Source organism: Diceros bicornis, chromosome 6 (assembly GCF_020826845.1).
Source record: "Diceros bicornis minor isolate mBicDic1 chromosome 6, mDicBic1.mat.cur, whole genome shotgun sequence".
NCBI classification, from domain to species: domain Eukaryota; kingdom Metazoa; phylum Chordata; class Mammalia; order Perissodactyla; family Rhinocerotidae; genus Diceros; species Diceros bicornis.
In genome coordinates this window covers 54,982,551-55,126,729 of record NC_080745.1, presented here as the reverse complement: position 1 = coordinate 55,126,729, position 144,179 = coordinate 54,982,551, and the positions used below count along the sequence as shown (strand labels likewise).

Sequence of the window (144,179 nt, the reverse complement as noted above, 5' to 3'; positions counted from 1 at the left end):
GCTCAGGGCCAGTCTTTCCCAGTAAAAAGGGGAGGATTGGCATGGATGTTAGCTCAGGGCTGATCTTCCTCACACACACACAAAAAAAAGTCTCTTAAGGTAGCAATTTAAGTAGTAATAGCGACAGGCATCTCCCTGGCCCTTCCACCTCAAATCGTGCCTGTCACCACGTGTTCCTGCATCCTCGGAGACTTCCTAATCCTCCCCTGGTGTGTCTCAACACCTCCAAATGGCCACAACCAACACCCTTTCGACAAGTCATGGAGTGTAAGGAAAGGCAGTACCTACTGGAAAAGAAATGATCTCTGCGCAGGGAGCAACTCAGCAAATGCATGACCTTTCTTCCCCCTGCTTGGCCTGGACTGGCCTCAGAAAGTCTCAGGCTCCAATTGCCTCCAAATTATTTTCTTATTTATTCTTTTTGGCTGAAAATTATCAGTGTTTCCTATGCCTCATTTCTTCTCCCTGTCACCCCTTTACACTTTTACCTGAGTCTTTTTTTTTTACTCCTCTCTCGAGGGTCTCTGCTTTTAGTCCTCTAAATCAAGTTAATGAATCGTCTGCTGCCCCAAGCCCTCTGACACCTGATCCCAGAGTAGAAGCTCACTGTTCTGGTATCCTGCACTCTGAGACATCTCTGAGCCTGGGATTTGATGACACTGAAAACACAGGATGGGCTCTCCCATCTGCAGCCATATTTCTTCTCACACGTGGAAACTGTTCACCTTCTTCTACCACCCACAGGGAAAGTTGCAGAAACAGGTGGCCTGTCTTGGAGACCACCTGATACTCAGAATTTCTTATTTGGAATTATGTTTTACAGGAATGAAAAAAAATACAGTGAAACATCTAAAGCTCTGAAAATGTACGCAGAGGACTCGATAAATACCAGACGTGTTGTTTGCAGCACAATTTATTATCTCATCATAGTATTTGGGCACAACAATAAGCATTGATTTAACACCATTGTGACCTCTCTTGAGACAGAGCAACTCAAAAAGAAAACTTCAAAATGTGCAAGAGCAATAAATATCAAACTTTCTGATCTAAAATGTATAAATATAAAATATCAGTCATTTCTGGAAACATCTTAAGAAAATCTGGCAACCACATATCCACGGGTAGGTGTCTGGTGTTGACGGTTCTAATCTTCGGAACATATCACCTCAGATCCAGCACTGTTATTTTTATGTCTTTTACCAACACATGTTTGCATATCTAGAAAAGAAAATATTGGCTGTACATCATAATGTTTAACGTGATTCTCTTTAGGAAGAAGGTATGAATTTCCTAATTTAAAAAGGTTCCTTATTTAACAAATATTTCCAATCGGAACAAATACAATCATGTTTATTCATTTTCAACAAGAAAATATTTACAGAGGTTGCCAAGTAATTTTCATTTTAAATAAATTCTAACTTCAAAATACTGTTTCTCTGATGTTACAGCCAGAGAACTACCAAGCAAGCAGTAAGTGAGAAAAGATGTAGCCAAATGTTTCTTTCGGGCTATACAAAGCCAATCAAGAAGTACGATTACAGTTTTCATTGAACTGTTCTTAAAAAATTAGTTTAACCACATCAAGCAGACATAATTCATGAGACATTTAATATCATTTTCTTTAATAACTGTCTGCTTACTTGGAGTCTGAAGAAAACTATTTAAGTATCACACAGATACTTAAATGGAAAGGTAACTTTATGCATAATCAACTCTGCTACAGAAACACCGGCATTCCCTTGTCAATGAAATAATAGCGAGAAGAAATCAGAAGACAATAGAAAGACCGATTAATGTTCTGGATAAGAAAACTCCAAACTAAGCAGCACAGTGTTTTAGTGTTTATCTCATATTATACTGTTATTATCTCTCCCCTTAAAAAATAAAAGAGGAAGTGAAAAATAAATATCTGCAAAAAATAACCAACACTGTCTACTCACACTGAACAGCCTGGGGTCCTTGGTGTGTGGATGAAAGCCCTTCTTTTTACAAGTGGAAACCTCTAGCATGCCAGCACTGGTGAGCCTGAAGATGCCAGTGCTAAATTTCAGGGTGAAAAAAAGGTACAAAAATTTAAGGATCATTTGGACTTTCCAGACACTTTATTAGAATAGTGCAAGCATACATGTTCCTCAAATGGGATCGAGAAAGAAACCATAAACTAGGAACTCCACAGTGATTTTTTAGCCAATCTTTCAATGACTAGCCTAGAAGAGAGAAACCCAGAGGAGCCAATGCTACCTCCAAGTATCTGCAGGATGGTAATGGGGAAAAGGCAGCTGAGGAAAAGCCACAGAGGAGTTGTGTGTGAGACCGCAGGAAAAGCCGAGACCCCGTGGGAGGAAATGACAGGTTTTTTCTAATCATGCTAACACTGTTTATAGCAATAGCAAATATCTGTCGAGTGCTGGCCAGTGGTGCCAGGCACTATGCTAAGCCCTTTACACAGATTCTCTTCCAGTTTCACCCTCACATCAATCCGTGATGGGCAGGTATCAGGGATGAAGAGGCTGATGCTCATAGTGGTCAGGTATCCTGCTAAACACACCACTGGAGGGTGGAGCTGGGATTCCAACGTCAGTTCGTCTGACTCTTTTGCTTGTAATCATGCTACAATAATCACTGTCTTCCAAACCTGGAAAGGTTTTGGAGGTAATTAAGCTAAGGTGGAAATTTTCTCACAACAGGAAATAACACGGTAGAACTAAGATCTCAAACGGCAAACTGGAATAATATCCAGTTTACTCACTTCAAGGTCATGCTAACTAAAGAAAAAGAACCCGTAATTCTACCAAAAAGCAAAAGACAGCAGAGCTACAGGTATATGGGAGTCGGCTGTCACCAATCTCTTTTTCCCAAGGGCATGGTGTGTCTATCTACGTGCCACAACCTGGTGTGTGGACACACTTGAACCCAGCAGCCCCAGACAAAGCCTTACATGGGCCCCTCCATAGTCTCACTTACTCTTTATGCTTTGGTGAACAAACAATGGCAAGAGCCTCTGGCAACATGAGCTGATAGGAACAGTGAGTGTGAAGATCAACACTGGATAAGAATGCAGTTTGGGTCGGATGAGTCTAAAGAAAAGAGGACAGTCTTACTGGGGTAGCTGAGTTTTACCCAAGGCCACAGCCCATTGTAAGAGAAAACTCTAGTTATTTGCTTTTTCTTTCTCACCACCATTAATTAAATACAGATTTTTAAAAATGTCTTGCTGACATAATCCTTCTCTTTGCACATCTTTGGAATAACTATGACTTTGAGAAGAGGCTTTTGGGAGTGTTCATGTACTTTCTGCTTTTAGGGAAAGACTGAACTGGAAATTTGCCAGGGGCTTTAAACAGATTCGCATTTAATCATCACAACTCATCAAGGAGATACTTACGTTATTATTTCAATTTTATATACAAGGATTCTGAGGCTCCTTTAAGTAACTTGCCCATGGTCACACAGCTAGTAAGGAGCAGAGCTGTGATTGGAAACCCAGAGAAACTTTACACAAAACCATGGACACAAAAGCAAAGTTTTCACTAAATTTACCACATGTTGCTATATATCCTTTCATGGATTGCCATTCCCTAGAAATGGGAGACTAGAACTCTCTAAGTTGTTGAAGGTGTTTGGGACTCATCTTGCACAGCAAGTAAATGCCCACATGATGAGAAGTAAGGGGAGATTATAAATTAAAAGAAGTATCTTCCAGGTTTTTGGCTGTATACAAACTTGTGTTAATGAGCGACAAATCAGTGGTTCATACTTGAATACTAAAAATATATGCACCCATAATGATTTTAAAATTCACATTAAACCCCAGTTACCCTTGGAAAACGAATGTGACCATTTTAATCACGAAACCAAGGTCCTTGGTATGCAGTATTTGGGTCCTGGCTCCATCTCTCACTAGCTGTATGATACTTCAAAGATTCCTTAACCTCCTCATGCCCATTTCATCAACTGTAATATAGGGATAATCATTTTCTTCATGGGATTGTTATGAAAATTAAATGAGACAATCCATGTGCAATTCTTACAGCAGTGCCTAGTACATAGAAGGGAATCAGAATCATTAGCTGTTATTATTACTGCTGCTTGGTTATTTTAATGTTGTCATTGTTAACTAAAGAGCATAGGCCCACAGAAATAGCTTCATGCCTTTCACTTAACTATGGGGCTGTTGAAGAAATGCAAGATTTTAAAACTCCTTTCTACTTTATTTAACAGAATGAAGGTAAAATCCAATGATTTCTATTTACAGAAAGATACATGTTCTGCAATAAAAAATAACTCTTGGTCTGCAAAGACTTAGATCAACTGAGGAATCATTTTTTAGGATCAAAATCAGGATCAACGGTACCCCAATTTTTAAAACCCAAATCTTTAGCAAGGGTATGAGGGGGAGGTCTGACTGCCTGTTTTCTGATTCAGTGAAAACCTTCCATTAGTACATACAGCCTTCTTTGCCTTGGTGAGAAGGCAGGAAGTGTTTAATGGAACTCGAGCACCGTGGAGACAGCAGGCAGTTGTCAAACAGGCAAACCTCTCTGCCTGTTAATTTATTTCCAGACTGAATACACACCACAAGACATTCTGAGTCCCTCATTTCTGCCAAGGGGAATCACTTCTAGTCTGATAAAGACAGCTTTCCCCTGGGAGAATGGTGCTCCCATGCCACCCCTCACTCTGTGAAACTAAAAATAATGATGATGACGATGATGATGATGGAACAACAGCAGTAGATGCCATTTATTGCAACTGAATAATGTGTCAGGCACTGAACTAATCACTTTCCATGAGTTATCTCATTTAAATCTTAAAACAACAAGGTAAGTGCTATTTTTTATCCCCATTTTACAGATCAGGTAACTGAGCTAAGCAGAAGAGTAAATAACGTGCTGAAGGTCATAGAGCTAGTTAAGCTGGGAAGTCTAAATTCAAATCCAGATTTGTCTGATTCTGATTCAGCCCTTCTTTCTTATGACTAATTTACATCTGAAAAAAGTTAGCTTTGGAATTTGTTGCTATTATTTGCCAATAAAAATCATCACAAAAAGTCATTACAACCATTGAGGTTTAGAAATATAACATTTTAGTGTTTTCATTGAATCACAACAATTTGATATGATGAAATAAATTAAACAAAAAGGAAAGTCCTAGAATTCTAGAATTATGCCAAATTCATTATTTGAACAACTTAACTTCATTATTGCATACATTATATAAACGGGTCATAAGGGAAAAACTTATTTCTAATTTGGGAAATGTTTTTAAGATAAACTAACATTGCCTTTTCAACGTAAGTAATTTAATGGACCGTGATTCTTTCTCGGTTCCTGTTAGAATTTCTTTGCTACAATTTGTTTTACTTTAATGCATTCTCATTATAGAAAATCACAGTGAACTAAACAATGTCTTTAAAATTCAGCAATTTCTAAGTAAACAGTAAGGCATATTACTTACTGTTAAGTAAAACAAGTAGACATAAGGAAAGATTTGAAAACTTTTCATTACAAGTAATTTCTGGCATTTGAGAGGTGGTTTATACTTTTCAAAGGGCTTTTACACCTGGTATCGTGTTTAAGGCTCACACAAATCCAATGAGGGAGAGAAGGCATTCATTAGCCCCACTTGGTCAATGAGGAAACCTGAAAACAAGGAGGTTAGGAGTCCTGACTAAGGGCACACAGCAACTTACAGGTGGAGCTGGGACTAAAGTTTCTGCTACCTTTCTAAATTACATAATACTGTGGAAGATCAAAATTGACCACCCTGAAATATATCTCTTTACTTTGATTAAATTCTCTGACGGACATTTGACCTCCCCCACTAACTGCCTAAAGGAATTTAACTCTGGGTATGGACAGACTGGCAGAGTCTTCGCTAAACCCATTCTTTTCAAAGTTCTGTTTACCAAATATTTACATTTGTAAAGGTATCTCCCTCTGTGGAGTGGGAAGGAGAGGGGATGACCTTATCTGTGAAAACTCCTATCAGGACAGAAGAAGAAGACTTAAATCTACATACTCTTGATTACTATAATTCCTGCCTCTCCAGGCCACATTCTCTATAGGTGGCCCTGCAAAGCATTGTCTGACAAACATTTACATTTCCCTCTTCATGTAAATTGTCTTCTTCCCCTCTGAAATCCCAAAACACCACCCACTCCCAACATCCTCCTTTGTCTTTAGCTGAAGATATTATTTAAGATGAGAATCTCTGCCATTGTGTTGAGAAACTCAGTGTCCCTGGTTTCTCCCATGTATACATGTTATTAAACTTGGTATTATTTTCTTCTGCTAACCTGTCTTGTTAATTGTTTGGCCAGCCATAAGAACCTTAAGGGAAAGGGCAGAGGGGGATTCTCCCCCTTCCCCCACAACACCAAGTGCTTGGTGATTTTGTGTGGGCAGTATAGATGTGTTCTATCCCTACTCAATACTTCTCTATAAAGCAAGTAAAATAAAAATGGTCACTTATCACTCTTCAGGGGCTCTTGGAGGTCCCCAGGATGTGCCCTGGAAATCTGGACCAGCATCCCATGTCAGTGGGATGACTTGTCCCTACTCCAGGCCCAGATGTGTGAGACTGAATGGAAAAATGTCCCCGAGATAGATTAAACCATGGATAGGAAAAGCAGAGTAACATCACCAATAAAAATAGCTACAATTTTCTGAGTCCCTAGAAAAATGTGCTAAGAAATTCACCGACATTATCTCACTTAAAACTCACCATCACATGAAGTCCATTATTACGATCCCTATTTTATGGATGATAAAGCTGATGCCCAGACTGCTTAAATAACTTGCCAACATTCCTAGAGTGAATTCTTAGTACAGGTGAGATTTAAACTCATGTCTTTTGATTGGAAGCCCTTTCCTGCCCTATGATAGCCTGCCTGATGATGGAACCCAAGGTTTTTGGCCCCATCCTTTTGGCCCTACTCCATGGCTGTCTATACAATGATACATACATCGTTGGCCTGTAGGGGAGTTGTAGTGGAGTGTATGGTCCCTATTTGATATGTACAAACACCTGTTTAAAGGAAACTTTTTCAGATATTTTCTTAAAATAATATACTTTAGATCCACAGCAAAGGGAAAGAAAACGTTAACTGTCTAGTCAAATAAGCTAAAAATCTAACGATTTTTAAATCGTTTTAAATCGTTAGTTTAATCCATTAAACTATGTACCTAACAAGTCACCTAATTTCCAAATGTTTCTCTCTCTTTTAACTTCAGATGGTAGAGAAAAGCATAATACAGCTCTCTCCAAATCCAGATTTGACAGATTTAGACATGGCCTAACAGTGAAGAAAATGTTTTAATAGGATGACATTTATTGCACTTAAAAAAATTTAAAAATAAGAAATGATTTAAATTAAGTCAACTTTCCTCAAGGAGGAAAACAGCGCACAACAAAAAAATAAACCAAGACCCAAAAGGTCAAACGTACGTGGATCCATCCCAGAGTGAGGAGATCGTGTTGATCCTGAACACTGAATAATTCTTCTACATTCTCTACGTCGCAATAGTCTGGTCCCGCAGACTGCTTTGGCACGATTACGTGAGTAACAGCAAATTCATTATGTGTCTAAAAAACAATTAGCAAAAAAGAATAACCAGCATCTGACAGAAAAAAAACGAAAAACATAAACACCCTGAACAGGCAGTGCAACGTTTTGCTACAAGACTAGAGAATGCCGCACCACTTGCATCATCGTCCTCCCACCTGGTCACAATTCAAAAACAAAGTCCCAAACTTGAAAATGGATTATTTGCCAAAAATTTGAGCCAGTTGTCTGGAGCTTGAGACCCATTTTCACAACAGCAAATGTACCATAATTAGGAATTAGCATCCCAGGCTGCTCCATGGAATTTTAGTTAATAAATAATGTCTTGATACATTATATCTGTAATGGAAAAATCAGAACAAAACAATAGCAACTTTATTTGGAGGGGAAGACACTAGTTAAATAATTTTTTAGTTTTACTGAAGGACATTTCTAAGGTTTGTTGATGGTCTTGGTTTTATTTTATTAATTATATTTAATTTCACTTCAAGATTTAGGACTTTCTTCTATTGGGGGGACTCACTGGGATTTTCCAGAATTAAGGTAATGTTTTGGATTTGCAAGTAGATAAAGAGAAAGGAAAAACAAATTAGGCCCCTCAGCTAAAACATAAGCGTGGAAAGGAAGAGGGTTGTGAAGTATTGGTGGAATCCTCAGGTATGAGATGTTTGTGCTGTGAGTGGCTGTCCATCCTTCCACAGCATCATCTTCTCCAGACTTAGGGCTTTCCCTAAGTGGGCACTCTTCCTCCAGCCTTGATTACAACTCTTTCCTCCATCCCACTTCCTCCTTTCATGGCTGACTTTATGTATCCTTCAGGCCTAGTGTAAACATCACTTTTCAGGGAAGCCCTTCTTGACCCTCCCAGAAAAGGTTTCCCAGTTACACCTTCCCATGATACCCTGCATTCCATTGAGAGCACCCGGCCTTATTTAAAATTAATCATCTGTCTGGTTCTTCACAAGCATCGTGCAAGCATCACGTGGCAGGGACTGTGGCTGTTACAGGCTACTGAATGCCAACACCTAGCACAGTGCCTGGCACATACAGGTACTCAGTAAATGTTTGTCTGATGAATGAATGAATCACTCAATCAATCAATCAAACTAAGTATTACACATGGTCTTGGGGACGAAGCATCCATAGCACACTGCCCCCTGAAGGGCAACTAATGTGACTGTGGGGAGGAGATGGCAGGTCATTCTCCTGTGCTTGTCATCTGTGCTTCCTCTCTCCTGGAGGAAAAGTGCTGATGCCACACTGGAATATAATAGGAGAATGGGTGTTGAATGAAATACATTATTCAATTAAACTACAGTCTCCAAGGTAAATGTTCAGGACTGAAAATGTGCCTAGACCCAGATATATAAACTGATACCCAGAAGAGACTATGAAAGGGCCCTTCCAAAGAAACATTATTCCTCTTTCTTGCAAGGAGGATTAAATGTATTTTCTCTCTTTTATCTCTTCCTATTTTGACATTGTCTTTCATCACATATTTCTGATAAAATCTTCCATACTTAAATATGACCTGTTATAAGATTTCAGTTTCTTGAAACTACTACCTTAAACTAAAGAAAACAACAAAACCTTAGTTTTATTTCACATGTATCTGAAAAAGGGTGGCAAGATGATACCTGTCACTGATAAAAACAGGCAGAATTAATTATATGAATATATATGAAACTAACAATTGCAATGGAAATTTGATTTAGAAAATTAGATGGTTTTGGAAATCTGAAGACCTGTAATCCACCATTTTCTAAACAAAGATTTAATATATGGTTTGATTAATTCTTTACAATAAGCTTCTATAGTATCCTTGAAATTTTATAATCCATTTTCTAGAAAGATAATTCCATTAATAATGGCAGTAGTTTTGTAAGTTAATCTATGTCAAGATAATTTCATAATATTTACAACTTTTAGGATGCTTTTATTCTGCTCTGCTTATTTCAAGAAAGCCATTACTATTGAAGGTATCCTGTGCAGAGAGATATGAAACAAAGATCATACCAGTTTTCCACAAAGTATTCCACAAGTTTCTATTCCTCTTACTGTATTAGATTCTGCCAGCTGCAGAAATCTGTGGCAAAGATCTCTTGATAAAACCACACATCGAAGTCCTTCAACCACTAAATCTAAGAAACAGAAAAGAGAGCAAAAGCTATAAAACAAACCTTACATCCCATCCTTCAAAGCTGTTTTTTGGCAAGCAACTGCAGGTCAATATAAATATGAAAAATAAAATTATCAGGTGCTCCACTTTCCATGTTTTCTTTTAAAACTCTTGAAAGTAAACATTAACTAGAATGAAGGTGAAATTACACTCTGCATATAAATTATTTTATAAACAAGCGGGAAGGTGCAAGCACTTTTACGTTTTTGTGCCCTAGATCAACTATTTCATGTATTTCTTCTGGCACAAAGCAAATACCCTCCTAAGTGCATAGGCTGCAAAGACTACGTCTCACGGCTTCTAAGACATAGGATAAATATTCTTTATTGTGTTTCCCATTTGGTACTTATATCTTTATGAAAGTTGGTGATCATTAAGTAAAAGCACTATGTTCTCAGAAATAATTAGCAGTAGACTAATTTATGAAATGGCTGACTATCATAATCATCAAAAAATAAATGCAAACACAAACTCCATCTGACAGTGTCTGCCGGGAAGAATGTCCCATTGGTTTTGGAAGCTCGCCAGCACTGATGTAGCAGCACGAAGCAGCGCTGATTGTTGGCAGAAACACATAATCCACTTGGAGGTTAACTACTAGCGTGTACGAGATCCTCCTGGGCAGGGATATGCTAAACATTTACATTTAAATTTTTGAGCCAAGGTCTGGACAAACAATTTTCTCAACATCTTCTTTCCTCTCCAGTATAAGTGTTTACGTTTAAGATTCATGTGTTTCTCGGTTAAAAGACATGAAAGAAAAAAATGCTTGGGATTCTTCTCTTTTAAAATCTCTGTACCATGACTAAATACAGCCTCTTTTATTACATTCTCTGCTCTTCCAGGGGCAAATCATGTTTCCTGAATTTTAAGGTTACAAAAGCCAGACAGTACTGAAAGACTAGCTCTGTCATTCACACCACATCATGTAGGGGTCTTACCACAATTGATAATGAAGTGAGGAGGACCCTCCCAGATGTTACAGAAATGTGGTTCCGTTAGAAGAGATTTAATGTCTTGCAGGGAGCATTTCATCACTTACTCTGAACAGCACTTAGAGTAGCAGCTGGCTTTAAAGCCCTGTTTACGGGAGGAGAGTGGCTAGCGTAATTGGTTGCATCACTTTTATTAGGTTGATCTGCAAACACATTCAGCAGGGAATTGTTCTGATGCGTGGAAAAGCAGGACAAAGCACTCCCATCAATCTGCTCCGACAGCGCTGGGGTTTCCTGGCTGTGCATCTGACCTCGGGCTAATTCTTGTTTCTTGAGCTGATCTTCAAAAAACAGAAACTGCTCTGATTCTAGCTGCTGCTGGCGCATCTGAGCGATTCGCTTCCTTTCCGCCTCTATCCATCTCTGGTGCTCCAGTTTTTTGAGAATTTCAGCTCTGTATTTGTTCTAAAAAAATGCGGTTGCCAGAATAAAAGGTTAGCTTCCAAGGCAAAAACATCAAACTGGGATTAGATGCTTTCAATCTTCTAGCAGACAAAGAGACACGGCTAGATACTGCAATATGCCCACAGGGACACTCATGCGACAGTAAGGAAAATACACAACACCATGGCAAAAGCCCGTTAATCTGATTAAGGCAGCAGTGCTACATCCCCTCATATTTTGCCAGAGACAGGCCATGACAATCAAGTTCCCTCCATTCCTCTGTGCTTTTAATATTGGAAAATCAAGGTCCATATGGAACAAAATATCTCAGAAATGGTTATGTCACCCTAGACTGCACTGTCCAGTAGCCCCACATGGCTATTTAAATTTAAATCAATTAAAATTAAATAAAATTAGGAATTCAGTTCCTCAGTCATTCTAGACACATTTTAAGGACCCACTGGCCACATGTGGCTGTGGCTCCTATACCAAAGAGCATCAAATAGAACATTTCCATCATCATAGGAAGTTCTCTTAGACAGTGCTGCCCTAGAACCTTTTGCATTAGACTCTAAAACTCATACTACTGGAACTTCATGGAGAAGGGGGAATCACTAAGAAATGGTTCTCAAAATACGGTCCTATCATTTCTAACAGAACAAACCAGGAGTTTTGTTAAAAATGAAGATTCTCAAGCTCCGCAGTCTTAATGAAAATATCCGGGCATTATTGGATCAGAAAATAAAAATCTCTAATAAGCTCCCCAAATGATTTTGATAAAAACTAGACTTTGGGAGCTACTCTAGGGTAGAGGTGGGGCTGAGGACACAGCTTACAGTGGCACTTCGATATGTACACGAATCGCCTTGAGTCTTGTTATAGGGCAGACTTGGATTCAGCAGGTCTGGGGTGGGGCCTGAGATGCTGCATTTCTAATAAGCTCCCAGATGATCCTGGTGCTGCCTGTAGCCAAGGGCTTACCGGTGTGTCTGTTCATCTCTTCTAGGCATCAAGCTGCCACTCTATTCCCCCAGGGATTTCAACATGTCACATACATGGGATACTATTGCGGACTGCAAAGTAACTGGTGTCACCCAAGGCAAACCATGCAACAGCTGCTGAGGCTGTTCCTCCCAGGGAGATCCAGAGGGGACGACCATACACACTGCTAAGTGTGGAAAGGAGACTTAACTGGGCTTTTTTCTCCCTTACTGTTGCTTTGTCTGAGCCTCCAAGATCATTTTTATCTTCCATAGTTCAAATCATATCTTCAATATCCACACTTGAGGGAAACTTCTGATTTCAACATTCCCTCTGTCACTTACGTCAAAATTTCTCACTCACATCTGACTTCTAGCTATGCCCATGGAAAGCAGAGAGGTTCTCTGACCATGTTCAGAGTTAATGGGATTAAACTGAAGCGAGAGTCAGTAAAGATGACAACTTCCAAAGCACGTAAACACACAATCAAACAAAAAAAGCAAAACAACCTTTATAATAATGCTATAAATGTTGAGAATTCAAATTTTGAACTTGAGGTCCTATAGACTGAATTGGTCGATTTCTTCTTTCAATGTCTTTCGGTCTCTTAGACATCATTATCATTTTCACTCTTTATTTAAAAACAGTCCAGAAACCACCACCCATTGGTGATACGATTACATTTCACTCATATGGGTAGCTATTATTCCATCTTGAAGTAATAACGATCATAATATTTAAGAATTTAATTCACATTTCCAAAGGCTACATAATTAGATACATCAGAAACCATATACTGCTCTCCCTACCTCCTACTGTCTTCATTCATCAGCAAAGAGCAGTCATCTGGCTCAAGTTACACTGGCAAGAGTTGGTCAAAAAGCTCTATTTAAATCACTGTAGGAAATCTATTTTGTAATTCGTCACTTTATTAGACATTGTAGGGAAATAAAAATACCACATCTTTGGTGGAAGTGCTTAACCTGGACAGTAACATGAATTTTTAATTGGTTTTATCTTACTGCATCTTTAATTTTTAATTTAAATGCATATGACATTTGAAAAATTCATATGAAAATGAAATTTAAAAAATATGTGCACAAAAAACAGACATGAAATAAATGTACCAGTTGAACTTACTTTGCTTTGCAAATATTCTTGGTATTCTACGTTATATTTCTTTAAAAGCTCCTTTTTCAATTCATCTGTTCTTGGGAATGCAATCTCCTTCAGTTTCTTTTAAAAATATATATACATATTGATTAGTGGGATTTTCAGTATAGTCTTTCAAATCATCAGCTGAGAAAGAAAAACAGCTGGTATGTGTATTAGAAATCAAGACACAAGTAACCAAAGATGACGGTGGAAAAATAAATCTCTCTTTTCTAGGGCTCCGAAATATAACTTCTTATTTAGAGAAGGGAAAAAATTATCCCCTTTGTAAGACCTTTATTGACTCCACTGGTGAGATAAGCATTTTGTTTCGGCAGGTACCCCATTTTTAGGTAGTGGGTTTGTAACTGCACATTCCACAGTATGTAAGTGATAAGGCATCATAGCTAGAAGGAACATCGGAGAACATGCCAGGCAGGGACTCCTAGACCTGACAGACTGTAAAAACCACTGAGGCACTTTTTATAAAAATACAGATTCCAAGGGCTAATCCCAGATCTACTGAATCAACATATTTAGGGAAGGGGTTGGGGAATCTGGATCTCAAACAACTTCCCAGTGATATTTCATGGCTGGAAAATCTGAGATAGTCCAAACACCATACCCCTTTTTAGAGATGAGGAAACAAAGCCCTAAAAAGATTAAAAGGCTTGTCCTGTATTGTATAACTAGCTAGCGACCCAGTTAGGACTAGAACCCAAGTCTCCCGACTCTAGCCAGGCTCTTCCACTAAAATTTCTGTTTTCTTAATCTTTTGTCATTCATTCATTCACCCTTGCATGCATGCATGCATGCATCCATCCATCTATCCATCCATTTATTCAACAGGCATAAACAAAGAAAATGTAGATGCCTTTGGAGAATCTTTTCCTACAAGTAAAAATAAGAATAACCCTAAATTAGAGTAAAAGAGTCACCTTGGCAGCCTGGGACCTTTGGTTTCTGTACAGAACTCACTGAGGTTGAATGAACAAGAGAATTGAGGGGAAATGATACACAAAGACATGATAATGAAGGACACTTCTGATTAAGTGTGTAGAGAAATAAAAAAATGTAGATGATCATTTCACAAAATGAGTTCTGCTTATAGGCAGCCTCAGGCCTGATGTAACTGGTAAGACAGCCTTTACTTCATTATATGGTTAAATATCTTTTGAAAGTTGTTTAAAATTTCATGCTGTGATTGGCTTTGTATATATTGTTTTATTTTCCTTCATATAAGATTAACCCAAACTATTTAAGACAAATAAATGGGAAATATTTTTAAAATTTTATTTAAAAGGATATATTCTCAGCTAAAGATATTTTATAACTATGTATGTTGCAAATGTTGATAATGTATCAATACATTTGAACAATCTTCCTTTTCCTTGAGAATATTTCAGGCCACCCCCTAAACACTTTATTATCTATTAGGTTAGTATCATAAGAAGAAAAATAACTAGAGCTTTGTGGCTGTCTTAATAATCAATATTGATTTTCAAATAGTTTTTGGGTTTAGGACTATATGGAATAATCCAAACAGCCAAAATGACTGTCTCACATATAAGTATGGGGAGATAGACAACCATTCCCTCAATATCTGGGAGGATTCGTGAAATAATTCCTTCTTCATGCCATAAGGTGATTAAGCACATTCTTGACCTTTTTCTTTTCTTCCCCCCCCCCAATTTCAATTAGACATCGCATATTGGCTTAGTAAGGATGATTAAAGGTTTGGAGAAGAGATTGAAACATCATGGCTAATGGAATGAATTTTTTGTGCTTAAACTCTCAAGAGGATGAAACAGAGGAGTATAGAAAGGAGGGTGAATCAATAATGGATACTTGTGGAGCATCTGATCCCACAGAATCGATCCTACAGTACCTTCATAATATCCTGCTTTTCGGGTACTGCACATTGCTGGTATTCTCGGTGGCTGGGAAGCTTTTCTACAAACAAACTAGAGAAAGGGAAAACACGTTCTTAGCATTATATCACAGAAAAAATTCAATGATGGGTTCTAATATGAGAATGAGCCTCCTTTTCAAAAGGGCGTGTTTAATAATTTATTTAACCTATATTCTTTCATCTGCCTTTCCATCAGAGGCTGGTACGAGCATGATTTTGGCATTACAGGGTAGTGAAGCTCAGCAAACTAAGCATGGAGGTTAAAAGGTTAAGGTCAGGATGCTCCCTAAATAGATCACGTCGCTTTGGTCTTTCCAGGTCCTGGGAGCTTAACCCCACCAGAGCACCATCTTACTTGCTTCCTGCCTGCAACACAGAGGATCATGTAAAAATGTAAGAGTTTGGAAAGATTGATGTAACCCCTTCTTATCATTGAAAAAGATGGAAAAGACCACTGATGAATCAGTAGTGCCCTGGTATACATATCAAAAACTCTTTACTGAAAATTCATAAGTAAGAGAGCAGAAATGACAGCCAGAATCCCTAGTGGATTAGGAGGTATTAATTAGGAGATAATTATTTTTCATCACCTCTTTGAGGAACAAGGGACAGCGGAAGTGAAGGGAAATGCCTACAGCAAACCAGATGCATCGCTTCCAAGTAAAGTGAAGATATTGCTTCCACAAGAGCTGGGAATTCTAGGGTTTTTTTCCTTACTGATGTACCCTGAACCTGTGCAATACTGTCCACCTCATAATAAGTGCTCAATAGATATTTGTTAAATGAGTGAATAGCCCTTCCTTGATAGATCATGATGGGCTGCACATACTATTTTCTTTTTTTTTTGCTGGGAAAGATTCGCCCTGAGCTAACATCTGTTGCCAATCTTCCCTTCTTTTTTTTTTCCCCTCCCCAAAGCCCCAGTACATAGTTGTATATTCTAGTTGTAAATCCTTCTAGTTCTTCTATATGAGCTGCCACCACAGCATGGCTACTGACAGACAAGTGGTTTGGTTCCGTGCCCGGGAACCGAACCAGGCCACCGAAGCGGAGTGCACCAAATTTTAACCACTAGGCTATCAGGGCTGGTTCCGTAAATACTATTTTTTGATCAACTAATATGCGATACCTTATAATTATTGATGTTCTAATGTTTACAAATCACATATACATTCATCATCTCGCCTACAGGGTACATTGGAATGGTATCATAACTCTCATTTCTCAAACGAGAAAATTAAGGCTTAAAGAGGCTACGTAAGTTGTTAGTTACCTAAGGTTTTATAAATGGAATAAAGTTACAGACATTTAGAGTTGAGGAGACCTCAGAGATTTTCACCCATAAGGGTGATGTAGATGAGGAACTGAGGTCCATGGAGAAAAAGTCAATTACAAACAATCATACTGATAATGACAGAAGAGAATTCATTCTGATTACTCAGTAACTCAGAGAGTATGGTGGCCTTTCCCTTCTACACTTACGATTCCATGGGAGTGACAGTAAAACACAAGCAGAAGGTGAAAAAGAAATATTATCAATTGGTAACTTATAGTTCAGAAACTAAAATAGAAAATGTGTCCTATCAATGACAATTGATATTCTCCGATTTCATACTTATTGCTTAATTTTCTAGAAACAAGTGATTTTCCCAGGTAGGATGAATGTTGCCAAACAATCTCTTAATTTCCAAGAAGTTAATTTACGTGAAAAAAATGCAGAGCAATTTGTATACCATGCCAAACTGCTTTTAATTTTGCCCTTGGTAGAATCATGGGATGCGAGTTTTAAGTTTACTTTTTCAACTTCTCAAAGGTCTTTGGCTTAAGTCCCCAACTGAACTAGTGAAGTTAATCAACACACGACTTCCAATTAAAACAAAAATAAGGGGTTTACCTCAGATTAAATAATTATCGGTAACAGGAGATCCTCCCAAACAGTAAGATGGTAAATTGGCAAGGAAAATTCAAATCCCATTTCTGTTAACTCTTAAACTAGGATATGTTATTAATAAATATCTCTCTAATGTGGAGTATATTTTCACACGGCTGTTTTGACGTAGCCCCTTTCACTCACTATTTTGAAAGCTCTTTCATATATAGCATTTCTACACAGCTAAACAAGTTCTTTTTTTAAAAAAATGCTAACTACAATGTGAAACTGACTGCTATACGCTATCCCTGGATCAGATCCTTCAACGATTCCCAACTTGCACCCCAGTCTCAGCCCATCAAATCAAATTTAAAAAATGCTCATGGCATGTTCCACGTGCTGTAGATGAGAGCAGGAGCCTCATAAAGCTTACATTCCTGTCATGGGAGAATGGCATGAAGCAAGAAATTTTATTTGTGAAGACTGTTAAAAGGACATTTCGGTTACTGTACTGGCCTGTTGAGAGGTTATCTGATATCGCTGATTCTCACCCCACCCCTGACCTTCTTCCCACCACTCCTAAGCCTCAGAGATGGTGTGGGGATGCCTCTGAGTACATACTTGGTAATTTAAAAACCTAGACATTTGATCCTTTTGGACATTGTAAAATTGGTCTGAACATGAAAACATTCCTGGCATCCAAACCGTTTTACTAAAATATCATGTAAATATTTTCCCAATTTTCTCATTTCGAAGACCTCCAAAACAAAAGACTTACGTTATGAATTTATTATAAAGAACAAAGGCGTTTTCCAAGTTCCCTTCTTGCAGATACACAGAGGCCATCCTCTCCATCTCCACTCCGGATCTAAAGTAGCGGCGCGGAGTGATATCTTCACTGACGGCGATGTTACAGCCCAGCTTGCTCAGCGCCCGGACTCGCTCTTCCGGGCTGAGGGAAACATCGGTATGGTCAGGCATAGCCGCTAACTTTTTCTGCGAAGTAAAATGTGAATCTCTGTTTATAATAAGAAATGAATATGACTGAAATTATGAATGTATTTTCTGTACTAAATACCTGATACCAATACCTAAGGACAGCTTTTCACAAAAATTAATGATATGGAAAAAGTGAAGTCTTTTTGCTTAAACATGTGATCTGTACGCCGAAGAGACACAGATCTCTCAGGGTAAACATACATTTTGATTGGAGTAAGATCTCTTTTGGGTTTCACGATACAATTACGTGGCAGTTCCCGCGTATGCAAATACTGTAGGTCATTTTAGGTAAAACATCATTGACCCTTACATCCTCGCGGATGTTTCCATCCTGAGCGACGTGAAGCTGACCAAGAGAAGGATTCCTGCCAGGGAAGGGCTCATGTCATTCTACTCTGCACGGTCTCCAAGATAGCTTGGATTCAATGTTACTATAAGGATTCAGTTCTATTCCAGATCATATCTAGTTTAGTAAGAAGCTTTCAAGGCCTCCCTGCATTTTCAGCAAGTGAATAAAACTCTACCAATTAGTCCTGGAGAAGCCTTTTCAAGTATACGGACACCTTCCCCCCACCTCCCCTTTTTTTTTGTAACATAAAACACTCTTAGACCTCCACATAATAAAAACTACACTGTTAATTAGTCCTTGACTGAAAAAATGATAATAATTACTAAGAAAAAGTCAGTGATATTAATTAATACGTTTCTATTTTATTAATAAAAACAGCGTCTGTACACATTTGGAAAAACACAGAACATATACATTCAGGATAATTATTCAATTATTCAATAAAAAGTCAGTGCTTCAAAAAGGCAAAAAAGGCAACAGATTTTTTTTTCTGTTGAAGGCCATATAGCAAATATTTTAGGCTTTGTGGGCCATACAGTCTTGGTTGCAGCTATTCACCTCTGCTGGCATGAAAGCATCCATAAACAATATGTAAACAAATGATCCTCCCTGTGTTCCAAAAATTTTTATTTACAAAAACAAGCAGTTGAATTTGGCCCTCAGATCATAGTTTGCTGACTCTTGGTTTAGACCAGTGCTTCTCAAAGCGTGGTCCCTGGACCAGTGGCATCAGCATCAACTGAGAATCTCTTAAAAATACAAATTCCTAACAGTTCCCACCTTAGATCTACAGACCAGAATCTCTGTGGGTGGGCTTGGAGTTTTAACTAGTTTCTCAGAGGCACTTATGCATGTTATAGTTTGAGGAGCACTGCTTGTTTTTTTGTTTTTTCTTTTTTGGCGAGGAAGATCAGCCCTGAGCTAACATCTGATGCCAGTCCTCCTCTTTTTTGCTGAGGAAGATTGGCCCTGGGCTAACATCCATGCCCATCATCCTCTACTTTATATGGGACGCGGCCACAGCATGGCTTGACAAGTGGTGCGTCGGTGCGTGGCCCGGATCTGAACCTGCCAACCACGGGCTGCCAAAGCAGAGCATGAGCACTTAACTGCTGTGCCACCGGGCCAGCCCTGAGGAGCACTGCTTTAGACTACTCTACCATCCTCTCATGCTCCAAGAATGGTGTTAGCCCAGAGCAAATTTAGCCTCCCAAGTCACCCTCAGTCAGTGAGGGTAGACTGCAAGGCTGACTACAATGTGGGTGGAGCATTTGATTAAGGTCTGTAGAAAGTTAAAAAAGAAATCAAGGTAGACATAGTTTTAGTCTGGCCATGTATTACTGAACCAACCTTCAGGGGCAGAATGCAGTGAATTAGATATCTGCAGTTTTTCCAATGCCATCTGGTCTACTTTGGTAGCAATTTTATAGTAGATAGAACCGTAGAGACCTGGAATAATTCTTGCTTCTTAAGATTTAATATGTAACCAGAGAGCCATAAACATGTTTCTCAAGGCCCCACTGAGTCAGAAGCAGGCCACACCTCTTGCACCTTCTACTACCCTTTTGACCCGGCCTACAGCAATCGGGTGAGTCCTCCTCCCTCTTTCTTTCTCCCCAGGGAAGCTCTAAGCTCCGGGATTCTTCACCTTGAAGGTCTCCAGCTATCCCTCCTGTGACTGGGTGGGTAAGCCAATTCAATTTGGAGCAGAAGGGATAAGAAGACTTATCAATCTCGCACGTTCTCCAGGTCCAAGTTATGAGGTATAAAGGGTATACTTCATTTTGTTTTATTGAGGTAACACTGGTTTATAACATTATATAAATTTCAGGTGTACATCATTATATGTCAATTTCTGTGTAGATTACATCATGTTTACCACCCAAAGACTAATTACAATCCATCACCATACACATGTGCCCAGTCACCCCTTTCGTCCTCCTCGCTCCCGCCTTCCCCTCTGCTAACCACCAATCTAATCTCCGTATCTAAGTGTTTGTTTGTGGTTATTGCTGTTATTGTTATCTTCTATTTATGAGTGAGATCATATGGTATTTGACTTTCTCCCTCTGACTTATTTCTCTTAGCATAATACCCTCAAGTCCATCCATGTTGTCACAAATGGCAAGATTGCATCTTTTTTTATGGCTGAGTAGTATTCCATTGTGTGTATGTACCACATCTTCTTTACCCATCTGTCCTTTGATGGGCACTTAGGTTGTTTCCAAGTCTTTGCTATTGTGAATAATGCCACAATGAACATAAGGGTGCATATATTTTTACATAGTTGTGTTTTCATGTTTTTTGGATAAATACCCAGCAGTGGAATAGCTGGATCGTATGGTACTTTTATTCTTTATTTTTTAAGAAATCTCCATACTGTTTTCCATAGTGGCTGCACAAGTTTGCATTCCCACCAGTGGTGTATGAGAGTTCCCTTCTCTCCACATCCTCTCCAACACTTGTTTCTTGTCTTGTTAATTATAGCCATTCTGATGGGCATGAGTTGATATCTCATTGTAGTTTTGATTTGCATTTCCCTGATAGTTAATGACGTTGAACATCTTTTCATGTGCCTGTTGGCCATCTGTATATCTTCTTTGGAAAAATGTCTGTTCACATCTTTTGCCCATTTTTTAATTGGGTTGTTTGCTTTTTGTTGTTCAGATGTATGAGTTCTTCATATATTTTGGATATTAACCCCTTATCAGATATATGGTTTGCAAATATCTTTTCCCAATTGTTAGGTTGCTTTTTCATTTTGTTGATGGTTTCCTTTGCTGTGCAGAAGATTTTAGTTTGATGTAGCCCCATTTGTTTATTTTTTCTATTGTTTCTTTTGCCTGGGCAGACATGGTATTTGAAAATACGCTGCTAAGACAGATGTCGAAGAGTGTACTGCCTGTGTTTTCTTCTAGAAGTTTTATGATTTCATGTCTTACATTCAAATCTTTAATCAATTTTGAGATAGTTTTTGTGTATGGTGTAAGATAATGGTCTACTTTCATTCTTTTGCATGTGGCTGTCCAGTTTTCCCAACACCATTTATTGAAGAGACTTTCCTCTCTCCATTGTGTGTTCTTAGCTGTTCATAGATATGTGGGTTTATTTCTGGGCTCTCGATTCTGTCCCATTGACCTATGTGTCTGTTTTTGAGGACACACTTGATTTTGATCCTCACCTGGCATCTTAAATCTATTTTCACTTGGTCCAGAATTCTGACATCAGAGAGATGTAACTGGCAGCAACTCTAACATTCAGATCCTTCCTAAGCGACGTCATGTTAAATGAAAGCACTCTTCCTTCTATTCAAACCCTGTTGTGCTGCTCTTCTAATTTTCTGAAAGACTTTCTAATTTCAGAGAAGCTGTTGGAGACTTTCCCACATCAGAGGCAGGAATTGGAGCTTGTGAACTCTGAGCCTCCTGCCTGAGGACACACCGTCTTTTCCAACTGAGAAGTCTCAGACACCACACAATACATCCACTTTTCCCCAATCACACTCACCTGTAGATCTCAACAGCTCTAAGTGAAAATATTGTTATTCGACCACAGATACATACTTCAATGACATCAGAAAATGATTGGGAAAAAAAATCTATGGAAATTAGGACATTTTCTGAAGGGGGCTTCCAGCCTCCTGTATGCACAAAAGTAATCTGTCCATTTTTTTGGATTAAAGACTTCAATATAAGACCTGAAACCATGAAACTTCTAGAAGAAAACATAGGAAGTATGCTCTTCGACATCAGTCTTAGCAATATATTTTCAAGCACCATGTCTGACCGGGCAAGAGAAACAATAGAAAAAATAAAGAAATGGGACTACATCAAACTAAAATCTTCTGCACAGCAAAGGAAACCATCAACAAAATGAAAAGACAACCTAACAATTGGGAGAAGATATTTGCAAACCATGTATCTAATAAGGGGTTATTCTCCAAAATATACAAAGAACACATACAGCCCAACAACAAAAAAACTAACAACCCAATTGAAAAATAGGCAAAAGACCTGAACAGACATTTCTCCAAAGAAGATATACAGATGGCCAACAGGCACGTGAAAAGATGTTCAACGTCATTAACTATCAGGGAAATGCAAATCAAAACTACAATGAGATATCAACTCATGCCCATCAGAATGGCTATAATTAACAAGACAAGAAACAACAAGTGTTGGAGAGGATGTGGAGAGAAGGGAACTCTCATACACTGCTGGTGGGAGTGCAAACTGGTGCAGCCACTATGGAGAACAGTATGGAGATTCCTCAAAAAATTAAGGATAGAACTACAATACGATCCAGCTACTCCACTGCTGGGTATTTATCCAAAGAACATGAAAATATGAATATGGAAAGATACATGCACCCCTATGTTCGTTGCAGCATTATTCACAATAGTCAAGACTTGGAAGCAACCTAAGTGCCCATCAAGGGACGAATGGATGAAGAAGATGTTGCATATATACACAACGGAATACTACTCAGCCATAAGAAACGATGAAATCCAGCCATTTGTGACAACGTGGATAGACATTGAGGGTATTATGCTAAGCGAAATAAGTTAGAGGGAGAAGTTCAAATACCATATGATCTCACTCATAAGTAGAAGATAAAAACAACAACAAACAAACACATAGAGACAGAGATTGGATTGGTGGTTACCAGAGGGGAAGGGGGGCAGGGAGGAGGGCGAAAGGGATGATTAGGCACGTGTGTGGTGATGGATTGTAATTAGTATTTGGGTGGTAATATGATGATGTAATATATGCAGAAATAGAAGTATAATGACGTACACATGAAATTTATGCAATGTTATAAACCAATGTTACCTCAATAAAAAAAATTAATTTGTCCATTTTTTATTGTGATACAGTCCACCTTGAATTATAGTTATTTGTATACAAGTGTTTTCAATTCCTTATTAACTCCTGAGAGAAAAGAATCATCTTCCATTCATCCCTGTTCCCTAGGATGTAGTATATTCCCTGCAACACAGATGATAGTCAATAAATGTACCAAATAAAGGAGAAAAGGGAGCAATAAGATTACAATTCTTCATCAGTCTATAATGTTTCATTTGCACGTGAGGTTCTTAGATGAAAATACAAAATTGCCAGATGAAAAAGCCTTAGTGTTCCTTTTCACATTGACATGTCCATTAAAATTTTAATTATTCTTAAATAATGTTCTAGGAAAACACAGAGGACACTCCATAAGGATGATTCTTTCCTCTACAGAGGTGGAAATGGGGCAGCCTTTATTATCCCACAGTTATTATCCCAACAACATGGGCTCAGAAAGTGAAAAAGTTCCTACAATTCTCTGCTCTTCAAACACACTCTCATAGCAATTGAGCTTCTGTGAAGAACTTTCTTGGTAGAGAGAGAACATTGAGTCATAACCTATTTCAGAGCGAGAACCAGGCCCTCTATTTCTTTATGTTCTGGTGCTGAGCTCTCTGTGTAGAGGGTATTCAGTACACTGTTGCTCTCAGGGTTACCCACAGGGTTGCAGTGAGTGGGTTGGAGAGGGCTGTCAGGAGGAGGGCAATGGCAATGACAGCTTCCATTTCTCAAGCCCCCATGACAGGCTGTGAATGTTAAAAATATTGTTTCCAATTGTCATAAGGAACATAGTACACAAACAGGGCCAAGAGGATTATAAATGTGGCTATATTCACACTCAGAGACTGATCTGGGACACAGAATAAGCCCATGTGATCCCAAGGCATCTGTTATTTCCTCTCCAGCACATTTCTTCTTCTGAGATGACACTAGAGAAAGTGTGCCCCATATTGGGCTGAAAGGGAGAAAGTGAGAAGAACAAGAGTTTCAAGTATGCAGACATTTCCACAGGATCCCAAAGCGACATTTGGTGTTAAATATAAAATGTTTTCCTTGGTCATCATCACACAAGGTAAGCCTCCAATTTTTATCTAGATAGAAGCTGAGGCATAAAGAAGTTGAAGCACCTGCAACAATGTCAACTCTGAAATTCTTCTCTCTGGTGTTCTGCTAAAGGATTACACTCCTGGAATCTAGCCAGATAAATTAAAGTTTGACTCTTTGTGTAAAAAAAGTTACAAAAAAAAATTATTTTTAATTCTAGCAAACAGGGCTTTATTAGTCACTTCCTCAAAGGAGAGGACCACACAGATGGATGAAAAAACGACAAGTGCTAAACTTCTTGAAGTAAATGTGACTCATTTCACATTTGGTATGTTTCTGTTCTTCTTTTTGGGTTTTCTGGCCATATGTAAAATATCAGTTGGTGCTACCTACCAGAGAATTCAGAGTAAACGGCTGATCCATGTTGTCCTGTCTACAAAATGAAGATGTTCACTGCTTCTTCTCAATCACTTCATCTGTTTCAAAGATAAAAAGCAGAACTAACGTTATTTTTTGAGAACTCGAGTCTCAAAACCCAAACCCCAGTGTTATTTCTACCTCAGAAGAATATGAACAAATTGAAATAACTTATGTAATCTGAGTTTTTAGAGACACTGTTGGAAGTCTCTTCATGAAAATACAAAACTGCAGGTGGTTATGGCTTCTTGAAGCAGACCTTTCAAGTGGAAGTGTGAAAAGAATTAATTATAGCCTAGCACTCAGGATGAGTCTGCTGGGTGTTATCTTACTTAGAACTCTATGCCAGGTTATAAAGTGGGTTTACTTTTATCAAAGGGAGAAAGATCACAGAGGTTAGGAGCATGGACTTAGAGACCTGGAATCAGTCTGAGCTTACACTAAGCCCTACTAGCTATGGTAGGCAGAATTCTAAAATGGCTCTGTGATTCCTGTCCCTTGGTTTCCACGGGTTTGTGAAATCCCCTCCCCTTGAGTGTGGAGGAGACATGTAACTGGCTTCTAATCAACAGAACATAGCAAAGGTGATGGCATATTACTCTCATGTTTATGTTATGTCATATGGCAAGAATGAAGAGATTTTGGAGACATATTAAGGCTTGTAATCAGTTGACATTAAATTTAAAAAATGGAGATTATCCCACGTGGGCCTGACCTAAGCAGGTGAGACCTTTCAAAGAGGGAGACACTCTCCTGCTGGCCTTGAAGACTCAGTCACTGTGAGGTCCACAGCTACAGGGAATTGAATTCTGCCAATAATCATGTGTGCTCGGAAGAGGACCCTGTGCCTCAGATGAGACTCTTACCCTGGTCAACACCTCCGTTGCTGCCTCGTGAGACCCTGAGCAGAGGACCTAGTTATGCTGCACCCAGAGCCCTGCCCTGCAAAACTGCGAGAAAATAAATGTACATTGTCTTAAGCCATGAAGCTTGTGGTGATTTGTAATGCAGCAACAGAAAACTAACGTGCTAGCTGTGTGACTGCTGGTAAGTTATATAGTCTTTCTGTGCATCTGAAAAATGGGAGAAATAATAGTACCTATGTCATGTAGTTGTGGTAAGGATTAAATGAGTTAGCATATAAAGTGCTTAGAATAGTTCCTAGCACATAGTCGATATCATATAAATGTTAGCTATTATTAGAATCTTTACTTTGCAGTTGAGGAAACTGAGGCTTAGAGATGTTAAGTGAATGTACTCAAGTCCAAATAGTCACTCAATAAATGTTAGCCTCTTTCCTTTTTATGCTAGTTGAGGTCAAGCTCTGCATCACTACTTCCCACTTCTTCTAAATTTATTTCGGCCTTTATACTCTACTAATCACTTATGTGATGTTGGACACCTATCTTCTTAGTTGCTTATTTATGAAATGAGAGAGTTAAGCTACATTCTTTCAAGTTATAACATTCTGTGATTCCCGAAATCTCAGCAGTAGATCTTTCAACCCTTCTGTGCTGTTTTCTGGCCTGAATCCATGGCTGAGAGCCCCTTCAAGGAAAGTCACTTGGCGTGTTCTAGTATTTCCCCTTCATCCTCTCCAGTGATCCCTGGAGTAAACACTGACATTTAAGCTTGCAGGTTGCAGAAATGCCCAAGAAAGCAATGACTTTGAGAGAGCCACAGTCACAGTGTAGTTCAAAACCTAAATTAATTCTGGAGCTGCTGAAGGTAGGCAATCCCATTTGGGGAATTACCACTTCTCAGTGAGAAGAAATAAACCAGAAAATAAAAAGACATTAAAAGAGTTAAAGAGACAGAACAAAGAGGGTTATGGGGAATTTGGGGCAGGAGGGAGAGAAGGGGAACAAGGAAATACTAGTTAGTCATTGATTAGGGTATCTTAGAGGCCTAGAATTATTTTTTTAGGGGTTACTCAGATCCTTAAAAAGAGAACAAATAACTTAAAAAGTTGGAAATATTAGAACATTGGTTCTTAAATTTTAGTGTACCTGATAATCACAGAAACCTGACACTTGTTTAAAATGCAGATTCCTAGAACTCATTCACAAGGATTCTGAATCCATCAGTTTTAAGCCCACCAATAGGTATTAATTGTTAGGATGTGGCCCAGGCGATTTTGATACATGAGAGACACTGCATTTGAGAAAGTCTGAGGCAGGATTCGTAGTTGCAAGCAAAGGCACCAACTCGAATTCATAGGATAATGGAAAGACCACATATTTCTGGGTAGGCCAGAGAAATTGGGTTTGGAGGCTACATAGCCGGGATCATCACTCCAATCACACAGCAGCACTATTCTGACAGGCAGAGGAGCCTGCATCTTCCACCACTAACCAGCTGCTGCCCTGGAAACCATGTGGAGCTACCACATATTTCTTCATGTCACTAGTTTCTGTTTCAAAGTATAAGCTGGTGGTGTCTGACTGGCAGAGCCTAGGTTACATGCCTGCAGCATGGCCCCAAAGGTGGCTGAAAAATGCAAGTAAATATCTAGCACTTTACAACTCCATAGGAGGCAGTGGGATGTGTCAAGTGAGAAAAGGTAGATTCAGGGCTGGGTGGCCAAAAACAATGATAAGTGTGCACAAAAATCAAACAAACTTCTCTGTAATGAGCTTATAAATGTATAAAATGTTTAATTCAACACATCTTAAACTCCAGAATTTATTAAATTGCTATAGATGAAAAACAATCACTATTAACTCCCGCAAGTAAATTTATTTATAATCCGGAAAGAAAAACCAACTCCCCTCAAATATAAGATGAAAGAAGCATATAGATTGGTTGATCAACTTATTTTTTTGGACCATTAACTACTCAGCAGCTGTGGTCCTGAGATAAAGATAATTCCTTTATTTGTTAATTCCCAGTCCTAGCACTTATCAGCTATGATACAAACAATTACCGAAGTCAAAATAAACAGGTTATGTTTTCTAGATCAGTGGCTGTCAAAGTGTGGTCCAGGGTCCCCAAGATCCTTTTAAGGGGTCTGCGAGGTCAATATTATTTTCATAATATTACTAAAATATTATTTGCTTTTTTACCATCCATCTTTCAAAACTGTAGAGTGGGGATTTCCAGAGGGTGCAAGTTAATGGAATGCTTACTTGCATATTTTTGTAAATGTCTGTTTTAATTTTTAATATGGTAAATTTAAATAAATATAACCCACATAAACAAAGTTTTTTATGTCCTTAGTAGTTTTTAAGAGTGCTAAGGGGTCCTCAGACCAAAAAATTTGAAAAGCACAGCTCTAGATCAACTCTGCAAACAAACAAAACAACACATAAACTCACTCAAACTAACCAGAAATATCATGGGCCATGTCAAGCATTACCTTCCATTTGTACTACTAGAGTCTTGCTAAAATAATTAGTAAACTGAAGAAACAGTGAGAGGTACCCTATCTCACAGAACCTGAGCCCCACAAGAGCAAATGCAGCAGAACGCAATATTTATGCAATACTCATTCTCTTTTTCTGATATAAAAATAGAATTTTCATTTGCAGACGACATGACTTTATATACAGAAAACCCTAAAGAATCCATTGGAAAACTGTTAGAAATAATCAACAACTACAGCAAAGTCGCAGGGTACGAAATCAACCTACAAAAATCAGTTGCATTTCTGTATACTAATAATGAACTAACAGAAAGAGAGCTCAAAATGATAACACTATTTACAATTGCATCAAAAAGAATAAAATATCTAGGAATAAATCTTACCAAGGAAGTGAAAGACCTATACAATGAAAACTACAAGACATTATTCAAAGAAATCGATGACAACATAAAGAAATGGAAAGACATCCCATGCACATGGATTGGAAGAATAAACATAGTTCAAATGTCTATACTACCTAAAGCAATCTACAGATTCAACACAATCCCAATCAGAATCCCAATGACATTCTTCACAGAAAGAGAAAAAGAATACTAAAATTCATATGGGGCAAGACCCGGAATAGCTGAAGCAACCCTAAGAAAAAAGAACAAAGCGGGAGGCATCACAATCCGTGACTTCAAAACACACTACAAAGCAATAGTAATCAAAACAGCATGGTACTGGTACAAAAACAGATACACAGATCAATGGAACAGAATTGAAAGCCCAGAAATAAAACCACACATATACGGACAGCTAATTTTCGACAAAGGAGCTAAGGATATACAATGGAGAAAGGAAAGTCTCTTCAATAAATGGTGTTGGGAAAACTGGACAGCCACATGCAAAAGAATGAAAGTGGACCATCTGCTATCGCCATTCACAAAAATTAACTCAAAATGGATCAAAGACCTGAAGGTGAGTCCTGAAACTATAAAACTCATGGAAGAAAATATAGACAACACACTATTTGACATTGGTCATAAAGGAATATTTTCGGATGCCATGCCTAGTCAGACTAAGGAAACTAAAGAAAAAATAAACAAATGGGACTTCATCAGATTAAAGAGCTTCTACAAGACAAACGAAACCAGGATCAAAATGAATAGACAACCCACCAGCTGGGAGAAAACATTTGCAAAACATATATCTGACAAGGGGTTAATCTCCATAATATATAAAGAACTCACACAACTGAACAACAAAAAAACTAACAACCCGATCAAAAAATGGGCAGAGGAAATGAACAGACAGTTGTCCAAAGAAGATATACAGATGGCCAATAGGCATATGAAAAGATGTTCAACATCAGTAATCATCAGGGAAATGCAAATCAAAACAATACTAAGATATCACTTCATGCCCGTTAGAATGGCTATAATCACCAAGACAAAAAACAACAAATGTTGGAGAGGATGTGGAGAAACGGGAACCCTCATACACAGCTGGTGGGAATGCAAACTGGTGCAGCCTCTATGGAGAACGGTATGGAGATTCCTCAAAAAGTTAAAAATAGAAATACCCTATGATCCAGCTATCCCACTACTGGGAATCTATCCAACAAACCTGAAATCAACAATCCAAAGAGGCTTGTGCACTCCTATGTTCACTGCAGCATTATTCACTATAGTCAAGAAGTGGAAGCAACCCAAGTGTCCCTCGACTGATGACTGGATCAAGAAAATGTGGTGTGTATATATATATATATATATATATATATATATATATACACAATGGAATACTACTCAGCCATAAAAAAGATAAAATTGTCCCATTTGCAACAACACGGATGGACCTGGAGGGTATTATGTTAAGCGAAATAAGCCAGAAAGAGAGAGACAAACACCGAATGATTTCACTCACATGTGGAATATAAACCAACACACGCTCAGAGAGAACTGTATTGTGGTTACCAGGGGCAAAGGGGGTGGGTGGTGGGCACAAGGGGTGAAGAGAGACATGTATATGGTGATTGACAAACAAAAATGTGCAACCAAAATTTCACAAGGTTATAAACTATTAAGATATCAATAAAAAAAAAATAGAATTTTCAGCTGATACATGGTCACCCAGGAAAAATCTACATTTTCCAGCCTTTCTTGGAGTTAGATGTGGCCATGCCACCAAGCTCTGGCCCATGGGACGAGAATAGAAGTACTGTGATCAAAGTCTGGATCCTGCCCTTTGAAGGAAGGGACATGGCCTTCTCTGCCCACACCTTCCCTTCCTGCCGGCTGGAATGCTGACGTGCAGGTGAGCCATCCTCCGTCACAAGGATGAGTCATGCATGGAAAAGCAGGAAGAGAAAAGGAGCGCTCTAGTTTGCTTACACTCAGACCACTATGACAGAGACAAATTTCTGTCTTGTCTAATACTTTGTCTTTGTTTAGGCAGCTGGACCTGTATCCTAAGAAGTGCAATACGTTTAACCTAGAAAGGATGATTCATTGTAGACCAGGAGAGACTATTGTCAGTACTGATAAGAAAATTCATATCCTCCATCACCTCCACTCACCCTCAGCATTCTGCCTACCCTGCCTCCACACCTTTGCCCCGGTACAAGGAGCAACAGAAATATCCTCTTTCCTCCTTTCCTCCCCACAGCTCACCTAGATCCTGCCCAGCCTGTGAGATCCCACTTATCCATCTAGAAGTTTCAGACTTCTTCAGAATCAATAACACATAATCCCTCAAATTAGCAGATATTATAAGTGACAGCTCCAAAGGCAACATTTGGTTGTTATAAATGTTTAATTTGGTTGTTACAGTAAATTTAAAATTTGAAGTTAGTTATAAACATTTAAAAATTGGGAGATTTCATATAAAAATTCAGATTTCAGTTTCTCAAATAAAAAAAAATAACTCAGAGGATCTGGCACCACTGGGCCCAGTACCTGGAACATTTATTTCTTATTATATATCTTCTATCCTGAGTTTATAACAGTGCCTGTGACATAATAAGGACTCAATATATATTTGTTGAATGAATGAATGAAGAAGTAATTCCCTTAAAGTCTACAGTATACTCCCCACCACAATCCCAGGCACATAACAGAAGTTTAGTAAATATTTGGCTCTAGATTGGTGCTAAAATATGTCCCCCAAATGTACTGGCCTTCAAGAACTTACAGGTAGGTCATTTAATTCTCTTAATACAGGTCTATTCATTAATTCAGTCATATATTCATTCAAAAAACATTAATTGAACACCCAGGATGTGCCAGGCATTGTTCTAGGTATGTGGGACATGAACAAAATTGGCAAAGATTCTTGCCCTTGTGGAATTTACATTGTAGTCGAGAGAGACAGATAAACAATAAGCCTTTTAAATAAATAAATTGTATACTAAGTTAGAAGGTAATAGGCGCTCTTGAAAAAAGAAAAAGAGGGAAGTAAAGGAACCAGGACCCCTGTGGAGGTTTTTTGTTTTTTGAGTTTTTTCCCTCTAAATCTCAAACTCACATTCTTTTGCCTTTTTCTTCAAAACTAAAAATTGGTCAATTAATGTGGTAGGTCTTACTTTGAAACCTAAAATGAAGCAAGGGCTTGAAGGAGGTGAGGGATTAGGAAAGAGCTGGCACAGAAGCCCTAAGGTGGAAGTATCTCTGCTGTTTCAGAAAAAGCAAGAAGGGCAGCATGGCTGGAGCAGGGTGAGTGGAGAGGAGAGAGGACGGAGGCCTTAGGAGGCCTTACAGACCACCATATGGACTTTCTCTTTTATTTGGAGTGAAATGGGGAGCTATTTAGGGTGCTGAGCAAAGAAGTGACATAAATGGCATTATAATTTAAAATGAGATCTTTGGGTGTGCTGTTGAGGATGCACCATGGCAGGCAAGGGAAGAGGCAGGAGATCAGTGAGGAGGTTACTGCGGGAATCCAGGGGAGATGTGATGGTGTCTTGGGTGGTACAGGGAGGTGGTGACCATGGATCAAGCAAATAGAAATGCTTTGTCCCTGTTGAGGAAATTGAAGCCATTTTCACTAAGTTCTCCATTTCCAGCAGGGGGAAAGGAAAATGACTTAAGTGCCATGAAGATGAGCTAACGGTGCTTCAGGGAAGGAAGTAATCCATGTAACATTAACAGCACAGGAGAGCTGATGACCTGGCAGGCTGTCTTCTCTAGCTCCTCACACTTCAGCAATTATCCTGGGAAGACAGGTTGAAGATGACTTCAAGTGCTAAAGATAAGATAAACATTGCAATTTGGAGGATCAGAAATATACTGAAACAAGACACCAGAGAATGCCAAAGGCAGATGGAAAGTGCTCAACATCATGCATGGATAAAATATAAATTCCCTTTTCAAAGTGGAGGCTGTATGTGCTCTGGGGAAGACGGTGCAAAGGCAGCCTTTGGAGTCGGCCTGGGTGTGAGTCCTGCTCCATTATCTACTTGCTAGTCATCCTTACTGGACCGTCCCAGGCTCTCTTTCTTCATTCACAGTCGGGCTCATCAAGGCCTCACTTCATTGCTCCAGAGTGGCATATAACTAATTGAAAACATTTATCAAGAAAGCCTGACAATCTCAACCTGTTCCCTGCCCTCCACCCCCAGTAGAGCCCGAATTCCTGTGGCTTGATAACATCTCAGCTATAGCCTGGTGACTCATTTAACCTGTAACATACCTCTTGAGAGTTCTTTTTGCTTTAGAGCTCCTGTCTTCTTGCCTTTATTTCTAGTCCCTTTTCCTCACTGCAGCCTCCAAAAACACAATCATTTTCCTCTTTAAATGACCTTTTAAAGAGGTGTCAGGAAGTGTGTGCTTTCTCTTAATCTAGGCACACAAGTGTTTGGGGAACCGGGCACAGAAGAAGTATCAAAGCCATATATTCACAACGAGCACAGGGAGGCCAACCTTTGTCCTAGAGGCTCAGCAAACAAGTAACTCCTGGAACCAACTGAGCAGTTCCTGACTGTGCCCAGAGGGGATGTGACAAAAATGGATTCTCATCCACGAGTGGCCTGGGAGGGGACAGGAACCCTCTCCAAACGGACATTTCACGGCTCTGTTTATAAAAGTTTACTATTCCTATGCCTTCCCAGTTTTACAGCCCAATGGCAGAATCCTTTTTGTTTTGGGGTCCCAATTCGATGTCTCCAAGTCTCAACTCCCCCCAAGGAAATGTAGAAGCAGCTCTACGATTCTGTCTTTTAAAACCAGCAGTAAATAATGCCTCGAATGAATAGAGGGAAATATCTGACCTAACACAGCATTTATTTGTGAACTTTTTAGCCTTAATTCCCTTAACTTTCCTTTTCTTTCTTTCTTTTTTTTTAATACTTTTTATGTGGCTAAGCTCAGAATCCTGGCCCACTTTCATCTACAAAGCCATTTTTTCCGTAATACAGAGAGGAGGTTACCAGGCAGGGAAGAGTCTCCTTAGAGACTACGCACACAGAGAAGAGCCAGCGAGACCTCATCCAAACGTGTCATTTTCTCCCTGGCACGCCTTTCAGCCCGCATGCCGTAGTGAACTGGACAAGCAGGTACAGATTGCAGGCAGGTCAGAGAGACTGGAACACCCTATGCCACCTCCTGGAGTCTCATTTCTAATTGGCCAAACCAGCAGCCTTTCTTTTCCCCACTGGGTTAGTTCTTGTTTTCTGGGAAGAACATGGTGCAATTTACTTAGTTGGAGGTAAATAAAGGAAATTGTTGAAACCTAGGCTGTGGGCTGCAGTGACCTAATCTGATTTAGGTCAAGGGCGGTGAAGGGTAATTCCCACGCCTTAAATGACAAAGGCCGAAAGAAGGATCTCCTGAGTCACACACTCTTACAGTTTGGGACCTGCTTTAGGAAAAGAATGACCTAGGGCCACCCTTGCTGTTCATTTGGAAAGATTTAAAAATTCAGACACTAAAACCAAAGATCATTTTTTTATACTTATCTGTGATATCTGCAAATCAGAAATATGCTGTGATCCAGATGATACCTTATTTATACTAAAATATTGATAAGATAAATATGACATTTGTCAGAACATTACAAATAGCTTTTATTGCATTTTTTTCCTATACTTGTAAGTATTACAGGTGAGTACCCATTAGATGTCAGGTGCTTCTCTCTTACCCCTAGAGGGATATTCCAGGTTAAACATACCATGGCAGTGTGGTTTAGATTAGATCAATCAACAAGAATGCAGTTGCTACAGGGAAGATTATTAAATAAATCACTATGCCCAATGTATGTTTTCTTTTCTTTTCTTTTTTGAGAAAGATTGGCCCTGAGCGAACATCTATTGCCAATCTTCTTCTTTTTTTCCTTTTTCTCCCCAAATCCCCAGTGCATTGTTGTGTATCGTAGTTGTAGAGTTGTAGCTCTTCTATATGGGACGCCGCCTTAGCCTGGCTTGCTAAGCAGTGAGTAGGTCCATGTCGAGGATCCGAACCTGGGAATCCTGGGCCGCCGAAGCAGAACGAGCGAACTTAACCGCTGAGCCACCAGGCTGGCTCCCCAATGTATGTTTTAAATTACTCTGAGGTAAGCCTACCCCACACTGAGGGCAATCAAGTCATACTTTTGGCCGTAAATAATTATTTCTCATAGTGCAATACAATTTTTCTCCTGACACCAGGAGGAAGTGGATGGGCAACCTTAGCACCAACAGCTCCGGCTTAGGGGCCATATACACCTGTAGGAGCTCCCACCCCCTTAGGGGTTGGGAGTGCTACAGCATCCTATTTAACCTTTTTGTATACTTTATCTTCACCTATTAAATGGAGGGGGAATAACACCTTTCCAGAAGAACTCAATTGAAACTTAAATGAGGTAAGAGATAAACCTATTCTATTATAGTTCTTGGAATGCAGGAGGAAACTCAAAGAAAACTGGTCCCTCCTCACCTCAAATGGTGAGAGAAGTGAGGTTGTGTAGACTTCTACTGTAGGCATCAGAGATGACTGATGTTTAACTACTTGCTTCATTGCCATTAGTTTTTGACAGAGACTGTCAGTGGTCTCTCCAACAGCCGCCTACTCCTCCCACCACCACTTCTTCCTTGTCAGCAGGGCCCAATCTCACTAGAGATATTCCCTTTCCCAGGCTCCCTTACACTCAGAACTTGGCTATTTGGCGAATGAGTAAATCTTGGACAATGGGACCAGAAGGGGGAAATCCTTTAGGAGGATTCTGTGACATATTTTCCTCTCTAATACAAAGAGATGTTCTAGAGAATATGTGCCTTTTCACCAGCTGGACATGTGTTTTCACGTAAGACTTGAAATGCAGCAGCCGTCTTGCAACCCGGAAGGGTCAAGCCTCAGAAGCAGCTGGTGCTTGGAGGATGGCGGAGGCGAAGGGTGGAATGAGCCTGGCTCCTTGCTGACGCTGCTGAGCTGAGCTTATCCCGCGACCATTCTCCTCTGTGCTGTTATCATGTAAGATAAAAATGCCATTGTTTAAAGCACTCTTAGAATTCTGTAACACGCTGCCTAATCGATATAGCGTTCCCCTAGCAATATAAGGAAATTTTAGCTATGTGAATCTGATGACAAAAGTGGTGATTTTGAATAGCTAAAATAATAATAATTAAGAAGAATAATATAATTTTGTGAGATTTAACAATTTTTGAAGTGTTTCTAAGATAATATTACATACTTCTTTGATTAAAATATAAATATTATTTAACTCTTTCTTGATGATTCAGTCTTATTTCAATGTACCTGCCAATAGCAACGCTTCCCTCCATTTCTAATTTGCTTTCGTTTAGAAAATTATTAAAAAGCAACTTCTTTACTAAAGTTCTCTGACATCAATCTTTCCTTCCTTTTAGTTTATCTTCAATATCTGATAAAATAATTTAAATTTATTTGTAGAATTAAAATGCAGACTGGACACGAATCTGAAGGGATCTCCTATGAGTAGACCACGCCAATTACAGTGAATGTGCTACACGATTTCTAATTTGGCTGCTCAAAAAGCATTTTTCTTACCTTTTTTTTTTCCTCTACTGTCTTCTAGATAAGAGCAAGCTGAGTTCTGGACAAGTGGGGTATTATTATAGGAATATGTATCACCTTTAATCCAGCAGAAGAGCTATCATCATAATAATAGGTACTATGAACAGAAAGCTTTCCTTCCCTGGTTAACTGAAATAATGCATTAGCACACATGATCTCAACCCTCACAACAGCCTTATCAAATAGGAGGCAGTTGAGCCTAGAGATAATACATGCAACCTCCAGGGTCAGACCACCTGGGTTCAAATTCTGACTCCAACCACTAACTGCAGAATCACATCTTCTCAAACAGCAAAGTGGGGTTGATAACAGTGACTAAAGAAAGAGCTGTTGAGAAGGCGAAGTGAGATAATGCCTGTAAAAGATAGAGCACAGTGCTGGTGTCAGTAAGCACTCCACAAATGATGGCTACCATTATCTCCACTTTACAGATGAGGAAGCTAGAGCCTATTAATACACAGGCAAGAAATTTGAGCAAATGATGGAGCAGGAACTCAAAACTAGGTGCAGAGGATTCTAGGGTCCATACTCTCTGTCACAGTGACACTGGCATTTAACATTTAATAGCTAATGGTAAAATCAGAGGAAGGTCAAATCCTTGGGCCTTGGACAAGAACGATAGGATTCACTGCAGAAATAAAATTTCAGTTCAGCATTACAAATATCTGATTCATAATGTTCTCCCTGCCAAAGAAATAGAAGGGCATTCATTCCCTTCACTTGTTTCTTAGCAAGAAGGATTCGATGTCTGTGGACTGAGCACCTAGAATATGCAGTTAAAAAATTCAAATACACAATTATTCTACCAAGACACAGTTCAATTCAAAATATTTGCTGGGTTTTAATAAATTCTTAATTGTGTATTCAAAAGGCATGTCATATGCTCATAAATGTGCTAATTTAGGATTCTGTTGTACTTACAATGAGATGATTCAACTAATATGCATCATAAAACATTTGGAAAATAAATTTGAGGTGTCAGAGAAATTCATATTTGTATATAATTATTTAGTCATCATAAATCCATATGAGCATGTTAATTTTGTTATCTTGCTGTTGAAATACTAAAATTTCCTGGAAATTACGCATCCTAAAAATAAGCCACCTCTAAGTCACAAAATTCTAATGCACTCTTTAACATACTTCCCTTTTTATTGCAATTTGCTTTTAAAAAAATATTATCCAGAAGTTATCTAATTCAATGAAGCATAATGAGTCAGAAATAAATTTTAAAAATAACATCATTTTCTTGCCTGCCAGTTGCCAGAAGCTCAGAGATGAGGTCAGTCCTTGGGCATTATTAATCAATTTTATTTAATTTTCATAAATTTCCTAAGGACAGTACTTCAACGAAAATGAATTTAGTCCAGCACAACTATTCAAAAGCAAAGGCAATCCTAGAATACTTCTCATCAACTGCATCTCCAGTGTTCCGCAACCAGAGGAATCTTAACTGTTCAACATGTTCCAGTAGACAGCTACAGTCGCATTTTTGGTTATGCACTAGGCAATCTCTTCAAAGCAGTGGGCAAAAGCAAAATAGGCTGCGTCCTTCCATAACTTTCCCTGGCAGTCCATTTTAAAATGCTAAAAGAACCCCTTCTACTGCCAATGTTGTTAGCCTGTGGTCAGTTGCTATTCCTCTTTGCCCACCACTCACTCCCTTCCTATTTTCCTTCCCTGTAGCTGACATCCCTCTACTTTTTTTTTTTTTTTGGATTGGTTTCAATTACTTTGCATTTTTTTTTAATTTTTTGTTTATTGCAGTCACATTGGTTTATAACATTGTATAAATTTCAGATGTACATCATTATACCTCTATTTCTGCACAGATTACATCATGTTCACCACCCAAATACTAGTTACAACCCATCACCACACACATGTGCCGAATTATCCCTTTCGCCCTCCTCCCTCCCCCCTTCCCCTCTGGTAACCACCAATCCAATCTCTGTCTCTATGTGTGTGTTTGTTGTTGTTATTATCTACTACTTAATGAGGGAAATCATACAGTATTTGACCTTCTCCCTCTGACTTATTTCACTTTGATGTAAAGTTTCCTCTGAGTGTGGGTCCTGGGCCACCTGCCCTATAATTAGGTAGTGGAGGAGGAAGGTGTTTGTTACAAGAAACAGATTTCTAGGCCCCATCGAGTCAGAATTTCTGGGAAGGGTGCCCCACGGATCTCTATTTTTATCAAGCAGCCCAGGAGATCTTTATACACGTTAAACCTTGAGACTTGCTGCATCCGAAAAAAACTGCTCTAAGACAGTTACAAATAACCCCCTAAATGCCTGGCCTTGATCAGCTGAATATTCCCTACTTGAGAACAAACTCCTGCCGTGGCCTCTATAAAGTGAAGTTTCTTTCTTTCTCCTGCTTCCCTCACTTTGCATCTCAACTATTAATTTTCCTTCTTTTCTCTTAACATACTTTTATTCTATAGGACACATTTCTTTCACGGCTTCAACTAAAGCTTAATCTGAGCTTTAGCACCGTGTCTTCAAATGTCCTCCATCCATTTCCACCAAGACATCCAACTGTGATTTCTCACTCAATATGTTCCAAGGCTAAATACATCTTTCTCACAAATATTGCTAGCTCCAAGTAAATTCACTCATCCATTTATTTATTCAACATTATTTATTAAGCTCCTACTTTGTGCTAGGAGCTAGTGATGCAATGATGAGCAAAGAGACAGACAATATTGATCTTATGAAACTTACATTCTGCTAGAGGCAGGAGGTTGAGCAGAGAAGAGAGGTGTAAAGATACTAAACAATTATCTGCAAGATTACATCATCAAAACTGTGGTAACTGCTACAAAGATGAAATACAAGAAATAGAGAGAGTTATGCATTTTTGGCAAAAATACCTCAGAAGTGATGGTGTGTCCTTCTCAGTGCATCGGTGATGTTTTCTTTGAACACTTGTTTAAGTGATGTCTGCCAGTTTTCTCCCCTGTAAAGATACTACGTTTTCCTTTGTAATTACAAAGTATCTTGTAGGGAGTTACTTTGAGAATATGCAAACATACTTTCACCCACTAATTTTAGCATCCAAAGATGCTTCTTGCCTGAAACGATTATTACTGTGGCGTTTGAAAACGGTGAATTTTCTATTTCCATCCTTCCTTCTACATTTATTAGTTTAGTTGAAGTTTTTGGTTGAAGGTTGTTTAATTTTTATACAATGTTAAAATTTTAGGCTGCCAAATGGATATATCTTTTATGGTGTCTGGGTTTTTCATAATTCTTTAAAAGGTCTTCAAACTAAATGATGATAAAATTTTTAAGTATGTCCACCAGTCCTTTCTTACAGTAACTTTATGGTTAGATATTTTGGGATAAATATCTTTGATCTGTGTGGAATTTATTTGTATGTAAGGAGTGAGACAAGGATACAGTTTCTTTTTACCTCTAGGCAAATGGCCCTGAGTCTCCTCAATTATGCTTAGCTTCTTATTTAATTCTCAACTCTATTTAATAAGGTGATCTGCCCAATGAGGCACTCAGTACATATTTATTAAATTGAAATAATCTCTGTCAATTATACCTCAATGAAGCTGAAAAAAAGAAGTTTCACAGTGATGGATAAAGTTAAAGAGAGAAAGAGAAGAGGAATTGGCAACCCAGAGACAAGGCAAGTATGCAAGTCCAGGTCTGGACTGAGAGCAGTAAAAAGAATGGAGAAGGAAAAATAGTTGTTGGGGAGATTCTGAGGAACAAACATAGAATTTGGAAGTTAAGTGGACATGTTGGGATATAGGAGCATAAGTAGGCAAATATATGGTAAATGTTGGTATCTAAGCGAATTGGAGATGGTAAATGCTTCTGATGTCAAAAGAGAAAACTTGTCCTCCATTTCAATGAATGGTCCCAACATCCAATCAACTACACAAAACCTGGCAAATCTTGGAAACAGCCACCCTGCATCTACTCCCCCTCAACTCCACGTCCAATCTATCACTTACATTTGTGGATTCACCCTCCAAAATATCTCTCAAATCTGCATTTTCTCACCATCTTTCCTCACAGCACTCTACTCTATGCCACTCTTTTCTCTGTCTGCAGTGCTAGAATAGCCTTCTAATCGGTCTATTTGTTTCCATCATGCTCCCCTTTGATTAATTCTATATACAACAGGTATGTCATTCAGATATTGTCATTCCTTCACTTAAAACCCTTTAATAGCTTTCCATCACTATTAATATCACATACCCTTAATGGGTCTCACAGAGCTGGGTGTGACCCAGCTGCCAACTCACGAGCCTTCTTTTGCACCCTCTCCTCCACACACTGGCATCTTTCAGTTGCTGAGATGCACTATGCAAGGTCTATGCAAATGTACCCCACCCTCATTTCACAATTCTACTCTCTCTGCATCATTCCAGTGTTCGTTTAAGCTTTTCTTCCTCAGGCAAGATATTTTTGACCACTTCCAGACTAAGTCACACTCTTGACTATACACTCATGAAGAAACATCAGACAAACCCAAACTGAGGGATTTTCTTCAAAAAACTGGCCAGTGCTCTTAAAAAAAGTCACAATAATGAAAGACAGAGGAAGACTGAGAAATTGTTTCAGATTAAGAGACTAAGGAGACATGACAACTAGATGCAATGTGAGATCCAGGATGGGATCCTGGACCAGAAGAAGGATGCCAGTAAAATGTGATTAAAATCTGTAGATTAAACAATAGTACTATAACAATGTTAATTTCTTGATTTTGATTACTACTATGATTATGTGAGGTGTTAATATTTGGGGAAAATGGGTAAAGGATATATTAGAAATTTTGCATACTTTTTTTGCAATTTTTTGGAAGTCTGAAATTATTTTAAAATAAGATATTTTTTAAAATTTTCAATAAGTACCTTAAAAATCCCTTGAACAAGTAAAAGGACAACAAAATGACAAAAACAGTTTGCATCACTTGCGACAGCTATAATATGTATTATCTCTACACTATAGGGAGCATGTGCAGAACAGAAAGAGATAAAGAGTTGAATAAAAATGGGCAAATGGAATGAACAAGTCAGAAGAGAAATATAAATGGCTAGTACGATGTGAAAAATGTTTACTCTCATTAGTAATTAAGAAACTATGAATTTGAACAGGGTATTTTCATTTGTTGGATTGATAAAATTTACATGATTGATCACACTCAGTATTGATGAGAATAGAAAGAAAAATTGGCAATTTTTTTAATAATATGCATTCCTGTTGACCAAGCAATTCCAAGATTTCCCCATAGTCTTTCCTGCCCAAATAATACACACACGCACTCACTGCAGTATGGTTTAAAAGTATTAAAGTTTTAGAAATAAAAATAAATAGCCATCAAGAGGGAGTTATTTAAAATAATCTCCTATACATAGAAAACCTGGAAGAATCCACCAGAAAACTATTTGAAATAATCAACAACTACAGTAAAGTTGCAGGGTACAAAATCAACGTACAAAAATCAGTTGTCAAAAATTTCTATACACTAATAACAAACTAGCAGAAAGAGAAGTCAAGAATACAATCCCATTTACAACCACAACAAAAAGAATAAAATATCTAGGAATAAATTTAATGAAGGATGTGAAAGACCTATACATTGAAAACTAAAAGACATTATTGAAACAAATCGAAGAAGACATAAAGAAATGGAAAGATATTCCAAGCACATGGATTGGAAGAATAAACATAGTTAAAATGTCCATATTACCTAAAGCAATCTACAGATTCAATGCAACCCAATCAGAATCCCAATGACATTCTTCACAGAAACAGAACAAAGAATCCCAAAATTTATATGGAATAACACAAGATGCCAAATAGCCAAAGCACTCCTGCGAAAAAAGAACAAAGCTGGAGGTATCACACTCCCTGAATTCAAAATATACTACAGAGCTATAATAATCAAAACAGCTTGGTACTGGCAGAAAAACAGACACACAGATCAATGGAACAGAATTGGAAGCCTAGAAATAAAACCACACATCTATGGACAGCTAATCTTTGATAAAGGAGCCAAGAACATACAATGGAGAAAGGAAAGTCTCTTCAATAAATGGTGTTGGGAAAACTGGACAGCCATATGCAAAAGAGTGAAAGTAGACCATTATCTTACACCATACACAAAAATTAACTCAAAATGGATTAAAGACTTCAATGTAAGACCTGAAACCATAAAACTCCTAGAAGAAAATATAGGCAGTACACTCTTTCACATGGGTCTTAGCAGTATTTTTTTTGAATACCATGTCACTCAGGCAAGGGAAACAAAAGAAAAAATAAACAAATGAGACTACATCAGACTAAAAAGCTGCTGCAAGGCAAAAGAAACCATCAACAAAATGAAAAGACAACCCACCAACTGGGAGAAAATATTTGGAAATCATATATCCGACAAGGGGTTAATTTCCAAAATATATAAAAAACTCACAGAACTCAACAGCAAAAAAAACAAAGAACCTGATCAAAAAAAGGGCAGAGGATATGAATAGATGTTTTTCCAAAGAAGATATACAGATGGCCAACAGGCACATGAAAAGATGTTCAACATCACTAATCATTAAGAAAATGCAAATAAAAACTACAAGGAGATATCACCTTACACTCATGAGAATGCCTATAAATAACAGGACAATAAATAACAAGTGTTGGAGAGGACATGGAGAAAAGAGAACTCCCATACACTGCTGGGGAAATACAAACTGGTGCAGACACTATGGGAAACAGTCTGGAGATTTCTCAAAAAATTAAAAATAGAAATACCATACATCCAGCAATCCACAATGGAATACTACACAGCCATAATAAAAGACAAAATTGTGCCATTTGCGACAAGCTGGATGGACCTTCAGGGTATTATGTTAAGCGAAATAAGCCAGACAGAGAAAGACAAACACTGTACAATTTCACTCATATGTAGAAGATAAACAAACACATGGATAAGGAGAACAGATGAGTGGTTACCAGAGGGAACGGGGGTGGAGGAGGCTGAAAGGGGTAAAGAGGCACATATGTATGTTGATGGATAAAAACTAGACTATTGGTGGTGAATACGATGCAGTCTATACAGAAACTGATATATAAGAATGTACACCTAAAGTTTACACAATGTTATAAGCCAATATGACCTCAATAAAAGAATTTTTTAAAAAATAAATAAATTGCAAAAAATATAAATAAAAATAAAATAAAACAATGAATCTCTATAGTGGATGAAGCCATTAGAAAGGACTTAACATTTATATGTACTGAACCAGGAAGTTGTTCAAGCTACAGTATTAAGTGGAAAAAAAAAAAAGTTGTAGAATAAAGTATGAAGTATGACTCCACCCTTGTAATACTAATACATATGCATTTAATGCATATTGGCATTTGCAAGAAAAACGTCTGAAAAACATACACTGAATTTTTCCCAGCTGTTCTCTCAAAGATGGAATCATGAAGGATTTCACATTCAATTCATTCATTTCTGTACAATTCGTTATAAGTATGTATCACTTCATAATCATATAAATTATGCTTTTTTTAAGCCTGTAAGTTTCGAGTAGGTAGCTCCAGATTTGAATCTTAGCCCTGATAGTTTCCAGATGTGTGAATTTTGATAAATTACTCTGAGTGTGTTTCTCTGGCCTAAAGTGAGAATAACTGCACTCTCCTTGCCTCACAATATTATTAAGGTAGTAGTAGTTGTCGTAGTTATTCAAGGGCCTTCTAAACCCAGAGGGGCTGGTCTGGCCTGATGGCTGAGCTGGGTGGCCTTAGTGTTACTATCATAACATGCAGTTTCTGGAAACAGCAATTTTCTGGCTATAGACCTTCAAGAACACAGGACCAGAGAACTCTGCTGCATAAACCCTTCAAAGTCAGTCCTACCAAATTCAAGGCCCCAAGTGCTCACTCTTGCTCCCTTCTGCCTTTATGGTGACAAACCAGTTGGCTTTGCCCACCTATTCCTTATTCCTCTGTTCTGGACCAGGTACTGTGTGTCCCTAGCTCAGGTGTAACACTTCTCTGCATCAGGCTAGTCCCCTGCTCAAAAATGCACACTGGTAACCTAGCACCTACCAGAAGAGGTCTAAACACCCCCACCAGCCCTTCAGTGCCAGAGATCTGACCACTTTTCCCTCCTCCTGCATTATGAGACTTTGTTTCCCACTGCTCCCCAATATGTTTTCCTCTACCTCCCTTTGATTAAACCCTCTCTGCCCTATCCCAACATCTGCCATTCAGAAAGATGTGCAACGTTCTCTCTAAAAATTCCCACCAACTCTGTGGTTTTCCGATTCTATCAGAAAACAAGTATCGATAAGAAAATGAAACACAGTACAGAATGCCATTATAAAAACTCCAAGGCAGCCTTAATGTATATGTTATTACACGAAAATGTCTATGGAAATCAGGAGGAAAAAATGCATAAAACTTAAAAATAGAAGCAAAAATCTGAATATAAAATTAGATTTAGCTCTTAAATAGGTTTTTCTCAGTGTGGTTTATTGACCACCTGCATCGGAATCCCCCGAGAAAGTTATTAAAATGAAGGCTCGAAGGCCCCACCCAAACCTGCTAAATAATAACAGATGGGGGTGGGATGGAGGACATTTTGGCTTTTTGAGACTAGTCTGAGAAGCACTGCCCTCATTACCTTTCTAAGTCTTTCAATAATATTATAATTGACAAAAGAAAAATAACCTTTATGCCATAAGAATATGATGGTCATTGACATTTCTTTTAAAGTCTATATTTTAATTTCTTGAATTTTTCATTAATTGGAAAAACAAAGTTCCATACCCACTAATAATTCCAAGTGATTTAGGTTGGCCTTTTGTTTTTTGTGGGTTTTTTTGCTTAAAGTACTATATTGATTTAATAAGCAGTTTCTCTGCCCCATTGAACAAAAACACGAAGCATATGAAGGGCTTATTCCAGGCCTCTCTTTCTAATCTCATTCCATCACCATGTCCATTTGTTCCTCCAGTTAAAGAAAACTTATCTTGTGGAACAGTTTATAAACCAACTTTCAAGGACAAAACAAGTTAGAAAAAGAACTAGCGTCATCCACCAGAAGACTGAAGCATGAACCCACAGGCATAAAGGCCTGTCTATACATCTTCTCAGTGGTTGAAATGCACATTTCCAGTGTTAAAAGACATGGTTCTAGCAACAAGATAAATAAAATCACGGAGTGCTTAGATGAGCTGAATTTCTGATTATAGTTTTCTTTCCACCTTTAATTAAAAGGTGCACAGTTGATTATTGCCCCAGCCATTCAAGTTTGAAACGTAACACTCTCAAAAGGGACCACACTGGAGTTTCTCTCTGAGCACTGGCGAGGGCAAAACAGCCAAGCAGTGTCCATCCAGAGTCAGAAAGTGTTACAAATGAGTCACCATTGGCCTCTTCTTTCCAAATTAACCCAGACAGTCATCAAGTCAAACAATCAAAATGAGTAACTCGTGATGGGTCCCTGAACCGTTCTCTCTTGTATGAGCTTGTGCTGAATCTTTGGTTCAGTTACTGAGGTACCACTGAAATAAAAGTATAGCAAAAGTTTAAAACACAAAACAAAACAGCAAATTCACCAAAACTCAAATTCTTTCATTCTTAATCAAATTTTAACTCACAAAATTTAAAAAGTTCCTTTAAAAGGAAATGAACTCTAGTTAAACAACAATGTGTAATTTACATGAAAGGGTAAATCAAAGGATGCAGACTATATTTTTAAAGATGAGATTTTAAAAATTTTCCTCAACTAAATAGTATCCATGAACTTTACACAAGACAGCTCTTGCCTCCTTAGAAAAAATAACACTGGTTACAGATTTCTGAAAATTATTTACGAGAACTATGACTTATAAGGACTAGTGTAATGTGAAAATATTGAAATCAGTGATGACATATTCCATCCTAAAGAAGTTCTGGAAGAATTAAGAATTTTTGATTTTTTCATGCTATAGCAGTCTTCCTACCTATAATTAAAATCTGACCTCTTATAATTAGACATAATTACTTCAACAAATCAAAAAAACAGCTAAAATTTACTCTTCCATTAGTCTATAAAATATTCTGAATAAAAATGGTTAGGAAATGTCCTCATAACTCCACCATGGCTCATGAATAGGAGATATATGAGACTCTGGTTGTGTGGAGAGAGATGAATGACACAGAAGATTTTCAGAATACTGATATCTACCCAATAATATAATGAGTACACATACTCATTTGTGACATCTCTCCTTATACCCAATGATTCTTTATATATAATGTAAATATCTCCCTAATATAATATATTGTACAGTGTATATTATATATAATGTATTCATTATATAATGTGTACGTTATATTATATAATATACATATACATTATAATGTATATAATGTATACAGATGTATATAATGTACACATTATATGATGTATATACTATGTACATTGTATAAAATGTATATAATATATATTATATAATTATATAATATTACATTACATATTACATATGTAATATATAACATATATACTATACATTTATTAGGGAGACATATCCTCTCCACCTCCAGTAAAGAATCACTGGGTATGAGGAGAGATGTCACAAATGAATATGTATTACATATGTTAACTGCTAGACAAAAACAAAAAATAACCAATTTTTAAAGCATATGTGAAAACACAAATTGGAACACTTCTTAATAAAGAACTTAATGAAAAACACCATTTATAAAATACAAAACATCAAGGAAATATAGCAAAAATTCTATACAACAATCTGGGTACTAATTCTATATTGGAGATGGCAAACTCTACAATAGAAATGACGGGAGCCCTGGATCTCCATGAGGACAAGCCCCTACTCTTCTTGCTCCAATGAGTATCCCTGGCACCTGGCACACAGTGTAGGAGACAGTGATACATACAAGTTAGGAAAGCAGGAGTCTGGGTTTGACCCACAGCTCTATCACTTACCAGCCTATGATGCTGAGCAATTTACCTAGCCTCTTTGTACCTCAATTTTTAAATCTGCAAAATGGTACCTATTGCATAAGGTTGTCTTATAAATTAATAATAACAATAACAACAACACATATAGCACTTAACTTTGTGCCAGACACTTCTAAGCACTTTTCATTTACACCTATTTATTTATTTGATCCTCCCTAAAACCTTATGAGATAGAAACTAACATCCCAATTGAAAGATGAGGAAACTGAGGCTCAGAGAAGTTAGTAACCTGTCCAAGGACACACAACTAGTAAATGACAAAAAGACTTCATGTTCCTAACCACTCCATCATCCTTGAGATAACACGTGATAAGGTTTAGTACAGTGCCTGGCATATAGCATGTGTTCAATAACTAATATTTATTAATAAGTATTTGTCAAATGTTTGCAAGATTCTGAGGTTACACAGGGCTCTGCAGGAAAGAATTCTGTGATCAACTGGTGATGTGTCCCATGGACGTGGAATGTGTGAGTGATCCCATTTGTGCCACGGGTTTATTATCCCTCTTAGACATAAAACAAAGACTCTTGACGTCTGACTGCCTGAAGTTTTCCCTCCTCCATCTCAGTGTGCCAGGATCTTATGTCAGGCTGTCATTAGCTGATACCAGGTTACCATCTTCATTCCTTCCTTCTACTAATCCACTCCCCACCCAACTCCCAAAAGATTCCTCCAAAAAGATGCTTTCATCACTTCCTCCTTTCAAGGAACCCATCTTGAATGGGCTACCTTATGGAATCAAAATTCCACCCCCCGCTTTCAAGGGCCTTAATAAGATATGGAAGGAACATGCCTTTAACTCTAGTTCAAGTGCATAAGTGCCTACTTATCAAATAAATACTTGATAAGAATGGCCATGGTTTATTATGCAGAAAATAGCAGTGTTTGTGTTACTTCAAAGCAGTAATAAGTAATTTTTTATTTTATATATTTATTTTGGACATAGCCCAACAGAAAAAAATTTTTAAATCTTTAAGGATCTCATTTGATTTTTATTCAGAATGAAACAAGCTTGATTGGAGGATATAAAGAATATCAAAGACAAAATGTACATTATTAATATGCATTATAATGTTAGTATCCAGACAAATTTCAGGCAGCTTTCTAACCTTTCGTCCTGAAATTAGATCATGAATCAGAGACTAAACTTCTAATGACTGGGGATGAAAAGTCAGAACTACTTAAAAAAAAAAAGGAAGGCATAACACCCTTCATATTCAAGATCATACAATGCACCCATTTCCAACGGTACCTTGAAAAGCTAACTACAGCAAATCAAAACATATAAATTACTGGTGCTTATATCAAGAGAATGCTTTTAATAAACACAGTTACTAAGTAACCACCAGTCTGAATTAATGTCTCTAAGCCAACCACATCAATGGACAAACATAAATGGATTTAATTTAAAATTTAGAAAGAAAATCACATAACATCTGCTTTGAAGACTTAGCAATTTGCCAAATGTTTAATTGGCTTTTCCCCTTAGCATGAGGAGATGCAGGATTGTACTAGAAGTTCACCTGATTTGCTTAGAAATGCAAATAATTTCTGACAAAAGGTACATCCAGATGTAGCTACATCCAGATTATTCCTTAGTTGAACATTCTGATGTCAACTCAGGATTTCTGAATGTACATTCACACATCCAACCGGACAATTCTCATGTTCAGAGAGCTGGATTAAGCAAGTCAACAGGTACCAATTCAGTGTTTTTTGTTAGTTTTTGTTTTGTTTTGGAGGGATTGTTATTGTTCCTTCAGTTGAAGAAGCTGGTCTTCTTAGTTGAATATATCAACTAGGCTTCAATTTGATGAAACGTTTGGTGGTTCATATAACATTATGGCTCAAAATAATCAATAGTAGAAGAGGTAATGTAGTTAGGTTGGGAAGATTAAGATATTCTAGAATTGTTATTCATTTAACAAATATTTATTGAGCAGCTGTGATCCATTAGCCCTAAGGGACAGGAAGCTTACTCTAATATTTCCAGGGCAGAACATGAGTCATTTCTCATTATTTCAACTGAAGTTACTTACAAATCTTTCACAGGGTCAAGAAAAAATGCCAGCCTTAGACAGAATCACAAATCCAGTGGTTTGAATCTGTCTAATTGGTAAATGTAGCCTCCAGGAAGGCACCTGGCATTTCCTGGGCAGTGTTTACATATTTCTTCTACCTCTCATTTTTTGAGCAAGAATTATCAGCCTTTTCTTCTCTGTAAAACACAACCTCACTCCCTCGATTGTAACTGTACGTAGGCTTGGAAAGAGTCCTTGAAGGAGGTATATGATCAAACCACATTTAGTAACTAGTCCTATGTGCTGAAAGTAAAAAAGAGGTAACTATTATTAATAATTCTTTATTTTTATCAGGACTTTTCAGGCGCCAACCCCAGAGACATTTCTCTCTCCAGGAGCAAATCTCTGTGGTGAGGACACCCTCGGGACAACGGTCCTCTCATTTCTCCCTCCAAGCTTCTCACTGGCAATGAGTCCTACGAAACAGGGCAAAAGTAGGCAAGCAATGCTCTGAAGACCACAATAGTCAAGGCCTCCTTTAAATGGTGCTTATTTTACAAAAGGGTATAAAAAAAACAAGTTTCTTCTTAAAACTCCCAAGAACCAGCTGATGCATAAATTACAGCTGAAGTATATTCAAAAGCAAATTCTCAAGTGGCAAACAATTTGCTGTATATATGCTTGAACAGAAAACAAGCAGCCAGTTCATCTTCCAGGGAGATTCCAACAACATTTCATGCCTTTGATGAAGATGCTGTAATGGAGCAAATGGTAAACAAGAGGAGCCTATTTCTCAGAGACATTAACTTGTATTAAAAAGAAACATAAATATTTATAGCGTAGCTACAAAATGCCTACATTACAGTCGCAGAGCATATTTTTGAAGTTCAATTTAGCATCCATCTCACAAACATAAGATTGCCAGTTGAAACAAGGTCTGGAAAAAAACAGAACATAGTGGCTTAATCTCTGTGTAAACCAACCATAGAAAACTACTCCCCAAAACTTGAAACAGGAAATCAAACATTCAGGTGTAATTTATCTACTGGAACAAATCTGCCATATTGACCTTGACAGGGCCTTGAGTCATGAGATCATAAATCAGCATCCTGGTGATATCCACTATAATTTTGGAAATGCCTTAAAACCTAGCACTTCATTTTATTCTCAGTGATTAGCAGGATGTTTGGAAAGCAGGGTGCTCACTGGAGCATACTTTGAAAGACATCTGTTTTACTTACTACCAAACACTTATTTCCAGAAAGCCATCCCCACCACCGGGCCACCCAAACACTTAAGATTTTTTCCAATCCTCTAGATCAGGTTCTGTTTCCTGAATTACTTATTACACATGTAATTTTTTTTTTTTTTAATTTCAGTAATTATAGCACTTTAGGCTCTTGGCTATGAGAAGTGTAGGTTGTTTTAGAAAGTTCTGGAAAATTATGTTTTGGTGACATTCCACTTTGTGAATTTCATTAAAGGCTTTTGGTTAAGGCTTAAATTATTCAAGCGAAGGAAAATGTCTTAGAGTCGCTCAAAAACGGCATAAAAGTAAACATCCCCTAGAAAGGCGTGCCACACACCCTGCAGGTGTAAAGCTCTGTTTTTCCAATCCTCGCCCCTTCCTTCCCAACACGACGCACTGTCAAAGACAGTGTAGTGGTCTCTCTCCATGCCAACACCGTCTCCAAGCCTGCATCCCAAGTCTGAACCAGAAATCCAAGCGTATAGGTCACTGCTAGAGTCTCTCCAGGCCACTAGGAGTCACAGCTTCCTGCCTTCCCCATCGATGTGAAACTAACCCCGGGGGCTGCTGGAGGGCACAGAGAAGCAGCGCAGGCCACGGGGGCCCATCGCAGGACTTGCAGGAAGGAAGTGGGCAGCCGGCAAAGAGCACTTTCTAACCGCGGAGCAAGCCCGGGACCGGACGTCGCCAGCGGAAGAGGGGTCGGCGGGCGCCAGGCCAGGGGGCACACGCTCCCGGCGTGCAGACTCGACTGTGCCGGTGCGCGCTCACACTCACGCACACACACGCGCGCGCCTACTCACCAGCAACCTCTGATGTCCGGAGCGGGCGTGGGACGGCGACTGCAGCGGCTGTCCCCGCGCCTGCCGTGTGGCCTTGGCATCCGTCTGGCCGCTGCAGCCTGGGCCGCGGTGGCTTTTACTAGAAGGCACCGCAGCCAGGTGATATGGCACCCAACCACGAGGCGCCCGCTCGCTTGCCTCGGCCGTGCCTCCTCTGCTTGCCCTCTGCAGACCGATGGTGCTTTGCTAGTTCCACTCGCTCGGGCTCCGTGCGTTGTTCTCCTCCTCCTCCTCTCCTTCGCTGCCCTGGCTCCCCGGCGCCGGGGGCGAACAGGTCCCCCGAAAACCCACGCGCAGGCCGGCTGATCCCAAGCCTGCAGCAGCCGTCCCCCTGCCGCCGCCGCAGAAACAGCAATTGTCGCTGCGATGGTCCCGGCCTCCCCTGCCCCGGCCCCTGGGTGCCGCCTCCGCCTCTGCCTCCGCCCCTCCTCCGCGGCGGCGGCCTCCTGCGTTCTGCAGAAAAAGCTCACAGGTGGAAACAGGTCACCGCGGCTGGCCTAGAGCGACAGTACAACGATTGAGTGCGACTTTCTCATCTGAAACCTTGCACGTCGCCTCCTCAGCCCGGAACCACCTGGACTCCCATTTTCCTCCACCACCAATTTCACCGAGGTGGACTGGACACTTGTACACATGCCGCGATGCAGCTGGATTTGACCGTGAAACTCTCATTGGAGTTGAGGAAAGACAAGGTTTTGGTGAAAATCCCGCTTTATACCTCATATTAGGAATTCCACCCTGAGATCTATCCATAACCTGCCCCCCACCATGAAACACTTCAGTCCTCTTCTCCACCCACCCTGACTTCGTGTACTCGGGTAATGCAAACTGTTATGATATCTTCTGGATATTATATTATTACCATGTGCAGTGGTTGCAGTATGGTGCTGGCACTGTGCCAGGCACTCAATGTATGAAGTCTTATTTCATCCTCTCCACAGCCTTATAAAAGGTACCTTATTTTCCCCATGACTGAGACACAGAGAAGTAATTTGTCCCAGGTTACCTACCTAGAAAGTAGTAAAAGTTAAGATTTAAATTCTGATCTACGGGCCTGCCGGGTGGTGTAGTAGTTAAGTTCCCAGGTGCCACTTTGGCAGTGGCCCAGCATCGGGATCCTGGGCTGGGCGCAGACCTACTCACCCCTCATCAGGTGGTGCTGAGGCAGAGTCCCACACAGAAGAGCTACAACTCTACAACTATGATATACAACTATGTACTGGGGCTTTGGGGAGAAAAAAAAAGAAAAAGAGGAAGATTGGCGACAGATGTTAGCACAGGGCCAATCTTCCTCAAAAAAAAAAAAGAAGATTAACTCGTTTAAATTCTGATCTAACACCAAAAGCTATTTCTATTGGCTAGGCAGATTGGATTAATTAATAAACATTTTACCAACACTGCTACTGCTGGATGAAACACAGGCACTTTTCCACTTTTCCTGAGTTTGGTTGGGAGGTTTCTTCCAAGCGGGAGAAATGACTGCAGAGGGGGTAGTGGAACATTGGCTTCTCCTGATCTGCTTTTCCTCAGGAGACCAGATTTATTGCCTGGGCTCTGCCACCAACTGAGCTGTTTGGCCTCAGGCATTTCACCTTCTTAGGCCTTATCTTTTTGCACTGGTTTTTAAGATGAAGAACTTTGACTATTGGAGGCAGCCTGCAGCCTTGATTTTTAAGAAGCAATGGTGTCATTGTTTTTCCAAATTTGAATTTGGTTCCAAATTCTAAAATCAGGAAATTTCACAAAAATTCAAACTTTTGGCATGTTCTGAAAAGTTGGAAGAACTGACAACCTTCGGTCCATGGTGGTTTCTAGCAACCATCAGTTGGAGCCAAGTGGTGGGTGTCCCCTTTAGACTGGGAAGATGCTCCTCAGTTTTCCACAGTCCCCACCACTCCTATACGCCCCACCCCACTGACATTTGAGGATATGGTAGACATTTGAGTTTGCAGTTCTGGACTAGATAATCTCATGACTTACTAAACAATCTAGAATTCAGTGATAATTAAAAAGACTAACCAGATTCCTAAAAACTATTATGAAACAAAGAATTCTACATAAATATTTATAGTGGTCATTGATCATGGTCTTGCTGTCTAGAATCCAAACTCTCAGAGAAGCCAAAAAGGGTCAATACTCACTATCTACAACCCCTAGCAGCTGGGGCACCATCATGTGACCTAAGTTCAGCCCATCAGAAGTCCTATCCAGGTCTTTGAATCTGCAGTCTGTGATTCAAAGGAGAAGAGACATTTTAGAAATAATTCTGTTATCTATGAAGTGGTTTTGTGCCTATAGACAGCTGTGCCAGAGGTGAGAGGTGGGAGTGTCCAGTGGCAGTACCAGTGGTGTCCTAAGTGGGCTGTTTGGGTGGTGTGACCTGTTCTGATTCCAGCTACCAAGCTACCCTGCCTGTTTGATGAGCCTGATTCTCCAGCCCTCCTGTCTCTTTGGTATGCCACCTGATGGCCTTCCAAAACATTTCTCTTCTGATGAAGTTAACACAGAATTCAGTGTTTGCAGCCAAGACTTTTGGGGTACTGCAAGCTCTGCCTCCCTTTCATTAATGGAATTCGTGAAAAGTGGGCAGAAGTGTATTTGTACAACTTTTATCTTAGAGAATTTTAAAGTGTTATCTAATTTTACTTGTGCTTTCAAAGATTCTCTTGCAATATTAATTCAAAAATGCAAATTTTTTAAAAAATAGGATTTTTTGCCCTTACCAATCAAATTAGCAAAGATCGCATATAAACAAACATTGTCCTCAATATTGGTGAGGATGCAGTGAAATGAATCCCTTCATCTGGTGGGGCAATTTTGATACACTGCTGGAAAGGAATTTGTCAGTATGTTAGCAGAAGCTGTAAAATGTAGACAGCCTTTTCCTCCACATAATTCTACTTCCAGGAAGCAATTTATCCTAAGGAAATCTGAAATGAGGAATAAGATTTCTCCTCTGAGATGGAGAAATCCATCTCCAACTTTGGGCGTTTATCACCAACTTTGGGTGTTGAAGTTAGGTTTATGATGAATTTTAAATAACATTGAACCTGCTTATAATACAATGTTAAACAAATAAGGATACAAAATTGCACATATATATGTGTGTATATATATATATATATAATCTGAAGTAGGTAAAAACATAGGGAAAAAATCTAGGAGAATTTATTAAAATTACCCCCTAGAGATTAGTTATGGGTGATTATAATTGCCTTCTTTATACTTTACTATAATTTTAATTTTCTTTTTTTTTTGTGAGGAAGATCAGCCCTGAGCTAACATCCATGCTAATCCTCCTCTTTTTGCTGAGGAAGACTGGCTCTGAGCTAATATCTATTGCCAATCCTCCTCCTTTTTTTTCCCCCAAAGCCCCAGTAGATAGTTGTATGTCATAGTTGCACATCCTTCTAGTTGCTGTATGTGGGACGCGGCCTCAGCATGGCCGGAGAAGCGGTGCCTCAGCGGGCGCCGGGGATCCAAATCCGGGCCGCCAATAGCGGAGTGCTTGCACTTAACCCCTAAGCCACGCGGCCGACCCCTAATTGAATCTTATTTGTTGGAACTGACAGTACAAAGATAACGTATGCGGGATTCAATTTACATTAATTAGGAAAACAAAATTATATTCAAATACTTGTAATTGTTTGGTATTTGCACATAAACTGGTAGTCTCTGGGGTAATAACCACCCTTGCTGGGGCTCCTTGCTGAGACCAAATGGGCTGGAGTCCTTGTTCTTTGTTTCACTGACCTAAAATTTCCTGGCTTGGGGCTGGCCCAGTGGTGCAGCAGTGAAGTTCCCGCAGTCTACTTCACTGGTTCGGATCTTGGGGGCAGACCTACTCAACACTCATTGAGCCATGCTGAGGTGGCGACCCACATAGAAGAACTAGGAGGACCTACAACTAGGATATACAACTATGTCCTGGGGGCTTTGGGGAGAAAAAAGAAAAAAAAATTTCCTGGCTCTGGATTATCTTTAAAGTCAAGGGAAAGACAAGAACTAAAATACCCAATTGATTCTATTGGAAGACAAATTCATCTCAGAGATTATGTACTGAAAAACATGTACCTCAGAAATTATTATATTCTTAAAAATATGTGTTCTTAAAATTCTGGAGTTTCCTATTGTTTATACCAATGGTTCTCAAAGTATGTCAGTGATCCTTGAAATCTTTTCAGGCAGTCTGCAAGGTCAAAACTATTTTCATTATAAACACAGATCCGTTATTTGTCTTTCTCATCCTCATTCTCTTATGAGTTTGCAGTGGAATTTTCCAGAGCTATGTGTATGATATCACCATAGTCAGAATGCAGATGGAGATATGAGAGTCCAGTCATCTGTGAAGCCTGTCATGAAAGAGATTTGTAAAAATATAAAACAATGCAATTCTCTCATTAATTTTTGTTTCATTTGGGAAAATATAGTTACATTGTAATGAAAGTGAGATATTTAGTTTAACATGTAATCGGTTTATTATTTTTTAATAAATTGATAAACTATTTTAAATGTTTCTATTTATTTTCTAATGTAGTAAAAATGGATAGATATAACTTACATAAACAAAAGGTCTCTAGGGTCCTCGGTAGTTTTTAAGATCCTTTTAAGAGTGTAAAGAAGTTCTGAGGCTAATAAATTTGGAAACCACTGGTCTATGCTATTAAGGAGCTAATAAGCTCTGAACGACCTATTTTTCATTTGAGGAATTATAACTATGGAAACTAGCCTGTGTCGCTAAGTGCAGGAAGCAACTGCTTCAAAAATGGAAACTGCAGGCACATTTGACTTTTTCCACTCATGAGATTTATTTTGGTGCTCTCTTCCTGTTAGTTACTTTAGGCCTGAAGAATTTTATGTCCATTATGTTCCCGTATTCAGTATACTTAACGAAGTTTCAGAATTCCTGGAACTCTGTCCTCTCCTACCATTTACAAACTGCCCTGGGCCTCATCCCCTGAGCCTAGTTTTTCTATTGGAAACATGGGAATGATGGCTCTAGATAGTTCTTAAGATAGTTATGAAGTTAACGAATATGAAAGCATTTGAAAACTATAATGTGCTTTGCAGATATAAAGCTTACTACTATTAGACATTTCAATATACAGGTGGACACGATGAAATGTAAATTATCTCTTCAGCTGATATTATTTGATCCCTTGGATGTAGGTACAAATGACGTTGGTAAATGTGGAACAAATATTGACAATGTTTGGAGTGGTATATTTTTTCTAAAGACCTTTTTTTGTAGGTTGATTTACAGATACAAAGGATGCATGTGGAAAGACAGAAAGGTGGAGGGAGGTGATAGAGGAGGAAGGTGATAGAACAGCATCTGACTCTCACTGTCAAAACGTGTCCTGTAACAGTCGCATCTCCCATGGGGCTGCTTCAATGCAATAGAAACTCTTCCGTGTTAGGCCTTGACTATTATTTAACAGCTATACAGTAGGTTTGAGCAGCTTCCTTTTAAAAGAGAAAGTGCAAAACACACAAGATGGCATTATATTCGTTATCTAAATTTAAAATTTCTTTGGCCAGCAGAAAAAGAATATCTTCTGTTTATAGAAAAAGTGTGTCCACTGAAGTTTTTTACTGGAGTGAATAATGCTATCTTAAAATACAACTCTTAAATTTATCTATGGCTGTATATGCAAAGACATGACCTTTTTCAAGGACAAATAGTAAAAATAGCAGATCTCTAAACAAATATTTAGGCATGTGCTGTTGGGCTTAATGCTCATAATGTAGATAACACTTATATCTTAGTCTGCTCCAGCTACCGTAACAAAATACCACTGACTGGATGGCTTAAACAACAAAAACTTCTTTCTCACAGTTCTGGAGGCTGGAAAGTCCATATCCAGGTGCTGGCCAATTCGGTTCCTGGTGAGAGCGCTCTTCTTGGCTTGCAGACGCCCACCTTCTCACTATGTCCTTACATGGGAGCACCGGGGAGAAAGAGATATCTCTCTCTTCCTCTTTTCATAATGCCACCAATCCTATAGAATTAGGATCCCATCCTTATGACTTCGTTTAACTTTAATTACCTCCTAAAAGTCCTGTCTCTAAATATGGTCACACTGGGGGTTAGACATCAACATATGAATTTTGGGGGTACCCAATTCAGCCCCTAGCAACTTGTCATTTGAAAGTAAGTACAAAAGAGATCTTGAAAGAAACTACATAGTTTCATACAAGTCCCTTAGAAACTCCAGGATTCTTTGTACTCCAAGGCACAAAATAAATCATGAATCTGCATTGTATGCACTGTTTATTCAGTTTCTCTGATTAAATGTCAAACGTTGCCATTGCAGGTCACTCTGTCATAATACATTACTTAGGTTTTCAGAGATTCAAATAAACACAAACACCTCTCCCTCCAAAAGGAGAAGGGATAAATTCTAAGTTGTTGATACTGTCTTTCTTTGACTTAATAATTTTTTTAATCAGAGGAATCTTTATCATTCTTTAAGGTGGAAAATAGAGTACACTCTGAACAAGCAGAATCTTCAAGTTTTATAATCAGAAGATGCCACAGATATTATCTAGTTCAACTTCCTTACTTCACAAAAGAGGAAACTGAGATCTTGAAAGTGGCAGTGACTTGTCAAGGTGACTGAAGACTGCATTATAGTCTAGTCTTGTGTCTGTTTCATTGTGGTCAGGAAACTTAATTAGCTCACCACTAGCTAGTGTTATTTGATTTTATCTTTACTTTCCCAGGCCTCATGTCAATTGATTCTTTTAACCCTGTGAAATAGAAGGCCATATGTTAGGCCAAAGGATGAAGGATTGTTTTTAGAAGTAACACAGAAAGGAATGGAGGAGAGAAGACTGCAAATCTGCAAAACATGTGACAATAAGGACCAGAATTAAAGTGGAACTCAAACGCCACATAGAAACAAATGGGCATATGTTACTTATTATAAAGGATAAGTGAATTTATAAAAGTTGGATATTAATTGGCAGGGTAAAAACTGGGTACTTTTAGTTGGGAAGATTGTACTTCAAAGGCAAGTTGATTCATTCCTCTAAGCCTCAGCTTCTTGCTGAGTAAATACAATAACTCACATGCAGATTAAATGAAATCACATCTGTAAAGCATCTAGGACTATGTGCATGACAGGAAGGGGTACAAGGAGGTTTTTGAGCCTAGGCTACAAAAAAGAGTGGTGTTATCACTGCTAGAAATGAAAAAAAAAAATCAAGCAATTATATAGGCTATCTGAGATAGTGTTGTATTTAAGATGAATGCAGAATAGCCTAATGGAAATATCTAATAATGCCAAGAAATTAACCTTGAGCTGTAGTTTGGAGGTCATCTGCTTAGTGGTGACAAGTAAAACCAGGAGAATGGATGAAAACCTCAAGGACAGTGAATGGGGTAAGCGTGAGCACCAAGGATTGAACCTCAAAAAATGTCCATGCGTACTGAGCAGCAGGAGGAAGAGGAGCCAGGAAAGGGTGATCTTAGAAGTGAGCCAGGCATAACTGAGTATGGGTAATATTGATTATAAAACTACTAACCTTTATGGACCCTTATCGTTGTGAGACACTGTGCTGAGTGATTTGCTTGCAGTCCACACAACTGAATGAGGTAGGTTGTATCATCACCTTCCTTATTTCACAGGTAAGAAAATGGAGTGCTGCAGCCATGATGACAGCTGGTGCTCTGAACCTTGGGGAGGGGAGGATCTCAAGAAGTAAGGGATGACGAACAGGGCCACATGCTGCAGAGATGGCAAGAAGAACAAAGTTTGAAGGAAGATAATTTGATTTTACCGGTTACAAGTCACTGGTCACGGAGAGTGCATTTTCAGAAGAGGAGTGAGCACATAAACCAGGTTACGGGGAATTGAAGAGGTAGTGTTGGGAAAGGAACGGGACTCCAGTTGCAGGCCAGTTACCCAAAGGAAGGCAAGAAGTAGGTTGTTAATCAGGGGGTCATCAGAAACTAGTAGCTTCTTCCTCCAGGTACGGAAGCAGAGGGAAAGACCTGGTAGAAAAAGGAAGATGGAAGACTGTGGAATACGGAAAGAGATAATGAAGAGAGTAAGATTCTGGAGTCAGGACAGGATGGGATCAAGAATGCAGGTGTGAGGATCCCTTTTTAGAAGGAAGAGGACCAAACTTCAGGCATGTTCTACTACCTCGTAACTCTTTCTCAGCACACTTTTGCATTCAAAGAAATATCCATTCAGCATTCAAACTTTGGACAGCAATTTAAAACTTCACTGTGTGTCACAAAGGAATAGTTTTCTTAATGTTAATTTTTTTCTCATTTTTAGTGTCTTGTAAATGGCAGTTACTCCAAGGTTTTTGTTATGTTCCTCTTCTACTCCAAATTCCTTCTCTTTATTATGTAAATATATATAGCTTCCCAGACTCTTTCCAATGACCTCTTCTCATATTATTCAGATTCTCTACAAGGAAAGAGATATCAGGAATTAACCTAGCAAGCAAGAAGCCTCTCACCACCTCCTGCTACCTCTCCCAGTCCAAGAAGAGAGTGGAAGACTGAAAACATATATGAACATATATCCTTGTCATACACAGTTCCTCTGAGGCAGAAGGAAAGGATAAAAAAAAAATATGGAGTCAGATATGTGGTATCCATCCGAAATAAAGTTCTTTTATTTGAAATCCCATCAGGTAGAGGTGCTTCTGGGAGACAGGAGCTGTATTACCAAATATAAAAATTCATGAGACATCTGTACTCAACCAAGCAGCAATTATTGACCCCAGAGTGTTGAATTTTAGATCTCGAGATGGGATCTTTAGGGAGTTAAGGTTTGCGTGGCTGACCCTTTACACTCTCTTGGTCCAGCATTTTCCTCTGTACTTGGATCATTAAGACCATGCATGTGAGCCATGTCTACAGAAAGTGAAGCTGTTTACTGCAAAAGTTAAGAGAATGAGCTTTGGAGTCAGACAGACTTGGGTTCGAATCTTAGTTCTGCCACTTTGCAGCTGTGTGACCTTTGAGCCGGTAAATTAACTTCTCTGAATTTTAGTTTCCTCATCTATAAAACAGGGATAATAATACTATTTCAAAGGGAGTTTGTAAGTATCCACTGAGCTGGCATACTAAAGTGCTTGGCGCAGTTGTCAGCACCCTGTGGGCACTCAATAAATGGTCTAAAAGAGAATTCTCTATTAGCAGGTCAGTCAGATGTGCCAAGTCAGCGACATCCCTGAGCTACCCTGCAATTTCATTAGCCACACAGTAATAAGAAGCTATGCATGTGTGTGTGTGTGTTAGGGGGTGGGTTGTGGAGACAGAGTCTGTCTATGTACAAGACATTTAGCATGCAAGTATCCAAGCTTACTGTTTTGGAAAATTGTGTGCTCTACTTTTAAGCCTTTGCTTACTCTTTCCAATGATGTCAGAGCCAAAAAGAGATATTTACAATGTAGGCTAGACTAAGGAGACAAATGCATCTGTCAGCAGATGTTTCATTAAGATCTGATTTAGCTTGATTAAAATCTATATTGACTTAGCCTAGGGAAGCTGTTGAATAGAAATAAGTTACTCTAGCATTGTATCAGTATCTAGAGACTAGTTTGAATTCTGGAAGCTCTTAGATGATGGAGCATGGATTTATATGTGATCTTTAGTTTCTTCCTTTAAAAATATTTTCTAATTGTATTGTTTTTCTATTTTTCCAACCTTTCTGCAAAAATATCTATTACTTATATGATGATAAAATTTTGAAGTTATAAAAAAATACATCTCCTCTCTTACTAACACACCAGTGTAAAAAGTCAGTTTGAAAGGGGAATTGGGCCACTGTGTTCAAGATGGTTTAGAGAGGAGAGGACCAGAAACAAGCATCTGGGTATAAGATGATAAAACTTCGGGTCTATCCCAATATGTTCTCTTTTTTTGGTCTTCTTGCTCACTGCAAAAAACAAAAAAACAAAAAAACAATCTGTCATTGAAGGATAGAAATATCTGATGCTGCCAGAGAGGACAGAGGGTGGGGACTGGGTTAAAGCCTTTGCTTTAGGAGGGACCCAATTGTTCTGAAAATTTTATAGAAGCTAAGGACCTTCAGTGAGTCTTCTGATGAGGGGATCTAGGATATGCCCCTGAGGCCCTGCCTTAAACTAAGAACTCCCAGTGGGTGTTTTGCAGAGTAAATCCAAGACAAGACCCTGAGGCTTTTCCTAAAGACAGTTGGTATCCACATCTGCTTCACACCTCACCCTCTTTATGATGATACAAATATTCCTTCTCTCTCACCCCAGGCTTTATAGGATACCATTTGTGATGGTTAATTTTATGTGTCAACTTGACTGGGCTATGGGATGCCCAGATAGCTGGTAATACGTTATTTCTGGATGTGCCTATAGGGTGTTTCTGGAAGAGATCAGCATTTGAATCAGAGACTGAGTAAAGAAGATCACCCTCACCAATTTAAGTGAGCATCATCCAATCCAGGAGGTCCTGAATAGGACAAAAAGAAGAAGGAAGGGCAAATTTACTTTTTCTGCTTGAGCCGGGGCATCCATCTTCTCCTGCTCTCAGATATCAGTACTCCTGGTTCTCAGGCCTTTGGGTTTAGACTGGAGCTACACCATCAGTTTCCCTGGGCCTCCAGCTTCAGATGGCAGGTCATGGGACTTCTCAGCCTTCATAATCGTGTAAGCCAATTCCTCATGATAAATCTCTCTCTCTCTGTATGTGTATATATACATATATGTATATACATACACACACATATATTTATTCTATTGGTTCTGTTTCTCTGGAGAACTTTGATTAATAAATACATCATTTAACCATTACCCAACAAATCTTTTGAGGCAAACAGCCAAATATTTGCTGCTTATTATAAAACTAGACTATTTCTAAAATAGAGATCTCAGAAGAGGAAAATAAAAATCATCTGTGATCCTACTACCCAGAAAGAACCAACACCTTGGCATATTTGCTCTTGGATTCTTCTACACACACACACACACACACACACACACACACACACACACACAGTCCTTGTATCACCCTATATGTCTATTTTACCAAATTACTATTATACATACTCTTAAATAAGCTTCTTTTTTCTCTTAACATATGGTGAACATTTTCCCACATCTTTAAAAGTATTCCTGCAATATGATTTTTACATCCAGCTATGTGGGCTCACTAGATTGTCACTGGATGACTTCTAAATGCCCAGCACTGAGACAGATGCTACAAGAGTCCTAGTTCTGTCACTTACAAGCTCTTTACCCTTAGATAAGTTACTGAACCTCTCTAAGCCTCAATTTCCAGATCTCTAAAATAGTAATGATAATAATATCTACTTTAATGTTTATGTGATGATTACATAAGACAATGCATTTAAGGTATGGTTCCTGGCATATAGTAAACATTCAGTCAATATTAAATATCATTGTTATCATTATTAATAATATTACTAAGCTTGTCTTGACCACACTTGTCGATGACATCTGTCATCCTGACCCTGCATGGCTGCTCCATTTCCCAGCAGGAATTCCCATATTCTTTCTCTTCTTGGGGGTCATATTTCCAGGGCACATTAGTGACCATGTTGACCTAGTAAGAACCAGCCCAGTCTTCACTTACATCAGTTAGGACACATAAATCTAACTTTACATTTTATCGTAGCCACATACACTCTACTGCCTGCCATCTCATCCAAACCTAAGGAAACCTTTCAATTCAAAATTACTTTCAGGCAGAGACTATTTTAACAAGAGACTATGTATATGAAAATGAAAACTAAATTTGAAAATAGCTTATTGTCTGAAAACTGCTTCATAAAACTGTTAACTTTCCTCACCATTTGGGGAAAGAGGGAGGACATCTTTAGAAACACTGTCACTTAATGAAAAAAGAAAAAATAATATGCAGTAAAGTGGAAAAATAATCAAGATGTAAATGAAACATACATTTTAATTTGAAGTATGTGAAAATATACACACAGCTGAGAATTGAAGCATTTGAAAAAAATGCATATAGACGTGAATAGTGTATTCTCTCTGGATGACTTTTAAAAACAGATTTATTTCCCAATTTTTAAAAAAATAAGCAAGTATTACTTTATTGCTTCAAATGAAATCTAACAAATGGTACGTTTTAAAAAGAAACAGAAAAAGTATTGAAATTTATAGTATGTGGAATTCTTCCCTTCTTTTAAAATTGAGCAGTAACCAGAAGATGACCTCTAAGTTCCCTTCTCACTCTAGCAGTCTATGATTCCTTAAATTAAGAGGGAGTATGATGTGGTATTTAATTAACTTGAGATGTAGAGTTGGAATATAATCAAAGCAGCTGGTCTTAGAGGGAAGATGATGTAATATATACAATCTATCTTGGAAAACTGCTAGAAAAGTATTTTTTACTATCAGGACAATGCAAAAACTATGAATAACATTTTTAGATAAGAAAGTCAATCTTGTGAACTATTTGAGAGACAATTCTTCAAGCATAACATCTTTTTTTAATGATTATCAGCAATGAAAGTGTATGCTAACCAAGAAATATTAAAACTCAGGTCATTATCCAACAATCAATGCACAAAAATGTATCTTGCAAGAACTATGAAACACTACCCTCGGAAGTGTTGCTGTGGAGTAAGTGATCAACAAAAGAATAAACTCATCAATAGTCCTCATGTAGCTGAGTTTCTTTATATTCTAGATTAAGACAAAATCTCCAGGGTTCTATCAACTTGCAGGCTAGGGATCCAACACCCTCAGAAACTATATTGTCTGGGGATTTTACCTCAGGTTCAGGATCTCTGGGTGATACAGATCCCACTTCTTTTTCTTTAAGACTGGACCCAGGAGAGATTTTATACATGGCTTTGGTGGATGAGAAGGCAGATGATTTACTCAACATCTAAGAGACTAAATGAATCAACCAAAATAAAGGATAAGAAATGGGTATGTACAGGCATTTTCAGGTGAAAAGTCACCTGTAGCAGTCAGGATTGGTAGGTGTGAGTGAAAGAAACCAAGCAGAAAATATTGGCCAGAGCTCACTAACTCCAGATGGGTCCAAGAATCAGGTTTGGAGACAGTGCAGGGCCAATGCTGCAAATAATACTGCAGAACGGATCTGGTAAAGACACCACTGGCACCATTGTTCAATTGAATCACTACAATTAACACCTCTGATTTCATCAACACTCGTCATAGAACCCTGTGTTAGCAGACAAATCTCCATTGGTGTCTTGCATTTCTGTATGTCTTGCAAGCAGAGGCACTGACTGCCTTTGTTCCAGACGATCTTTCAAGGATGTCTGCATGACAGAAGCCTTGGAAGGGAGAGAGAGTATTTCCCTCCAGAGCAAAGGGCAGACACGCTTACTGCCTATTGTAAAATATCCAGGTTCCTCTCCTATAATACAACCACTGTGTGTTCAGGCATCTATTCAGGCCCATCCACATTGCTCCCATGAGAATTAGGGTCAAGGGAACTAGCGTACGTGCTGATGTTCATGCAGCTTGATGTGCCATGAGTAATCGAGTCCTTTATCTTTGACCCAAGGGTTTAGTATCTTCTACCAGCATCCAGGAAATGGTGGCAGGTGAATTTGTTAGCTTGCAAGTAGGGCAAAATCTCAGACCCTCACAGCTTTTGCAACTTGCTGCTAGAATTGCTCCCACTGCTGTCTTTGGAAACTGGATGCAGTCAATAGAATGGATATGGCAGTTTCAGCTTTTTCTCTTCCTAGTTTCTAATTCTAAGCTCACGTGGCAGGTGCTTCTAATTGGTGGATACTGAGTCATGTGCCCATGTCCGAGGTGAAAAGGAGTCTGGGAAATCCAATATTTGTTTTTTTACAGTTTCCATAGTGGGAAAGTCTCCAAACATAGCTTGTTCAGGACCACAGCCAAAAACATAGATGAATGTCTATGCATCAGTAGTTATTCTATATTTCTTAAATTGACAACATAATAAGAATTTTTAGGACTCTGTCAAAGGTTAGATTCAAAGAAAGAAGTTTATAATATCCCCTAGGGAAAAACTTTAAATTCCATTTCTCTTAGTAGAGATGTTTGCGGCACTTGGCAAAAAATACACCAGATGGCACTCTAAGTGATAATTATGCTTCTGCTTTCTTCTAACTGCACTGGATGAGTTTTGTTTTGTTTTGCTTTTCCATGGCCTATTGATAGGACAGCAAGTCAGGGCACACCAGAATCCTTCCAGGAAAAGAAGAAGGATACGGCCAGATTCCAGTTTTTCCTATCAGATTTCTCAAATAAGATGGTTTCCTATGGGCCGTGGATAATTCAGAGCTGAGATATGCATGTGCTACACGATTCCAAGGCCTGCTGTAACCATAGATGGGACTCAGCTATACCACCTGGGATAACAAGGCAAAGGGCAAGACTGAAGATGGCAAGATTCTCTAAGAGGATGGTGAGTTGGTGGCAGTGGGGAAGCAGCACTGTGTGGAGAGGGTCCTAGAGTATGATATTTGTTGGGAAAGTAATTGCAAGTTTAAGCCCATTCAAGAAGACTTGACCTGTGTGTGCGTGTGCGTGTGTGTGTGTTTGTTTTATTTTTATTTATTTATTTATTTTTTTGTGAGGAAGATCAGCCCTGAGCTAACATCCGTGCTAATCCTCCTCTTTTTGCTGAGGAAGACCGGCTCTGAGCTAATATCTATTGCCAATCCTCCTCCTTTTTTTTTTTCCCCAAAGCCCCAGTAGATAGTTGTATGTCATAGTTGCACATCCTTCTAGTTGCTGTATGTGGGACGTGGCCTCAGCATGGCCGGAGAAGTGGTGCATCTGTGCGCACCTGGGATCCGAACCTGGGCTGCCAGTAGCAGAGCAAGCGCACTTAACCACTAAGCCGCAGGGCCGGCCCTCTTTGTTTTATTTTTAATTTAAGAGTAGCATAGATATAAGAGTGTGTGCAGATTGTAAGCTCAATTAATTATCCTAAAGTGAATATACCTGTTAAATAGTAACCCAGATTAAGAAATAGAACATTGTCAATCCTAGAAACTCTCTCAAGTGTCCTCTCAATTACTATGTCCTTCCCTTCCCCAAAGATAACCACTACTCTGATTCTAACATCATATATAAGTTTGTTTTTTTGAACTTTATAAAAATGAAATTATAAGTATATACTCTTGTGTGTCTGACTTCTTTGCTCAACATTATGTTTATTCAATTTATCCATATTTTTGCATGTAACAATAGTCTGTTCATTGTTATTGCTGTGTAGTATTCCATTATGTTACTATATCAAATTTTATTTATCCATTCCACAGTTGATGGAATTTGGGTTGAGTCTAACTTTTATTTATTGCAAATAATACCGCTTGAACATTTTTGTATGTCTTTGGTAGTTACATTTTGGTTAAGTATATAGCTAAGAGTAGAATTTCTTGGTCATAGGATATTCATGTATAGAGTTTTAGCAGATACCTGCAAACAATTTTCCAGAGTGGCTGTAGCAATTTACACACCCACACGCACTGGGGTTAAAGTTTGAGAGACATCAGGCCTCTGAAGATGTATGGAATCTTCCATCTTGGATCATCAAACTTCTTTGGGTGGTTAACTGAGTTTGTGGGCTGAACGTATGTATAGGAAGGTCTCATATTTCTTAGCACCAGCTAAGTGGCTGCCTTCTTTTCAGATAGTTCTTTCCTTCTCCCAGGCTTGATTTCTTCCTGAGTCACTGCCAATATTTCTGAGTATGGTCTCCTAAGGGTCAGAATTATAAATTAGGAGTCAATATTTGGTTTAAACCATGTTCAAAAGCTCATGGGAAACTCAACTCACTTACTTGACCACACCATAAATTTCCTTAGGGAATGGTTTTGCATATTTCTCTCTTTGTTTTTTTTTATAGTTTCTGAGATACTCATTAAAATATGGGTGACGACAGTTGGAAAATAGCACTTTTTATTATCTTATCTTTGGAGACATAAAATAGCCACAGGTAAATATGGAAAATTTTGCTACTGTTTCTTTTTTTCTATTTAATATTTTAAAATAATATATGAAAAATATTGAATTTTATATGTTTAATATTTTTTCTGTTGAAATGGTTACTTCAAAATTTTTCTTTATAAAATATATCCAAATAAAATAAGACAAGCAAGGCAATTTAAGAATTACAAGTTCCTTTGGTATAATTCTAAGTAGAGTAGGCTGAATAATATTGCCCATAATTGTTAATATTTGTTGAGCTCTTGTGCCGTGTTATGTATATACACAATGTTTTATTTAACCCCAGAACAACCTTCTGAGGTGTGAACTACTAAAATCTCCATTTTATAGGTGAGGAAGTAGAGACATAGTATATAAATTCCATGAGGCCAGAGACATTGTAAGTCTTACTTGCTACTGTATTCTGAGCATTTAAAATAGTGCCTTGCACATGGTAGGTACTCAGTATGTATTTATTGACTGAATTAATAAATGGAAGTAACATGTCAAAGGTTTTATAGCAAGTAGATCCATCTCTGGGTCCAGAGCATGTGCTCTATGCTGTACTACTGAAAAGAGACGCATTCTGTTCAGTCCTTACACTAACTATATGTCATTGATGAGGCTCCACCAACCCTAAGATGTGAAAAGATCTGTTGAAACCAGAGATGAATGGAGATTGGAAGGAGATGAGATTCATCAAAAGAAGAGTCCAAATGTTTCCCTGGATCTCTCAATCCATGATGCTTTGATGTAAATGTGTTGTTACCAATAATTCAAATAAGCATATCTGACCCAGCATTTAATATTCTGGCTACATCATATAAATAAACTCAGCTCTTGGCTTAAGGAATCAGAGAATCAGGAGCTGGAAGGAACATTCAAGGTCAGTGAGTTACCCTATCCAAAGCTGGTCTCTTCCATATTAAGTCTCTTCTGGAGTCCACAGAGCTCATATTAAACACATTTTGTCATCTTGGCTTCTGCCTCTGTTTCCAGGTGAAATTGTATCTGTGGAGAAACTATGAATATATATGCCACAGTTATATCCCTATGTTATATAGTCTGATTGTATGGGGAGAAGTGGGAAGACAGGGAAAATTAGTCAATGGAAGCAGTCAGCTTGAAAAACATGAATTTCCAGTGAAAATATAAGGGGACCAAGAGCTGGTAGCGAGGAATTGGAGATCAAAATTCATTAACTAATATTCATATCAGTTACTAATTGAGTGCTCATTGTTTCAATTATCTATTGCAATGTAAAAATTACTCCAAAATTTATTTAGTGGATTAAAAACACATATCTCATGGTTCTGAGGGTTGGCTGAACTCTTGCCAGGTGGTACTTTTGTCTCACATTGTGTTTGCTGGGATTACTCATCTGGCTGCATTCAGCTGGAAGCTCCTGGGGCTTGAAAATCCAAGACAGTGTTGCTCGCATGTGTGATGCCTCAGTTGGGTGGCTGAAGCCCCTAGAGGTTGGATGGGTTTCTCTCTCTCTCTGTGGTCCCTTGTCGTTTGGTAGTCTAGCCTATGTTTCCTAACATGGTTGGATCCCAAAAGAAGGTTAAAAAGAAACTGGCAGGCCTCTGAAGGCCTAGGTGCAGTGTCCCGTCTGTCACAGCCTATTGGTCAAAGCAAATCACAAGATTATCCCATATGGATGGGAAGAGCAGTATGACTGCACAGGAATGGGAGGAACTGGTGGCTATCTTTGCAGACAGCTTCCCACATTCACTATAATCTAGGCACTTCAAATCATCAGTTCATTTAATTTTGATGACTATCTTTCCACTTCTTAGATGAAGAAACTAGAGCTCAGAGTGTCCAAAGTCATCAGCCGTTTAGTAACAAAGGGAAGAATAGAACTTCTGTCTCTTAGATTCCAAAGCCTGTGTCCATTTCAATTATGCCACTCTCATTTTTGCAATATTTGGTTAGGACATCATTTAGGTGTAAATTTAAACAACTCTGAGCTCAAAGACTTTAGAAATAATCTTGTCCAGCCCTTTCATCTCACAGATGAGGAAAGTGAAGTCTAAATAGGTTCAAATTCATAGAAGTCAGAGCAGGGACCGGAAATCTGATGTCCTAACTTTTAATACCACAGTCCAAGCCAAGGTCCAAAACTGGTCTTAGGAGTCAGAAGGCCCATAGGAGCACCTGCCAGGTGAGCTCACCCAAACAATCCAGCTGTACCTGTGGGGCTGTGCCCGGAGCATTTGCTCATTCTCTCCTCTGAGTGTGAGGACCTGCTGACTGCTGGGCCCCTTGGGTGTACTCAGTCATCCAGAAGACAGAGGTGAACCAACAAGCGTTTTTACCTGTCCTATGTGGGCAGTAACTACAGTACAGGGAGAAGAGGTGTTCTGAGAGGTGGGGCTGGGAAATTGTACAGGAAACCTGACACCAGCTCCTAGATAATTCAATTTTCCTGTTTGACCACTTGCAAATGATGCTATTTTCCTCTGGGCTAGTGTCAGGAGGTCCTGCTCTGAAAGGGGAATATTCTAAGAACTATGGATTTATCTTCTGTGCCATTTATTTGATTAGAGTTAATAATGCCTGTGTTGTAGTGCAACAGGACAATAGCTGGTAGAGTTGGATTTTAAAAAGTTCAGGGAATCTAAGCTCACAATTAGCAATACGGAGTTTCAGTGGTCGAGTGATGTCTGGGGAGCTGAAGTGAACCAAGGTCTGGAAACCAAGAAATTGTCACAGCAGCAACAAGTCTACTTGCCTCTAAGGACTAAAGCACATTAAGATCAAACACACTGCAGTCTCATAGAGGTCGCAGGAGTGTATTGTAGTTCAGAGGAAGGCTTTTGGCTACACTCTGCCACTTGCTGACTGCTGAGTTTGAACAGATAATTTTACCTCTCAGAGTCATAGTTTCCTCATTGGTAAAAAAGCGGGGGAATAATAGTAGCAACCTCATAGGGTTATTGTAAAAGAGCACTAAATGAGGCAATGTGGGTGAGGTTCTTGAGATGTGTCACCAAGACATATAAGTCCAGAGCATGTGTTCCATGCTGTACTACTGAAAAGAGATGCATTCTGTTCAGTCCTTACACTAACCATATGTCATTGATGAGGCTCCACCAACCTTAAGATGCAAAAAGAGCTGTTGAAACCAGAGATGAATGGAGATTGGAAGGAGATGAGACTCATCAAAAGAAGAGTCCAAATGTTTTCCTGGATGTCTCAATATCCAGTGGCCTAGTGGTGTCTGGGGAGCTGAAGTGAACCAAGGTCTGAAAACCAAGAAACTGTCATGGCAACAAGAAGTCTACTTGCCTCAACAACACAAATACAATTAAAAGGCAAATGTAGGATGCAAAAATTGTGGGAAAAAATCTCATTTTTTGCAAATAAATAAATAAAGTGTGTACATATCCACAAGAAGAAGATTAGAAGGATATAGTATATCTAAATAGAGGCCATATACTGTGCTGGTTAAAATTATTGATTCTGAAGCTAAATGTCCTGAGTTTTAATCCTCGTGTTACCATTTCGTAGCTGTGTTACCCTGGGCAAGTTTTTTAATGTATCTGTGCCTCAGCTTCCTCATCTGTTAAATCATAGGATTGTTGACTATATTAAAGGAGTTAATAAATGTAAAGGGCTTAGACTCTTACCTGCACAATAAGCACTATCTATGTGCTTGATAATGCTATGTATGTATTATGTGTGTGTGGCAGGATTCTTGGGAATTTTTTTCTTCTCTATTTTTTTTAATTTAAAAGTTTTTTATTTTAAAAACTAGAAATCAGAGTGACAACAGCAACATGGCAGAGTGAGCTGTTCCCTTTATCTCTCCCCCTTCGAACTACAACTAAATGGACATTCATTGATCAATGGAGGATACCAACACAGCACAACAGGACACCTGAGATACCTGCACAGCTATACATCTGAAGGTGGATGGACTACTCCTAGGGAGGTGGTGGAGTTAGGTGAACACTCTCTGGACCCCCAGCAGCCCTGTGCAAGCATGTGACTGCTCTCCTGGCTGGAGTGCCCATAGCGCAATTGCAGCATTGAGGGTGGAAGCATGCCTTGGCATGACTGCAGAAAGAGGTAACAGCAGCCCTGAGCCCCCCATGTGATTGCTTTCCCATCTAGTGAGAGATCCCACAGTGCTGCCATGGTCCCCAGGGAGCGGCCCAGGCTTGGACAGTGGGGAGGCCCCACCTACCAAGCACAATGGCTGGTATGACCTAGGAGGAAGTGCTGATGGATCTGCATGCCTGAGTGAACAAGTTCCTTGATGCTGTGAATGGCCATAGTACTGCAGCAGCCCCAAAGGGGGGAGTGCATCTCAGCAAGACTGTGGGAGCTGGTGGCAGCAGCCCTGGGCCCCCACATGATTACTTTATCATTTGGTGGGTGAGCCCACAGGGCCATTGTGGTCCCAAGGAGTGGCCCAGGCTTGGACAGGCACCACTGACAGGGATCATGGTGGGCTCAGACTACACAGCTCCTGCCCCCTCCTCAAGTGGTGGTAGGTGGAATCTGCAACCAGATACTATCACTATGCAAAAACACAAATCCACTCCATCAAATAGTATGAAGAGGTATATTAATACTCCAGACCAGAAGGAAAAAGACATATCCAGAAATCAACCCTGAAGGCACAGAAATTTACAAAGTAAACGACAGAGAATTCAAAATAGCTATCACAAAAAAACTCAGTGAGTTACAAGAAAATTCAGAAAGACAGTTCAATGAAATCAGGAATAAAATTGATGAACAGAAGAAATTCTGCACAAAAGAGATTGAAACTATAAAGAAAAAGCAATCAGAAATTTTGGAGATGAAAAACACAATGAATGAGATAAAGAAAAATCTGGAGTCCTTGAATAACAGAGATGATATTATGGAGGACAGAATTAGCAATTTAGAGGATAGAGATATAGAAATGCTTCAGACAGAGGAGGAGAGAGAACTAAGACTAAAAAGAAATGAAAAAATGCTCCGAGAAATATCAAACTCAATTAGGAAATACAACATAAGGATTATAGGTATTCTAGAGGGAAAAGGGAGAGAGAAAGGACCAGAGAGCTTGTTCAAAGAAATGATAGCTGAGAACTTTCCAAAACTGGGGAAGAAGCTGGAATTACAAGTAAAAGAAGCTAATAGAAATCCTAATTACATCAATGTAAAATACCTTCTCCAAGGCATATGGTAGTAAAACTGGCAAAAGTCAATGACAAAGGAAAAATATTAAGGGAAGCAAGGCAGTATAAAATAACTTACAAAAGAACCGTATCAGACTTTCAGCAGATTTCTCAGCAGAAACCTTACAGGCTAGGAGAGAGTGGAATGATATATTAAAAAGTTTGAAAGACAAAACTTTCAGCCAAGAATACTCTATGCAGCAAAAATATCCTTCAGATATGATAGAGAAATAAAAACTTTCTCAGATAAACAAAAGCCGAGGGAGTTCATTGCCACAAGATGCCCCCCTACAAGAAATGATCAAGAAGGCCTTCATAACTGAAAAAAAAAGAAAGGGTTTACAAAGCCTTAATCAAGGAGATAAACAGGCAGACAAAATCAGAAAATTGCAAGGCTCTATCAGAACAGATTAGCACTTAATTGTAACATTGGAGATAAAGGGAAGGAAAACATCAAGAATAAATATAATCACTTTATTTTAACCACAAACTCATAACACAAAACAGAAGTTGTGACGACAATAACTTAGATGCAGAATAGGAGAGGGTGGAACCAGCTTAGACTAAAGAAATAAGAGGCTATCGGAAAATGGACTATCTCATCTACGAGATTTTTTATACAAACTACACAGTAACCACTAAACCAAAAATAAAAACAGAGACACAAATGATAAATAAAGAGAAAACCATAATAGAGAGCCACCAAACTGAATTGGCAGTCTGAAATACACGGGACGAGAAACAAGGGAAATTCAGAACAATCAGAAAACAAGTGATAAAATGGCAGCATTAAGCCCTCATATATCATTAATCACTCTAAATGTAAATGAATTTAGTTCTCCAATCAAAAGACGCAGAGTGGCTGGATGGATTTAAAAACAACACCTGAGAGTATGCTGCCTCCAGGAACCACATCTCAACTCCAAAGACAAACACAAGCTTAGAGTGAAGGCATGGAAGATGATACTCCAAGCTAATGGCAAACAAAAGAAAGCAGATGTTGCCATACTTATATCAAACAATGTAGACTTCAAGATAAAAAAGGCAATAAGAGACAAAGAGGGGCAGTATATAATGATGAAAGGGGCACTCCACCAAGAGGACATAATGCTTATAAATATATATGCACTTAACACAGGAGCACCAAAGTACATAAAGTAACTATTAACTGTCCTAAAAGGAGATATTAACAGTGACACAATAATAGTATGGGACCTCAACACCCCACTTACATCAATGGATAGATCATCCAGACAGAAAGTCAATAAGGAAATAGTGGAATTAAACAAAAAACTAGACCAGATGGACTTAAATATATGTATAAATATATGTATATAGAACACTCCATCCAAAATAAACAGAATACACATTCTTCTCAAGTGTGCATGGAACATTCTCCAAGATAGATCACATGTTGGGAAACAAGGCAAGCCTGAATAAATTTGAGAAGATTGAAATAATTTCAAACATCTGTAACAACCATAATGCTGTGAAACTGGAAATCAATGGCAAGAAAAATGCTGGGAACGAAACAAATATGTAGAGACTAAACAACATGTTACTGAACAACCAATGGATCATTGAAGAAATCAAAGGAGAAATCAGAAAATATCTGGAGACAAATGAAAATGAAAATACACCATATCAATTCACATGGGATGCAGCAAAAGCAGTCCTAAGAGGGAAATTCATAGCAATACAAGCCCTCCTTAGCAATCAAGAAAAATCTAAAATAAACAATGTTAAACTACATCTAACAGAACTAGAAAGAGAACAAACAAAGCCCAAAGTCAGCAGAAGGAGGGAAATAATAAAAATTAGAGCAGAAATAAATGAAATTGAAATAAAAAAAATAGTAGAAAGGATAAATGAAACCAAGAGCTGGTTCTTTGAGAAGATAAACAAAATTGACAAACCCTTAGTCAGACTCACTAAGAAAAAAAGAGAGAAGGATCAAATAAATAACATTAGAAATGAAAGGGGAGAAATTACAACAGATACCACAGAAAAATAAATGATTATAAGAGAATACTGTGAAAAACTATATGCTAATAAATTGAACAATCTAGATGAAATGGATAAATTCTTAGACTTATACAACCTCCCAAAACTGAATCAAGAAGAAATAGAGAATCTGAATAGACCCAACACAAGTAAAGAGATTGAAACAGTAATCAAAAAACTCCCCCCAAAAAGTCCAGGACCAGATGGCTTCTCTGGAGAATCCTACCAAACATTCAGAAAAGATTTAATACCTATCCTTCTCAAACTATTCCAAAAAATTGAAGAAGATGGAACACTTCCTAACACATTTTATGAGACCAACATGACCCTGAACTCAAAGCAAGAAAAGAACAACACAAAGAAGGAAAATTACAGGCCAATAGTGCTGATGAACATAGATGTAAAAATCCTCACCAAAATATCGGCAAACTGAATACAGCAATATACTAACAGGATCATACACCATGATCAAGTGGGGTTTATACTAGTGATGCAGGGATGGTTCACATCTGCAAATCAATCAATGTGATACACCATATTAACAAAATGAGGGATAAAAACCACATGATCATCTCAATAGACATATAGAAAGCATTTGACAAGATCTAACTTGCATTTATGATAAAAACTCTCAATAAAATAAGTATTGAAGGAAAGTACCTCAATGTAATAAAGGCCATATAAGACAAACCCACAGCCAACATCATACTCAACAGGGAAAAACTGAAAGCCATACCTCTGAGAACAGGAATGCCCATTCTTGCCACTCTTATTCAACATAGTACTGGAGGTTTTGGCCAGAGAAATTAGGCAAGAAAAAGAAATAAAAGGTATCCAAATTGGCAAGAAAGAAGTGAAACTCTTGCTGTTTGCAGATGACATGATTTTATATAGAAAACCCTAAAGAATCCATTGGAAAACTATTAGAAATAATCAACAACTACAGCAAAGTTTCAAGGTACAAAATTAACTTAGAAAAATCAGCATATCTATACTCTTATAACTAACTAACAGAAAGAGAACTCAAGAATACAATCCCATTTACAACTGCAACTAAAAGAATAGAATATCTAGGAATAAATTTAACCAAGGAGGTGAAAGACCTATCTTCTGAAAACTATAAGGCATTATTGAAAGAAATCAAAGAAGACGTAAAGAAATGGAAAGATATTCCATGCACGTGGATTGGAAGAATAAACACAGTTAAATATCCATATTACCTAAAGCAATCTACAGATTCACTGCAATCCCAATCAAAATCCCAATAACATTCTTTATGGAAATAGAACAAAGAATCCTAAAATTTATATGAGGCAACAAAGAACCCTGAATGGCTAAAGCAATCCTGAGAGAAAAGAACAAAGCTGGAGGCATCACAATCTCTGACTTGAAAATATACTGCAAAACTATAATCATCAAAATAGCTTGGTACTAGTATAAAAACAGACACACAGATCAATGGAACAGAATTGAAAGCCAGAAATAAAAACATACATCTACGGACAGCTAATCTTCAACAAAGGAGCTAAGAACATACAATAGAGAAAGGAAAGTCTCTTCAATAAATGGTGTTGGGAAAACTCAACAGGCACATGCAAAAGAATGAAAGTAGACCATTATCTTTCACCATACAGAAAAATTAACTCAAAGTGGATTAAAGACTTGAAGATAAGACATGAAACCATAAAACTCCTAGAAGAAAATATAGGCAGTACACTCTTTGACATTGGTCTTAGAAGGATCTTTTTGAATACCGTGTCTACTCGGGCAAGGGAAACAAAATAAAAAATACACAAATGGGACTTCATCAGAGTAAAGAGCTGCAAGCCAAAGGAAACCAGAAACAAAATGAAAAGTCAATCGACCAACTAGGATACAATATTTGTAAATCATATACCCGACAAAGGGTTAATCTCTAAAATATATAAAGAACTCATAGAACACAACAACAACAAAAAAACAAACAACCAGATCAAAAAATGGGCAGGGGATATGAACAAACATTTTTCCAAAGAAGATATATGGATGGTCAACAGGCACATGAGAAGATGTTCAACATCACTAATTATCAGGGCAATGGAAATCAAAACTACAATGAGATATCGCCTTATACCTGTTAGAATGGCTATAATTAGCAAGACATAAATCAACAAATGTTGGAGAGGATGTGGAGAAAAGTGAACCCTCATACATTGCTGATGGGAGTGCAAACTGGTGCAGCCACTATGGAAAACAGTATGGAGATTCCTCAAAAAATTAAAAATAGAAATAACATATGACCCAGCTATCCCACTACTGGGTATTTATCCAAAGAATTTGAAATCAACAATCCAAAGAGACTTATGCACCCATATGTTCATTGCAGCATTATTCACTATAGCCAAGACGTGGAAGCAACCCAAGTGCCCATCGACTGATAAATGGATAAAGAAGATGTGGTATATATATACAATGGACTATTACTTAGCCATAAAAAATATAACATCGTCCCATTTGCCACAACATGGATGGACCTGGAGGATATTATGTTATGCGAAATAAGCCAGACAGAGAAAGACAAAAACCACATGATTTCACTCACATGTGGAAGATAAACAAATACATGGAGAAAGAAAACAGATTAGTGGTTACCAGAGGGGAAAGGGGTTGGGGGGTGGGCATAAGGGGTAAAGGGGCACATATATATGGTGAGTAACAAATAATAATGTACAACTGAAATCTCACAATGTTATAAATTATTATGACCTCAATAAAAAAAAAACACTAGAAATCAAGGTTGAAATCAGTTGAAGCAGTACGTCTCAACCTTTATTTCATTATTGCTTCCTAAGGAATCTTTGTAGACGTTTTCCCCTAATTTTCCCTCCTCCATGAAATTTTAATACCACAGGTATATTGTATATTCATTTATGTACTGTATTTATATCTTTGCTATAGTCATAAAAATTGTAAGATTTTTTTCTCCCTCCAAGGAGCACTTTTGCCTCAGGGAGGGGCGGTGATATCACCCCCATTGAGAATGCATCAGTTAAAATTAGAGAAACAACCAAATATTGGCCATCAAGGAAGCAAGATCTAGTGTCTAGGAAATTTAGTAGGTCAAAATTCTGGTACCAGTAATTCAGACACATGCATGAACCTGTTCCTATTTCATGGTTATTTACAAGAGCTCTTTTAGGCTTTATGCCCAGAATGGAAATGAGCAGACAGTCCTGGCCCCAAAAATGCCTATTGAGTAATAACTGTAACTGTTGAGAGAGCAGAGGCATTAAAGTAAGGTAAGGAGTATTTTCATTGTACATCTTCATTAATTTTGCGTGAAGAATTTTAGAATCTCAAACTCAAACATATATATATATAAGTGCAAAAGTGCATTTGAAGCCATATAAAATGCTAAATTTGTTACTGTGCTACTTCCTCTCCAGGCTTCTGTATTGAAAAGATGAAAAATCACCATTTCTCAAAGTGGTCCTGGACCCCCAGATTCAGAATCATCAGGTTTCTTCTCATTAAATCATCTGCTTTTTAAAATGCAGGTTCCCAGATCTTCACCTAGAGATTCTGATGTAAGCGTGGAGAATGTACATTTTAGCAAGCTCTGAAAGTTTTAGTAGGCACATTACATAATAATAAGGATGATGCTAATGACAACGATAGCTAAAATGCATAGAGTGGTTACTCTGTGCCAGATCCCAAGGGTTCTGGTATACCACAAAGAAGGGGAGACCCCAGGGAATTTGATCCATATCGGATTTCTTCAAAGCCCTGGAAAGTAAGGCTCAAACCGTTTATAATTTGATTTAAAAAATAAAGATGTGTGATGTTTCTTATACTCTAAATGTAAAATTCCAATCTGTGACAGTTTCGCTAGTCTTTTAAACACTGCATCACACAGCTGGCACATAACATGATTGTGAGAGTGAGAAACGTAAAATGGGAAAGAGGAAGAGAGGCTAAGAACACGGAAAAAACTTCCATAAGTTAGTACGCCAAGTGCCTTCTGAAATGATTGGTCATGAATGAAGTACTGCCTTACGGTTTTTAAGTCTTTCAGATGCTGCTGTTCCTCATACTTTCAAAGCAATTTTAAAATGCCAACATGATGGAATGTTTTATTTCAGGTCAGTGAATAGCTCTGTTCACTTGTTTTGGTGGATTCGTGATTGATAGAGAAAAAGAAGGAATGTTTTGATTTGATGGAGTGGTACGTGACACTGTGGCCTTGACACTCGGACTTATTCTATGATAAATTGTTCCCTGAAAAGGTCTGGGCATTACCAAGACGTAGGAAAGTAGATCAACTTCCAAAAAGGAAGGATCAGAATCTGGCCCACCAAAGGCTGATAGCTGTGACCTTAGCAACAGCTTAATTAAAAAAAACCAAAAACCAAAAACCAATCCCTTATTATAAAATAGAACAAACAAACAAATCCCCATAAAAACTTGAGACTGTATTTCATAGGCTTAGAAATACAATGAACATTAAAGCCCCATCAGGGAGTAGGCATAAATCATCTCTTTTTAAAACCCTAAAAGGCACCAGGAGTAAGAGAAAATTATAGTTCGAAGTGTAAAGTAGGCAGCATCCTCCAGCCTCCGTCATAGTAGCGAACTCATACCCTAAAGAGTATGGCTTGTCTTATACTGTGAAAGTGGTTTTACTGCAAACTTGAAAGAGGCTTCCAATTTAAGTCAGTCAGCAGATTCCTGAGTCACTGGAGGGACAGTGGACAGTTTGCAGAAGTAGGTGGCTGTATTCTGAAATAGTCATCCAACGTAACAGGATTTGTTAGTAACATAGTTACTTCCTAATTTTCTTTTCTATTTTTATCAAAAAATAAAAATGAACTCTCTTGTCTGAGACATATTAAATTATCTAAAAAATTAGGAAACACAAATCACAGCATTCAAATAACTCTGGGACTCTGAGCATGATATTTACCCTTTGTGTTTCCGTTAAAGCACATGATAATAACTAATTCTGCGAGTACATGGTAGAGAATGACAGAAATAGAATACACCATGGAATTAAGCCTTGAATAAGTATTAAATAATTAAATGACCTATTTTAAATTCAAACTTACACTGCCAATATTTTTCTTTGTGTTTTAAGTGCTGGCTGACACCATTTCTTCCTCCTGTACCATAAATTTCTTATTTGCTGGAAAATTCAAAATTGATTTCAAATTTGACAAGATTTTTTAAGTCTTGGGAGTAAAGACCTGATATTAGTGCAAAACAATAATTACTATTGCAATTTGACCTCTGAATCCTGGACTTAATTTTAAGTGAAGAAACTATACACAAAGCATTCATAAGCAAGAGAATTACAGAAAGAGATGGCAGGGCCCCAAAGCAAAAAACTCAGAAACACAAACATTTTGATTAGCAAAAGCACTTATTTGATTATATAGCAATTGTCAACATTGAAAGGTTCCAAAATGAAAAGAAAATGTTCTTGTGTTTTTTAAAGAAGAAATAACCCTATCCAGCCAAGGACTTTATACGTTAATTGTATAAGGTTATTTCTTCTTTAAATAACACAAATTTTTTTTATTTTAGTTTTTTTATTATGAAAATTTCAAATATACCTAAAAGCAAAGAGTACAGTGAACCCCATATAACATCATCCAGATTCAACAGTTATCAGGATGGTACCACATTTACTGCATCTAGGAATTTAATTGTTTTTAACCGTGAAGATCCATGAGCCAAACAAAAGTTGTTTCCCTTATTTTGTATGACTCTACAAGGGTAAGGGAGGGAGAGAAGAGAGAAAAGAGGTGCCTTTGGGCCCTGACACGTGATGGGGAGGGTCAGCGCTTCCACATGGGGAGTGATGACAATCTTTGGTCTACCAACCATCTGTACTCAGTGCCTCCTTGCTCAAATAGATACTTTGGGCATTCACTTCAAAGATGGCTTTACAGGTTGTAGAGGGGAAAAAATACTTTAGTAAAGTATCTAAACTCTCTCATTTCTTACATTGAGGACTACTGGTCTATGTGCTAATGACTCTCAAAATCTTTATAGAACAACCCTTACTCTAAAATTTCAGAACCATGTAACAAACTTCCTGTTGGATATCTCCACTTAGATGTGCTACAAGTGTGTCCCCTAAACACAACTTGTACAAATCTGAACAGCTCATCTCTCTCCAACCCTTCCCTCGTCTTATTCCTCTTCTAATGTTTTGCATTTCAGTGAAAGGTATCAAAATCTACCGAATTTCCCAAGCCAGAAATATGCATGTCATCCTTGATATGCCATTTCCCATGTAGCTTAGATTGAACATTCCTGTTATTTCTTGCTTCTAAACATCTCCAGGGTACTATATCAGTCAGGGTCCAGTAAGGAAAACCACATTAGTTAATTTAACAATAAGAATTTCATATAAGGAATAAGTTAAGTGGTTATTGGAGGGCTGAACAGGCAAAGAGGGAACACTGAGGTAACAGAGAGAGGATTGCAGGAGCACCTACTACCCCTTGGACTAGGAGAACAAAGAGCAGAGGTTGAAGTTGTCAGAATTTAGGAGCTTGGGGTAAGGATCCTGAAATTCTTGGGACCCAGGCCTTGAAGAGGGGCCACTGTCTGGTTGCTGCTACCACAGGAGCTCAGGGGAAGAGTTGCATCAAGCTGGGTTTGAGGAGGGAGATAGCAGGTATTGGTATCTCTGAAGGGTATAATTAGGCTGGTGCAGGGAAGGTGGAAACAAGCTGGACCAATTCCTATTTCTAGGATGAAGGGCTATTGCTGATAGGATCAGCAAACACGTAGGAATGAGCAGGTCTCTTTCTCCCTCCTAAGCCTTGTAGTCTCCCTTGAATGCTCCCTATTTGGAGAAACTAACAGGAAGCCAGTGAGGAGGAAAGAAATGTAGTGTACAGAGTGCTAGTGTCAGCATCACAGAACAAAATATAGAGAAGTGAGTTTGGTGCCAGGAGATAATACTGTCAAATGACAGAAATAAGACAATTTAGTAACAAATTTGATGTCCTTTATTCAAAGGAAAACAATCCATGGACTGGGGGAGTACTGTGCCTCACAAGCAGTGGAGTGCTCTTCCTAAGGAATTTTGGCCAAGAGTGAGTCTTATAGAGCCTTAGAAGAGGCAATACGGAAAGAGGTTGTGATTGGGCAGGAGGTCCATGATTTCCTATAAGGCTAGCAGGTCAATCAGGGAATAAGGTAAAAGTATTTGGCTTAAGTTTATTGGCTGAGGTTGCATATCTGAACTTATTTAGAACAAAGATATTAGTACAGATTCTTGGCAGTTGAAGATTGGCTGGCTATACTGTGTTTCTGATCAAGCAGAGCATTTATAGGAACAGGAAAGTTATCTAAGTTTCGGTTTGTTGATGTGGCAACTCGGTCGGTAGTAGCTCCATCTTGGGCCTAGAAATTTATTTCAACATAGCCTAATAATGCATAGTCAACAAAGCCTGTTATTATTATCTCCTAAACTCCTTTAGAGATCCTCCTCTTCTCTCCATTTCCACTGCTGCTTTCCTGCCTTAGGTACCATTATCTCTCAAATGACCTAATGGAGTAGCCTCCTAACTGGTCTTGCTATTTCTTTTCTTGCATGCCTCAAATCCTCTCTCCACACAATGGCCAGAGTGATGGCTTTATTATATAAATGAAATTCTGATCATGATACTCCTTCACTTAAATGTCTCCAACGGAAGCCATTAGACAATGTTGGTACATCAAGATCTCAGAGTAAAACTCTGAGGTTTTGTGGACCACACTCCCTAGTTGTGCTCTGTTGAACCCCTCTTTGGGGCTAGTCTTTGGGATACAGCTTGTAGGAGCTTCTCTTTCCTCACAGGCTGTCAGATGCTCGTCTATATGAACAGCCAGTATCAAATGGACATCTTTAATTTTAAGCCTACAGTGTCTGACTCAAACATTATTTATTGACAGAAGACATTCATGTATGAAAGTTGTTTCCCAGAATTTTGTTCTCCTATTTTTGAAATTATAGGCTCAGTTTGCCACAGATTGAACCTTAAACACTCCTTCAAAAAATTATCTGCTTATTAGACCTCATTATGACAGTATTTCACCAGGAGGGGTACCAGAATATGCCACCCCAAAATATGCCTCTTTGGCATATGGATTATTTTAAGCTACAGGCCATTGAGAACTGGCAGATTCAGGGAAAGCTCTAAAAACAGGGCACAAGTTTTCCTTTTGTGAAGAAAATTTATATCTATAAAGGACATTTCCATTTATAGAAGACTCTTAACAACTCTTAACAATAGAGAAGGCACTAACTAAAATCTGCCTAACAAACCTAGCTAAACAACCCTTATTTACCATACCTTTCCTGGTCATTTTTCAATACCTTGTTGCCCTCCCCCCCCACCCCGAAATCCCAAACCCCTCTTCCTTTAGCCTAAGATGATATGTAATGCTAAATTCTAAACCCCTCTCTGAGTTACACATACCTGAGTTTCTCCCATGTATATATGAGATATACATGCTAACAAACTTCTGTTTGTTTTTCTCTTGTTGATCTGTCTTTTGTTATAGAGCCCCAGCCAAGAACCTAGAAAAGTAGAAGGAAAAAGATTTTTTTCCTCCTCTACAACCATATTCCATTCTAACACTATAATTTATCAAGTCCTCTTCCTTCACCTTTAATTCTCCTGTTGGCCTAGACTAGCGTTTCTCTAGCACTATTTTGAGCAGGATAATTATTTGCTGTGAGAGCCTATCCTGGACACTGTAGGATGTTTAGCAGCATTCCCGGCTTCTACCTTCTAGATTCTAGTAGCATGCCCCCACTTCTAGTTGTGACAACCAAAAATGTCTCCTGACATTGCCAAATGTTTTTAATTTTCAGTTAAACAACACATAATTTTTTAGTATAAGTATATCCCATGCACTATTTCAGAAATTTATCTAAATGTCAAATTTAACCGAACATCCTGCATTTTTATTTCCTAAATCTGTCAGTTCTACCTGGGGGCAAAATCATACCTGGGTGGAGGCTCACTGGCCTAGAGTTAAACATAAGTGTTTTACCAACTGCAGTGAGTCAATTTTTTTTATTGGGTTGTTTTTAGAGTTAACCCTACATTGAAAGAGTTCATCTTACATAATTATAATGGGTATTGTGCCTTTAGAACCAGATAGGAGGTAAGGGGAGCAGAACGTGCCACTTTAAAATGTACCACTTTAGCATGTGAATTATTGTGAGCTGAAGGCAATAAAGACCCAGCAGATTCAAGAGAAACTTTTATCTCTCCCTTAACAATCTAACATAATTTAGATAGGGGGCCTGGCCCAGAAAGAGAGCTATTAGGAGAGATAACTTTTTATCTCAATGTCCTATCTGTATGGCAAGCCAAATATCTGATTACCAAGCATCTGCTCTTCTTATCGTCCTGTGAAGTACCCTCTTCCCCTTTGACCCCCCAGGCCCCTCTCCCATTGCTTAGCTAAGGATGGTACCTGAGCCTCAATTGTCCAACTTTCCCTTGGGTCTCATATTTTTATAGGGCTCCTGTACATACAAAATTAATTTTTTTTTCTCCTGTTAATCTGTCATGTCAATTTGATTGTTAGACCAGCCAAAGAACCTAGAAGAAAAGAAGGGAAAATTTTTCTGCCCCTACAGTTTTGGCAACCTGTGAAGGGACATTCACTGGCTGGACACTGCTCGCTCCAGGGCTGCTGCAGCTGAGAGATCCTGGGACCTCTGACAAGCATTGGCGGAAGGTAAGAATTCCTACCATGTCAGTTCCCCAAATCGCTACCTGGAGGGCCCAGTGGAAGAAAGAGTGGTGAGAGTCCTTTTTTCTTTTCTAAATTTAGATAAGCAAGAGGAAATATTTGTGTGAAATAGTTCCTTGAGTATAGCCACTCTGGTAAGAATTTGTTATGAGTACTCTTGTTTTCTATTGATCCTTTCCTTCCCAGATATGGCCGCTCAGCCTTCGTTTTCTTGTTACCGCTGGAAAAGTCCTGTTCCAACAGCACCTGTCCAGTATCACAGACAACAAAGGTCTTCTGCTTTTTTAGGCTAACTTTGGGAGTGAACTTTCTGGGTCTTGTGAGGGCTGCATCTTTTGCACTCTCCTTTGGGATGCTTCCTGTGCGCATAGTTAAGCTATAAAAGGCCTGTTGGTTTGAGTCGCTATTGAAATTAACATAGGATTCTACTCATCAATGGCCAGATGAGGAATCCTTTGAACTGGCTATATTTGGAAGAAAAAATTTTTAGAGAATTCTCATCCTAAACAATTGTCTTATTGGTACCTATGGAAAGACCAAATTAAAAAAAAAAACAAAAGAGGACAGAAAGGAATATAACGGCTAGCCTTAGGGATCTCCTTAGCAAGATAAAAGAACAGAAATTAGACTTAGAACAAAAATTAATGTCCACATCCAACAAAAATTCCCCTCCTCAAAATTCAGCCCCATCTGCCTGTTTGAACTTCCCTTTCCTTACAAGATTTACAGAGAATACTTTGGCCTGATCTCCAGGCCCAGGGTATACAGGTTACTTGTGTAAATGCTGAAAGCCAGGAAGTGAATTTAGGAGAAGCACCTAGGACAGGCAATAGGGCTCACTTTGCTGTTCTTACAAAGCCTCCTACTTTCCAGGGATCTGTAATTAAGCTCTGTCAGCTTCAGCCCTTTCTACGCAATGTTTTTGGTAGATATATTCTGGACCTCCACTACAAAAGATTCATGTCCCATGAACAGCAACAGATCTTTTAAATTATAAAGCCCTTCTACCTCTACTTTCAGAAGATCCTACCAAATTTAGAGAAGAGTTGGAAAGATCAGTGACCATTCACAACCCCACTCACAGGGACTTTGATTAACTGCTAAGGAGTGTTCTTCCCACCCCTAATTGTGCTGTAGTTAACAGACAAGCCAGACAGTTCCCTGAAGAAAAATCTCCCTCACAGAGGAAACAAATGACCAGAATTGTTCCTAGGCCCTCCTAAAAATGATCAGTTGAAGGCTGATGTTCAGGGGCTGATAGAAGCAATAGGAGAGGCTTTTTCCCCTAAGGTGAATTAATCCAATTAGAGGCTTTTTCCCTTAATTTGAATTGTACACTGAGACAGAAAACCTTTGTTAAAACACTTTCTACAAACTTTACAAAGGCATATTGCACTAAAATCTTTTGATTTCCATCTTAGTTGGAAATCTTCTCCCTGATATAGAAAAGCAAATGAAAGATAATGAGGTTGAATGGGTAGATCAACCTATGATTCATGTAGGTTACAACCCAATTCTTTGAGAAATTGAGAGCAACTGTCCTTATCTTACAAATATTTGCAAAACTATAAATACAGCTCTAGAGACAGAGTCCACCTATTTCTTTTTACCAGTTCCAAAACCTCCCCTATTTATCTCAACAGTCTTGTAAGCATTGTAGAACTTCTGGCCTTAGGAAACCAAGGTTCTTTTTGGAGGAACTTGTATTATTACATGGTGCCTTTGAGATGTAAATGTGAACTCTTTTCTATGTCATGTCTTTAAAGCACAGATTTCAGGGATGTAAGTCTTATCAGAAGGGTAACAAAAAGGGGGAAGGTCATTTGAAACTTAGTTTAATGTTTCTCCACAAATATTCATATGTTTTATTGTACCTGATTCATGTAGTAATTTAAAAAACAGAAGTTATGAAGAAGTTATATACAGCATCTGTCTGTATGATGTGTGTTTGTATATATGCCTTGCAGATGAGCAGTATTTTCTACCTCCAAATGGTATTGCTAAAATTAATTTGTAAAGAGCTCTATTTAATTGGCTTAAAAGCAAACAAGCACTGTATAAATTAAGTATACTCTCAGAAATATAGAAACTTAACCCAAATGTTTTTTAAGTTTGCATGATCTGGGATAATATTTGGTAAATAAAAGCTAGTTGAAGTTTGTTGGTTTAATTAAAATAGACATGTCTTTAGAGTTATCAACACTGAATACAATGCTGACATATGACTTTTATTACACCTGGGTTTATTAGTCAAATAAGTTCATATTATCTCTGTTACAAAATTTATCAGCAAGAAAAATAGCTTGAGATGATGGTTGAATTTATCTAATGTCTAATGTCTCATGAGGTTTTCATAGATTTTAATTGGGAGCAAGTGATTTAGATAGATGTAAGTGGGATAAGAGTTTTTAGGTGAATTTTTTCCCACAGTAATTATATTTTATGGTATGTGTACTTAGTTTCCCAAATCTCTTTGGTAACTTTCACTCCTAGAGTTTTTCTAAGTTAAATGATATAAATTCATTGAATATCTAAATCATTTCTAAGTGAGAAAAAATACTGAAACATTAATTACTGAACATAGGTTTATCCACTTTTGCTTTAGGTTTATCCACTTTTGGTTTCCCTTTACAGAGGAACTAAAGATATTTGGGTCTATTAGTAAATATGTTTTGTGTCAGATTGGAAAATTTACTATGAGGAAGAATATGCTTCTAGAAATTCCAAAATGTATTCATAAATTTGCTAGTAACAGAGAGTTTGCAATTGTTAATTTCTTAATTTTCACTACATATTAAAGTTTCTAAGGGTTACAAATTCTAATTAATATATGTAATTAAAACTACTAGATATAATAGGGGAAACAATTCTGTATGCAAGAAAAGTATGCTGTGTTTTTAGCTAAGAGAAGCTATGAGGTATGGAGATGTGTTTTTGTTAAGGAAAAAAAATCAAGTAATATTTACCTGGTTGTTTCAGAAAGGGGAAGAGAGAGAAAGAGAAGGAGAGAGAATTTTACCTTGTAAGGTGCAAGTTGGCTAAAATTGAATGAATTTATTATGAGTTTTTTAAAAAATAAGCTTTGATATCAACAATGCACTTATGCTTAGGTAAAACTACAACTTAATTATCTTTAATTTGATCAAAAGTTTTCTTGAACTATTGGTCTGTGAGAGATTGTAAAAAATCTTTCTTTATCTTTTAAATAATCTACCTAGAGAACAAAGATTTTGTGTCTTGTGAAAATAATTTCCTATGTTGTCTTTATCAGGTATTTTGATTACTTAGTTAATTAGTTGATTAAAAGAGTTAAGTTTTTCTTTTTCTTTTACAAGTATTTAACTTTCTTTTTGCCGGTAAAGTCTTTGTCAGTGTCTTTAAATAGATAACTACATATTGTTACACAGTGACCTATGATCCTATTTGACCAAGTATTTCTAAAACCTTTTGATATTTTTGACAAAACTTCTAAAAATCAAATTCTAGATGAAGTCTTTTTGACCTCAAACTAACTTTGAGATATTCCAGATGTTCCAGAGGGTTCTGGAACATCTCAAAAGATTTGTCCTCCCTCATTATAAAAAGGGAAATGTTAAACTAATTAGGCTTATTTGATACGTTAAATTATAAGGGAAGCATTGCCAAGTAAGTAATACTAAGCCATTTTTATGTTATATTTGTATAGATATACGTTATAAGTGTTCCAGAAATTGTATGTAATTCCTGGAAGTCTGATATGTCCCGGTATAATGTTATGAATCATAATTCTAGTTATTATCTTAAAATGTTGCATGTTATAGAGGTAACCAAATTTCCTCGTCAATTCCATTATAATGAACTCTTATAAGACTTTTAACTCATGGCCATTTTTAAGTCTTTGTCATTTGCAGAGAGTTATTGTTTTACTCTGATGCTTTTACAAATATGTTTTCAGAGATTCATGGGAAGGACTCTGACAAATATTCTAGAATATAGGTTTCTGATAACTTAAAGTTCATACCATTGAACTGGGTAAGAATTTGCAGATGTCTAATAGAGAAACTGATGGCTTCATAAAACTGCTAGCAAAAGATCAAGATCAACAATACTTAATTTCTTGGGACTGAATGAACTGATGAGAATGATTATAGTTTTTATGACTTTTTATTTGAAACATTGTTGGTTCTTTTGTTTTGTTTTTCCAGATTTAAGGAAAACTTTTTCTCTTAAGTTATCAGCAATTTGGTAAGATATACCTTTGTGAACAAAGAAGACATCCTTATCTTTTTCTCCCTAAACTAAAGTTGACTTTGTGGAGCCAATGAAGCCTCTTGGAAAAATTGGCCTGGTAACTTTGGTTACAGGGTTCCTGGCAGCCTTACCAGGTAAGTAAGGAAGGTTACTTCCTGGCAGGCTCAGGAAAATTCAGATATTTTGGGGACCTAAAGAAGAAAGGAATTCACCCAAACCTACAGGTATTGCAGGCTAAATCTGATGGCAAGAGCTTGGCTTGGCTTCTTAGCCTTGAGATGCTTTTAAAAGTTCAATCTGAGATTCCTTATAAAAAGTGCCAGCAAAGCAGATTTAAAAGAGCCTACATGATCAATCACTATTCTTGCTGCACTTATGTACATAATTAGGCCAAATTTATTAAAATTAGGCTTAATTTGCAAACAAATTAGTCATATTGTGGTTATTTTTGATAAAAGTGAGGGTAATTATAGAGAGAAAAATTATGTTTCAGTAATACAACTATGTTGATGTCAAGTTCTAGTGCTGTTAATTGTCTTTGAGGTTTTGTTTTCTAACAGTAAATTGGACTAGATGCTGAATTCTTCTAGTTTTCTCCAATATTTGGCTACAATTTTTCATACTTACATTTCCAATTTTTCTCCCACCCTTCTGACTTGGAATCCTTGAGAATTAAAACTGCCCTTTTTCTGAAGTCATGCAACCTAAAGTTGGACAAATTGATATAAACTTTAGAGAAATCACCACAACAGCTCATCTATAGACAATCTTTGTGCCTGTTGCTGTGTGGGCCACACAGAAAGATCACACAGAGATATTCAAACTGCAAACCAGGAAAATCTGTCAGATTGCCACTGCCTGCCTTTACTCCATCTGAAGATGCTTTGAGCCTGACATCTAGAAATCTTTGACCGGCTACTCTCAAGACTCAGACTGGGCTGAACTTTGGGAGCACACCTGTATCACCACCTCCTGAAATGAGATACAACTGTTTAACTGAACTGACCTATTCTTAGGACTGAGACTCTGGTTCAATGAGATGGAGCAGTCTACCAACTCAACTTCTGAACTGTGAAATTTCTTAGGAAAGTTTCAAAGGTGGGACTGAAGGGAAGCAGCATATGCCACCTCAAAATGTGCCACTTTGGCATGTGGATTACTTTGAGCTGAAGGCAATCAAGACCCAGCAGATTAAAAAAATTTTTTTTATCTCTCCCTTAACTACCTAAAAAGATTTAGATCAGGGATCTGACTCACAAAGAGAGCTATTACCAGAGATAAATGTTATCTGAATGACCTATCTATATGGCAGGGCAAACTTCTAATTACCAAACACCTGTTCTTATCATCCTTTGAATTGCCCTCTTCCTCTTTGAAGCCCCACACCCCTCTCCCATTCCTTAGCTCAGGATGGCATATAAGCCTCAGTTGTCCAACTTACCCTTGGATCTCATATTTTTATGGGGCTCCCATATGTACAAAATTAAATTTGTTTTTCTCCTGTCAATCTGTCTTATGTCAGTTTGATTGTTAGACTGGCCAAAGATCCTAGAAGAGAAGATCCATATAGGGGTGGAAGAAAAATTTTCCCTCTACTCTTCCAGGTTCTTGGCTGAGACATCCCTGTAATAAAAGACAGATTAACAAGAGAAAAAAAAAAAGTTTAATAACACGTATACCTCATGTACATATGGGAGATACTCAGGAAAACTGAGTAAACTCCCTAATGGCCCACCACCTTAAATACTGTCTTCTATTAAAGATAAAAAAAAGATGTTGGGGAAGGGGCAGTTATGGGAGGTTACCAGGAAAAGCATGGTAAACAAGAATAAGGCTTGTTATGCAGAATTGTTTGTGCCTTCTCCATTGATAAGAGTTTCTGGAGATTTAGAGTCATCCTTCTCTTCTTGGTTCAGAGAGGAAGACATATTTACAAATGAAGATTTCTTTTATAAATGTAAATGTCCCTTACAAAAAGATAGACTCGACTCTGTTTTCAGAGATTCTCCTCTGTGTCTGCAGTTTCTCAAAAATAATCAACTCCAAATAATCCTCATGCCAAAGAGGCATATTTTCGAGTGGCATATTCTGCTACCCTTCAAGATGCAGTCGAGAGAGATACAGAATCCAATTCCATGAGTTGTGATCCTGACACGAAATTAAAGAAACCTTTTAAGTTCAGTCAGGGAAGAAAGAACAAGGAGAAGGAAGCTAGCAGCAACCTTAGCAGGTAGTGAGAATGACGAGTTCTGTCCACACAAATTTGTTAACAGAGGTTACAAGAGAAACTAAAAGGGGTTACAAAAGAGTTGCATAATTGAATGAAGTACCCAATGGAAATAAAAACGTTATGTCAATCGGAAAGACACTTAAATGTCTTAAGAAACTAAAGATACGAAAAATCAAACCAAGCCAAAGAGGAAGTCAGCTGTAATCTTAGTGGGTATTGCAGACTTCCTTCTCCAACAAAAGAGTTACCAAATTCTTAAACTTCTGGGAGGTTGGCCTCGAAACCAACTCCGTATAAAGTATGTAATTCGTGTTATAACAACTATAAAAATAACTCATTTTGTCCATCAGTGGAATAGGAAGAGTTTCTCTGAATATATATAGACTCAGGACTCAGATCTTGGCTCCTAGATTTGGCCACTAAAGAACCTTTACTGGGGCCGGCCCAGTGGCGCAAGGGATTAAGTGCATGCGCTCTGCTGCCACAGCCCGGGGTTCGCCGGTTCAGATCCCGGGCGAGCACCGCTTGGCAAGTCATGCTGTGGCGGCATCCCATCTAAAGTAGAGGAAGATGGGCACGGATGTTGGCCCAGGGCTGGTCTTCCTCAGTGAAAAAGAGGAGGATTGGCATCAGATGTTAGCTCAGGGCTGGTCTTCCTCACAAAAAATAAATAAAATAAAGAACATTTACTGATTGAAGCAATCACATAAATTTTGGGGGGATGATAGAATTATTTCTTTTATGGGTGTGTGGGTGTTTTAATTCTGGGAAAGTGTAACAGTTTGCTGTGATTGTGTAAAGTACAGAGAAAGTGTGTGAATATTTGGTATTATATTTAGTATATAAAATGTTTACAATGTTTAAGAGATTTGGCATATTAGCATGTTTGACCAAATGGCCTGGTGATTTCATTTAAAATGTATAGTAATTGATTTTAGACTTATGATTTTTAAATTGTATGTTATAAAATAATTTGGCTAAATTTGTAAACAGTATTAGAATGTTTAAGAGAACTTAATATTTATTATTTTAGTATAATTTACTAGATTTACAAGACTATTAGCTGGGAAAGTATTACTTGTTAGGCTGAGAACTGAAGTGCTTAAAAAGGGAAATTAAATATAGTAATGCTGCAAGTGTAGTTTAAACCTTTTAATATAATTTAATTAACTAGGATGTAAATAGGATTGATTCTTCAGAGTTTAGTTTTTTCAATTCGAGTTGCTCAAACTTTACTCAAAGATGTCCTTGAAAGTGATTTTGAACACATTTATGTATATAAAAAATATAGCTTATAATTGACCATGTTATTATTTAATTTATTATTTTAATTAGTTTACATAAATCAAAAACATCAAGGAATAATAAATAACTTTTCTGTGCTTAAAGACAGCAAATAACCCATCATAACAGTTTTGAGGATTATGTTTCATGAAGGTGGAGCCCTTGGCGGACATACATGGTTCTAACAAGCGAGTTTATTGGTTTCCAGCCTTTCTCAATAGCCACTGAAAACCAGAGTTCAATTAGAAAATGTCCTAAACACAGTGTTCTATTTTGAACCCTGAGTCCTTCCTGCCAGTGTGAGACCTTTCCTTTCCCCCTCAACTTTGCTTCCTTCTTTCTGCGTGCTACCACTGGCAGAGCAGATATGACTCAGAAACCGGTTCCTCAGGGTTGTAACATTAGATGATGCACCGCTTGGGTCATTATACGTAAACTAATGCCTTTGTTTCATTGGGTTGGGCTCTCTAGAAGGTGCTGTTGCTGAAAGAGGACTCAACAGTTGTAGAAAGAAAGGGCTTAGTCCCGGCCTGGACTTCTAGTAACTTTTCTCTCAGCTGAGAAGTATTTGGATATTAATCAGAAATATCTCCACAAGATTCAAGAAGCTCTAGAGGTGAAGTAAGTCTGTGAAGGACCAGCATGGGAATCCTTTACTCTGAGGTATGTAGCCTTTCCAGAAGTAAGATTCCAAAGGTGTTGAAAATTGTTCATGCTTTTCAAATGTGATTTCCTGACCCTGGTAATATGTCTCCTTTTTCTCCTTTTAACTTTCTGTGTGAGAATGAAGTCAAAACAAAGTCCTATGTGCTAATCTTTTTGATATTTTTAATGTTTTAAGGCAAATTGTTTTGCAATGCTAAAATGTTAGCTAGATTTAAGTAGAGAGTGATAGACGCGTTTCTTGATGTTCAGATGTTTGTGGGGGTAATTTGGATCTTTCAAAATCTAGTTTATAAAAGTGGAATTAATGGAGTCGTGCTTTTCTGATGTCAAGCATCCAGGGGAAAAGTGAAAATTGCACCCAACTGGATTTTCCAAACATACAAAAGACGGATTGGTTTTTTATGGAACTACATGTACAGACTAACACCTTTCAGCTTGGTATTTAAACGAAAAGTCACCTCTAGCAATTTTTAATAAAGACTTTCCCTGTATAGAAGAGGGATAAAAAACAGAATATATTTTTGATCATTTTGAGTTTTTTCTTTTCACATCTGATGGATACAAAAATGCTTTTTCTTGAATTGAAAGTAACCTATTAGAATCAAATAGAGTTTTAATAATATTTCAAAGGATTAGAAGCGAGTAATGCTTAAAGAAGAGTACAAGAGGTGTAATGACATTCATGATTTACTCCCTCTGCTCTGTAACATAATTAACTGGTTAGTCTGCATTTCACTGCAAATGCTCAACAGAACCTCCTTTGGTGGTTCTTCTAATATTAAAGGCAGTTTCTCCTTATTTGCAGTTACTTCTAGTGCCAGTTGTGTGTGTGTCTTTCTATAGTAAATGTGCTCTTTGATTAGTTTATAATTCTAGATATGTCTTGCTCAGTGATTTTAGTCTGGTGAAGAGCTCATGTATATGAAAATGACAACACATGTAATATTCTGAAACGCTACTCTGGTATTTCTCAAACTTTAGATGGCCTGAGTGTCAGGGAGAGGAACATGTTTAAAATGCAATTTCAAGGGCCCCCATCCCGGAGAGTCTGTTTCACTCAGTCTGTGGTAGGGTCCAGAAACCTACTTTTTAGGGGAGCATCCCAGGTGATGCAGGTGATCAATTTACCACCCATGGGAGAGAAACACTGCTCTAGGCTATTGCTTTTCAAATTTTAATGTGCATACAGATCACCCAAAGATCTTGTTCAAATGCAGATTATTATTCTGTCTCTTGGTGAGGCCTAACATTGTGCATTTCAGCTCCCTGATGCTTATGCTGTTGGTCTGTGGATCACACTGTGGGTAACCAGGCTGTAATCTAGACCCGGGGAATAATCGCATTCAAGTCTCTGCATGAGCAGTGCAATTGTTTGCTGATTGGGTGTTGATTTGGCAAGTGGTTAAGTCAAGGCAAAGCAAGTTAAGACATGTTGAATTACTTATATGTATCAATGAGGATATCCCCAGAAGTGGAATAAATGTTTCACTTTTCAGATATATTAAGGACAAAACAACCTGGAATTTACTATGATATTTAAAAACAAATATAACAACCACACATACAAACACACACACACCCAAAAAACCCTAACTTACCTAGAAGCTCATAGGTAATTATTCAAAGCTCATAATTAATATTTAATCAAAGATAGTCTAGGGTCGTGTTGAAACAAATGTTGTTGCTGTGCAACCACTGGACTTTTAAACAGGGCTGATTCATTTAAATTCTTATCAAACATATTTGTTCATACTATTTACAATAATAACAAATATTTAATTGTGCTTGATATATACCAGCCTGTTCTAAGCGCCTTATGTGTATTACCTCCTTTAATGCTCACAACAACCATATAAGACAGTCATTATTATTCTTGTTTTACAAATGAAAAAACTGAGGCAAAGATAGTTTAAGTAATTTTCCCAGAGTTATGCAGCTAAAAAGTACTTAGTGGCTGGAGGCTGGGGACTGGGATATGAGACCTGTGTTTGTACATTCAGAGAAACTCTTCTTATATCACTGATGAAGGGGCTAAGTTCTTTTTCTAATTGCTACCTCAACAGGGGCATCATACTCCAAAAAGGAGTTGGTCTTAACCACGCTGCTATTCTCCAGTCCTCCTCCCCACTAGGGTATGCTATTGCCCTTTTACCTCAGTGAAAAGAACATGGTAAACTAAATCCAAGTTTCAATGAGGAACATTCTACTCCTATCCCGCAGAGGAGAAGAGTTGTACCACAAAGTAGTGCAAAAATTGGAAAGAAGGAAGATGCATAAGAACTTAACTGAAAGAGCTCAGGAATTCATGCTTAAAGAATCTACAGAATCTTCTGTAGACTCTTGATCCTGTCTGCTCTTCTGAGTCAGCTGAGTTTGGGAAACAGACCCCAAAAGGAATTTCTTGAAAAGTCATATTATAATGATGTATCCCTTTAAACTTTGGGAAGGTCTAATAGTAACGTTATCTAGGAGCAGAGGGATACACACACACTAGATACACACAACATACATGTGCACAACACACACACACACACACACGTACGTACCCTTAATTAATCCTTTGGGAATGGATCTATTTTTCAGAGAGGCAGGTGTTACTATAGGAAAAGGGCATATGGTTCAAAGAAGAGAGGGATCATTTTTAAACATACAGTGTCCAGACAGGGCAATTTAGGTGATTCAGGGCTTATTGGGAGAGATGGTACAGTTGAGGAGGAGAAGTCCCAGGAGACAGCAATAGAATTGTAACTAATGGGAAGGCCATTGGACTAGAAGTCAAGTAAACCTAGAATTTGGTCCTGATTGTGCCAGGAACTCTGTGGAACCTGGGGGAAATCATTTAACCTCTGTGGATCAGAGTTTCAACATCTATAAAACAAGACAGCTAGGTAAGATCCTATTCAGCACTTAAATTGTGTCATTCCATGATACAGGAAAAGGAAAGTCAAAGACAATTGGGGAAAAAAAAAAAAAAAAAAAAAAAACTCCATCACAATCTTACCAGGTCTCTCTATCTGCTTTGTTTGTATATTGAACCCCTAGCAAATTTTTGGCATTCTAGATGCAAAAAGAGTACCAAAGGCTTCCATCCCAATTGGTGTCTTAGTTCTTTCCTTATATATTGTAAGTAATTTTACAAATTATAATGTGATACTAAGTCATGTTTCAAAAAGGAAATGGTAACTTTAATGTATGAACAGAAACCAGGACTGAAAATTTGTAAATATTTATTCATTCATTCACCCATCCATTTATTTAGTCAACAATATTTATTGATCACATACTCTATTCCAGGCACATGCTAGCTCCTGGTATATGATGATAACTAAAAGAAAAGTGGTCCCTAAGCTCTTGGAGTTAGTAATATAAAAAACGAAAATACAAGTGAAAAAAATAATTTCAAATAGTGAAATGAGAAATTGAGGAAGAAACAGGATAAAGAGAGAGTATATAAGGGGGGAGGGGAGGGGCGTATATATTTAATTAGGTTTGACCTGAAAGGCTCCTCTTGGGTAGTGACATTTGAACTGAGCTCTGAGGCACAAGAATCCAGTCTTGGGATGCTGGGGGAAAGAGTGTCCCAGACAGAGGGAATGCATACACAGAGAATCTGAAGCATGAAAAGCTAGGCCTATTGGAATAATTGACTGAGTGGTATGCGAAGGGTAGGCAGGTGAGAGCAGCTCACCTAGGTGCAGGCAGTTAAGAGGGACTATTGTCTGTACAGAATTTAGAGACTAATAAAACTGGTTAAAAGGTGATTTGTTTTTATTATTACCATATTCCAGTAATTCTAAATAACATCTGTTTAACATGGGCTTCCCCACCTGTGGGTAGCTATTGTTTGACAGAAAATCCTGGTGCCCAGGAGGCAGTGGGGGTGACAGGAGCTGACGTTGGTGAGGTTGTCGGGGCCGATCATGCAGGTCTTGTAGGCCAAAATGGGAAGCTTCGATTTTATTCTAAACACAATGGAAAGCAATGAAAGGATTTTAAGAAGAGGAATAATATGACCCAATTAACGTTTAAAAAGGTCACTCTCATAGCTGTGGGATAATAAATTGGAGAGCTGCAGGAGGGGAAGCCGGGAGCCTGGAACAAGCTGGTGCAGTGCGAGGAAGTGACAACGGTGGTTGTATTAGACTGGGGGATGAGTTTGAGATAAATTTTTAACTGCAAATTTTCCTGGTTTGGAAGTAGGGAGTGAAGGAGAGAAAGAAATTAAAGTTGATACCCAGGATTCTGCCTCAGACAAGCTAGTGGTTGGTGGTGCTAAGAAGATGGGAACTCTCAGAGAGGGAAGGAGGGGTGGGCTAGATGCGGAGTTCTATTTAAACATGTTACATTAGAGACACTTGTGAGACATCTGGCTGGGGATGGAAGATGGATACAAGAATGCAGCTAGGGCAAGAAGTAACAATCTGGGGGGTCGGCCCCATGGCTTAGCGGTTAAGTGCGCGCGCTCCACTGCTGGTGGCCCGGGTTCGGATCCCGGGCGTGCACCAACGCACTGCTTCTCTGGCCATGCTGATGCTGCGTCCCACGTACAGCAACTAGAAGGATGTGCATCTATGACATACAACTATCTACTACTGGGGCTTTGGGGGAGAAAATAAATAAATAAAAAAAATTAAAAAAAAAAGTCGTCACAATCTGGGAGTTGTCTGCATATGGATGGGACATTTAAAGCCATAGGAAAGGGTGAGTCTAGCTAGGAGAGAATGAGGAGGAAGCGGAGCACACCAGGTTACAGGAAGGCATGGTTTTGTCAAGAAGTAAGGAAATATTATAGAACAACCTCCTCTGAGCATCTTTCTCTGGAGTTTGTAACACTCAGTAAACACAAACATCTTTAGTCAAACAGGAGTTTTTTTTTTTTTTTTTTTTTTTGACACATCCTTTCTTTATTCTAGAAATAAAAGTTTCAACTTCTGTATGTGAAGTTAGTTAATCAGTAAAAAATGTAAGTGAGGAGTAACATGTTTTGAGTCCTGTAAAAGGACAGGGGTACAAAATACCCTGTACCCCAGAAGGTCTCCTTCTTTGAGATCCCAAAGCAGGAACATATAGTGGTTAAGAAGCCATCCTTTGGGATCAGAAAGACCTGGATTCAAATCTCAGCTCCACTAATATCAAAGAGAAAGGAGGAGAGGAAAAATCCCCCAACAAACTTGTTTTTTAAGGAGGAGAAAATAAGTCATTTTATTTGAATATAACTAAGATTGCATTTCATTGTTTGCATATGTATATTGCAATAACAAATCATTTTTGGCTAAATAAATTGACAGTTTTCTTTCAATCCACTGAAAAAATTCCATTTCCCTTTTAAAGAACAGTCTAGCAGATTATTTAAAATAAGAAGGCACTGAAGAGATCTCTTACTTGTAGCCATAAAGATTGCATAGACTCTAAGCAATAATTCTTTTAATTAAAAGTCTATGCTGTTTACTTATGTTATATAATGGCTTTTTAAGACATAGCTCCCCTAATCTTAAAACTATTAAGACTAGAATGCTTTTTTGGAAAACCTCTGAAAAAGAGATGAGAGTGGGAAGTGTTTACTATTCGGGAACCCAGAAAGTACGGCAACAAGATGGTTCGCACACTGACTAACTGGAAAGTCTTAAAAATGAATTTCTAAACTTAACATAGGTCATGTCAAAACTCTGCAAAAGCTTCCCATCGAACAGAATAAAATTCAGTCTTCACCATGGTCCAAAGCTCCTTGGTCCCAGTTAGCTCTCAAATTCCTACCACTCTCTTCGCTCATGTAGCCACACTGCCCTCCTTGCTATTCCTAGAATACACCAAACAAGCAGTCATCTCAAGGCCTGGACATTCAGTTCCCTTTGTTTAGAAGGTTCTTCCCCCTGAAAGTTAGCTGGCTCGCTTCATCACCAATCTCTGCTCAAATCTCACCTTCAAGAGATCTAAAAGAGTGGCCTTGTCATTCCCTACGTATCCTCTTATTGTGCTTTATTTTTCTTCACAGCCCTTAGTACTTCCTGAAAACATTAATTTCAGTTTCTCATCTCTTCCATCTCCCTCACTAGGATGTCAGCTCTATGAGGGCAGTGACTTTATCTTGTCCCCTTTTATATTCCCAGTGTCTGCCACATACCTGACACCGAGTAGGTGCTTGAAAATATTTGTTGAATAAATGAATGAGAATTTAAGTTCAAAATAAGATCATTTTTTCTGACTATAAGGGTGGTGAGACATGGGAAGATGCTGTAAATCTCAATTTAATGCTCTCTCTCTCCAAAGATTTTACATCTCAGCTAATTTCTTTCATTTTTTTTTTTTTGAGGAAGATTGGCCCTGTGCCAACATCTGTTGCCAATCTTCCTCTTTTTTTTTCCTTTTTTCTCCCCAAAGCCCCAGTGCATAGCTGTGTATCATAGTTGTAGAGTTGTAGCTCTTCTGTATGGGACCCTGCCTCAGCATGGCTTGATGAGCAGTGAGCAGGTCCGGCGAACCCTGGGCCACTGAAGCAGAACGCGTGAACCTAATCACTATGCCACCAGGTCAGCCCCTCAGCTAATTTCTTAATGCTCTAAGTAATCTCTTGGCTCCTTGGCAGGGGGAGAGATGAAATACTTCTCGAGACATTTCTGGTCCTTTGCAGTCTTGTGCCATCCCGTACATGCTTCCATTGCTTGTCTTTAGCAAGCACAAATTTTAAAGCCGCAGGCAGCTGCCAGGGTAGGCTTTGGCAAATAAAATGGTGTCCTCCTCATATTGGTGAAGGTTGTCAACATCCACCTAATGCCACCTTCCCACTGGTGGCAAAGGAAAATATGACAGAGAAAAGAGGCAGCAGCCCAAGCGTAAGTGTAGGATAGCAGGGCTACGCTTAGGGTGAGAATTTTATAGATGAGAATGAGTTCCCTCTGAAACCTGATGCCACGGATATAGGCACAGTGAAATTTCATCTGGGGAACTCCAGGCCCTGTTTAGGTAATCTGCCAAGTGTAAGGAAATGCGGTGTTCCCAGGTCCATAGACACTGGATTCTTTTCACCCTCAGGAAAATACTGCAAAGTGATTGAGAACTTAGCTCAGTGTCACATAGATTTAGGTTCCAACTCTTACTCAGGCTCTTACTAGTTGAAGCTACTTAACCACTCTACTGTGCTTCCATTTCCTTCTCTGTAAAATGTAATAATAATAATAAAACGACTCTTCTTAGTGGGTTGCATTGAGCAGTAAATGAAATAATGAGAATAAAGGACCCAGCATGGTACTGCATATATTAAACATTTACATTTAAACATTTGTTTAATAGCTATTATTATTGATTTAAATTTTTTTTTAATTAGAGCGTTTCCAGTGGTTCAGTGACTAGCATTTTAGATTTTTTTCATCAGAACCCAGATTAAACATATTCTGCCCCCTCCTTTTTGACTACATAAACCATAGAAATATCATGACATTTCAATATTTCAGTGTTCAAGCTACATTAGTTTCATACATAGAAGCAATTTAGTCTAACTCCTTTTTGTTCTAGGAAATAATCCTGCACGTGAATCACGATTTACTTTTGGGCTTCTTAGTACAATAATTTTTAAAAATTTCTAGTTTCTTAGATGAATCATCATTTACTTTGGGGGGTCCTGGGTATTAAGATTTTTATGATTCCTAGTTTGCTGGATGCTGTAGAGGTAGGTATAATGATAGATTGCTAAATATCAGTTTAACAAACACGTACCTTACCTTGTAGAAAATAATATAGTAGGTTATGTGGGAGTTACAAGAATGTGCAAAATAAAATACTTGTTTTTCTCCAAGGAGCTTACGAGGGTCATAAGACCAGACACAAATATTTCTTCTCCCAATCAGCCCCCTCTGGGAGGGGAGAAATTCTTGAATATAGGTGACTTCTAATTTATAACAGCTCATCTGCTTTCATAGTCAAATTTATTTTAAATAGATTTCATAGTAATAACCAAAACTTATTTTACACCAAAATGATCCAACTAATCGTTGGATTAACAACTTCTTCTAGTTAATTGGTAACACTAAAATAAAAAATTTGAAAGATGGAAAATGTCTCATTGCATGGATGCATGATCAGACCACATGAATCTTCAGGATCAAGCAAACATTTGGGCAAAGGCATTGTTTCTCTCCAACATGCTTAAGATTAGGTGTGATGAGGACTCAAAAGCAAAGAGAGTTTTAGTAATGTTTGTGAGTGATTTGTGGCTTCACCAACAGTTGGCCTTTGGCACGCATCCTATTAGGGCCTAAAACAAGGTAGGATGGGTCTATAGTCTAGCAACCTCAGGATTTCCCATTTCTGTATATGTGAATGAGAATTCTTTCCTATACAGGGTATTTGAAAAGCAAGGAATTAGGATTTATCATAGGAAATCAATAAGAGTTGGTTATAGGAGAAGGAGGTGAAGTGGATGGTAGGGCAAGAGAAAAAGGTTTTATAGAGATGCTTTCCTTGGGAAAGGTAAATGAAGATGAGGGCAAGAAACAGTGGCTTTAGAACCACACTCTAATGGAAGCTGGCCTCCACCTGGGAAGTAGTGGTAATTTCTGAGACAAAATCAGAAAGTCATTATACGTCTGGATGAAGGACCAGAGAGAGGAAAAAAATCTTTTTCTCAGTATGTGTATGACCCAAAACACAGTAAAAATTATTTGCAAGTATATTATTGAAACTACAAATCAGAGCAAACCTATAAAATTTCCAGTAAGGAAGGATTGGTAAATGAAAATTAATAGCACTATATCGATTATTCCTTCCTTACAGTGTGTCAAATATCACTGATATTTTCTTTATTTCCTGTGTATTGTTATTGTTTCATGTATGTAGAATGTTTATGATGGTGTCATAGGTTCACTCATATCCTGGTCCCCTATCCTAAATTCTTCAACTACAAATTTTAGAGGATTTTAGTAATTTTATTAGCTGAATGCTAGGAAGAGACTACTACGTAATATGATGCAGAATGTGGTAAGTGCTATCATATACCCATGTGAGTGCCGACCAGGTTTTATTCATCTCTGCATCCTAGAGCCTCATACAGTATCTGGTGAATATTGGGAGCTCAAAGTCTCTTCAACTGAATTGAAAAAAATAATCAAGGACTATAGAAGCTTCTGGAACTTTTGTGGGTAGTTTATCATGACTTAGGGCGTAGAGTTACATGGGGATGGGAGAGTCGTTGTAGGTCAAAACCTACAAGTAAATACACCAGAATATGAATTCTAATTCTGTTTTTTACTAGCTATTAAGAGCTCTTGGCCTCAGTTTCCTCATCTGCCAAATGGGATAACACTTCTCCACTCCAAGGTTAAATTAGATGTTGGTAAACTGCTTAGCCGTGTAGCTGGCATATAAGAAAAGTACAATATATAGTTGCTATTTTGACTATTAAATTTTTCACTGTTATTTGTAATTTCTCTCCAAAACAGATTTACATTTAGAGATTTGGTGCAAAAATACTTGTTTTGGTTCATTGAACATTTGGAGACATTGGCTATTGAGAGTTCAAGTCCTGGGCCTTTCTCCAACCCACCCCTCTTGCAGGTTGGGAAAGCCAGTACAGAGAATTCTTGGGAGTATATGTCAGTTCCTCTTGGTGGTGTGCTGGCTGGAGCCGGCTGCAGCTGGCTGAAGCCAACTTGAACTGGTTTGTGAGAGCTGATTTTGCCCACGTCCAAGTTCAGTGACTTCTCCTCGGGAACTTGCAATTAGCCAGGTGGAAGTATTTACACCACAGAAGTTGACAAACACGACAAAGAAGGTTTTCTTTCTTTTCTCCCCACATCCTTTTGGAGAGCCAGATGTTACACATTTAAGAGCATGCCACTACTTCCTGTTGGCTCTGCACTTACTTCTTTGGTGGTCTGAGGTAATAGGGAGAGATCAGGGCTTCTGGTTCACTAGATTCTAGCAGCTAGAACCCACCCTTCCCCCACCCTTTCTCCTCATCACTGGGGCAAAGGTTTTCTTGCCCTCTCCTGGTCTTCATCACTGTGACCTTAGAGCTTCTCAGATCTGACGTGTGGCAATGGGCCTTCTTGAGCTTCCTGGCAATGATGACAACGTCATATTCTCAAGCAGACCCTGCTGGAGAAAGAATAGAAAATATACATAAATGTGTGTCCTGCCTTGATTTCCCCTCATTGCTACTACTCCTCATAATCTAACCACTGCTGGGACCTTCCTTCATGTAACATAAAGGCTAAATGGGCCTACAACCTGTTAAAAAAAAATCCTTGTGCCTTTTTTATTTGTCTGAAAGAAAGAATTTACTAAGAAATTTATAAATCACAATATGTGAAGAAATGAGTCATCAGATAGAAAGGCTTGAGATTAATTGTACAGATCAAATAAAAACCTTCAGTATTGTTCCCTAAGATGTCTTAATTTGAAGAGGAAGAAACATAGCCTCTTTCCTTTTCTGAAAAGACATTTCATTAGTGCACAAGGCGCTTTACCTGAATCATTTTACTTTAAAAACCACAAATCCTCCTCAGAAGTTGTTATGGAACATTTTAAATGGATGGAGCTCAGCGTGAAGATGGTTAATAAGCAACTTTTCAAGTCCTCTGAGCCTCAGGTGGAATTCCACATGGTATTTTCTCAGCCTGAGAATTAGGGCAGATCCATTACACTTTAGGGGAAACGATACTGAAAAGTGGGGGTGATGGGGAAAATTTTACTTTTAGAGACATCTATAATGTTGCAAGCAGCTCAGATATTTCTGTATTATTAGAATAATACCAAGTATTTTTCTATTACAGTTGGAGGTATGCAAAATATGATTATGTTAAATAATATATTTTAGTTAATCATCAACACGCTGGATGTGTCATGTGCTACTCAGGGACATTTCTTAAATTTTAGGTCCTGGGAAAGTGGGACAGTGGTAGGTCGCTAGCACTAAGTTCTTGGCTCTTTTTAAAGTCAGATACGTGGGAGGATTAAAATGCACAAAAAGTTGTTCCTAATATTCCAAGTTTCCAGATTTTCAAATGCCCTTTAACTAACAAGAGTGTAAAAGTGCAGTATTTCGTTATGGCTTTACTTTCATTGTGGGGCTTATATCTTCTACCTTTGTGGTGGTTCTCAACCCTCACTGTGCCTCAGAATCCCCCTGGGAACTTTTAAATAGCACTAATGCCCCCACCCTACTCTCATAGGTTCTGATTCAATTGGCTGATACTGGGACCTGGGCCCGTATTTCATTTTTTACTGAGGTAACACTGGTTTATAACATTACGTAAATTTTAGGTGTACATCATTATATTTCAGCTTCTGTATAGACTACATTGTGTTCACCACCAAAGTCTAGTTTCCATCCATCCCCCTACACGTGTGCCCCTTTACCTTTTTCACCCTTCTTCCACCTCCCTTCCTCTCTGGCAACCACCTCTCTGTTCTCTGTATTTATATGTTTGCTTGTTTGTTTATCTTCCACATATAAGTGAAATCATATGGTATTTGGCTTTCTCTGTCTGACTTACTTCACTTAGCATAATACCCACAGGTCCTTCCATGTTGTTGCAAATGGCAAGATTTCGTCTTTTTTTATTGCTGAGTAGTAGTCCATGTGCTTCCCCCTCATCACCCTCCATTGTGTGTGTGTGTGTGTGTGTGTGTGTGTGTGTACACACACATCTTCTTTATCCATTCGTCAATTGATGGGCACTTAGGTTGTTTCCAAGTCTTGGCTATCGTGAATAATGCTGCAATGAATGTAGGGGTGCGTATATCTTTTCAAATTAGCGTTTTTGTGTTCTTTGGATAAATATCCAGAAGTGGACTAGCTGGATCATATGGTAGTTCTATTTTTAATTTTTTGAGGAATCTGTCTACTGTTTTCCATAGTGGCTGCACCAATTTACATTCCCACCAGCAGTGTACAAGGGTTTCCTTTTCTCCACATCTTCTCCAACACTTATTATTTCTTATCTTTTTAATGATAGCCATTCTGATGGGCATGAGGTGATATCTCATTGTGGTTTGATTTGAATTTCCCTAATAATTAGTAATATTGAACATCTTTTCGTGTGCCTGCTGTCGCTTATTTACTCACCAAATATGTATTGAATGTCCACTATGTGTCAGGCATATGCTGGATGCTGGGGATACAATGTTGTACAATGTTGTACAGGTACAGACATAATATCTGCTTTTGTGTAGCTTACAGTGAAGTTGGGGAGATAGCTGTTAGTAACCCGCATACCTTTATTTACTTAGATCAAAGATGTGGCTAAAGGAGTGGTAGGAGACGAAGTTGGAAAGACAGAATGTGTGAGATTTGGAGAATGATGTGTGTCAGCTTGAGGACGCATCCTGATCTGATTGGTCACCACTGAAGGTTTTCAGCAGGGAAGTGATGTGAAGCTGCTGTTTTTGGAGGATGGGTTGGGGGCTGGATGGGTGAGACAGGAAGAAATAAAGCCAATTAACGGCTAGTTTTGCAATAGTCCTGGTGAGAGTGACAAAGATCTGAACTAGTACTTTGGCAGTGAAGATGAACAGAAGGCTTCTGAGAGTATTTGGGATAGACTCATCATGGTAATTTCCCAAGTTCTCCAAGTTCTCCTCTACACCCAGAGATCCTCTAAGTTCCAGAAACTTCAGAGGCCAAGAAAATTCATAATAGCTCTTCCCTCAACCCAAATGGACAGCTCCCTCCTCTTTCTCATTCCTAGCATGTCAACCAACACTTTTCTATTGGACTTCCCTTCTGTCTGTTGTTGGTGCTTTTATGACCCTGAGCTGCCCCCTAGTGGACACTAGGAGTTTATAGCAGCATAGAATCTTCTCAGCTGTTTGTACAACTCCTGCAACAAATTGCTTGTGTGTCTAACTAAGCTAGGAAGACACTTTACTTTTCAAACACAGAAACTCTGTATTTAGGATACAGGAAGCCTAGGAAAGATGGAAAGATAAGATCAGGTTAATAGTATTTTAAATAATGTCACTCAAGTGGGATTGAGAAAGCATTAGAAGGCACCAGGTGACTGGCAGGAAAACTGTCCACATTTTCCCTTTCTCCTTTCAGTTACTTCTCAATACAGATTATGAGGAGCCTGAGCATGATGGCTTTATTTGGCGTCCTATGAGAATGTGGGCCCAGTGTTGCCAAATCTTTCACTTTTTTTTTTTTTTTTTAGTGAGGAGATCAGCCCTGTGCTAATATCTGCCAATCCTCCTCCTTTTTTTGCTGAGGAAGATTGGCCCTGGGCTCACATCCGTGCCCATCTTCCTCTACGTATATGGGACGCCGCCACAGCGTGGCTTGCCAAGCAGTGCGTCGGTGCGCGCCCGGGATACAAACCGCTGAACCCTGGTCCAACGCAGCGGAGCGCGCGCGCTTAACCGCTTACACCACGGGGCCGGCCCCACTTTCACTTTTTTAAGAGAAGCAGGAAAGCCAGATTACTACGTGAAATATTTCAGGTTTTTTAACGTTGTAATTTAAAATTTTAAGAAAAGACAAACTCTATAGCTACCTGTTTTCAAGCTCTACATGGTAGACCATCAGTTCCCAAATGCTAGTCCATGATTGGTAGTGATCAGTGGCCATTTTTCACTGGTTTATGGGGAAATTTTAAAAAAAGGACAATGAAATAGGTTTTTCCATACAGCTAAATCTATCTAATATGAAGATAAACTGCTTTGTGTCCTCTGTGATTATATTCTTATATATTTTGTTAAAATATCTTTGTTTTGTACTTATATTTATGTTAAAATATCTTTTATTTTATGAAATGATGATATTGCTTCTAACGTATTTAATTGTCAAAATTAAGAGTTGGTGACAATATTGTCTTGTACTTAGTTTTGTTTTACTTATTATCTAAATCTAAATGACTGGGCATCACTGCTAAGACCATGACAATTCACTAAAAGTTTTTGAGCACTATTTGTGCTTAGAAAGCACTAACCCTAGACCCTAGCAGTTGATGTGGAAGGTGTATTTGTTGGGGAGAGACTCATGGTCGCAGAGTGTGAGAACCTAGAGGAACTTTTTCCTCACTTCTTTATATCATGACTGAGGACACTGAGACACACTGACAGGAAGAGATTTGTCCACCTCACCCAGGGAGTTAGTGGCAGAACCACAACTACAACCCAGTTTTCTGACACCAAATAAGTGTTCTTTCAACTGACCTGGTCATTTCTCTATCTCTATCAGGTCATTTCTCTCAACAGACACTGCTGAGCTGGACTGGAGATAAGGCCTAGGAAAAGGAAGACATCAGGGTAGTAGAAAATGAGATTCGTGTAATTGTGCATTTGTATTGCAAGTTGGAACCCCCGCATCACGCTCATTTCATTTTGGGGTACAGAGGTTTGCCTCTTATCTACAATTGAGTTGATTTTCCTTTGGGATGTTTCATGAGTATGTCTTTGGGTTTAAAAGTATCTTACTTTTTTTGTGTGTGTGAGGAGATCAGCCCTGAGCTAACATCCATGCCAATCCTCCTCTTTTTGCTGAGGGAAGACTGGCCCTGAGCTAACATCTGGCCGATCTTCCTCCACTTTATGTGGGACGCCGCCACAGCATGGCCTGACAAGCGGTGCGTTGGTGCATGCCCGGGATCCAAACCCGGGCCACCAGCAGCGGAGCGTGCACACTTAACCGCTATACCACAGGGCTGGCGCCAAAGTGTCTTATTTTTAATGGCTCACTCTTTATGATATTTGTTTGTGTTAAAACATGAGTTGATTAGCAATTGTACCACTCGACTTTCTCACAGGTCTGCCCCAGCTGCTGCAAGTGCTTGTGTACCTAAATCTATACTTCTTTAAAATTGTTTTCTTATTATTTGCTGTGTGTGTGTGTGTCCCCTACATCCCCAAGGGGTAAATAAAGTTCACATGATTATGAGTAATATATTTTATACTTTTTTCCCTCTAGAAAATGTGGCTGGCATGCAGTAGAGGTTTGACTTTGTTACCAAATTAAACAATTACTTAATAAGCAATAATAGTAACTTCCATAAATTCAGCACCATCCACATGCCAGGTATTATTCTAAGTGCTTTTTTGTACACTGTCTAAAATCAGTCTAAAAATATTTAGTGTTTGCCTCCCATGTGTCCAGGGCTGTGTTATACGCTGGGGATATGGTGGTGAATCGAATGATATATCGTCTATCCACGTGGAGTTTATAGCTTGAACTTCAATCCCTCCCTCACTCACTGCTGCCTCAGCCCCTTGTGATTCATGCTAGCCTGAAACACAGGATTATAAATCATAAGAGTTACAGTCATGCCGGTTGCTGTGAAAGAGTGCTGAAATTGGGCGAGACTTAGATAAAATGGAAATTAAGTTATGACATGAGGGATGAAGAGAGAGGGGAAAAATGTTTTGGGCAGAGGGAGCAGTAAGGGCAGAGGCCCAAGTGAAAGAAATTAAACATGGGGTATTGAAAAAAGGAGAGAAGTCTGGAAGGAGAGCAGAAGGGAAAAGTGGACTTGAATACAAAGAACACTGATATATTAACAAAGTAGATTAACAAGATATAATGTTTGATTTGATGCGGGGAGTGATAGAGAAGGAAGAGTTGATTATGACTCTCAGGATCAGAGCAACGTCACTTACTGCAACTGTCAAGAGGGAGAGGAGGACCATTTCTCCTGTTTTCTGTGGTGAGGGAGAGAAAGAGATGGGGTCTGCTTAGGTCTTGCTGTTAAACTCCCATTTTGCTTTGCAAAACTCCTTATAATGCTTTCTAAAATAAAAAGCATCTAATTGCAGTTAATTTTAATTACATAAGTTATTTGTATATTCTTTGTCTAAAATAGGTCTTTTCCACTGTGCTGAGTTCCTTGAGTACAGGGGGCCGTGCATCTTTGTCTCATCACCTGGTGCTGCCCTTTGTCTCATCACCTGGTGCTGCCCTAAAATCTTCCAATATGCCTATTTAATCTTTAGTAAAATCCTGCTTTTCTGACAGGCATCATCTATCCATGAACACAATTTCCTTACTGAGTTGCATCTGCAATATTGCATCCATCTGTTCACTCATTTATCCATTTGATGAACATTTCTGTCCATTTGATGGACAAGAAATTTAAGAAATCATAAGAGGTTCCTCATGGACTTAACGCTTGTTCTAGACTTAAGGCTAGGGATAAATGAGACCAAAAATCTCAGCTACAAAGCAATATATTACAATTTGGAAACACTTGAATTTTAAGTTATTGGGTAATGATTTTTTTCGTATTGTGGTTTAATTATACCTATATTTCAAAATCTGCTTGTGTTTTTCTCTCCTCAGCCCATCTGCCAGGCGGCCTATCAGAATGACTTTGGTCAAGTGTGGCAGTGGGTGAAGGAAGACAGCAACTGTATCAACGTTCAAGATGGCTTTAATGGAGACACTCCCCTGATCTGCGCTTGCAGGCGAGGGCACCTGAGAATCGTTTCCTTCCTCTTAAGGAGAAATGCTGATGTGAACCTCAAAAACCAGGTGAGGCCATGACACGTGAGTGGAGAGCGTAATTGACCATGGTAATTCCTTTCTCCTCACATCAATGGAAGTAGTGAATGTCATTTTCTCATTGCTTGTAGCTCCTTATACCAACAATTTTTTTTTCTTTTGCCTTGCTTTAGAGAAACTGACACATACTGAGGACATTTGATTAGGCTAAAAAGTAAAATAAAACATACTTCAATCAGCAGACATATTTTGTGGTGAATTATGTCCTTGTACTTCTGTAAAGGAAGAAATTGGTTCACTCATTTGACTGGATGGAGCGTCTTTCTTTTTTTCCTTCTCCTCCCCATCCTCTCTCCCCAATCCTCTACCTCACTATTACAGAAGTAATGGGAAAGATTTCCTGGAAAAAAAATATTGACCTGGCGGTGCTATATCATTAGTTAGATTTTTACCTACTATGTCAGTGTTCTGATCTCCAGAAGATCCTGGAGTTTGCTTATAGAATGAAAGAATTCCAGTGAGAAATTTGCCAAGGACAAATAAGCTCATGAAGCAGAGGCTACTTGGAGCCACACATTAAGGCACAAAGAATGTACTTAAAGATGCAATATTTGCTGACTTGGAGACTTCAGGATCAAGAAAGTGCAGAATATGTGTATTTTTGCTGTGAACATCCTTTCAGAACCCCTTCAGAACATCCAGTGTCTGCATCATGGTAAAGGCAACGTTTAAAGTACACCGAGTAAATATAAAAAAGCATTTTGTAATAATTATGAAAGTCCTGTATCTACTCACATACACTCAGTGAGGAAAAACAGCCTGTAGGGCCCCACTTGCCCCTTCCAAGTCAGTTTAAAGACCAGCTCATTTGGAGTAATAATGTATTAACAGAAAATGGGTCACTAGTGGACTTTCTTATTTGTGCTTATTATTTTTTGTTTGGTTGGGTTTAAAAGCAAGTAATGCCTGTGCTGAATCTGACAGATATGCAGCTTCGTAGAGCATGACATGATCTCCCTAGCACACAGCTGAGGAACCAGGTGTGTGGAGTTGGGTGAGAGGGAGTGGTGAAGACAGATGTCTATGTGTTTATATTCTCTCGAAAGAGACTTGCTCATTAGGAGGCCGAGGGAGGGAGATGTTTGACCACACAGGGACAGGGCCAAGGAGTCACCCTTATCTCTGTTTTGCAGAGAATCTGAGCCAACCTGCTAGTACCCTCTGGTATCATGAAAATCATGGACAGGACTTCAGTGGAGACTTTAGGTTAATAGAGATTTTATCAGAAGAAGTATTTGGTTTGCATTTTCTGTTTTTAAAATATTTTTAAATGTTTAATCTTTTTCATTTTTCCCAAATACTAATGTTGGTACACTAATAATTTGAACCAGTGCCTTCTCATTTCTTGAATCTGTGTTTATGAGTTATTTGCAGGAGTACTAGACAAAGGCCTTAAAAACAAACAAACAAAAAAGCTCTGCTGGTGATTCAGACGCACCTGTCTAGTAGAGGGCATCGATTCTATGGAAAGAAATTTTTTTTTTTTTTTTTTGTTAGGAAGATCAGCCCTGAGCTAACATCCATGCTAATCCTCCTCTTTTTGCTGAGGAAGACCGGCTCTGAGATGAGCTAGCATCTATTGCCAATCCTCCTCCTTTTTTTTTCCACAAAGCCCCAGTAGATAGTTGTATGTCATAGTCGCACATCCTTCTAGTTGCTGTATGTGGGACGCGGCCTCAGCATGGCCAGAGAAGCGGTGCGTTGGTGCGCGCCCGGGATCCGAACCCCGGCCGCCAGTAGCGGAGTGCGTGCACTTAACCGCTAAGCCATGGGGCCGGCCCTATGGAAAGAAAATTAATTAAAACATGAAGATACTTTTGTTTTCCGGTGTGTCAAATTGACCAGGATTAAAGAAGAAAATCCGGTGTTGATCAGGAAGGAAGTTTAAATCATGCTTTTACTGGAGCACAATTTAGCAGCACAATATGAAAGAATTAATACTTTTTATTCCCGGAATTATATTTTTAGAAACTTATGCTAAGGACAAATTTAGAAATGTTGACCAAGCTTTATGAATGAGGATGCTTAAACAATATTATTTATAAAAATGACAAGTTAAAAACTTGAAATGTCCAACAAATAGGGTTTGGCTAAATAAACTAGAGTAACTCCATTCAGTAGAACGCCATGCAGCCATTATAGTCATGTTTAAAAACATTAAATGGCATGAAAAAATGCACGTATGCTAAATGTCTATTGAAAAAAAAGCAGATATGATTTTGCATATGCAGTATGAGCCCACATTTTAAAATTCCACATATATGCCTTTTTAAAGGCTGGAAGAAAGTACAGCAAAATGCCAACAATTAATTCTGGACTGTTTGATAACGGGTGATTTTAAATCCTATCATTATATTCTTATCTAGTTTTACAGAGAACATATATGCCTTGATATTAGAAAAACAAGAAGTACTCTTATTTAAGAACAGTGCCTCCCCCAAGTGGAAATTAACCTCTCTTTTTTCTCTAGCTTTTCAACTTTTCTCATTGATTTGATTGGTGTTCCAATCACCATAGCCTGTTTTGCATTATATTTATTTGTGCATGTTTCTGTCTACCTTCATTTGATTATGAGGCCCTGAGGCTTTAGGGATCTCCCACAATCCCTAGAAGCTTAAGTCTCTCACCTGATAAATATTCACATATTTGAAGAATTAAATTGAGTTATTTCCGTTGTTCTAGCAGGGCCTGAACACATGTAGGAACATAGAAAAATTGCCATGTGGTTAAGATTTTCCTATAAAGAAACCACAAAATGAATGATTTCATACGGTAGATGATTAAGGGATAACTATAGCTTTTCATATTAAATTCAGTCCTATGTTTACAGTCCTATGTTAAACTAACATGTATATATTTTCAAAAATTAAAATGAGTGTGAAAGTCTATCTTTTGATGATTTGTAACATGTATATTTCACTTGTTGTCTTTCTGTGGCCCTCCCCCCAGCTTTTTCTTTAGACTAGACACTGTTTAATATTTTAGTCAATGGAAACCTGGGTTTATCAATTAGACATACTCCACAGAAAGAGGTGCCATGGGTACCATAAAAATAAGTACAAACTAAAATATTGATATAGTAATCTGAAAATATGAAATTTGAGATGAATTATTTTATTCATAAAGAGTTCTTTTCTTAATTTTTAGAAAGAGAGAACCTGCTTACATTATGCTGTGAAGAAAAGATTTACCTTCTTTGATTATCTACTCATTATCCTCTTAATGCCTGTCTTGCTTATTGGGTATTTCCTCATGGTGAGTATAACACTTCTGAGAGCAAAGGGTAAAGGAGTAGGCGATCAAGAGCATGACTCATCAAGTTTTGCTAAGCCAGTGAGATGTAAAGAAATAGGAGAAAATAAGCTCTTGGTTTGTACTCTATAAATGACATTTCTAACATTCATGTAGTGCTCTGAAGTAAAGCAAGAAGAAAGGTAGCAAAATAGGTCATTCAATGGTAAAATAATCTGTGCAGTATTTATTTAGAAAAATAAGCTTGATTATGAATCATCTGAAGGGAGCAAAAAAATCCCGAATATTAAAAAAAAAAATTCCCTCTCTACTCTTTCTTTTCTCCTTTTTTGTAAGAGGAGTTTGTCTTTGTATATTTTTTTCTGAGTTTCTGATTTTTTAAGGAACCACCCTGGTTGTGAGTTAAAAAAACAGATCCCAAGAGATTTGCATCCAGAAGTTGACAAACACAGAAGATCTTTATAGAAAATTTGAAGCCCACCTTTCACTTTGATAGATTTATTTATGCTTGAATGAATCTTTGGCATGCAGTAATTTTCTTGAGTAAAGAAAGATGTAGTTATGCAGTCATATTATGAGTGGAAGATGAAGCTTGAGGTTTTTTTGTTGTTGTTGTTGTTGTGAGGAAGATCAGCCCTGAGCTAACATCCACGCTAATCCTCCTCCTTTGCTGAGGAAGATCGGCTCTGAGCTAACATCTATTGCCAATCTTCCTCCTTTTTTCCCCCCAAAAGCCCCAGTAGATAGTTGTATGTCATAGTTGCACATCCTTCTAGTTGCTGTATGTGGGACGCGGCCTCAGCATGGCTGGAGAAGCGGTGCGTCGGTGAGCGCCCGGGATCTGAACCCCGGGCCGCCAGCAGCAGAGCACGCGCACTTAACCACTAAGCCGTGGGCCGGCCCTAGTTTTGTTTTTAAATAGAGTGACAGCTTTGTACTGACTCATTCACTTTTTTCCCTCTGGTTCGCTTGTGGCCATTTCCATCTTTGAGAGATGACTCAACAGATGTGTAATTTACTCCAGTTAAATGACCAAGTTCCCTTCTCTTTCCAGCTAATAGACTGTGGGTATTAGTTATCTCTGTTGACATAAGCTCTAGAACAAAGTCTGTCAGTTAGAAATGTTATTACTTCCTTGGGTATTTAAATGTTACAGAATTTGGGGAATTAGAATTCAATATGGTAATGTTGATTTTGATACTTGGATTTATAGGAAAGAGAAAACTATAAGTCACTGATAAAGACATAATCCGCTTATATCCTTGAAAAGTTCTTGAAAAATTAAATGTGCGTTTAGTGCTTAGCGTTTGAATATTTTGTAGCTTTGAGGCAGGCGGGGGATCAGTCACTCATTTACAAACCTTTTTAGAGATTATGAAGAAACAGTCATCATAACTATGATTAACAAGGCTCATTCAGAATTTGTTGACAAACAACCTTGGTTTATAAGACAGTTGAATGTTTAAAAGCTGGAGGCCTAGGCAAAAATACTAATTGTAATGAATATCCCAGCTCCGATTGCACATGTATCCTATTTATTCATGGGGCCTGAAATTGTAAGTTTGTGATACATAAGAGATAAGCGACAGGAGAGGAAATTATAGAGGAAGAGACCAGAGAGGAAATTATAGAGGAAGAGACCAGAAAGGACTGTGTTACTTCAGAGAAGGGTAGGAGGAGACAGGCAGGTTAGATGTCGACACAGGAAGGAAGCACAAAGAGAGAAGACAACTGGGTGGAGCTTCCCAACTGATAAAGGGGCTGTACTCCAGGACATGCCCACCTGAGCAGGGAGAGCTGTGCACCCTAAAGCAATGGGATGTTCAGGGGATGCTCAAATTATCATGTTGTCAGAATCTCAGGGGACTAGGCAGGAAAAGCGGATTTCTGAGGAGCCTAGTTAATTTCCTTCATTTGTTCAGTCATTCAACACACACTTAGTATGGACCTACTACATGCCAGACCCCGTGCTGGGTGTTAGGGATACAAGGAGGAATCAACAAGAGTAGTCCTTGTCCTCACGAGAGTTAGAGGGTAGTGAAGGATGAGTCATTAATCAAATAATGACAGAAACACATGTAAAATTACCATGAAGTAGGTGGTACAAAGAGGTGACCAGTGTTTTGAGAGCCCAGAAGAGAGGGATTTCAGCTGGCCAGGTAGGTGAGGGAAAGCCTCCTGGAGGAAGAGATGCTTGGGCTAAGATATGAAAGATGAATTTACCAGGCAAAGAAGGGAGGGAGGAGGCTCTAGGTAGAAGGAACATTCAGTGCAACTATTCCATGGCACGAGGGATGCTAGTGGGAATGAAAGGCTAACAAAGGCCAGTGTGGCTAGAGCAAGGTGAGCAAGGAGGAGTGGAGTGAGATGGCTTGGGCCATAGTGGAGGCCAAAACATATGGGGCCTTGTAGGCCTGGCTGAAGAGTTTGCTTTTGTTCTCAGAGCAATGGGATGTTATTGAAAGGTTTTGACAGGAAGGGAAAGACAGGTCACTGGAACCCATCCTCAGTGGGATTTGGTAGGTCTGGGGTGAGGCCCCAGAATTTGCATTTCTAAGTTCCTAAGTGCTGAGGATCCTACTCTAGGACCACACTCAAGAACCATGGCTTTACCTAGTTGATGTTGGAAGGGGGTGAGGGGGTGGGGGAAATTTTTAAAAAGATGCATAGACGCATGGGAGTATTGGGATTAAAATGAAGGCTCTTGATTGGAATAGTCCAGACATAAGATGGAGAAAATGTTTGTAAATAAACCTCTCCTGTACTTGCTGTTTGTAATAGGTATCAAAGACAAAGCAGAATGAGGCTCTTGTACGAATGCTACTTGATGCTGGCATCGAAGTTAATGCTACAGACTGTGTAAGTTTGAATCTTTAGTCATTTTGAAATGCTACTCAAAATGGTATTTGTAGGTAGTGTAATTGTCATCTCTTAACTTGCTTCCTTTGTTTTCTAGACACTTTTACATTTGGTTTTCTTTTTCTTTCCTTTTTTTTTTTTTCACTGCCAGTCAGGCGACTTTGAGGTTGTTTATATACTGCCACTAAACTTATGAGAATAAAATTTTTATTGAATATAGAACATTTTTAAAAGAACTGCTCCACCATTGGTGAGAAGTTAAGGAAAACAGAGGCTCTGATAAGAAAATTCCATCCTCAGTAGTTCAGAAGCTACTGAGTCAGAATGACTACGTGTAGGCTTGCCGCTTTTTAGCTATGTGAGTTTTGGCAAGTTATAAATTTGTTTGACTCTTAGTTTCCTCTGTAAAATGAGGATATCAATAGTACTTACCTTACAGGGCTGATTCATGCAAAGCACTTAGGGTGCCTGGCATGTAGAAAGCACTCAATGACTCTTAACAGCTGCCGCTGCAGCCAAGGTCCCAACCCACTGATGAGAGAGTCCCTGTCTATAAACTAAAGAAAGAGATGGACAGAGGTCAAAGAAAAAACCAAGTGATGTTAAGAGCCGTGATAACAACAAGAGCAGCATCAGCTGACTTCTTCCTGTTTATAAGAATAAGGTTATGTTTTCACCTTTTATCCCTGCACACTAAAACTCATCTTCTTCCCTTAAATGATCATACATTGGTGAAATGTTTATTTGTATGGAATTTTATTTGTTTATATTGATTGAATAAAATTTTGGGTTCCCAGTACTTTATTAAAAAAGTAGGCGAGTAGAAATTTGATTCCAAAAACCCAACATTCTATTTGTGATCCCTAATTTATTTTATGTGTATGCACATCTGTGTGAGTGAGTCAGTGTGTGTGTGTGTGAGAGAGAGAGAAAGAACACAAGAGAATAAGTTTATGAAATGTGTGTTTTCCTTTTATTTCAAATAGGATTTTTGGATTAGTTTGGGTAGACTACTACTGTGCATCAACAGTTCCTTAGATAACTTTGAAATGTATTAAGTAAGATGTTATTAAAAATTAAGTAAAAGATTTGTTGAAGGTTTTTCTTGGTCTTTTCATTTAAATTCATAAGGTTTAAAACTTGTGCCTATGACCAAAATTTCTCTAGGGTATTTTTCTAGCTATGTATGTTCATCTCTATTTCTAGACAGAGATGTTACATTCCTGTGTGTACACATGTGCACATACACAGACAACAGATGCAGACACATACTTTTCCCACCAAACATATTTCAAAAACGATCTGCATATTAAGATCAATTTTCCAACTCTAAATAATGCAGTGTATTGTTTTTTTAGGTAATTGGACTGTCTTTATTTCACATGGAAATATTCAGAGCCAGAGCTTCCATCCATCATGTCATCACAATAACAATAAGTGATTGCAGCATTATCTTCTATGATCTTAGAAGAGTTCCTAGGGAATAAGATCCAGCGTTAATTCTATTAGTCTTGATAGTCAAGGATATTATTTCTTTACTTACCAAAACCATGGTGGTTTGGCTGCTTTTTGAAAGGCAAAATTTCGGGCACAAATGACCCAGCTACAAATTTCTTTTGACCTGTAGCTAGTGTTTTAAATTAGTACCAACACAGTAAATCCACTATTTTATAACACATAAGATAAGCTACAACACACCAAGTGTAGGACACTTCAGTGTTGAGCTGCACTGATCTTGTAGGTGTGCTGTAGCAATATGAGCACCTGCCACCTTCTTCAGACTGTGGGGATTTTGATCAAGAACCACAGAGGATGATATTTGCAAAAAGGCCCTTCTTGAAGGGAAAAGATGGTAGTAACACGATCAAGGTGGAAATTGCCGAGACATATAGAATGCTATAAAGAAACTTTGGGAATTCAGCATCAGCTTTTTTTTTTTTTTTTTTAAATTTTATTTACTTATTTATTTTCCCCCCAAAGCCCCAGTAGATAGTTGCTTGTCATAGCTGCACATCCTTCCAGTTGCTGCACATGGGATGCGGCCTCAGCATGGCGGGAGAAGCGGTGCGTCGGTGTGCACCCGGGATCCGAACCCGGGCCGCCAGTAGCAGAGCGCGCGCACCTAACCACTAAGCCATGGGGCCGGCCCTAGCATCAGCTTTTTATAAGTTGCATTTTTTAAATTTGGAAAAGAAAATGAGAAAGGAAGATATTAATGGGTTATAAGGCATTAATAATATACACACGGAGACAGAAAAAGATTTTTTAAGTCCAAACAATGTAGTCGCACATAGATGGTTTGCAGACTGTTTTGCTTAGCTGTTCACGACAAAATGTGAAAAGTACTTGCTAAAGAAGCTACAGGCTACAATCTGTAAAGAGTTGGACTGATGAGCCGCAATGTTGGCCCTTTGTGTTTCAGTATGGCTGCACTGCATTACATTACGCCTGCGAAATGAAAAACCAGACTCTCATCCCTCTGCTCCTTGAAGCAAATGCAGACCCCATGATAAAGAATAAGGTAAGGACTTGTGGACCATGGTCTGAGGTCCTTCCAGCAGCACCATCTTCTAACTTCAGCTTTGTGTTGAAGTAAATTAATCGCCTCTGATGTTGTTAACAGCAAAATTAATCATCCTCGTTGAGGAATTAAATTATCCTATTACTGTTAGAATTGAATGACGTTCAAAGCCCTTGCCAAGCCTGAGAGTCCATTGGTCTAAATTGTTTACTAGACCCTTTGCGTTGACATTTGACTCTATTGGAAATAAATAACCATAATTTCTTTTTCTCCTCAGAATGGTGAGAGTTCTCTGGATGTTGCACGGAGATTAAAATTTTCCCAGATTGAATTAATGCTAAGGAAAGCATCATAATCCTTGTGAACTCAGACGGAGAAGCAGAAAAAGTTGAAGGACTGGATTCTATCTCCATCTTAGCCTATTGGTCTGTGGGCCACTCAGCCTGGATGCCCATTTTAGGGGGATAATGACGGTTGTCATGGGAAAGGTTTTTGAATAGCTTTGTATTTATGTTTTTTGCTCAGTGGAGTTCAGCAAACTCAGTGTCTGCTGAAGAGGATCAGAGTTATCTGAGATAGTATTCTTTCTTCTCAGTTGTGTCCCTCTTAAAAAGAGGCTGTTCTGTCTATATCACGTCCTAGGAGACAAACTGTTCCTCTCAGGCCCCTTTAAGTAGTAACAGGAAGAATGGAAGCATGTACATTTGTATAGAATGGTGTGGGTATGTGTGTGAGTTTAGAGAATCATGTAAATATTCCTTTGATGAAACAACCTCAACAAAAACATTTATCAGTTGTCGGTGATGGGAGTGTTTACACCACAGAGATTGGTAAATGCTACAAATGAAGGCGTTTTTTTCTTTCCAGAGAGCCAGTTTACCAGCACACTGCTAGACATTTTGGTATCATTTTACAAATAAAAGCCGTCTTGATTTTGAACAAGACTATGTAACTATCAAGATGTTTGTTCAAAAATATCTTTATGATTCTTTTGTGAATGCAAGGCAGCTACTAAACTTGTTCTGTTTATTTTTATTGATAAAATTTAAAATTTTATTGTAGATTATTTGGATAAAGGATTTCTTTACAAGAAATAGAGGTATATTATGAAGTACTATCTGGATTATATTTCGAGATGAGAGATTGAATATCAAAATATCTCTCTCAACTCTCTCAACTCCCTTGTCAATGAGACAGAGTAGAAATAAACATATTTAGAAAATGATTGAATTTTGCAAAGCAAGACTGAATCATGAATAGCTTTAGACATAGACTAAACCACACTATGTGTAATAACAAGTATGATCTAAGAATGAAAGATTTACCATTGTTGAACAGAACAAAGGTCTAATAAAAATCAAATCCAGGAATATTTATTGAAGTATGTATAAGACTTTAAGGTACATGTTTTGTGAGGGAAGTAGTAGTGTGTAGATATAGATTCTAAAGCCCTTAAATATTTCTTAATAAATTATTTAAGATCTATTTACACCAAACTGAGTTATCAGGTGACTCTGGAGGATGAAAAAAAGAAGTGAATTTCACACATCACTATACCTTCGACATACACTAGTATATCTTCGATTTGGTTTCAGGGTTTTGCAAAATTCTACTATGGCTCATGTAATTTATAACTATCATCTTTGAAACTGTCTGAAAATTGGAAATTTTTTTAAAGAAATAAATCCAGATTTGTGAATGAGTTGGGGTGATTGTCTAACGGTAACTTTGTCAAGATCAAAGGATAAAATACAGGACAATTTGTTTTATTATGCTCATGAGATTATAAAATTTTCTCCCTAGCTTTTGATTTTTGAAAGCAGAAAACCAGGCCAGACATTTCTGGCTATTAGGTCTCCTAAGAACAGGCTGTAAACGCTCAAACAAGCTTGGACTAGAATCAAGGTACTGAAATACACATACTTGCTTTATGCATTTATTGGAAAACTCATAAAAATCCTACAGAGTTATCTTCTCTGAGACTCAACTAGAAGACTTAGGCCAATTCTGAAGGTGCTTAAAATATATTTCATCCATACTTATTTATTTATTTATTTTTGGTTAAAGCAGCTCGGCTTCTTGAGGTAGTATTATGTCTCTATGGCAATAAGGTGAAAATGTCTAGCTTATTTTGCCAAAGTTACAACAATTCAGAGATTCAAGACCTCTGTCCCAATTTGTCATTTTACTTTATTGCTCAAAAACTGTGGCTCATAGAAAAAAAAAATTTTTAGGGAGGCATAGAGAATGTCTAGATAATTTCTAGCTACTGGGTAAAACCCACCCTTCAAAATGGTGGAATATATGATAGCATATGAAACCTATGTTCACTCAATGAGTAGTTTAATTAACTGAAAAAAAATTTGAATGTCAGTTTCAGTGCCAAATGCAGGAACTCTGAAGGAACATCTACTCTATCTCTGCCCTCCCTTCTCTACCTCCCTTCTACTGATGTGGTAGGTTTCCAATTTCAAAAATCCTTAAAATCCTCCATTCCTGGACCCCAGCCCCATTTTCCATGAGGTTTCTCCTAAGGCTTGTCACTGTCCGATACCTCATAATCTGACCCTGCACATTCCCTGGGAAAGGTTGGTCTCCTCCTCCTTCATCAGATGTATGATTTCATTGTACATGCGATGAGCAGCATCCAAACCCCAGATGAAATCCGAGTGAGCCCATTCCGGAATGTTCTTGTGGTAAATGAGATTGGTCATCTCCAAGAGCAGTGCTTTCGCATCTTCTGGATTTGAAAGCCAGTCCTGACCTCCAGTCCACATGGCTGTAGGAACCGTCATGTCTCTAACTTTGTACCTTACAGGAGTTGGCTAGAGAAAAGGAATAGTTTTTAACTGTAGATAACATTTGGACTTCCAAACTCATAATTTACACTCCAAATAAACATAGTAAATATGCCCTGTGTTGTGACCAAAGGTTAATGGGCACTAGAGCCATATAGAACTGCATGAAGAGTTTCTCTTCCAGTCCCTACTTTAAGGTAAAAATACTTGACCTCTCTAAACCTCAGTTTCTTCATCTGTGAAATGGGGATGATATCTATAATAAGTTACTAGGCTAAATGAGAAAATAGGTAAATTGCCTAGTACTTTAGGCATTAAATAATGTTCAATTCTTTTTCTTCTTCTTAATAAATATTTTACACATAAATTGCCTTTAGAAGACAATGTTCCCATCCTTTTAAAGAATTTCACAAACCTTTCATGAGGCCAGAGTTAGAGATATTCTAGAGAGAAAGACAAGAGAATGGAACCTATTGAGAAGGCCTCTGGGTCTTCAGAGACTTGCTGTGTTAACAGAAAGCCCTTAAGGCAGGCCAGCTTGACTGTGTCTCCAAAAACAGGAGGGAAGTCAATAGTACTGGAATTTGGGTGGTTTGAGCCAATGGGAAGTAAAAATTAGATCCCTGCTCCAGTCCCCCATAACCCAAAGAAGGGTATCTAGGATTCCTAGTTCTTGAGAACTTCCCTTATTCAAGCAGAACTGCTAGATCAGCCTGGCTGGCTGAGCCCTTGAGGTTAATCAGCACCCAGAACTTTCAACAGAAATGTCGAAGCCCATTTCTCACTCAGAAAATCCACCCTGGACCCAACGTTCCAATCCTGGCAGCTCCTGTTTCTTTTTGTGGCTTTCTAAGAACTAGGAGCTATAGCCTGTGATATATAATAAGAAATATATATTTGGTCTTCATCCCTGTTTCTGGCCACAGACCTCCTAAATCCCTTGGAATTTCCTAAGTGATGAGAGCCGTAAAGGTGTCTTTTTTTAGGTTAATGAGGTGACTTGGAACTAGATGAAGGCTGGTTGCCAGTGGAGCTGAGCATGTGTTTAGAGGGCTGGAATTTTCAGTCCCACCTCTGGACCTCCAGGGAGGGGGAGGGACTGGAGATTGAGTTCAATGGACAACGGCCAATGATTTAATCAATCATGTCTGTGTAATGAAGCTTCCATAAAAACCCAAAAAAGACAGGGTTCAGAGAGCTCCCAAGTTGGTGGACAAGTGGAAATGCAGGGAGAATGTGCATCTGGAGAGGGCATGGGATCAGTGCCCCTTCCCACATGCCTTGCCCTATGCATCTCTTCCATCTGTCTGTTTCTGAGTTATATCCTTTTATAATAAACCAATAATCTAGTAAGTAAAATGTTTCTCTGAGTTTTGTCAGCCGATGTACCAAATTAATCGAACCTGAGGAGGAGGTTATTGGAATCTCTGATTTATAGTTAGTTGGTCAGAAGCACAGATAACAACCTGGGATTGGGATTGGCATCTGAATTGGAGGACAGTTTTGTGGGACTGAGCCCTTAACCTGCAGGATATGATGCTATTTTCGGCTAAATAGTGTCAGAATTGAGTTAAACCATATGACATCCAGCTGGTGTCTGAGAATTGCTTGTTGGTGTGGGGAAACTCTCCCCACCATCACATGTTGGAATTTGGAATTTGGTGATCAGAACCACCTTTTATAGCCTAACTTAGTATGAAAGGTTGGAATATTCTATGGAGCCAGTAATATTTATTTCTCATCTTACAGGTGAAAAGACTGAACTAAATGTCAGGTCTAGCTCTAAGGTTCTGTGATTTTATCACATCTTTTCATATGTGTGTTTTCTCTTCCTTTCCATGACCATTTTCTGGCACCTACTCTGCACGTGTCACTTTCTGTAGAACTCAGGACATTAAATGTTGATAAATCTATTTTGGAACTGGAATGCTTTCTCTAAAGACATGTTTTAGGAAATAGTGAAGTAGCTGATACCTGTGATTGAGAGTTTGCTCTTGCAGGGCCCTACACAGTCTGTGCAGTTTCCTAGTCTTTTATATCTAGACTGATGTATGGAAATGGATGTCAAGTTAACCTAAAGATGTGTCTACTTGGCTCTCTCCAGCTTTGTGTTTGTATGGTCAACACTTGTTTACATTCACAAACAAGCTAACCGATAATCTTCAGTGAAGATTTTATGCTCAGAAGAGTATAATATCTACTTCTGTCTTCACAACTTTTATTTTTAATTTTATGCGATAGCATTGACTACACATTTTCTTGGGTAATGTAATAACATTTTTTTTCACTTTTTCACTTGCAAATTACAGATTAATTAATAAAGTGTGACTAGGGAGAAGTCTTAGGGATTATCTAGTTCAATAATTTTTATTTTAAAGATAAATCAAGGCCTGAAGAATCAAAGCAGCCTATCCATGATCACACAAGTTTATAGCGTAGAGGCAAGACGAACACCATAATCTTCACTTGCCATTTAATGCTCTTTTTACTGTACCGTGAAATGACCTCACCCCTGCCATCCTCATTCCTGGTTGGGTTTTTTTTTTTTTTTTTGATCCTAAAAGGATCCTTCTAGTAGTTACCAGAGAGCACAATCCTCCCTTCACTAAATCTACCCCATCTTGCTCCCAGGAATCCCAGTGCCTTGTTCACAGAGGCAGCCCTATCAAAAAAAGTCCTCCTACTCCATTATAAAAGGTTTTTTTTTATCCTAAAAGCCTCTTGGCTAAGTTTTGAACTTTCCCGTTTTTGAATGGAGTCAAACCCTAACTATTACTTTCTGCTTGAATTCTCGTATTTTATTCCCATCTCTAAAAAAAAACTGCTGCCATAACTTCCCTCTCATGCATTTTGAAAGGATATATTTTCAGCAGAAGGTACTTGATTTTCTTACCTGATTGCCTTTCTCCAGATTTTTGGTCTCACTCCCCCAGTCAAATGCCTGGAGTTCCCCAGAATTCACAGCCTAGAAGGAAACAAAAATTTACATGGTTCAAATGTATCACTGGATAAGGATAGGGAGAGGTGTGAAAATGTGCTACCAAGTCTGTAACTGTGAGGGAAGCAGAAAGCAAAGGCTGAGGCTGCTCCTCCCTTCAGCATTAAAGTGAAAAGGCAAGAATAAGGCCCTTTCAGAGAGAAAAATGTACTACAGAAATACTGGACCACCACGTTCTACAACTCCAGAAAGTACACTCCCATAGTAGTCTGTGTGGATGAGTGTTCTGCACAGCTCTGTTAGGCTGCAGTGGGAAAGCCCCCCTGGAGTTGTGCAATGTGGTGATTCTGGCAAAAGTGACCAAAATGTGATCCAGTTCAGAATCCGTCTCTGGTTTTGATCATAAAATGTCTCTCTCTCTCTCTCTCACACACACACACTCAGCTGCCCACCCCCCATACTAAAATATGACAATAATCTTAGAGGGACAATTTGATTAGGCTCTAAATCGTTAGAAAACAAATAGGATCAATATTTGTGATTTATATAGATGTTATCACTATTCTTAACACTCTCTGCTTGAGTTAAGTGCCCCCATTTTTTTTTTACAAGGTAGTGTTTTTGGTAGATGAGTTTCTAAGGTTAATTAAGCTCTAGCTCCTGTCTTTATATCCATTCTTATTTCCACAGCCAGTTGGGGGCACTCTATAGTATTATCTATAGTGGCCTATATTAGGCTCAGTGCTTCTTCTTACATGAAAGAATAATGACATTCCTTGAATCAGTTTGGAATGTTTCACCTCAGATCAACCACACTTCCCTGGTTCATGGGACTGGTAATCAGGGCCTTTCCTCCTGTGACTGCAGGTGTGGTCTGCAGCGCAAAGGACTCCTGGGAAAACCTCTTCGGGTAATCAGGCTCCAATTTAGCAGTTTTTTTTTTTTTTACTACATGACTATGCTGCTGGAGGAGGCAAGAAGAATCTGGAAACATGATCTCCAGCCTCATCTTTTTTTTTTTTTTTAATTTTTTAAAATTAATTTTTTTTTTCCCCCAAAGCCCCAGTAGATAGTTGTATGTCATAGTTGCACAGCCTTCCAGTCGCTGTATGTGGGACGCGGCCCCAGCACGGCCGGAGAAGCAGTGCGTCGGTGCGCACCCGGGATCCGAACCAGGGCCGCCAGCAGCGGAGTGCGCACACCTAACCGCCAAGTCACGGGGCCAGCCCTCCAGCCTCATCTTTGAGAGATGGTCTCACTGAGAAAGGTCTCACTTGGACCATCTGAATTCACACTTTTAAGGTCCACCAAAGATGTCCTTGGGCCAATCCTTTCCTCCCATCTCCTGACAAGTTTCAACGTTCCAGATCAAATTCACAGTTGAAACAGCGTTGACAGGATCACATTTCATCTTGGAATAAATACGAAATAATTTATTCCGGACTATTAAAAGGGCATCCTTTGACTATTCCAGACAAAATGCACCAAGACCCTTAGCAAAGACCGCAAATTCAACCTTCTTACCTGGCTCCAGTGTAGAATATTTTGCACAGATGTTCCAGCAGGATTATGAGCAACATATACATTTGCTCGGCTCTGTAACAAAGCATAAGTGTTTTGTGGGACATGGAAAAACTTATGAGATGTGCAACTTGTCAAGACCAAATCTCCAGAGATGGGAACATCATTAAATTATCAGCGCTTACCATGAAACAGTAATATACACATGCACGTAAATAAAAAATGCCACTAAATGTATTTCTGGGCACCTGTATCTTTCATCTGAGAATAACTTATTAAAGACATGACTTCTTCTTTTAAAAAACTTTACTAGAGTATTTAAGGGTGAGGACTCTAGAACTGGCCTGTATCCAAATTCTAGGTCTGCCTTTTCATTTTTAGGTGAATCTGGGAGAGTTATTTAATCCTAAATCTAAATTTCAGGATACTCATCTGTAAAGTGGGGATATTGGTAATACCTGTCTCATAGGGTTGTTACAGCGAAAAACGTAGCCTAGTGCATAATAACTGCTTATCAAATGGTAGCTACTAATCATATTATTAATAAAAAAGAAGAAAAAATTCTTCAGGAATTAAATACGTATTTTTTCCAGCTGCTGGGAGTGCTGCTGGCAGACAGTCCGTCACTGTCGGGTCTCCTTAGGGGACTGTCCCAGGTGCAGAGAGCTGCCTAGCCCAGTGTCTCCTTCATTACTGATGTCATCTGTACTAAATGAGTGGTTGATGTTGGGGTACAAAGACCCAGCCCTCTCACTCTAACTTGAGACAGCTCTTGAAGGGTCATCCCATCTTCACAAATTCCTGTAAGATCAACTGAGGCTCCCGTTGGGACTGCACCACGGCTTAACTTTTTCATCTATCAAATCCTCTTTCCTTTCCTTCTCTGAGTGTTACCCTAAGGGTATAACCCAAATCATTCTGCGTAATCTCCATCTCAGAGTATGCTTCCTGGGGAAGCCACACTGTGGCACCCACCAACTGGTAGCTTTGCCTAAGCCACACTGAAACTCCCAAACGTCCTATCAAAGGACTTGAACTACAAACCAGAAGGACCCAAGTAGGAAAAAGAGGTGGATGATCCATGGTAGTTCTCTCTTTGACTACGGGCTTCTAGTCACTTTTTTCCATCTGCTAATTCACTGTAGCAAAGCTGCTTTTAGACCCCTTCCATCTCTAATCCATGAAGTTAATACATAGCAATGCCCTTACGTTAACCTTGCCTCAGCCCGTGTTAAAGCATTTTCTGCATATTATTATGATTTGGAGAAAACTGAATTACCAGGATTACATTTCTCTAAGTCTTCATTGGCATTAGCTCACTTTCAAGGAATGAGACTAATAATTCCTAGTTTTGCTTTGGGAAACTGAGGAGTTACTGGGCACCTACTTACCATGTTCATATTGTTTGTGTTAAATCCTCCCAGAAGTAATATGATATTGCTACAAATCTGATCAATAATCACCTGGCCACAAAGGTAAATAATAAACTGTCTGAGAAATCTGGTCTGGTACAGAAATTCTTGTTTGCCAAACAATCCCTGTAAAAATATGAAGTGAAATAGTAGTCATTGCACTATAGCAAAAAAGAAGTGGCTTTAATTTAAAAGTGAATGTCTCAGCAAATTGGGGTGGAAGACTCCTCTACGAAGACAAGGAAGTATCTGAGGAGTCACATACCTTGATCATCATATGCGGCAGCAACAAAAATTTGGCCCCAGGGCTTTTCGCATGTTTAACAGTGGCTATGGGCGCTAAAGCAAAATACATTTTGATTTTCCGAGCCAGCTCTGGCATAGTGGAAAATGCAATAAAGCCTGCAAGAGAAGAAATGTGTCAGTGTGAATACTGAATATCCTAGAACTCATCAAATGCTTAGTTTTATTCAGATATTTCAGTAATTATGTGAGAGAGTTAATCCTATGAAATTATAAGCTCCTTGCAGGGGAAAAACACCAGCAGCAAAAACTCCTCTGTGTTCCCTCTGACACCTAACATATTTGTTTTCCAGTAGCAGGTTTTCAGTAAATTATTGAATTAAATAAATTAGTTAAATTAATGCGTTAATGAATAATACGGACTTGGAAAAAATATATATATTGAGAAGTAACTATATGCTAGACACTTTGCTGGGGATTTTCATGGTTCTTACCTCATTTAATTCTAAGATGGTTGTGAGGTATTTTTAACAAATCTCTACTTTCCAGTGAAAGAAATTGAGAACTAGAGAAATCGCCTTGTTTACTGATAATAAGCGTGTTCTGAAACATAATGGGTATTGAGGTAGAAGGGTTTTGCTGGTTTTCCTTCATCCCTAACTTTTCTGAAACCCAAACTGTAATGTAATCTAGTAGACAAGTTGTCTAGTGAACTGGATTCCAACTCTTATTTTTGTCATAGACTAGATAAGGCACTCTGGTTAAGTCAGACTTTGCTTTAGTTTCTACACCTATAAAATAGGGACAAATTCCCGGAATTACCACTGTATAGGGACGATCCCTGTGGAGACTTTGGGAGAAAAAAGCTATAATACAAAGCCATAGCATAGTTATTGTATTTGAAATACTGTGTGTTTATTTCAAAAAGCCCATGTACCCTCTGATATTTGCAGGTTTGGGGAGAGGGGCTGTGCAGAGGAAAACTAGAATCACATGACTTCTGTCTAGCTTCTGGAAGGTAAGTGCATATTAAGAAAGACCGATTCCTTCCCTGCTTTTTCCTCCATGTGATTAGGTTTGCCAGCCACATGCAAAGGCAGGCCCAAGAGTGACCTGTTATTAGTTTGTGCTGTGTCAGTTGTACCATCAGTAGGACTGGGTTGAAAATACATTAAACTATATTCCAACTTAATTCTGACCATTTTAGAACTCCCCTCAAATGTCAAGATCTGAGAACTCTAGATAAATTCTACCAGCAATATTTCTCTTTATGCAAAGCAAGTTCAAGTTCTCCGTATTAACAGCTCCCTGGTTGACTACTAGAAGAATCCTATGCATTTGTGCCCTCTCCTTTCTCTTGAAAAGGCATTTAGCCTCATCATTAGCATCTTTGTCTTCATGTCAAGTTGAACAATTTGAGTATAGATAAAAAAATTCTTTTAAAGGCCTCTGGATGTTAGAGTTGGAGCAAGTACAACATTTTAGTGTTCTTTCTATGAAGTACATGGTGAAAGCTAGCATCGCTTGAATCAGTTAATGTTATGGAAAAATATGGAAAAGAAAATGTGAGTCAGACTCTTCATTGACTAGACAGCATCAATTAAAAGTGAGCCACATGAACTTATGCCCTTAGTTCCAATAGCCCTTCAGTCATTAGAACAGATTCACAATTCGATTTTATTTTTGACATAATGTCATTGTAATGATCATAAATGATTTCTGAGAAAGTTCTATAGGAAAAGAGCCTCTGATAGCGTGATAGTACCTAAGAAGCTGTAATGAATCACATCTTCCCTTCCCAATACAGATAGTAACAAGCTTTATACAAATAAGAGAAAAAGAAGAGAATTAAACAAAAATAGCCCACTATTCCACTACGCTTACCCTACTTTGGAGTCAGATTAATCCTGTTGGTTAAACTACACGCACTATCTTCTTAATAAAAGTCAGTGGCCAGGGGCTGCAGGCCATAGAGTTTAGTCTTTGCCAACCAGATTTGCCATGAGTCTCAGACTCTTTCCTTAGGATATGACTAGTAAGAGAGACTTCAGCGATTTGGTACATAAGAGACATGAGAGACTTCCCTAGAAAGCATTGGACTTACATAAGTTTTGAACATCCCCCTCCAACGGTGGCTTTTTTCTTCCTTGAAATACCTCAGAGCAAGTACTTTATCCTCCATTTGCTTGAGGACAGAGACTAAATTTGAGGAATTTCAGGGAGAGGTAGAGTGGCCACTCCATTCCAGGAGATAAACAGATAGCAAAAGGTGAATTCATGGCTTGCTGATAATATTTGAGGATTTTTGTGAACTTTTGCAGAATCAAATCAATTGGCAAATCAGTATCAGTGGCCAAAGTGACTGGACGGTCTGCTGAGGTCTTAGAAACCAAATGGCTTAAGACTCCGTGATATGTTGTTTAATTAAAGGAACAAGAAGTGTGAGATAACTAAAAAATGGCTGAGGTTTTCCCACTATTGATCTAAATTCACAGTGCTTTAAGTATGACAACGGGTTTCATAGCTCATCTTTTTCTATTTTTTTTGAAGGAATTTGACATAAGAATCTCCTACAACTGTGGAAATGGAGCTAAAACTCTTTTAGAAGTAGAGGAATATATGAGTTTAATTTTTGTCCAACTTACAAACCTCAGTATATAGTGGGTATGTAGCATGTGCTTTGAGTACATAAGTATGGGTCTTGGCTTTGTGGTCTGCTCACTGTGTAAGCAACTGTGGTCAAGCTCTTTCACTAAGCCATAATTTGTTTCTCTGTAAAATAGGGATACAAATCTCCACTGCATATTCTTGTGGATATGCAGTAAAGGAATGGGGCAAAATGATACATATACAATGGCTGGCAGTTAGTAGGTGCTCATAAAAGGCAATTATTAGTATTATAAAGGCTGAGGTGACATGAGGATGATACTAAATCACAGACAAGAGAGAGAGCAAAAGTCAAATTGTTCACAAAACTTCAAATTTCCATAATAACGAGTATAAATCCTGTCCTGCTACCTAAACACGGCTGTCCTGGTTCAAGAGAAAATTTTGCTTCCTCTAAGCGAGTGCTCGCCTGCCTCCTTAGAAGTTCTCACCCTGGCCTTCAACTTTGGTTTGGGCTCAGGATGAAGGTAAAGAGCTCTTTCCAGCCCCTTCTAGACAGCTTCTCTTCATGGTACACACTGTGCCTCTCTTGATCTTCCTTCATCCTAATCTAAGCCAAACACATTTTTCCTATTGGCTTTGGTCTGATATAGGGCCAGGATAGCCACAGTCTCCACTTCCATCTCCCCAAGTGAGTGACCTGAATCCTGCAGGTGCCATGAGTTAAGGTTTCTCACAAATTCATCAAAAGCAAAAAGACACCAGCACATCATTCCAGACATTGGCATTAGAAGGAAAAGAAAAAGACTTGAGTAAAATCCCCCATCAGTTTTGTTTGTAATATGATGACAATGCTTACTGCATATTGATTGTCTATTATGTGCCAGACACTGAACTCAGGGCTTCACTTGTTCAATGCGTTTATTGAGTGCGTACTATGTGCCAGGAACTGCTCTTACAGCTATGTCTTAGACAAAATACCTGCCTTCACAGATCTTATATATATGATCATACTGAATAGTCCAAACACCTCTAACACCCCTTAGAGGGAGTTATTATCTCCATTTTATACATGAAGAAACTGAGACCAGAGGGATTAAATGATTTACTCAAGGACATTTACCTAATGTAAATGGTAAAGCCAGTATTTGAATCCACATCTGTTTGACTTCAAAGCCCATGCTCTTTCTACCATACCACAGGTGTCCCTTGATCTAGGCCCCATTTCCTGCAGCCCTTAGAGTCACTGAAGAGGATGAGGCCAGAACTGAGAGAAGTTAGAGACGACTGAGCCCAGGCATAGCTGTGCACCATACGCTTACATTTTTTCTGAGTATACAAACCTGCTTTCTTTTGAACCTACCCGTGGTGGTGCCCTGTGAATAGCTGACATAGTAAATCTTTTCCTGGCCTGTTTTCTGCAAAATAAATTTTATGACTGCAGGAAGGTCAAACCTAGCCATCTCATCATAACTACAAGGGGAAAAGACAAAGTTATATGAAAAATTATAATCAGAAACCAACAAAAGCAGCCCCCTGGATTTACAAACGAGCCCTTGAGTCGTCAGCCCCAACAGCTTGTTTACCGCACTCCTCACAACACTCAGAACAGACTAGTTTCAAACCTGTGATGCATGAGTGCCTCTGGGGTCACAGGCTGTTAACAAATTGCTGTTTTCTCCAGATGTTATCATAGAGCGATAATTATCTTCAATGAATATTTACTGAGCACGTGACCCACCTCCTAGAGGAGGTGTCCTGTTATTCTGTTAGCAAAACAGCACAAGACCATGAAGATTCATTTATATGAAAAGTATTAAAGATGTTGCAGGGGACCTTCTCTGATGAAATGGATAAAGAGCAGGTTAAATGTCAATAGGTAATTTAAACGAAAACATTAAAAACCTTTGGAGGAATGTGAGAGACATGTTAGTCAAATTGATGGTCCCTAAGGCTTAATAGTTTCCCTTATATCTTTAATGTTGCCTTGTCTTATCTCCTCCTGGGGATGCTAGTCCTTGTCATCATTCATGGAAGAGTTAGTCCCAGGATATCCATCTACAGGGGAATGGACCCACACTTCTCTAATTCCAGTCTCAATAACCTGACCCCAACCACCAGTCTCACCCCATTCTCCAGACCCAAACTTCCACTTGGGGAACCCAATCTTCTCCACCACTTCCCCAAAAGAATCACTGTTAATTAAGATAGGGAATATCATGTTATAATATTGATGACCCAAACAAAGTAAATTATCCAAATACCAGAAGCCATAATTTTTTACCCAGTTCTTCCAAAGACATCCATGTCTACTTCCACTCTCAAGATTTTCATGTACCTGAAAGCCCAGAACTCATCTTGGTCTATGGAGAGGGTCTTGTGTTTTCGAGACCAGGTGTTTCCTCTGCTGTTCCCCATCCACACGTCAAAACCAGCATCTGCCAGAATGAAGCCCAAGCTGTTGTTGGGCAGGTTGGAAATCCAGTTGCTAGCGTCTCCAAGCAGGCCATGCTGCAGTAACACTACAGGCCTGGAACCTACGAAAGAGAACTTCAACTGTGGGACATGTTCTCCACCTTTCTTGTTCTCCTTGAATGTGTGAAGGCTTTCGAGTTAGAGAAACCTGCGTTCAAACCTTGACACAGCTGCTCGCCAGCTTCATTGTCTCGGCCGGTTACTTAACCTTTCTGTGACTTGATTTCCCTGTCAGAAAAATAGAATTTTTGTTAAGAGTAAATAAAAGAGGGCCCAAGGAGCAGATGGCACAATGCCTGGCTCAGAGAAAGGATCAATAAAGTTGAGTTTCCATTGTTGTTCTTGTGTAGTTATTGCTATTACTAGACTTGTCTGGGCACCTCAGAGGACACTGGAGGTGGTATAGTATAATGAATAAGATAATTATATATATATATACACACACATATATATATCTATACGTACAGACATATATATATATAAAATGGTTTAATGATTACAGGTCCTTCATATCAAAAGGACCCACAAGCCAGCTTGAAGGAGGTCCTACTGTTCAAATATGGGAAAATTTGAGCATCAGAATAAATAATGATAGCAATAAATTACACCCCACTGAATAAGTTAAGAATGTATTAAGTCCACATTGATATCAATTACATGAATAAACAAATAATTAGGGGAGAAGGAAAAGCTCTTAGTTACAGCATAATGCCAATTAATAAATATAGAAAGATTGATGGCATTATAAAATCATCAATGGAGGCTAAAATTTTGGGTGAAAATTTGAAGAAATACAAGATATTTACATATACTGGAAGTATCTCCTCACAAATTATTTACTAATTATAAAGAGAAAAACACTAACTTGACAGTAGAAGAACTTGACAGACACCACTTTACCGTAGTGATGAAAGCTAATATCACCAAATGGAAGTGGACCCCTAACTTACACCACTCACAAAAATTAGCTCGAAATGGATTAAAGACTTAAATGTAAAACCTGAAACCATAAAATTTCTAGAAGAAAACTTAGGGAAGAAGTTTCTTGACATTGGTCTTGGTAATGATTTTTTTGGATAAGACATAGGCAAAAAAAGCAAAAAGACACGATTGGGACTATATCAAACTAAAAATCTTTTGCACAGCAAATGAAACAATCAACAGAGTGAAAAGGCAACCTATGGAATGGGAAAAAATATTTGCAAACCATGTATCTGATAAGAGGTTAATATCCAAAATATACGAGGATCTTGCATAACTCAATAGCAAAAAAACAAATAACCTGATTAAAAAACGGGTAAAAGATCTGAATGGACATTTTGCCAGAGAAGACATAGAAATGGCCAAGTTCATGAAAAGGTGCTCAACTTCACTAATCATCAGGAAAATGCAAATCAAAACCACAATGAGAAATCACCTCACACTTGTTAGAATGGTTTTTGTCAAAAAGAAGAGATAACCGGGGTCAGCCCAGTGGCGTGGTGATTAAGCTCACGTGCTCCACTTGGGCGGCCCGGGGTTTGAAGGTTCTGATCCCGGGTGCAGACATACGCACCACATATCAAGCCATGCTGTGGCAGCGTCCCACATATAAAGTAGAGGAAGATGGGCACCAATGCTAGCCCAGGGCCAATCTTCCTCAGCAAAAAAGGAGGATTGGCAACAGATATTAGTTCAGAGCTGATCTTCCTCACCAAAAAAAAAAAAAAAAGGAGATGACAAGTATTGGTGAGAATATGGAGAAGAGGGAATCCTTGTGCACTGTGCATGGGAATGTAAATTGGTACAGCCATCACAGGACACAATGTGGAGGTTTCTCAAAATATTAAAAATAGAACTACTATATGATCCTGTAATCCCATTTCTGGGTACGTATCCAAAGGAAACAAAATTGGTATCTCGAAGAGATAGCTGCACTCCCATTTTTTTTTTCAGCATTATAAGATATAGAAACAACCTAAGTGTTGACGTGTTGACTGATGAATGAATAAAGAAGATGTGGTATATATATGTGTGTGTGTGTGTGTGTCAATTTCAGACAGACAGTCTTTTAGGAAGATAAGGGATTTCAGGAACTCAAATGTCTTCAACTCAGAATAATTCTTATGCCAAAGAGACATATCTGGGGGGGAGTCATATCCTGATCCTCTTCACTGAGAAGGATGTTCTCTTCTATATTCACAATACATTTATAAAAATTAGGAAACTAACGCTGATTGATATTAGTATCTAATTCATAATCCACATTCAAATTTTGTTAATTGTGCCAAAATCTTTTATAGCCTTTTTTTTTTTCCTGGTCAATAATCTAATCCAGGATCATATACCACATTTGATTACGTCTCTTTGTTGCCTTTATAAACTGGAAAGACTCCTCAGGTTTTCTTTGTCTTTTTTGACTTTGACATTTTTGAAAAGTTTTGGACAGTTATTTTATAGAATGTTCTTCAATTTGGTTGGTCTGATGTTTCTTCATGATGTGATTCAGGTTATATATTTTGGCAAAAATACCACAGAAGTGAAGGTGCGTCCTTCTCAGTGCATTGTATTACGAAGTACATGATGATGACTTGTCCCAATAACGGTGATATTAGCTTTTTTAAAAATTTTTTTCTTTTTTCCTCCAGCATTATTGATGTATAATTTACAAGTGAAATTGTATACATTTACAGTATAAAACATGATGTTTTGATATATATATATACATTGTGCAATGATTACCACAATCAGATTAATTAACACATCCATCACCTCACACAGTTACCTTTTATTTTGTGGTGAGAATGCTTAAGATCTATTCTCTTAGCAATTTTTAAGTATACAGCATAATAATGTTAACTATAGTCCCCGTGCTAATATACTAGATACCTAGAAATTATTCATCTTACAGCTGAAGATGTGCTCACCAGCATCTCCCTATTTCCCCCACCCATCAGCCTCTAGTAACCACTATTCTTCTCTCTGTTTCTGTTACTTCAACTTTTTTTTTTTTTTTTTTTTTAGATTCCACACATCATTGAGATCATATAGTATATGTCTTTCTCTGTCTGGCTTATTTTACTTAGCATAATATCCTCCAGTTACATCCATGTAGTCACAAATGGCAGGATTTCCTTCTTTTTTACAGCTGAATTATATTTCATTATATATACATTATATACCATTTGTGTATATGTATATACATATACACCACATCTTCTTTATCCATTCATCAATCGACAGGCACATATATAAATCCTTTATCTGCCTAAAAGCAGAGCCTTCCAAAACAACTCCATTGTCCTGAATCCCTCCCCAGGAGCAATTCTAATCTTCTCTTCTTGGAGATGAGAAGTTGGCACCACAACAGAGAGATATTGTCACAAACTAGCATATCTCCCATCGTCCTCCTAAGGGCCCAGTTATCTTTCCAAAAAGTCATTTGCTTTTCTATAGTGCTCTTTCTCCCCCTCCCTTTCCCCTACTAAGTTAGATATATAGGCCCCAAATTCTAACCACATTTTTGAGTTATCATCTCTGAGTGCACCCACGTGTATGTGGGATGCACATGCTATTAAACCTCTGCCCATTTTTCTCTTGTTAATCTGTCTTTTGTTAGCCTAATTTCCAGGGCCCCAGTTGAGAATCTAAGATGCATAGGGGAAAAAGTCTTTTTTTCTCCCTGACATTAGGAAACACATATTGAAGAATTTAGGGGTAAATGGGCATGATGTCTTAAACTTACTATCAAAGGTTTCTTAAAAAGTAAAATGATAAGAAGAGAGAGAGGGAATGATAAAGTAAATGTGGGCAAAATGTAATTCACAACTGGTAAGTCAGGGTAAAGGCTATATGACTGTTCCTTTTATTATTTCCGGAAACTTTCTGTAAGTTTGAAATTATATCACAATAAAATTTATGAAAACATCACAGAGGTAAAGAAGAATTAAGGGCTTTAGAGATTCTAACATGTTAAGTAAATTAAGGTAAATATATCATTTTTGACATTAGCAAATAATAATGAAAGATTAAGAAAATGCTGTGCCTGTAGGAGGAAAAAACATCATGCTCTTGACAGGACTCGTGGGAATTAAATCAGATAATGAACGTACATAATGTCTTGGCTTAGAATAGGCCTATAGTAGAAAGGAGCTTTATTGCTGCTGCTGTTGTTAGTACTATAAGTTTCTAAGGCAGTGATTCTCTGAGCTTCAGTGTTCTCATTAGCAAAACGAGGATGCAATGGCTCACCTCATGGGGTTTTGGGGGTTAACGGAGATATTGTGCATCAGGCATCCAGCGTGCTGCCTGACCTCGTATAAGACGGTAGCTCCTGGTATTCAGTGAAGTGAGTCTATATGCAGTCTCCCTACAGGACAAAGGCCTTTGTACAACACACTCTACCAGCATTTGGGCAATCTTCATGAATTCGATTTGCCTCATTTTATCCCTCTGGGAAGAGAACATGAGGGCTGGTAGTGCAGGACCAGGAGGAAGGATCTCAAAGTTACTTTAGGTTTTCCTTTATGTCTGGTCATTGAGTTCATCCTCTTAGCCCTCAAGGAGGTGACCTCAGCACAAGGTGATCAAACCAAGGTGGATCAATGCTCCCCTTTGGAATCCTCAGGACATTTTCCATGGTTGGGGTCAGCTTGGACGGACTTAGCAGTATAGTTTGTACTTGTGGTTCACCTACTGAGAGAATTGGCTTATAGATGAGTTACATCATCTCAAATATCCTGTAAGTCATGGCCATTCATTTAAATTATACCCAGCAGGTGAATGTGTAAGGACTACTCTTAGAAAAGCTGTCATTTCTGAGGATGGCCTAGCTTATTTTCTTTCTTTTTTTAATTTAATTTAATTTTTTATTTTTGAGGAAGATTGGCCCTGAGCTAACATCTGTTGCTGATCTTCCTCTTTTTGTTTTTTTCTCCCCAAAGCCCCAGTACATAGCTGTACGTCCTAGTTGTAGGTCCTTCTATTTGTTCTGTGTGGGACACCAACTCAGCGGGGCTTGGTGAGCGGTGAGTAAGTCCGCGCCCGGGATCCGATCTGGTGAACCCTGGGCCACCAAAGCGGAATGCGCGAACTTAAGTGCTATGCCACCAGGCTGACCCCCATTTTTTCTCTTGATGTAAATAGTTGAAGCTAACAATGATTATTTGATGAAGTAAGATTTTAAAAAGGCTTTTGTCACAAGCTTATAGACATCTTTCAATTGTTTTCAGTTTGAATTTCCTTGGCCCTCTTTTTGAAGAGACAGTGAGAAATCCTTTTTCTTTCAGTACCGGGAGATTTCCTCTTTGAAAAGGCCAATGGGAGCTGCAGGAACAACGTCAGCCACTAGAGGGGGGTATTCTGCGCCCACTGGACCAAAAAGGCTGATGCCTTGAACTCCAAACTCCTGAGCAGAGAGTGGACAGTCTAAACGAATGGGGTGTGAGAAAGCAAACTCCACCAGGAATAGGCCTGCAGGTGACCCCTGAGCTTAGGAACTGCCGCAGTCACTCGATTGCTTGGAAGAATTGTGTCTTGCTTGCCCTCTAAGATTGAGGGGGCTTAGTGAAAAGTTCTGTCTCTGGGCTCTTCATTTTTTTATGTAAAATCCATTAATTCATTCCACATATATTTGTTGGCACCTACAATGTGCTTGGCACTCTTTTAGGCACTGGTTATAGCCTTGAACAAAATAGGTGAAGTCCCTGCACCCAATGAGTTTACATTCTACTTGGAGGAGATGGATAATAAATAAACAAGCAAATATCTGTCATATCAGAGGCTGTGACGTTCCGTAAGGAAAAGTAGGCAGGATAAAGGGCTCGACCTCAATAGGCTGCTATTTGAATAGGGTGGCCAGAGAAAGAATGTGATAAAGAGGGCCCGAAAGAAGAGTGTGGGATAACTGATGAGATAGGGTCCAGAGGGAGAACTGTAAGTTCAAAGGCACTGAGGTGGGAGCACGCTGGACACAGACAAGGCACAGCTGTGCAGGTGTAAAAAAAGCTGGTTTGGAACAAAACAGACCTGAAGTTCCTGTACACTGGAGACCAATAGCATTCACTGAGCATTTTCTGGTCCTACTTAAGAACATGGCTACAGTGGCAGACAGATCTTGATTTGAGTGCAGGTGTTGCAACATTTGAGTGCAAGTTTAGCAAGTACTAACACAGACTTTCTGGACAAGTTACTTAACCTCTGTGAGCAGCAATTTCTTAGGATTATTGTGAAAGTTAAATGAGGCTAATGCAAATAAACCACTTAGCATTGTGCCTGGCATATAGAAAGAACACAACAAGAAATTATATTACCTGTACTCACGACAAGTAATGTAGTTGCTGCTATACACATAGAGCTAGAGTATTAAAAGGAATAGTGCCAAATAGAGATGGAGGATGGGGACACTTAACTATTAGTAGAGGTGAATTTTTTAAAAGCCAGCAATAGCTGAAAATCCCATATACCAAAAAAAAAAAAAAAAATGAGATTATATGAACTATGGAAACATGTACCAAATATTAAAAGTGTATATATAGTTCCTGATTCTTAAAAAGACCTTAGTGAAAAGCTGGGCAACATCTTAAATATTTAAAGAGCCATTTGGATGGGGAATATAAAGTGTGCAGGCATGGCACCAGGCACATTATTGGAGTTTGCATTCTTCATGAGCAGAGGTTGGTGTGGTCTGTTCAAGAGATCATCAGTGGATATTCTAGAATATCTGTATAGGAGGGGTTTAGGGAATGGGTTTAGTGCTAGAGGGGTCAAGAAATGGACTTTTCTTGAAAGTCTCTTTTGAAAAGCAAACACTATGTTTATCTGAGATAGTTGGGGATGGGATGGTGGTGACGGGGATTATTGGGGAACTGAAGCCATATTTTGGCTTGAACAGTGGGCCCCAGTCTGTGCCAAGAACCCAGACTTTCTTCTGCACACTCAAATCATAAGGAAGTCTTTACTGTAGGGAAGACTGCCACATTGGAGTGACATAAGGTAAACCATACCTGTCTTCTTAAGTTGCATTAGGCCTTGAGGAATTCTGTTAACAGAAAGGATATACCCGTCATCTGTTGTGACTTCATACTCCTCACAGGGATAGCCTTGATGTTGGATGATTTCACTCTATGGAAAAAGCACAATTTCTTTTGAGTTCATTTCTGTATGGCTATATTCTCAATGATCCAAAAGTAAAAAGTAGATGCCTTGATGCTGGAAGACATAGATAAGAAATTCCTCACTTTTCCCTAGATAGTTATGTTATCTTAGAAAAATTAGCCAATCCTCTCTAGTTCTCATTTTATTGATCTTTAGTGTGGATACTGGACTAGAATATGGTTCTCGAAATGTGGTCCCTGGACCAAAAGCATCAGCATCACTTGAGCACTTGTTAGAAATACAAATTATCAGTTTCCACCCAAACCTATTGAACTGGGGACTCTGAAGATGGGACCCAGAAATTTGTGTTTTAATAAGCACGTTAGGAAATTCTGATGCACTCTAATGTTTGAGAACCACTGGACCAGAACACTGACTCCCAAACCTGGGTATGCATCAAAATCATCTGGGGCACTTAAACATAGAGATTTCCGGGCCCACTCTGGGTTAGGGATCAGGTAATTATAATATATCCAATGGGGCACTTGTCCCAAGACAGCTTATGAGAACCTGGGTCATGAATTCCCAAAGCTTCTTTTCAGCTCTAAAACCACAGACTCAAGAGCAGTAGTTCTTAACATTTTTGGATTAAGGATCCCTCAGAGAATTTGAGGAGAACTATAAAAATGGGTATACACAGGGACACACAAACACATTTTTGCATACACTTCCAAGGTTTTCAGATTCCTTGCTGCCTATACATGGACCTCTGGTTAAGGACCCCTACTCAATACAGTTGTTACATGTAGAAACTCTTTGTAAAATACGAAGCTGCAGAGATCTCCGGAGTATCCTCACTGTTCTCGCCCACTGTGCCACCCAGATCAGAAGGGGATTATTTCTATCAGCTGCTGCTTTAAAAGGAACAAGCGAGGAGAAAGGTAAGTGCAAAATGCCAAAGTGTAGTATATGGGGCAAAGGGCATAGTAGTTAAGAGAAGGGCCTGGAGTCCCACTGCTGGAGTTTTAACCCTACTAACACTAATGCACAAACTAGCTGTATGATCTTGGGAAATCTAGTTAACCTGTCCCTATTCCTTAGTTTACTCATCTGTAAGTTAGGTATACCAATGGTTCATACTCCATGGGATTGTTGCAAAGAATGTAAAAAGATAATAAGCATATAATACCAGCTAGATTACCTGGCACATAGTAGGTTCTCAATGAGCATTAGCTACTATGACAATTAAAAATCACCCCAACCCACTGAAGTAACTCCTATTCCTCTTTCAGACTTCAGATTAAGAAACTTTTCTTCAGAAAAACTTTCTTCAATTCCCTGGATTAGCTTCTTCTATTGTATGTTTTCTTCTGATTTCTTCTTCTTTGATTTCACTGCTCTTGTAATGAGTAATTGAGTGTCTGCCTTCCCCACTGGATTGTAAGCTCCATGAAGTCAGGGCTTTTGATATTCTTAGATGTTTCTGTGACCTCAGTGCATAGCACAGTGTCAGGGGCCAAATAGGTGCTCAATTAACACTTGCTAGAAAAATACGTGAATGAAGCCACTTGTATACCAAAATATAGGGTAGATTATATCCATATAAATCAGTATACAGGGTCAAAACCATTCAGACTCTGAACCATTTTTATTCTATTTCATTTAACTTATGCCAGCAATTATATGAATTTTCTGTTTTACTTTGAATCTCCATGCATAACTGCTCAATGGCAGAGTCCAATTCAATAGATTTTAGTCTTAGGGCTCCTGAAGCCTCAACAGTGCGTAGGCGCTGGGCACACCCAGGCCTAGGGAGGTTGGCTCTGCTTACAGCTAAAGAGATTCCCTCCACCCAATAACCCAGAGGAATTTGTGTGGGACCTTCTCAGGGCCGGAAGAATAGCTCCTAGGGATCTATACAAATTTGCTAACTATATGGACAAACCATCAAAAGACAGTCAATTGTTGGAATGGTCAAAGAAAATCTGCTGTTTGGCATCATGTAGATTCAGAATATTTGTATGGCCTGTCAAAGTTTTAGAATCTATTCAGGGAAGCATCTGTAAAAATGGTCTTAAATCTTTATAAAGGCATGTTAAATCTGTGACAAATCCATCGAGCATGAACATTACACGTGATCATCTTACTCTCTTACTCATCTGGAGGTAGCCTCTCCTCAGCTGGAAGGGTTTATTGCATAGTGGTTATAATTATGAGCTTTGTGTTCAGGCAGGCCTGGATTTAAATTGTAGCTCTGCCACCTATCAGTGGTGTCGCCTAATTTAAGTTGCTTAACCTGTTTAATCTCAGTTCCTTGACTTGAAAAATGGGGATGATTGTATCTACTGCATAGGGCAATGAAGATTAAATGAAATAGTATTTTTTCAGCTTTCATCACAATGTCTGCTATGGGATAAGTGTTACTATATGGCAGACATTATTAAAACTCAACTAAGAATTTGAAAGTAAGTCAAAAATTTTTTCTGGGATGCCTAAAGAGATGTTACATCATTTGTGAGTTTTACTCACAGGAGGCCCTCTCTAGCATTCATTAGAGTCTTTTTATTGTCAGTCAACAGAGTCACCAGCCCAAAATATGAAAAAAAGAATAGACAAGAATGGTACAAGATGCTACTAGAAGTGGGTGTCCTGATAGTAAGAGGGGAGGGTTGACACCTTTCCAATATGGGAAAAAGTAGAAGGAGAATACAAAGCACACGCAAAACGGAAATAATCAAGGGTCAGGGCTTGGCCTAAGATACTGCAGTGTTTTCTCTGCTCATATAATGAACCTAAGAGGTTAAAAAACAGTTAAACTGTGTTTGAAGCCCAAAGGGATTAAGTCATTCGCCCAAGTTTACTGAATTTGTTTGAGGAGAACCCAGGTCTACTCATACCCAGTTTAGCATTCTTTCCAGTACAATATGCTAATTTATGCCTGTGCTCTGCTAGCAAAAATCACCACCATATATAAGTATAACACATAATGCAGTTAAGACACAGATACCAACATTAACATGTAAGGTGCTTCATTTCCCCCAAAACATGGAAAATCCCAACTTACAATATTCATGAATGCTTCTGGATCCACAGCTTTAGTTGGCATTCGTCCTGAATTCACATTTCTTTGGAGCAAATACGCCACCAGAATCAGAAGCCACATTTCCGTTCTGTGTGAAACAATCCACTCTCTTAACAAGATTTTTGACATGGTCCAACATCTGCATCTATTTTTTCCTGGCAATATAACAACTAATTCTAAAGTCAGAAGGATCTGCAGGTTTAAAAACTCCTTCAGATATTTTCCAGCTGTAATTCCTTCCCCAAATACGGAAGCAAATTAAACAAGTTTGGGCGATAGGAATGAAAGAATACAAAGTAGAATGGAAACATTGTCTAGGATGTCCCAATGCCATGGCTCCTCCCACTTCCTCATACAACCTGCAGTCACAAATCCTTTAACTTCTAGGTGTGTAGAACTTTCTTTGATGCAACCTAGAGTTATGTGCGTATGATACAGCCCATAAAACCCCTGTTCTTCATCATCAGGTAATAAGGACCGTAAGAAGCATCTTTTCCTTTTTTTCGTAGTTTTTATCTTTCTTTGATAGGTAGAAAGATATGGAGTCTGCAGAAGACATTTACAAGTTTCTATAGTCACAGTCTACGGATTCAATGATCACTGTCCTTTGGTTAAATATCAATGTAGTGATAAGTATTTTTATTTAAAATGTCAAAAAATTTTAGGACATTTTCTATTTTTAGTGATGGGTGAGAATATTGGAAGAAAATGAATCATCCATGTTTAGGCCATTTCTGTCTAGCTCAACTAAATAGACATGTACAAAATGTTTTATTTTTTGTTGTAATCACTAGTTAATTGCTGAGAGATTAATTAGACGAATACCTGGTAATTAAACTGTCTGCAATAACTGAAATGAGTTGCAGCCTAGTTATTTTCATAAACTAAGTGTTCCAGTTCACTCGACTGTGTGGCAATGTGAGCAATTCTTTAGGCTCCCAATATTTAAGCAGGCCAGGAGGATAGACTTATTTTCCTTTTCTGTAAAGAATGTGTTAGAATTGAAGAAAAAATATTGTTTAAAGTAAAAAATTTCTTTATTTTTACATAAACTCTCCAGAACTGAGCTAACAGTGGCCACAATAATCTACAGACTTTTGGAATATGATTGGTGAATGAGCCAAAGCTGGAACAGGGATGATGAGTCTATGAGAAAGCATCTGCCCGCAGTTTCAGCCTCACCCATTCTGGGCTGGCTGCATGGAATGGTAATGAGGTGAACCTGCAGCTCTTATCTGGACTAATTTCAACGCTCCCACCATTGTTGATCTGACTCATGCTAAGAAGGATCAATTTGGTCTAATTAGAGGGAGCATTTTTCTAACACTCTGAAGAGCCCCACGTCCTCCGTACCCCTTGAGCTCATTCTGAAACTATGCTAAACAAAATTTTAGAAAAGAACTTTGGTTCCCACTGTTGACATTTTAGGATTTTAAAATGTTATATAACCAGAAGGAAAGAAAATTTTATTCAGCTCTTTTGTGAAGACACCTTAAATGATTTGCCCAACATTACCTAGCTAGTGGCAAGGCCAGGACTAAAATTCAGGTATTTTAATTCACTGTTTAGGATTATTATCACAAGGAAAAAACTTTTACATTTCTTCCCCATTCAAGGATAAAGCCTCATTGCTATCAAAAGCAATTACATCAATCTCTGTGAATTGTCCCTTTAAAAAGTTCTCTCCTGGATTTAAAATTCAAAATAATTCTCAATAATTTCGTTATAAATTTGAGAGATATAATCTACTCACATTTGCTCCAATATATTCAGGTAAGATCAACTCTCACATTGCATAAACATACTTGTGAATACTGCACAGACTTATTAACCAAACAAATGATGTGAATAAACTGATTAGTTCAGAAAGAATCCTATGTTTTTGGTAGTAGGACTACCCCCTCTCTTTTTTTTAAGCTTTTAGAAACTGTGTCCTCCTTTGGTACAAGCACAATGCAGAGAAAATAGAATTCAGTTTGGCTCTCAAATTCTTGGGTAACTTTCTGAGCTTACAACTGTCATTTTGGAAGCAGGAAAGTCACATTCTAAGTCCAGCTCAAAGAGCTACATTTTGAACAAATGTTAAGTAAGTACAATTCTTCCTCACTGCAGAATTTTAACAATGCCCTTACCAACCTTAGCAACTCACAGCCCGTGAAAAGCATCGGAAACATTATAAAGAGAGATGGGGGATTCAAATGTGCCTGTGTGACCTCCGACTTGGAATAGAGAGATTTATCTTTAGAGGTAAAGATAAATTTAGAACTCTGTGATCTTTTAAAATGGGTTTTTTACTGTCTCAATACATAAAAAAGGAGGATCTGAAATACTTTGAGATCTTGAAGCTAAGAAAATGGGTCTCCCCTAATATGCACTATCTATAAATCAATTAAATATCGAAATTACATAAAAGCAACAGGTCAAACAGGAGAGAGGTTAAGGAAATCTTTCTAATAAAAAAGTGAATAG

At 38.5% G+C, this 144,179-nt stretch overlaps 3 protein-coding genes across 4 annotated transcripts; 1 reads left to right on the top strand and 2 right to left on the bottom strand.

The window, feature by feature from the left end:
* Window positions 1-895: 895 nt before the first annotated feature.
* On the bottom strand, window positions 896-51,207 carry STAMBPL1 (STAM binding protein like 1). Of its 2 annotated transcripts, XM_058543478.1 has the most exons (11): window positions 51,130-51,207; window positions 24,673-24,755; window positions 17,819-18,036; window positions 15,147-15,222; window positions 13,247-13,342; window positions 10,789-11,146; window positions 9,584-9,708; window positions 7,450-7,587; window positions 2,965-3,077; window positions 1,941-2,040; window positions 896-1,218 (listed from the first exon to the last, which is right to left on the bottom strand). In XM_058543478.1, exons 2-11 carry the CDS (start codon window positions 24,700-24,702, stop codon window positions 1,162-1,164), a joined length of 1,311 nt encoding a protein of 436 aa, XP_058399461.1. In that variant the 5' UTR covers window positions 24,703-24,755; window positions 51,130-51,207; the 3' UTR covers window positions 896-1,161. The 2 variants fall into 2 exon arrangements, with proteins under 2 accessions (XP_058399461.1, XP_058399462.1); XM_058543479.1 differs by lacking the exon at window positions 51,130-51,207 and having other exon boundaries at window positions 17,819-17,992; window positions 24,673-24,735.
* A 41,036-nt stretch (window positions 51,208-92,243) lies between these two features.
* ANKRD22 (ankyrin repeat domain 22) lies at window positions 92,244-119,262 on the top strand. Its single transcript, XM_058543476.1, has 6 exons — window positions 92,244-92,439; window positions 108,707-108,898; window positions 112,076-112,183; window positions 114,962-115,039; window positions 117,462-117,560; window positions 117,838-119,262. Exons 1-6 carry the CDS (start codon window positions 92,419-92,421, stop codon window positions 117,913-117,915), a joined length of 576 nt encoding a protein of 191 aa, XP_058399459.1. The 5' UTR covers window positions 92,244-92,418; the 3' UTR covers window positions 117,916-119,262.
* Window positions 119,263-119,939: 677 nt separating this feature from the next.
* LIPM (lipase family member M) lies at window positions 119,940-141,854 on the bottom strand. Its single transcript, XM_058543475.1, has 9 exons — window positions 141,693-141,854; window positions 138,538-138,655; window positions 131,418-131,616; window positions 130,443-130,552; window positions 126,495-126,631; window positions 126,209-126,355; window positions 124,821-124,892; window positions 123,252-123,323; window positions 119,940-120,385 (listed from the first exon to the last, which is right to left on the bottom strand). Exons 1-9 carry the CDS (start codon window positions 141,837-141,839, stop codon window positions 120,116-120,118), a joined length of 1,272 nt encoding a protein of 423 aa, XP_058399458.1. The 5' UTR covers window positions 141,840-141,854; the 3' UTR covers window positions 119,940-120,115.
* Window positions 141,855-144,179: the final 2,325 nt, after the last annotated feature.

Bases quoted from the DNA above. Each gene is read 5' to 3' on its own strand.
- STAMBPL1 (XM_058543478.1), bottom strand. From the start codon at position 24,702: ATGGATCAGCCGTTTACTCTGAATTCTCTG. The intron at 11,147-13,246 runs GTAAGTTCAACT...GCATTTTTTTAG, and splicing joins AAGAATATTTGCAAAGCAAA to AACAAATACAGAGCTGAAAT. The intron at 9,709-10,788 runs GTAAGTGATGAA...TCTGTTTCTTAG, and splicing joins TACTCTAAGTGCTGTTCAGA to ATTTAGTGGTTGAAGGACTT.
- ANKRD22 (XM_058543476.1), top strand. From the start codon at position 92,419: ATGGGAATCCTTTACTCTGAG. The intron at 112,184-114,961 runs GTGAGTATAACA...TGTTTGTAATAG, and splicing joins TTATTGGGTATTTCCTCATG to GTATCAAAGACAAAGCAGAA. The intron at 117,561-117,837 runs GTAAGGACTTGT...TTTTCTCCTCAG, and splicing joins ACCCCATGATAAAGAATAAG to AATGGTGAGAGTTCTCTGGA.
- LIPM (XM_058543475.1), bottom strand. From the start codon at position 141,839: ATGTCAAAAATCTTGTTAAGAGAGTGGATTGTTTCACACAGAACGGAA. The intron at 138,656-141,692 runs GTAAGTTGGGAT...CTTTTTCCATAG, and splicing joins CAGAAGCATTCATGAATATT to AGTGAAATCATCCAACATCA. The intron at 126,356-126,494 runs GTATGTGACTCC...ATATTTTTACAG, and splicing joins TGCCGCATATGATGATCAAG to GGATTGTTTGGCAAACAAGA.